Here is a 144,179-nt window from a genome sequence, read left to right as displayed (position 1 = left end):
GAAGCAGAGTTTTGGGAACATAAGATGGAAGGGGCTGACTACCAAGGATACACCGAACGTTACCACGAGCTCGCCCTTTTGGTACCACATATGGTTACTCCCGCAGAACGTGCTGTTGAAGCTTACATCCGTGGCCTTCCCGATTGCATGCGCGCCATCCTCATCGCAGCTGATCCCCAGACGGTCCAAGCCGCTGTTCACCTCACCGCTCTTGTGGCCCAGAGCCTAATCAAAGCCGGCCAACTATCTGACGAACCGAATCGCAAGAAGCAGAAGGTCCTTGCCGCCACCACTACTGTCACTCAAGCTGTTCCCCTGAACACAGTTGCTCCTGATGCCTCCAACAGACCCCGAGCGGGATACGCCGGTGCCCATCCCAAATGCCACATGTGCCAACGTCATCACCCCCAGGGAGTCCAATGCTACAGATGCACAAATTGTGGACGACTCGGCCACCTAGCTAATACCTGCAGATCTGCACCTGCCGCCGCCAACAACGCCGCCTCCAACGCGAGAGCCTGTTACGAGTGTGGAGCCACCGATCACCTCAGGAATCGCTGCCCCCGCATCACCGTCGAGATTCCTCCTGCAAGAGGACGCGTTTACAGGATCGGAGCCGCCGCAGCCCAGCAAGATCAAGACGCCGCTCCAGGTATGTTCTCTTCCTTTCCTTCCGACACGATTCTAACCCTTTTCTCCTTGCTCTCTTCTTACGACTTTAACCCTTGCCGGAGCTGCTCGCCTTTGACCCCTACACGCCCGCACAACTAGTTTAACTCGAATTCTTGACAACACCACTTATGATCAACACACTTTCCACTATTATCACTACTACACTTTGTACACTAAGCACTATTACACGAACCACGCACAAACGCAATGCTCTCGTATCCCTCACACTATGACCAACGAGCAAACGTGCTTCACGACCGATCGAACTATTTACGCATTATACTGCTGCCGCTTATGTGATTGCCTGGTTATGTGATTATGTGTAGAGTTTTCCCTTAAGCACTTACGCGATGGAGTGACAGTTGCAAGGACGATGCAAGGTGAAATAACGATTATAGTCCGGAATATAATTGTTAAGTCACAGGTGCGTACGTATGCAGATGTTCCATCATGGTACTGTGAGTCCTGAGCCCAATATTCGTGGAGTAAGAGCTACTCAAAGAATGTCGAAGGAGTGGTGGGTACGCCGCTGGTACACCCTATATATAAACCCCTTCGGCAGGGCGTGTGTAGTTCTGAAGCGGGTATTGGAGGTAGGGACTTGTAGTAGTAAAGTGTGTCGCAAGTCTTGAACCCAATGGCAGTTGAGAGAGTATTCAAGGAATGTTGTAGGAGTGGTGGGTACGCCGCTGGTACACCCTATATATAAACTCCTACAACTGGAATTGAATATGATCGAATACGAAAATTGGAAATTTAGGGCTTGTGAGGGGAGTAGGAGTGTCACTGTGAGTCCTAGTCCATGATCAGCGGAAAGGAACATTCGGGTAAAGTTGAAGGGGTGGTGGGTTAGCCGATGGTACACCCTATACATAAACCCCTTCAGCAGTACGTGGATGCGCCCGAAGCAAGTCTTGGGTGAATGCTCATAGTTTTGTGTTTGGATGAACTAAGTTGCTCTAATCACTAGGATCGCGAATGGACTATTTATGCTCATGAACTCACTATTTGAACCACTATGCGCAATTTATTTTCTCTCTTGGATTGATTACTCTATCTCGAACCAAGTTATCTCATGCTCAAATTTCATGATATTTAAAAGTTAATATAGGCCATTTGGACGTTATGCATGGAAAGGAGAAATTCTCAAATTACGATGAGGGAGTGGTGGGTTAGCCGATGGTACACCCTATATATAAGCCCCCTCCTCGTTAATTTGCGAATCCCTGAAAGTGCACATCAAAAGAATGACCTGTATTGATTTGGTAGAATCTATTTCATAAGTTGGACCGTGTGCTTGAATTTCGGGACGAAATTCCCTAAAGTTGGGGAGACTGTAACATCCCGAAATTTAACCCGCTGACCAAAATCTATTTTTCGTAAATAAATGATATTTTTTATTATTTTAAAAGATTCCAGATATTTTATTTAAAGTTATTTTATAAAAGTTTTTTTTAGAAAAATGTTTCGTTTTATAAATTTTATGAACTCGACCCGTCTTGACCCGTAGGAAAAAAAAAAAAAAAAAAACCAACCCGAGCCAAAACCCGAACCCAAGAAACCGAGTATATAAACGTAAGTTCAAGACAACTCCCCCATTTTCTCTTCTTCTCTCCCACTCCCACACCCAAACGCTCTCATTCTAGAGAGAGAAGCTAGAGAGAGAAAGTGTTCAAAACGCAAATCCGAGCCCGGAATCTTATAGCAATTCGTTTTTGGTAAGTCCCTCTCGAAAATCATCCGTTTTCATAACCATTTCGGCCTCAAATCGAGCAAAAACACCCATTTTCGTTTCTAGAGTTTTCGGGTCAAAAACCGTCTTGTTTTGGTGTCAAAATGCAGGTCTTTGTGTTTAAAAACACTAGGAATCATTAGTTCTTTCAATCCCGAGCATTTCCATGTCAAAAACTTCGATTTTGGGTGAAAAATCATGAAAATCGCGAAATCCCGTAGGTTTCTCCGTCGCCCGGCTTGAAGGCGTCGACTCAGGACTCATTCGGTCGAACCAGTCCATTCGACCGAATAGGGAAGCAACCGAATGGTCTCCACCTCATTCGACCGAATGAGCTTCGTATTCGACCGAACGAGTGTCTATTCGACCGAACAAGTGCCATGTTCGACCGAACGAGTTTTCCCAGCTGGTTCGACCGAGTGTGTGTCTAGTTCGATCGAGTGTGCCTCAGATTCGACCGAATGTGTGCCTATTCGACCGAATCAAGCCAGAACCAAGCTGTTTTCGTCTTTAAAACCTAGTTTTTGCTCGAGGTCGCGTAAGCTCGTTTTCTTAGACTTATAACGCGTTGTTAACCTTATATATATGTCCAATTCTAGGCTAAGGAGATCTATTGTAGCACCATCCTAACCCGAGATCAAGGTGAGTTCATAACCCCTTTTTAACTGTATTGCTTTATCAAACCACGGAGTGGAAATATGCAAAAACACTTTACTTCAAAACCTTTACACACTGTTTTCTCTGCTTTTACACGCTTTCACTTATAACTTAATGTAATGTAAGCACTATCACAATTACTTTACTTTATAAATTGTAACTTCACTATGAACTGCTGCCCTATGAACTGTTACTTTATGAACTGTTGCAATATACACGTTTGCTCTACACGTTATTGTACTATGAACTATATGCTCCCTACACTGTCGCTCTATGAACCACGGCCACTATCTCGACTGCTTTGGGTATCCTGCGGGACCCATGTAAGGCTCATCTAACCAACACTGACTCGACGGCCTTGGATTCTGTGTGAATCCATGTAAGTCTCGTATTCCTCGCATGGCCTCTTATGTGTATTATGTGTTATTACTTGCTCTTTTGGTCTATCTGTTATGTGCAATTATCTCGAGTATTATGAACTATTGCGTTGCCTCACACACATCGTAACTCTGGACTCTCCTCTCCACTCAATGACCCACGTGCACGCTTTTCGCGCACTATTATGAACTGTAATGATCCATGTACCCGCACTACGCTTTTATTTATGATCTGTCTTCTCACTTTGGATTTATAAACCAAAAAGCACAACAAAATATGCTGTAGGAGTGGTGGGTTAGCCGCTGGTACACCCTATATATAAACCCCTACAACCTATTTTGGTGCGCTTGTTCTTTTTCTAACTATTTTTCCTAAAAACCGGGATCATACTCAAACATGGTAGAACAAGTTGTAGGAGTGGTGGGTTAGCCGCTGGTACACCCTATATATAAACCCCTACAACTTGGTCTAGCATGCTTGTGTATGAAATCCCTTTTTCTTTTTACCACAAACTTATGTTCTCACTCAACTATTTTTGTAGTTGACGTTTTCCTGCATATTTTCAGATAATGCTGATAGATGAAGAACACGGATTTCTAGATGGCCTTAGGAGAAGACCGAAGGCGTAGTACTAGATTTAGTATCTGTTGGACAATTGTGGTGTTATTTGTATCTTTTGAACAATGTAACTTGAATATTTATGTATGCATTTCATTTAGACTCTTAACCTGTGTTATGGCTTATTCAATCTGCGACTTCGTCCACGCCCTTGGCTTTCCGCCTTTGGCCGGGGGTGTGACATTTTTAGACGCGGGTTATGGAATATTCTAAGGTAAGATAAGCAAATGATTATGTAGTGTCGTAAGCCTGTAAGCGAACCGAAACAAACAAGATTTTGTTGTTCATTTCGGTTTGAAATTTTAAACCGCACTAAACTGAACCGTTACTAACGTTTTAGTATTATGGTTTAGGCTTTATTGGGCTCATATAGTTATATAAAATGCATAAAGTAAAAAAAAATAGAGCTGTTAGATTTTTATTTTAGATGTACACTTATAATAACTATATTAATAAACAAATGCTAGTCTTTAAGCTGAGTTTCAACCAATCATATGGTGAAGATAACTGTTGGCGTTTTCATTTTTGCGTTTTCATTTTATTCTTGTACTTTGAAGTGAGTCTGACTCTTTTAAATATATGTTTGACTTTGGTGAAGGCAATGATCGGGTGCATCGGCGGCAGGATCGGGTGCATCGGCGGCAGGATCGGGTGCATAGGTGGGTTGAGGTCCAATACATCTAGCGACGTGAACACCAAAATCTAGAGTATTAATCGGGTCAAAGAGTATTAATCGGGTTAACCCAAATAATTATTAGGGTCGGGTTTCGGGTCCGTTTTAGAAAAAAAATCGGGTTTCGGGTTAACCGAGTAATAGTTTAAATTGTGGGGATGGCAAAGACCTTTTTAGTGGGATTGTTTTCTTGAATGTGTTTAAACATTTGTATGCATCTAACACAGTTTGACATCTATCCAATTTGGAACTTTTTAGTCGTATTATTATGACTTATGAATTGAACCTCACTGGGATTTTCTATTGTGTGATTTTGTCTTTGCCTTCAAGTATTTTGTAACAATCTAGAGATATGCCAAGTGAGAAATATTAAGACTAGATGCTTATCAAAGTAAAATGGATATATGGAAAGTTGGTTGCCTGCAGAGCTCACGTTTATGAAAATGAAAATACAAGAACAAATGCTATCTATAATTGTAGTTGTGTGCAATGGTGAAGCCTCTACACAACAAAACGAAACAAAAAAATTACCACAAACATAATATGCTTCATTCATCTTTATAACAATGAGTCATCAGTTTCCATTTCCAGTTGATATCCCAGAATCATTCTTGTACATTTAGACGAATTTTAAAACCAATTCTACAACTTTATTTCAAATTATTATTAATTGTATTATATGCCTAACATTATAATATTTCGCTTATTTGCAGATTATGCCACCCTAAAGAGAGCGTTCACCCACTCCAGACCCGGAGATGTATTTCTCCAGTTCCCCCGTAACACCGAAGAACGTGATAGACTTTTTAGATTTTATCGTATGTCTTTTGTTGATCCCCGCACTATTGAGTGGCCTTTCTTGGAGGAAGTGGCTCAAAGAAGCCATGTTGAGGCTATTATCGGGGTAAAAACTCCTTGGAGGCGCATGCTTGATGCCGGTAACACAATCGGGTATCGAGAAATAACATTAGAGTTCTTATCCACTTTCAATTTTAATCCGGTGCCGATCAAGTCGATTCATACCGATGTTGTATCCTTTCGGTTATGCCGTAGGGTGTTTGACCTTACTTTACCGCGGTTTGCGGTTACACTTGGGTTCTACGCCAAGAGTGGGTCACGCAGACTGATCTGTTCTTCTTGCATACTCTTTTTGCACCAGCTAGGTGCAACCTAGCGCATTGCATTGACTCATACTTTGCTACCAGATACCAGTTTAGGGAGGAGTCCTCGATTGCATGCAGCGCCTATGTCACGACCCTGCTATAGGGCTCGATTTTTTTCAGAATTGAATCAAGCGTTCTATGACAGAGAAATACGAGCATAATATGATCGGTAAGCAGACATGTGGGCTGATGAAGATCACTAAAAAGGTTGGGAGGCAGACTCGTTTCATTGCGGTGCAAGAGCCACAGCCAGAGCTCGAGCACCCGGCGCCACACCATCATGTGATTAGACCAGTGTCGCCGATCTCAATACATATGGATGATACGTTACGTGAGCTTGTTGCTACCCAGGAGCGGATCTAGTTACTACTTAGGGGTTGGCAAAAAATACAAACAATAATTACACAACAAATACTTTTCAACTAGCCCAGTCTACATTCAAATTTCTAGCCCTATTTTTTAATCCTCCTCTATTTTTATCTATAGTTGTAATTGTTAATTTGTTTATATAAATTATTAATTTGGAATTGTTTGGCAATTGTATATTTGAATGATTGATTATGGTTTATTGGATATTTGGATAGTGTAAATTGGAAATATTGTAATTGACTAGATATTTATGGTTTATGTGTAAATTAGAATTGATTATGATTTTACGTTTTAAATTTTGCTTCTTTTAATATTAAGGAACTTAAAAGATGATACGGCAAAGTCATATTAGCAGTTTTTTTAAACAAAAATTTCAAGGAAATGACGATATAAGTCAAACACCAAGTTCAAACAAATATTCCAGATACGTGAAATACGATAAAAAAAAAAGTGAGCGTTACCCCTGAAATTTTGGTCTAGATCCGATATTGTTGCTACCACTCGCCTTATAGATGCTAGGTCGCGTGGATGATTAAGTGGGCGAGGGAGGAGGGTCGTACAGTTCCAGCACAGTCGGGCATACTTGGTTCACCGCCGCAAGAGAAATAGGAGCCCCCACCACAGTAGTCGTTATTTTATCATTAGGTATTTAGATGATGTATTTTGAACTTTATGTTTTGGACCTTTTGTTTTGGATATTATGTTTTGGTCCTTATGATTACATGTTTGTTTGGTTGCTTAGTTGATTATCACGTGTGGATTATTATAACTTTGCTTATTTGTGTTTAAAAAGTTTTTCTTTTACAAGCGCAATCAATTAGAGTAAAAAAGTGAAGATAAAGTATTTAAATACGTAAAATAATGCGTCACCCGACAACTTCTATTTCATTTGTCATGTGTCTATAAGGCATTAAACAACTATAATATTATAAATTATAAAGGCTATATTTCAAAAGCTGAGTTAACACGAGCCAAAACATCTACACCAACAAATGAAACTAGTTTTATAGCAATTATATTTCAAAAGCTTAGATAACTCATATATGTGTCAACCAAAATGGATTGCATTACCACATCTAAAAAGTGGTTACCCCGAAACGCTCATGTTGTGCGTAGGTGGTTATGTATGAAGCAAAATATTTACTTTTGAGTTACGTGTTTTATTTTGTAACCAACTCGGGTGTTATTCTTAATATTTTGTAAGTTAAAAATTGAAAAAAAAAACTATATGAGTCAAATAGACCCTATACGAGTCATATAGCCATATACGAGCCGTACATGAGCTATACGATACAAAAGAATAAAACCTGACACTTCTGCTTGAAAATGACTTGACTATGCACCTATACGACTCGTATAGAGCCTATACGACTCGTATAGGCTCTCCTAGTGTATGAATGACCTACCTGGTGTGTGTATAACCCAAGCCTTAAATTATGATGATAAAAAATCAGAATCAGATCACACCTCAATTCAATTAATCATAATAGACCAATTTCGTTCAAGGAACACTTACTATTGTTTTGTTTGTTTGTTTTCTTGGTCTGATATGGTTCAGTACTTTCATCAAACACCTTGTGTTCACAGCTTAAAAGGAAAAAAAACATGCCGAACACAATTTGGTCCTTGCCGTGTAGCTCAGTTGGTTATGGGGACGTAAGACTTGGAACAATAACCTGGAGGTCGTGGGTTTGAAACCGATCCTAAGCGTCAATCGCCTTGTCGCTTAGTGAGGCTGATTTACCTCTCACGTGATGGGCCTGGGACGGTTTTGCGTGTCCGGAACAACACGTTTTGGAACAATTTGATCATTTGTTTGATTCATTATGATTAGATCTTGATCCTCAAAACATCTTATTTAAGTTGCATTAGTCGCCTTCTCGTACTTATAAAAACGATATATTTATCGACTGTTATGATAAAATAAATAAGTTACACACTAAAGTGATTTGACTTGCTGCACTGTTACTTTGTGGAGTTTTAAGGATGACAACGGTAGTTGGAACAACAATGGATCGATCGCAATCTAATAAACTTGGAGCACTCGGGCTCGGTCATCTATTGCAGGACAGGGGAGTTACAATACTCAACTAACTTATTATTAACTCAAACTGTATATTTCTTTCATCATTGCTTTGATGATATTCTAGCCTATATTTTCATATTATTAATGTATATATTTCAGTACTAAAGTAAGGATTTAGCTACAGTAAAAGACGATCAAGAGTGGGAGATTTTAGAAACGAAAAAAGCCCTTTCAAGAACCGGCCCGGTTGATGCTTACAAGCCCAAAAACTTGCCATTGGAGGACGAGCTAAAGGTGAAAACGATATCATATTAGAAACTAACATGTTATATACAGATGGGTCAATTTGGGTTATGAGTTATCGTTAACGGGCCAAATGGGTTAACTGAAAAGGAAACATGTCAAATCGGTCAAAACATTGAAAGTCGTCCAAAATGTATCTGGACGCATAAATCCTTCAAAATCGCTTTTTTAAGCAAAGTTCATAATTTCATATTATTATTATTATTATTATTATTATTATTATTATTATTAGGTTATATGAAGCATCCTCATTAATTTCATGTCATCTAAAACAGAAGTAACAAAACAATACACTAAACATATTTCCATTTCTCATAATATGTGAAAAACTAGAAGTCTAGAATAACATCTCTTAAACACTAATTAAGATCATAATAAGTTAATAACTAACTAACAACCATTTTATTACATACTTTCATAAAAGTTGCAAGGTCTAATTAATGCTAGCCGTCTTCATAGACCACGCGTTCAGTTTCTTGACGGTGATGGGCTCATGTCCGTTGTTAAATACATGCAAATGAACGTTACGACTAACAGCTAACGTAGGATAGACCCTTGATGTAATAACCGTCTTTCCTCCTTCTGCAAAGCTTTCTATGACTGAATGGTCAATCAGACTCCTAAGCGAAAGCTTCTTTTCAGCTAAGTCAACATCCACAAAACTTCCATATGATGGCTTGTATTCTTTTCGGTTCAATGAGGAACTGTATTCATAAAAAAATCAATATTAGTTCATATAATTCAAAAAACCGCGTATATATATTTTCACTGATATTTTAAGGATCTTACTGAGTGGCATAAGAACACATGAGAACTTTATGTTTCTTGTGAATGGTTCTAAAAATTCTAAAGAAAACCGGAGTATACTCTTCAAGATTATGTGAAGCCAGGGTCAAGAGACCGAATGGCCCGAGCCCACCTTGAACCGTTGCACCACAAACTCCACATATACTTTTACCAATATCATGTTGTGGGAACTTCACCCATTTTTCGTCATATAACTCTGCCTTTTCCAAACTTGAAAATGTAAACGTAACGTCAACATCCGCCTATGTTAACACATCACATCAAATAAATAACTTGTCAACTTCATACATTCAAATATTCAATATATTTGCAAACTTATAATAGTTGTTATAATATATAAACCTGTCCTGCAGTGACTCCTTTCACTTCAATGGTATTCCCTTTGTTAATCATTACATAGTTTAGCTCCACTTTTTTACGCCTTAACGTTTCCAACTCGGAAATTGGCCATTGTACCAACATATGTCCTCTCGGGTCCAACCACACCTTTCGTGGAATCAACTACATACGATAAGCAATAAGCGATGAATCAGACATTTAAAATTTAAAATTTTAAAAATCCCAAAAATTACATCATATGAAATTATGAATATACAAATATACACATTACTAATATAAAGTTAATACCAACTACAATAGCAATCTACAATAAACAATTATTTATAATAACAAAGAAAAAAACCTAAATATTACAACAAAATAATCAAAATCAATAACAAAAAATATTTATTACCGCAAAAGATAAAATCTAATAATAATAACAAAATATAAATCAGCAAATACTTTTAACGTCTCATAATCGAAAATTAGCATATACGAACAAAAAAATAACAGCAAACACCTATGAAAATAAACCTAATGATAACAGCAAATTGGTTCTCACTGTTTACATGTTAAGAAAAATGTATTTGATCATGTTTCTATACAAATATACACATTATTAATATAAAGTTACCTGAATTCCAGCCCAACCCTTTTTAATATCTTCAGTTTCTGTACTTGACTCATTAGCCCAACCCCACAAAATCCTACGTTTCGTGCTCTGGTCATAGAATGACTTCGAAGCAAAAAAGTTTACCATAGTCATATCGTAAACCACCCCAACTGTCTTCAGACGTGTTATACGGAACATACCTATCGTTAACAAGGTCATACCTTCCGATGGTATAATAATCGTACCTCGTCATTTCAAGGCTATTCTTAAGAACATATTTAACACCTTTACCATGTGTTGACGTGTCCAACCCGTGTGTACCTTTACACGCTACCGGGTAAAAGTCAGGACATTCCCACAAACCCGTGTCACGCTTACTATGAAACGGGTGTTTTGCCTTAACCCATGTGACAAAATCTTGACTTCGGTATAAATAAGTGATCCCTCTATTATTATGCCTACTACCAATGATCATGTTCCAATGACCCTTGTTGTACCACGCAGTTGTCGGGTCACGAAAAGCTGAAATGTTCTCACTTGTTGGGGGTTAAGAACGGGTTGTTATCGTCGGGTTTGATCCATTCTCTTAGGTAAGGGTCTGAGTAGTTGGCGGGTATAGCGTAGACTTGGACTTGATGACCGGGTTTAGGATTTGGTGCAATGATGCCTGTGTACTGGATCACGGGTTTACCGCCGGGTAAGACTGTGGCTGATCCAGACCAACACCCGTATTTGTCGTAAGGCTTCGATGGCACGATTGCTGGCTCGAGGTGGATCCAGTTAACCATGTCTTTCGACACCGAATGCGCCCACACAATGTTGCCCCATTTTGCACCTTTGGGATTGTATTGGTAGAACAAATGATAATAGCCTTTGTAATACATTGGTCCTGTTTAATTCCATTTTATTAGATTTATATAACTTACTTGAGTTAAAATTTTAATAATAATAAGATTTCAAAAGAAAAACTTACCAGTTGGATCTATATATTCAGATTTAGCATAAGTGCCCACATAGATTTCATATTTTCATGCAAAAAAAGATGAAAATGTTGTTAAGTTAGTTACATATTAAATAAATAATAAATAGTTAACCAGAAACGCATAGTATATATTTGCTAATCTTCAGTTAATTATAAACATTAAACAGAGTCAACATGCTTAATAGTTAACACTACAAAATAGTGAAGTACATGAAAAAACCACAATTTATAATGTAAATACTATAACAAAATAATCAGCATAATGTAATTATACATTATTTTGTAGGACCTTAAGAAATATTATTTACATCGAGATTTTAACATACGAATAACACTAAAAATAAGATTTTACATCGAGATTTTAATTATGACAACACACTCTTTATTATAAAAAAAAGTTTTGAAAACATTGATGGTATCTTTGTTAAACTTTATTTTTTAATAAAGAACGTGTTGTCATAATTTCGTTTATCTTTATTTTGGAATAATCTATTTGTTAAGACAATATTTCATTTTTTTAACGAAATAGATTAAGAAGATTTTACATCAAGATTTTAATTATGACAACAATATTGTGTAGGACCTTAATAAATTATGATTTTCTTTTTAATTACGAAAAACAGAAAAAATAAGATTTTTTTTCTTTGCATTTTCATTAACAAGGCTTGTTTTTTGAGAATGATAAATAACAAAAGTACACATGTATGATATCATACATACAATGAAGATCACTTACACCTAATATAGACACAATGCAAAGGAAAAAAAGAAAAACAAAAAATAAGTAGACATACCGTTAATCCAGTTTTTCTTTGGTTGAAGGTGATAACCGGTTCGGTGTACCTGCTTCACTCTAACATGATTACGAGTTTGAGTTTGGTGATTACTATCGACCGCCATGACACCGCCTAGACATAACAATAATGCTAAAGTCCATGCAATCTTTGTGAAACCACTCATTGTGACAAACAATAATATTCAAGGTTATTGTATAGAAATGTGACAAGAGAGTAGAACAAAACACTCAAAGGAACATATATAAACAATGCAAGATTTAGTTGAGGTTTTGGAGGAATTTATTGAGAAAAAATCTCCATAGATTTACTCTTCCAGATCTTATTTTCTCAAAATGGGTTTACAATTTCAAACTGTAATAATTTATTATTTCCTTTTTTGTAGGGCAGTTAAATTGTATGGTCTATAAATATACTTATTTTTATGTATACGGTTTATATTGTAACTACTTTTTGGTTTACTTTGTAAATTTTTTTATAAGCAGAGTATGTTTTAAACTTTTAATTATCAATAAATTAAGAAATGTAAATGTCATAATTGTTGTATTATTATAAATTTACAATGTAAGAAGTTTTACATTTATTATATCATCTATAATTTAACTAACCACAACCCACAACTACATACAGATAAAGTTGCGGACCCATTGTGTACTTTGATGTCTCTAATAAATTTAAAGATGTGGACCCATGGTGTACTATGATTCTCTTAATTTAACGTGTGAATTTTCAGCTTTTGTCTGATGAGTCGCATAAATAATGATAACTTGGCATTGTCGCTATCAAAAACTACAAATTACAGTGGGAATTTTAGGTAACCATTACCAACAAATTATAGTTCTATGTTCAATAGTTTTTAGAAAGAATAAATAAAGTACTTAATCAAGAATGATACTATTCTTTTATTTATTTATTTTTTGGGTTTTCACTTTTGTTTCTTAAATGCAGCATTATAGAGTGATTTTTTTTAAATAAGTTTCTCAGATCGTTCAATAAATCGTATTATAGGTTATAGAAAAGAAAAACTACATGATAGAATAACTGAACATTTTATATGGTGAGTATTGTATATGGTGGGTATGTCCACATATTTCCTCATTAACGTTACGTCAGTCAATATATTAATACTATATTTGGTTTAAAATATTTTCTCTAACATCGTGTATAATTAGTTAACCAAACCCCCTTAACGGTTAATCATAACTTCTTACAAAACTAGAACTACATCGATGTATGTTAAAAACAAAGACACTACATAATTTGGTCAATATATTTTTTTAACATCCACCTTTTAAACCAATGATCAAGATCTATTCAATCTAACATATGAAAGCCATCTTCTAAAAACTTTACTTCTAGATACATACAAAGAAGATTTCATATAATGATCAAAACAAGATTTTAAAAGGAACTTTAAGATATTCTATGTGTTTTTTTAAGACTTTTGTTTCATGTATAATTTGTTCACTCAAGTAATAGTTTTATGTCTGGGTTACATTTTTGAAGAGAGACATCCTACTTGTTACTTTGTTAGGATGGATTTGAAGTAGGGTTGACAATTTATATATAAGACACGAATGCATAACACATACCTACACGACTTCAACAGATAACAAGTAAGACCTTAACATGTTTCGGGTACTAAACATGTAGACACGAATTTACTTGTTAATCTTCGTGTCTAAACAGGTAAAATACTTATTTACCTGTAAAGTACCTGATTAGATTTTTATAATTAGATATATATATAATTATAAGTTATCCTAAACCATAAATTCCTAAAACATTCTCACTCTCTGTTTCTTAGCCGTCACCACTCACGACATTCCCTCTCCGGCCATCAACTCCTCCTCTGAACTCCAGGCATTAGCGCCACCTCTGAACTCCGGCTCCGCAGCCGTCGGTGCTTCCTCCGGTCGTCACAGCTTGTTGCCTCACTGTTAACCCTACTTAGTAAGTTAGCAATCTCTCTACTTGGACTCCAATTTACTACCTACCTATTATCCAAATTTCTTGTCGTGTATACAAGGTAGTAACAGGTTCGTGTTTGGAATACATATACACAATAAGTTTTCGTGTCGTGTAAAGAGGTATACACATTTTGTGTCTGTGTCTTATCGTGTACGAGTATACACAATATGTCATGCTGGGGTGGGCCCAATCTTTCGGGGACTTAAAACTTCTTTAAAGTTATATATTTTTTATATTTAAATTCTAAAACAATAACCTTTAATTTTTAGCCCAATCAACTAACCCAACATACCTTTTGCCAAATTAATATATATTTAGACCAACAAATTAAATCCCAAATATATTTTTGGTCAAAATTATAATGATCATTTATTCAATCAAAATCAGACCGAAGGTAGGTCTTAAATATAATTTTCTTTTTTTAATTATTAATAATTTTTTATCAACCTATCACACTCAAAAGATCTCAATTAAGACTAGAACTCATAATCATTTTTATAATAAGACCACAGCATCACCACTAGACCAAACAAATAGTTGTAGGTCTTATATATATTAGACAACGATCATTACTGGTTAAAATTATTTTCAATAAGACTATATATTAGAGAATATCAATTATAGAATATTCATTTAACTTTGCTTTGACACCAGTTAAACAAATAATTCATAGTATCAATTATAAAGACATTTTAGCCAAATTATCATATATTAGCTAATTCACATTAGACAATATAATAAAGAGTATTAAGTATAATACATTGACAATTATGCTACTGGTAATACTCTTGAAAAAAGTTACGATTATCATTGGTCAAAGTGAAAATACGAATGAATAATACGTCCTATGATTTTTAAAAACACAATTTGACAACATCAAAGTCAGTTTTACACCATCCCATCTTAAACAATATCAAGCTGTACCATCAATAATACAAAACTGGACTAATATAACTAAACAACACCACCACCACCTACGTTTGTCATTAAATCCAAAGAATGGATTTGTTTGTTCTGAGTTGATCCATCCACCATTGATAGACAATAACAAGAGTATAAAACATGATTCTGTTACTTCTGTACACGAAGTTCACCTTTGCGTTGAAATAACACCATTTTAGTTTATTTGTGACAAGGGTGATCGTGGAATCAAACTAATCTTTGACTCGTTCCCAGTAAACGATTCAAGCGAGTTATTTTCTCTAAATTCTTTTGATAAATCCTCCATCGGCATTGCTCTAAGTGAGTCTATGCTCCATATACTTGGAACATCAGTATCATTTCTTCTAGGGGTGCTTCCAGTCGGTTCATAATCCTGAATAACAAAGTAACAGCATATTTAAAATAAGTATACATCACTAAAAGTGACGGTTTTGACCAGTTTGCAAACAGGTCAAATCAGGTTATAAGAAACTTATTTTAAAAGTAAACACGCAAAAAGCTCAAAATTAAACCAAAAATTATAGTTTTGATACACAACTATTTAAATCGTTTTATGCAGTCTTTCATATTATTATATAATCTTATTTAATGCAGAAAGTTATAATCAATTTTTTTAAAGAGAAATAAATTGAAATAACCGACATACCAAACCAAAATATCGAACCCAACCCAAACCTACAATTTGATTAAGTTTTTGAAAACCTAAGATTTCGGTTCGTTTTCACATGTACTGAAAGCCGAAAAAACTAAATGAAGCTGTAAAAACGGACTTTTGTTATTAAATTTATGGATTATAATGGTGTAACCTAAAAACTTTAGGTCCAAATGTGTAATAATCAATTAATCATTGATTACAAAATAAAAAATAGACCCAAAATTCATTATTTTGGGTCAATTTTTCAACCCAAAATTTTCAAAGCCCAAATGCAACCGAGAACGAACCAAATCCACTGTAAAAAACCGAAAACCAAAAATAACGGTTTTTAAAAATCTGAATTTACAGTTTCTGGTTCGATTTGAGCCCAACGCTGATACATGCACACCCCAAGGTCAACCCAGCCCGACCCGGCACATTACCATGTATTTCTGGTGGAAAGTATCATAAGCCTTCTGCTCTATCAGAGAAGATTGTGTTGAATGATCTTTATGTAGGCTCTCAAGATTTTTCATGTGAGATTTTGTGGTTTCCTGAATGGCAGAAATGACATTTCTTCCTTGTTCCGATGTGCCTATAGAGAATATTCAAAACACAAAAAACATCATTACAAAAATAATTAAAAAAATAAAAGAATCAAGGTTAAAAAACACATGTTTTGCAAAAACTTACTGTCTGTGTGCTTTGATAAATCTTCACTAGTCTTCAACACATCATCTTTAGCGGTCTCTTTTAAAGAGTTAACCTCACGATCATGATCATCATTACTATCTAACGCGCTCCTGCAACATTCATCATTATATTTAGTTATTTACCATTGCATGTTTGCACTATATTTTGATTCATTAGAATAAGTGCAAAGAGCATGAAGTTAACATTAACTAAGATAACTAACTAACCTGATAAGGGTGTCCACTGCTGTCACATGTTGCTTTCCCAATTTAAACACAGACTCATGTGTCGTTTTAGAATGATTTACAGCCGATTCAGTAGCATCAAAACTGAATAAAAGAGAGAATGAGTGAATATAAAATAATCAACCAAATGAGATTACAACTTGCAAGCTGCAGTCAGCTTTTACTGACCATTTTTGTAGCACAGTCTCAAAACGACAGTGTTTTGATGCAACAAAAACCGCACTCTCTTTTGCATCATTTTCTGCTTGCTCAGAGAAATCTTGCCATTTTCTTTTAGCACTTGATGTGATCTTGTCAAAAGATGACACATGCCGTTCCAAAACTGCCTTGCTTCCTGCAGCAGTTTCTCTGATAGTCGCCAGCCTAGCATCCACCTGTACGCATGACTCAACCATAAATTTTTTTTCAATTTAAAGAAAATAAAACATAAGTTTCTCTGTTTACAAAAAACAAACCATGTCTTTTTGACGATTAACATGGTTTGAGACCAAACTTGTAACTTCATCAATGAGTTTCTGTGCATCAGACTTTGAATGCTCCTGAAAATACCAAAATACAACATAATATGTAATGATATATTGATTGTTTTAACCTTTTATGGAATTGCAGTTAACATTGTCCATTATATACCTCGTACACCTTCTTAAACTTATCAATGTTCTTGGTTTGTGTCTCATCAACTTGAATCGCATGACTTTCTAACTCTTTTGATTCTTTCATCAGCTTATTAAAGAACTCATGAATTGATTTGGATATATCTGTTGTATGTCCAACACTTGCATTAAATCTCTGAAAATTCAAAAACCAAAACAAAATATTAAAAGGCCATCAAGGAATCAACAGACAAATCAGTGATATTAAAAGCACCTAATAAAATGAATTTAGAACCAAGTTTATTATTAAAACAGTATAATTTTTGTCATCATATTTGGCATACTATCTGTCTGTAAGAAAAATATTTAGATAAAAAGTTGTCTAGTGAACTATTCGGCGGAAAGTTTGTTAATTTAATAAACGAACTAACATGAACACAAAAGCTGTTCATTTAGTTAAACGAAAGAACATCAACACATGTCTCTTTTGCTCGTTTATGTTCATGTGTTTATTTTTGTTCGTTTATGTTCGTTATACTAATTTTGTTCAAGTTCGTTTTCTATTAAACTCGTTGGCCCATTACATGATTACAACTTAGAGTAGTTATAACAACTTTGTACGTCCAACATATTGTTAGTTCAACTTGTTCATCTATTTTCTATTATATTCTTTCATTTTACGTTCGTCAAACGTCCGTTTATGCTCTTTACGAACGAACATAAATGAACATGAACCATTTTGTTACCTTCAACAAAAGATAAAATCACCAACCTGTCGAAGCTCTCTAGTAAAATGTGCCATTTCACCTTGTTGAGTTGATAAAGAGGATTGAAGCTCATTAAATATAGAAAGTCCTTTAACAGCTTCTTCAGCTAGTAACTGATTTAAAAAGTAGTGAATATATACACTGCTTATGTCTATAAAAAATTATTAAAACATTAATATGGTTTTACTTACTTCTTCAACAGAACCTGCATTTGAAGAAACCAAGGATTTAACCTCCTCTAAGTTTGCATTGGAATTTTCTTTGTGCAAAAGTACAACATTTTGCAGCTCCTCAATGTGAGATACATACAATGCTTTTGAACCACCGATTTTCTTTTTTAAGTCAATCATGGCCTGAAAACATAAACCATAGACAATCAACAATTTAATGATAAAATTGAAGCATATAACCTATTAAAATAGAATGATGAAACTTAAATAGTACCTTATCATTAAGGTTCATGTAAGTGTGACAGAATTTCTCAATGCATTGAAGTTGTTCATTTTGTTGAAACATTGATGTTGAGACCGTGTTGCAAAGAGATTTAACATCTTGTTTAAGCTCAGATTCAAATTTGTTCACGACAGATCTGTTACTAGCGTTCCTTTTATCTTCTCTTGCTGCATAAAACTCAAAAAACAATTGGCATTTAATCAGGTTTGTATTGATTATTAGCAACGGCAAGATGTCAGATTGTATAGCATGTCAAAAGGAGGTCTAATCCAATCTAAAACATTTTCTGTAGGTCTGTAAATGAACTAAACAAACATGAATGGAGCATGTTCATGTTCGTTCAACTTTAACCGAACAAACGGTATAAGACTAACAATTAAACAAACAAAGCTTTCTTGTTCTTGTTCATTTTGTAGAAAATTAGGGTGCCAGTGTTTGTTTATGTTCATTTGTTAATAGTATAAACGAACGGTTCAAAAAGGTAAATGAGCACAAACTAAAGGACTAGCTGAAATAGATGACCAAACATACTCAAGGTAAAACCAATTGAAAGTAAACATGAACATCAATTTGTTTGAACACAAACAAGCGTAAAAGAACAAGCATTCACGGACATATATGAACGAACTTGACATGTGTACATGTCCGTTCGTTTAACTAAATAAACAAAAAAAATAATGTTCATTTGTTTAGTTAACAAATGAACTTTTTCACCAAACGGTTCACTGAACGTTCGTTTACATGCCTAATTTTCTGCTCACTTCTAATAAAAAATATTGTAGACAATGCGTTAGATATGATTACAAAAGCAAAGTTATTGCAGTAATAATCTGAAATTTTAAACAAAAAGAGTGTATATGCAATAAAAACAGACTCTAGAGTTTAGACACCTTTCAACCCAACTATAACCAGTTGACATGTACCTGTACAGCTTTCATTTGACCCATTTGATATAAAAAAAACAACTCGTTCTTTGGTAAAAGGGTCAAAGACAAAAGATTGAGAAAACACTTACCGATCTTCGAAAGCAATAAAGTATTGTCCTTGAGGGATCTTTCTAATTTAGACCGCAAAACACAAGCTTGATTAGTCAGTGCATTTTCTGTTAACAATTTGTTCATTAGAATACATATATTTTATAAAAAAGTCATAAAATTTAACATCTAAAACCAACCACATATACCTGCTTTTTTCTGTTCACGTATTATAAAATCTCGCTCCTTGATAGCATATTGACATCTCTTTACTTCTTCCTGAGTATTAGACAGCTCCTTGCTGGTTTTATCAAGTTTATTCTATAGAATATAGATAATAGAAAGAGAGCAAATGATAAGTATAATATAATAATATAAGAAGTTCAGCAGCAATGCATGTTAAAATGTTAAATTTTAGTTTGATTTACCTGGGTTGAATCAAGCTTGTTACTCAAATCAGAGCACTCTTGAACTTGAGCATCATAATTAGTTTGCAACTCTTCAAATTGCTGTTGAAAGAGAAAGTAACAAATAAACAAGAGAACAATTTTACTTAGCATAAAAAAGTACAAAGTTTATAAAACACCTTTTGTTGGTCTTCTATCTTAACTCCCATTTGCTCAATCTGATCTGCCATTGACTAAACAATACAGAAATTTAAACCATGCAGTTTAAACTTATATGAAAGAAAATATGATTATAATATTAACATCAAAAAACAAAGTGAAATCGGAAAAACTATCTAGTACGTACCTTGCGTTCCAACTCCTCTTGATAATATCGCTCTGTTGGTACATAAACACCATTTTTCTCACGTGTAGCGTAAACCTCTGCAGGTAAAATAAGTAGACAAACCGTCATTTATGCCTAGTTTATTTTTTTGATTCGCCATTGCATTATCGAAAAAAAACATTGTTTTACCAGCTTTGAGCCTTTCAATTTCACCATAAAGATCTTTGATGAGAGTCGTTTTCATCATCTTCTGATTTACCTGGAGAAGAAGTCAGAAAAGAAGTATTAAACATATCAAAAATAAGAGATGGTTCACACTTTAAAGCATAACTAGACTACGAAACCAAGAACAACAATGTATGAAAAAAAGCAAATGGTTCTATCTAAACTCGTTAAGAACAATAAAGATGATTAGATAAGAGGATAAATTAAGGGTTTTAAGTTAAACTACAAGTCATTTGATCATCAATATGTGAGAATAGAGGCTAACCTCTGGTTTGTTCCTGATATTTTTTGCCCTGTGAGCATAGTCCAATGTACTCAAGGTCTCTTCAAGACAATGAACAGCAGGAGATACCGTAGCAATAATACACGTTTTGGTCCTTCCACCCAATGAATCACGCAGCAGGCGAGTCAATTTGCTATCTCTAGATTAAGTAAAACACGAAAGTTAAAACTTGAATGAATAAAAGGATAAAAACTTTAAGAATCATCCAAACCTATAAGGAATGTGCCCAATGTGTTCAACTAGAGCGGTTATTACTCGTCCTAGAGTAAGCAAACTTTTGTTTATTTCACCTGCTTCTCTTGCACGGCCCTAAGCATATAAAGAAGGCATTAACATAAAAGGTATTTCAAAACCTTGATTATTAAAAAAACTCAGTAAAAAACCTACCTCCCGAGCTCCGGATCGAGAGATATTTTCAGAACCAGCTAAATCAACCAGATTCAGTTTGCCACATTTAATCAACTCTTCACCTTCTGGTGTGGCCTCCTTAATATGGATAGTTATAGAAAACAAGGAATGTGAACGACTGAAAAACAAATGATTGTTAAAGAATATCAATAAGTTTTCACATTAACATTAAAGATAATACAGAATAACTCAATACCTTGATTGCTTGTTTAACAAGGTTTCTGCAGTTTTACGTTTTGCAGAGCCTCTTTCAAGTAAAGTAAAAATTTCACTAGCACTCGTCACAATCTCTTCTTCTAATCCTTTAACAAGAACTCCCCCTTTACCATCTTCCATAAGTGGCAAAAGCTTTTTCTGTTTTTCTTCAAAAACTCGAGTGATTTCTTCAGGAGGTAGTAAGTCAGTTATCTCCTCATTGTATAACTCTAAGAAAGTTACTTTAACACTGTATTCTGCATTTTGATGCTCCAGGGTATCAAATATCTGTTTAACAGCTCTAGGGATTACTCCTGCTCCTGGAGGCAGCTCTCCTTTTGGCCCACACTGTTAACACATTAACCAATGAATGTCAGCAGTTAATAACAAAAAAGTAATAAAACCAACTATAAGATTAATTGTAAACATATGTGACCTGATACCTTTGACCTCCTGCTATCACCCTCCATGGTGTATGTTTTTCCCGTTCCTGTCTGTCCGTAAGCAAAGATAGTACAATTAAAACCTTTTAAAACCTCATTCACAATAGGAACGACTGCTTGCTCGTATAGATCCTTTTGATGAGCACTAGGTCCAAAAACCTGCATACAAGAACACAATCATAGTTGATTACTAAAAACTGTACAGCACCATGTGACTATTAAAGATCAATACCTTCTTATATCTAATGAATCTAAGCCTCAATACTCATGAGTCATGACTCCTCTAGCACCCAAAATCATACATGAATTGAACTAACATAGTACAAAGGACTGTCATTTCACTTCAAAAACACATATAATTCATTTACAATGATATTACTGATTGTTAATCAGTGTTGTATACTTGTCTCACATACTAGGCGCTAGTCAAGCGGTGGTGTAGAGAGTAGAGACTAGCGATTAAACATGATTAATCCAATTTGATTTTGTATTTAACTTTTTACATATCCATATATACCAAAATTTATAAATATTTTTTTTCAATTTTGACCGTGTTTGACCAAATAACAACCTATGCGTGATTTTTACAACCATGCTGTTAATATAACACCAACATAGGATCAAGAACAACTAGTTGATGTTATATGTAAGCCAGTTCTACTCCAAAAGCTTCATAATTAACCTAACTCCACGTAACAGTTACAAATCAATCAATGCATCACCAAAACAATGTACACTAAACAACAAACTCTAGGTCTAAACATCATCGAATCACAAACTTCCAATGCATGCAAATTACAACACTGTCAATCGACCACCTATCTAAAACACGACAAAACCTGTTAATCAAAAAAGTACGCCATGTGAATTTTGTTTATTTTCTTAAATAACTGAAATTAATAGGTTAGGGCGTTAGGCACTATCATTTCTCCTTACTGATACACGAAACTTAAAACTGTCTTATAGCTATAACATATATAGTAGTTAAACGAGCCGCTAACATAAATAAGCAACAAACAACTAATTGAATGAATCTGGTACCTTATCGAACGTGAAAACCCTATCGATTTGCTTTCCGGCAATACTCTGCGAAACCGCAACCTCTCGCTGCTGGTCATTACACGTCACCACATGCGGAGCGTTGTTCCGTAACTCATCGTCACTAAACGGCCTAATTAACAACCAAATCAAACCTAATTAGATCAACATATATATGCATATATATACCTAAACACAAACCCTAACTGTTCAATTAATTCAACAACGAATAAATTAATATACCTGCAACGAAGAAGAACCTGAACATTAACTCCTTTATCTTGACGAGTAGACATTATTATTACACACAGTTAGTTAGTGAGTGACTGACTGTGTGTTGATAATTTGATTGGATTGGATTGGATTGAATTGAACCGTTAAGAGTTTATAAAAATTAAATAATAAGAAATGGAAGCAGCGGGATGGATTTGGGGTTTAATAATTTGAATTAATTGAAGGGCGCTCTTGGTGAATGGATCTGACGGCTGGTGGTTTGTTGGTTTTGATCTGACGGTGTGTGTGGTGTTAAGATCTGGATCGTGGTTGTGAGTTGACGGAAATGCCCTTAGTTGTGTGTTTTGTTGCTCTCTTTACACATTAAAGCATCTACATGTTAAGTTAATGTTAAAATTAATTGAAAAAAATAATTAATCGTCAAATAATTTAAGAATGTTGCGATGCATATTTGCCACCAAATATTCTCAACGACTCGGAATGAGCAAATGATGTATGGTATTGCTAATATTATTGATACTGATTTTTTAAGATTTTCGGTTATGTAATGGTTTTATGTATTTAAAAGTTTGTTATGGTATTTACGACTTATGGTGTTTGGTTGTGTAATGCTATAAAAACTCATGATTTAAGCATTCATTTATTGATTTGTGTATGTTTATGCTAGTGTATGGCTTTTGGATTGGGAATGTTGAATGAAATTCATGGATTTGTATAAGTTTATGCTAGTGTATGGCTTTTGAACTAAGAATAATGAATGAAGTCTTTATTATTTATGATCAACTCATGAATGTTCATCCTTATACTTATGTTTGGAAAAACAAATTTCTTTGTGTTATGACTTGTCATGTCAAGTGTTATGTTTATCATCGGTTTGTTGACACGAACTTCTGATTTATGTAATATTTACATGAATATCATAAGTTGAAGTAGTGCATGATTATTGTTTAGTTTAATAAACATTATTTAGATGTACATTATCGAATGTGAATGTAACAATTAAAAAATTACAAGGAAGATTAACATTGACCAATTGAACATCCTCTAACATCCTGAAAATTTTGGTTCAATTTTGACAAGTTAGAAAAGACGAGTGACTTAAAATAATCCCAAAAATATGTAATGGAGAAGAAGAAAGGAAGAAAAGTGTATTCATCCCACGTTAGAAGAAAGAACAAAATTCACATAGTAATATTCTTATGTGACTAGATACACTCAATGGTCTTGGTCTTAGTGAGGGTGCTTTCGCACTCAACGAGCTCGGACTCGGGCGATGGGCGCAATGTGGCGCTTTGATGGCGCACTTTGCACTTCGCATTGTCGCGATCCACCTTTGTATTTTAGGAAAGTTGAAGGACTAAAAGTGAAAATTTGAGTTTTGAAACCCATCGCGTTACGCAAAGGGCTTAAACAAGGAACCATCGCGATACGCGATGGAATTGGGGAAGAAAGTAAGGATGGGTCGTGTCGTGCTATGCAATAAACCGACCCATCACTCCGATGCGATTAAGTTGGGTGCCTAAAGAGTAGTCACAAAGGTATTTTTGTTGATATTACAATGGTATTGGAAAGATTTCACAATTGAGTCAGCGTCATTCACCATCGGTGTGCTGGCGTATTTTCCAACCCATTTTACTAAAAATCAAAAAGGTTAAATCAGTCAAGCAATACATGATAGAATATTGTAGATTTAATAATCATATGAGATATTTTATTTCAAAGTATTATATTTTCAAAAAACATGTATTTGAATTATCAAACGGAGAGTAAATCCCGAGTTTCAATATATTAAAATTTTATTCAAATAATTCTGCTAAAATAACCTAACTCTGGTATATTTACAAGCATGTACCAATTAAAGGGTCACACGCATAGGCCCTAAGTCGGAGTGTGACACCCTAAGCAAGTCTCACAACGACCAAGGAAATGATATATCATTTGTTCATAAGTAATGATCTTGCCTCTTAAATTATCAACGCATTTTGGGCTTAACACATATGGATGAGGAGTTTCTGTTGGGACAACGAAAAAACTCGTGAGTTCCTGGATGGGCCCTTCCATTAGGGGCAAAATGGACAATATTGATGATAGGAGATGCAGGATGTTACAGTGAAAATCCTGTCGAGTTGTGTAACACCCCGACCAAATGCGGCGGAACATGCCGGGGTGCAACGTGATTGGACAAATACACAAGACACTATTTAAAGTGACAATATTTATTCAACTCATTTTCTTTCAACAAATCAATAACAATACATCTCGCTCATATAAACAAATAGCATTCATATTGTTCGTTCTACTAATACCTTAATAGTCTTGGTAACGTTTTCCGTCAAGCACTCGAGTCAACAAAAGTCAAACCTGTAACATTTCATAAAATAAAGTTTGTCAACACAAAGGTTGGTGAGCAATTCATAAGTTTGAGAATATAAGTATATAGTAATAAAAGCCACAAAACTTATATACAAAACAATAAATAAAAGCAACAACTTGGATAAATTGACAATCGCTAATAGAATTACGTTAGCGCCACCCAGCTACAAGGGGTTGCCAAGTAGACTAAGATTTAATAGAATATCGTTAATTGCATTACGTTAACGACACCTTGCTACAAGGGGATGCCAAGTAGTATAGAATTTATAGTTCCACCATCCAAAAGCGATAAACACATAGACAAATAAGCATAGAACACCAAATCGAGCAATTATTCAAGTAAGGTATACAATCACGTTTGGGGGTTTAAGATTCAAGTAAATAAAGCATTTAGTTCGATAAGTATGAAATGTCACCCCAAAACGAAAGATGGAAAAAGGGGTATGAAAGTACTCACATCGATTGATGAATTGAGAAACTAACAAGTGATTGACATAAAAGGAAGCTTGTAAACGAAACGAACGAATCCGACTTGAAAGCTAATTGAAAACGGATAAATAAAACATATTAATGAACTTGAACTTTAGTTGAAACTACATTTGAAACATTGGACGAGACGGTTCGGTTGTTAATCGGGTTACCGGTTAGTTTGTTAATAATTAGGGACTCATACATAATTAATAATAAAATATTATTTCATTGGGCTTCTAAATAGCTAAACCAATATTAAAAGAAACAAGATGAGTTTAATCAAGAGTTCGATTTTTATGAAAATGAATTTATAATGAATCTTATAATAATATTATTTATGATGATGATAATAATGATAATGATAATTTTAAAAAGAAATGTTTCATATATATATATAGACACGTAAGATATGACGTAAAAATAATAATCGTAACTATTATTAATAATACTAATAATAATAGTTAAAAAAAAAGATCTTAGTATTAATTAAAATGTTGTTGATAAAAATAATAATAATTAATAATATTGATATTAAATAATGATATTATACTCGATGTCGGTTTGATTTCTAAACGAATTCATAATATAACTATAATGATATTTTTGCTAATAATTAATGATAATAATATGATCTTTAATAATATTAATAACAACTTTAATATTTATAATAATAATAATAAATTAGTAATAGTTTTGTTAAAAGAAAATAGTAATAATAATAATATTAATAATCTTGTTAATATTAATAATAATAATACTAATAATTATCTTGTTAATAATAATAATAATTAGAATAATGACAATCTAGTTAATAATAATAATGATGATGATGATAATAATAATATAATCTAGTTAATAATAATAATGATAATAATAATAATCTTTACGTATTAATGTTAACACTAATAATAATAATAAATTTATTAAATATAACAAGAAACAATACCAAAAACCGATCTAGGATGACCCGAATCTGAGACCTCTAATTTAATAAACGTACCACCCAAACCAAACCAAAATAATTAAACTCAAGAACTTATTATATCCATTTCCCGGCTGTTCATCTTTTACCCAATTCATACCAACGACGCAAACCCGATTCGTTTCAAAGTATTTGACCAAAAACATAACCGATACTACCAAACCAATTATTAACAATCTAATTCCGACAAATCGATATATGAAAATTAACAATACTAAATCCCAAATTATTTACCTTTTATATGTTTACGAGTCGTGGCTCTGTACCGAGAAAGGAACAGAGCCGAAGACGGAAACAAAACAGAGAGAGAGAAGAGAGATAGAGAGAGACCGAGAGGGAGAGTGAGAGAGAGATAGAGAGTCGAGAGAGAGTTAGAGAGATACATAGAGTCCGTGAGAGAGAGAGAGAGTCCGAAGAGAGAGATGAGAGAGACAGTGGTACACCGGTGGCCGGTTTTCCGGTCACCGGAAAAACGAGCAGCGAGGGGGAGGGGGCTACGGGCTGCCGGAAAAACGAGGGGTGGTGGTGTCGGGTTGAGGAGGTTGCTGAGATGGTGGTGATGTAGTGGATGGTGGTGGTTTAGTGGTGGTGCGTCGGGACTCGCCGGAGTTCGTGGCCGGAGGCGGCGGCGGCGGCCGGAAATCGGCTGGAGGTGGCTGAAAGAGATAATAAGGTAGGGTTAGGGTTTGTTGGTTTATATATGATGGTTTATAAATATTTAACTTTAGCCCCTCAAGTTATAAATGTTTGATATTTAGTTGCAAGTAAATCAATTCTTGAATAGTTTTAAGGAAAAATCACACTTTAGTCTCCTAAGGTTTATTTAACCAAACTTATAAACTAAAACTAACGGACTTTTGACAGATCTCGCACACGCTAGAGTTATAATACCGGTTCGGATTTACAAGTTTAATCTTAAATACGAAGTATATTTCATTAACATAAAACGCGAAAATCGACATGTTATAAAATGAATATAAAACGAATATAAAAGTGAGACTCAAATTTGACGAATGTCACAAGTTGTTTTTTGACAATGTTTTGCGAAGCCGCAACTTCTTTCAGCTGGTCATTACAGATTACTAGGCACGACTGGTTGTTACGTAGCTCGTCATCACTAAACACCCTTGTAAACATTCATATCAAATCGAAATATCTTTTTTTATTATTCAAATCGAAATACCTTGTAAACAATCTACCTTTCTGCTTGTTCAAACAACGTCTCGTACACCAAACAAAGATGCACCACCGTCACAGCCTTCTAGTTCCGCTTGTCTCCACCGTTATAGTCATCCGTTGACAACCATCACTTACTTTTTTCTCGTATAATATCTTTGTGGTGTTTAGACTAACATACTAAACTACTTTTTTCACGTTTCCGTGATTCTCGTCTTATCACAATTCACGTTTTCAACTGCTTAATGATTTAGTCAATTAGAATATGTTAATCGGCCTCTACTTTACATTTTCTTATCACTTTGAGACATTTTCATACGTGGAGCTACGTTTCGTCACCAAGATCAAACCCATCACGAAAATTTAAAGTAGACTGAAAAACCAACATCTTCACCATGTGCAAGCTATGACAACACGAGGTGGCATCTAACTTTACCTTTGGTCGTCTAAGGTCTATGTGTTCGAATTGGAGTTTACCAGGGTTTCAATAGCGTCACATTGTATCAGATTTTTATAACGATCAACTTAAATATATTGTACGAACAAAAAAAAAGAAAATAAAATGCTTTTATTTCAACTAAAAATAATATTTATGTAAGCGATTAGTTTACTAAACCCAATTAGTCAAAAGGAATATTTTGGTAAATTACTCTCATTAATCATTATCGACTAGCTAGTCAACATCTCAAATCTCAAACCACATGGCAATTCTTCCACATTGGAAGACCGTAACAGGCTAGTAGGCTAGTGGCTACAGGTTTTGGTTGGTAACACATATTATTTTACCAAAGCAATTTGTCTACCATGCTTATTTAAATAAGAAAACAAGAAAAAAAATATAGCAAATTTCATTATTTTTATAATTCACCATATAAATATACTGCTAACCATATATATGGGAGATTTCATATCATAGAATTGATATTTGTTTAACCTTTTATTGGTTACAACCAAATCAAGAGAGTTAAAAGGCTTAAAGCACGTACAAAGAACATGGGTGACCTAGAGATTCTAGAATATCAAATGGTGACAAATCCTCAAATTGCTTTAGTTGAAATATTTGACCAGTAATACCTGAAAGTTTGACTCAAAATTGTAAGTGACAAATTGGTATGGTCAAAACAGGTTTTGTTTATGTCTTGGGATTGACTCGTTGATTTTGTTTTTTGATTTCTCATACATGATTAATTAATATGTTAGAAAGTATATAAATAACTGTAATAGATATGTTTTTATTACTTTGACCTTTTGTTTTTTAATAGAACTTGAAAATGATAAATTATATAATAGATTATCTATATAGAGTAAAAGAGACTTTTGGTGTCATAACATGAGTTATAGGAGATATATATATATATATACCAGATATTTGTAAAGCTATTACAATAAGTGGTTGTTATGAGTAAATGCAATGTTGAAATTCAGTTACTCAAGAATATCAAATTCATGAGAAACCCTTAATTTTCTTTGGTATGAAAAATTTCTTAAATCTTGCCTCGAAACATCGAAAATGTAAATGTCAAAATCTATGTGCCAATATAACCTTTCTAGTTTTACCAATAACGTATAATATAATAAACACATGTCACTTAAAAATTTATCGTCATATACATGCAAATTTCGAGTTGAAATTAATCTATACAACCCTTGCATGCAAGTTGGTGTAGAGGTTTAACTCTAATGAATGAGAATGTGAATCGTTTAGCCCCCTTGTAAACCTCTTCAATACATTGTTCATCATCAAAAACGCAGAGGGTGGGGCGAACTCGGACGAAAGGGGGGGGTGTCTAACGAAACTTCGCCCTGTTGTTCACCCTAACTTTGTTCAACAACTGTTAATCAAATTCCTGATTTCAAGTTCAATTTCTAACACTTGAATCTAAGCGTCGATGTCGCATTCACCTCAGCTTTACCGTACACGTCTTAGTTTGACGTGAAACATCATGAGAAAGAAAACAAATTCATAAAATATTAATTCTATATATGATATTTACATATAGCTAACTATTTGTATATAAAGTTAATAAAACTAATGATTTCATCTTATTTTCTAACACTTTTTTTCTTTTGCATAGTACTTCTAAAAATTTATTTATATTACTTTTATAGGATGTAATCTTGTGAAGAAAAAGAATTTCCATGTGGTGATCAAAACGAGTGAGATTGTGACCCAATACCCTCTCTTAAGTTGGAAGCAAATAAATACTAAAATCCTTGATGTAAACACAGGAGAGTATCTTACAAGTAACCAAACATATAATCAATCATTTGAGCCTAATCAGTTAAAGACTTGTTCAGATAGTCATCTTATAATTTTGGTCGTTGTGTAAGAAACTTCCAATTTGATATCGTTAGCGTGACGTGATGATAGAATCTCATCACCACATATATACTTTTACAAAGTAAATAGTGTATAAATTTACAATAATATTGCTATATCAAGTTGTACATATTGTAACTTTCATGACCAACCAATATAAAGAGATAAGAAAAGGCTACAGGAAGAGCCAACTAATTATAATCGTCTCTTAACATAGATTAAGAGACATATATCCCTAAGTAGTTTGATACCCAATAAGGAGCAGGTAAACCAACTTACTAGTAAAAATATATCGGAAATTATTTTATAGAATAAGAATGAAAATTTTGTTTTATGGGGTTGGTACCAAGAATATTTCAAGCTTGTTTATCTAATACATATTTATCACTCTTAAAAAGTTTGATATATCGATGTCACTCGACCGTTAGATATGTATATAGTAAATGAAAAATAAATACGTAATACATTATCACATAATGTTTTTTACTAGTGTCACATTACAGCTACGCGTTCTACTAACAAATAGATCTTGTATCAAAACTAGCATAAACACATCTTCTAAATATTAAATATGGAAAATACATGTAGGATTAATTCATTTATAACCCCATACTAATATAAATCTTCAAATCCTAAAAAGGGAGTTGCCAAAACACAACTTCACTCTTTTTAGCATACATACTTACACTAAATAAACTCTTCAACAAGATGACTAATATCGAATTTGCCATTGCAACATTCCACAACACTTACCACTTCTTGGAAAGCCATGACACTACATGGAACCACCAAGCCATGTTTTTGCTCGAACCCGAACTCGTCTGAAGCCTTATCTAACAACATCTTGAACAAAGGGTGTGACAAGTAGCCGGTTGGAACCACGAACCTACGCCTCTCTTCACCTATGTAAAGTGCAAGAAACCCTGTTGGGGTTGAACATGCTTCTTCTTGGTCCTTGAGTAAGTGTTCATGGTACTGCGACTGATCAGTGACACTGCTAACTTTCACTTTGACTTTCTTGGCTAGTTTCTTGACCGAGCCCATCTTTCCCAACATCTTGTTATTTGAGATATGAAAGAGAGATTAATGCCTTAATGGGATAGAGAGAGATGAATAATGAAAAGGAGGAAGAATGTTATATGCTATATGTAGAGTAGAGCAAGAGGCTCAAGGATGGTCAACTTATTGACTTTATAATAAGGCCTTGTGAGCCTTGTGAGTTATGATTGTGTTGGTATTCTTGTGTCATGGGAATCTCTTTTATCTTACTTTTACATATCATCTTTCTTTGTCTTGCTTCACTTGTTTGATTAGCTACAATATGTTTAAGAAACTAAATGTATAATTAAATTCATTAGCGTATATGTACGCGTATGGTGAATCTTATATCAGGCGGTTTCATGTAAACATCGTAAATTTAAAGTATAAAATCACTAGTAAGAACCAACTAAAAATTAGAATTAGAAAGAACACATAAAACATAAACATTTGTACATATTATTCTAAATTATATATGTATATATATAGATGATACGGTTTAACACATGATAAGATTAAAAAAAGTAAAAAAAAATAAACACCAAGTTGATTACCCATCTAAATAATTGAAAAGACGATGCATATCAAAATTATTTGATTATTCTATTCACACCAAATAATAATATACCGTTGGCCTTTTCTAGGACTTGAAGCTATTGTAGAATTGCAAGTGTGCTATTTATCAAAATATATAAAAGTATCATTTTCTTATTTTTCTTTATTTATACATAAATAATCTCCAAAGATTTTATTACTTTTATCTTTGCTTATAAACGAAGATGCTCATATTAAGTTTGAATTACAAATACAAATAATAATCTCTTAAAATATTCATAAAATCATATTAAAAGACGTGAAATTTTACGGTTGCTTGAGTATGCGTGGTTGGTGTGTGTCTACACGTTTATTAATGAACATGATATATAAATGTCACGAATGGTGGATGGCATAATAAATGTTACTTATTTTCACCTATAAACTTCAAAATTTAATTTTTCTTATTTAAAGAATATATAAATTCATTAAACATCTATTAAATCTCTAGTAATAAAACCTAAATATATACAATATTTGTTATTAATTATTAATAATATATAACAATCAAATATCATTAGATCATCTCAAACTCTTTCACGGTTTCACCTATAAAGTCCCATTGACTGATGTAGAAGAACGTGAAACAATCAAGAAGAATTCGACACAGAGAGTGGGAGTGAAAAATTCGTGTAAACAACGGGTCTAGTAGGGAATGTGATGGAGGGAAACTCTTGCGGTCTTGCCCATATTAGTTTTTATTTTTATTTTCATTCTTTAATATTTGAATTACTATAAACTTTATATTAAAATTATCACATGTTCATAATGTTATTATTTATGTTTACTTTGTGTACGCAACGGTATATCTACTACTCCGTCAATCACTCAATCTCATTACAATTAATGGCTCATTGCAACAAAATATATCATGAAATAAAAACATTAAATACGTGAATCCGATATGTTTCTTATCATCAATCATATCAATTATTAATATTATTATTATATTTAAGAAATAAACTTTTGAAAGATCTGTTCATATTTTCGCAATCTTCATTTAATTCCAATTTTCTTTTTGCCACCGGATACAAAGTAGCCGAGTTGAGTTTGAGTTCAATTAAGTTGGAGTCCGAATCGTTTTGAACTTCAAGTCTAGTTGTCTAGATCGTAATTTGGCTTGTAAGTAATTTTACAAGTTCGAAGTTGACTAGCTTATTAATTATACATATATATATACACACACGTGCTGATTTTTTAAATATATATACAACAAAATTCACATTATTTACTTAATTTTACAAAATCGTTTTTATGTGATTACGTGTTTATAAAATAAATACCATTCTTATGTTAATCATTGACCGCAAACCTAATTAAACTCATATATGATGCTCGTACTTGAGTTAGTTTATTAAATGAGTTTTGACTTGATCTCGGGCTTGTTAAGCTAGATCAGATTCAGAAAACGAACTTTTAATGAGTTATTCAATTATAAAAGATATAAATGAAAATTATAAAGAATAATATGCAATTAAAATAAAATACTTCAATTATTGTTTATTTGTTCAAAACTTATTAAATGATAAGTCAAAATAAGATAAGCATGATTAATAAATATATGAAAATGGAGGTCCCGTCTCCAACCAACCATAACGTGCATGATTGAAAGAGAAATATGTGAAAGATACTTCCACCAACAAATCTTGGGGTGGTACTCTTTGTACTTTAAGTGACTTCTTCCATTGTCATAATATCCCAAGGCCAATTTACAAGTGTACAAATACAAGATTTAAAGATAATTAGTAGGGTATGTATGTAGCCCACTTTAATATAAATAATAATATTAATATTAGTTTGATGGTCACCCACCTCGGTAGCTGAAGAAACACTAGATAAACCCGGGCAGATTACGGATAATCTGGGGGTTAAGTAATGTTTCCCACGAGGATGAGGTCCAGCAGAGAAGGTTTGTTCTTCAGGGGACCTGCAAAACAGACACCGTAAGCTCGTCACTGAGAAGGGGGGGGTTCCTCCTTGTGACCACCATCCGGCGTGAGAATCAGACTAGATTGCTCTGAATATAAGTGTATATTAAGAGATTGCTAGATAAGATTGAGATATCAGATGATGTCCTTACCATTCCAAGGTGTTGGAGTATTTATAGCCGAATGTAGGTTTCCTAGAAGGTACAGCCGGCTGAATAGTATTCATGTTCTACCAACAGTGGACTACGCACAGGCCATGCTGGTTGGTGGATAGGTTACGGCCGACAGTAATAAGGTCGGCTGTACACTGTTCCTTTACTGCCGGCTGCGCACTGTTCCACCAATTGTAGGCTGCGCACGTCCCATCGTAAGGGTTGGTGAGTAGGCAGCGGCTAATAGTGACAAACAGTACTAGAGGGTGCTCCTCCTCGTACTGTTGTCGGTGAGCTGTCACCCTGTGATTGGTTCATAGGCTGTTCTGGTCAAATCGTCTGTTCTACCCATACCTTAGTAGGTATAGTACAAAAGATCTTCCAGAATCATACGGACTGGCTCATTTAGGCGGGAGTATTCTCGCCTTGCTCATTCCTTCATGTGACTACTGAAGTAGATAGTGCCTTGTGCGTGTAGCCTTGCTGTTAGTGCGGGTAGCCTTCCCTGATGGCTTGTATCCGCAACTGCGGGAACAGGCGGGGTAATTCACCATTGGGAGGCTTTCCCTGCGGGTACAGCTGGCGTACTGCGCGTAAGGTTCTCTGAGCATGGTGGGTCCTGCTGGAGTAGTTGGTCGTTGCGCAGACGTCCCTGTTCAAGGTGAGTCTTGCGGGTCCAACTGGGCTCTGCTGGGACCTACCTCTTCAAGTCCCCCCAGTCCAATGTTCTTCTCATGAATTATCAATAAGTGAGGTGAACTTTTGGACTTAGCAAGGGGTTTTGAAAGGGGTTTAGTTTTTAGGTTTTCCGTGGTGATTCTTCCCGCGGTTTTCCTGATGTCACGCAGAAATTCCCGACTTTTCTGCTTGATCTTAGGGTATGAAGCGGGTAGGTTTGTAACCTTCTCGCAAGTCAGGAGCGTTGAATCCCACTTGTGTGGATTCTCCATGGGGTTTTGATAGTTTTCAACATAGTGATCAATTATGCTAAAACCACCAATTCCATCTTGGAGTTTCAAACAATATAGTTCTCGACATTCCCGTCATGCGGGGATGTTATTCCCGTTTCCGCAAGCATGGCCCAGAAGATCCTTCTTGGTTTGAATTCCCTGCAGAGTGCTAAGTATGTGAAGGGTTTTGCCTTGACACTGTACCCGCACTCGTCTTACGGTTACTTTATTCTCAAGGTATTCCTGGTGTCAATTCCCTGCGGGTGCTAAGTATGTGAAGGGTTTTGCCTTGACACTTTACCCGCACCCGTCTTATGGTTACTTGGTTACCAAGGTAAGGGGTATTTTCCCGCCTACTTTTGAATCTTTTTTGGAATTTTTTTTTTTTTTAAATTCGAAGAGTTGGTGAAAGGATAAGAACAGTCCAAACCTCTGAAACGTCGTGCGACGGTTTCTTCTGACTGTGTCAGGACGTGCAGGAAGTTATGGTGACGTGACAGTACATGGTCATTCCAGACGCTTTTTCAGGCGCGTGGGCGCGATTTTTCGGGCGCGTGGCCGCGAAATTAATGGTACGCGTCCTTTCAACAGCTGTTGCCAGCTTGCTTTTTGCCACGTGTCATAGTTTCATTGCACCTTCGATTTCTCTCTCCTCCGCATTAAATTCATCGCATTAATTGCGATTAGTATATAAAGGGGGAGAGGGTTCTTTGTAATCCACACTTTCACTATTCTCTTCATCTTAAGAACGATTTCCGGCGAATACTCATCTTTCAGTCGAGCATTCTCTTGAAATCGTTTTCTTCTTTCTTTTTGCAAGATGTCGTCTCGTGATCTCGAATCTACAGCCGATGACAAGAGTACTGCTGGCGAGTGCCAGTGTGCTCTGCCTGGCGATCTGTATCAGTACATCGTCAGGAAGTTCATGCTCGAGTCTCTCGAGCTTGAGTTTCCTGAACCCCACCAGACGGTGTATGATGCCCCCAGAGGCAAGATCGGGGTTTATGCTGCATTCTTTGTTTATGGGAATCTTAGGTTCCCATTGACAAAGTTTGTTTACCGTGTCCTTGAGAGGCACGGTGTGCACCTGACCGAGGTGCACCCGATGGCGATTGCCAAGATCCGGCACTTCGAGTGGGTGTGCCGGATTCTGGGCATTGAGCCTTATGTTGACCGCTTGATGACCTTCTACACTTGGAGGTGCATCCAGGGGTGGTACACGTTGATAACCCGGATTAAGGGTTTGAAGATTTGCGCAACCGAGCGCAGTCTTCGCTCGTGGAAGCGAGAGTTCTTCTACATCTCCGCTCGCGTCATCCCCCTTGCCATGAAATTTAAGAACGGGCAAGCACTTCCCAGCCTTCACGCCTCCAACTACGAGGAGGCGGAATGGTTTTCGAAGATATCCCGAGTCCAATCTCCGGTTTACCGGTTTGCGGAGTCCGGGATGGTGATGCTGGGGATGAGCCGGGTGTGGAAGGATGCGGATGCGCATAAGATCCCAATCGTCCTCGAATACGGTTCGAACTCTGTTCCTTACGGTATGCTTTGTTTCTTTTTGTTGATTTAGAATCTCTTCTAACTTTTTTCTGTTTATTTCAGAGGGGAACGACTTGCAGTCGCTCCTGAACCCGCGGGAGGCTGACGGTCCCGCTCGGATGGGTACTCGCGCTCTAGACGAGAACGAGTTGCCCATCCTAGAACAAACAGCGGATCGGTTCGTGGAGGTCTATCCGCTAGGCCACGAGATCCTTAGCGCCAGGCGGCCAGGTAAGGCGCTATTCGACCCTCGACCCCTCAATGTTGAAACCTCTGCTGGAATTCCTTTAATCGTATGTTCTGATGAGGAATCCGCAGATGGTCCTCCGTTGGTGCGGAAGAAGAAGGCTGCCGGCGGGAAGGGGAAGGAGAAGGTGGCCTCCACTGCCGATCCGGCGCCTCGGTCTGATTCGGAGACCGAGAGCGAAGAGGTGGCGGGGAATCCCGGTGGTGATAAGACCACCGCTCCGGAGGCTGCGACTGTCACCTCCGGAGAGCCCAATAAGACGACGGTGAGCGGCGCAAAGAGGCCGGCTCCATCGGGTTCGTCCCCGCCTCTCCGTACCTTAAGGCTCAAGAAAACCCGTAAGTACAACTTCCTTTAGCTTTTATCTTCATAGCTTAATATATATCATTTAACACTTATCTTCTTTGTGCAGGCGTGGATGTTGACGCATTCCAGGGTGGAGCGCATAGGAGTACCTCTCCGCCAATGACGGTAGGCTTGGTCAGCCTACCTGAGGCGACGACCCAGGCGCCTGCGCCTGCTTCCGCTGGTTCAGTTGCTCACTCCTTTGAGCCGACTGTTCCAGCTGTGATGACGTCACCGCCGGCTGTGAGTGCTGTTTTTACCGCATCTTTCACCGAGCCGGCGGTTACTTTTGCTGCGGATTCCGCGGCGGCGACCGCGGCGGCTTCTACCATGCCTCCGTCATCGGCAACGACGGCCGATCCGTCAGGTATGCATGGGGCTTTTCGCCAACCTCTGCCTCCTTCCCATCTGCCTGACCTCTTGGATGGATTTCCCTTGGGTTCAGGTGATGGGTTTGGCGGCTATCGGCCTGTAATTGACCCTACAGGTGCGTAGGGTTCTTTTGGCCCATTTTATATATATTTTTTCTTTATCATCTTTTCCTGACTGCTTTATGTTTTTTGCAGTGTCGGATTCCAATGAAGTGTATGTTCCACGATGGAACATTCGCCGAGGAACAACCCTTCGCACCCCTGTGGAGTGCGTGGAATGGGCTCGTCACGCTGCTCCCAGTGGTGCGTTGGGGGAAGCCATGGCTAGCTACCAGGAGGGTAGGCTAACCAATGAGCTTCGGGTTCTCCTGGCCCGGATGCAGCCGCGCGTCGAGCTGCTTTGTCGTGAAAACGACAAGTTAAAAGCAGCTCGCCTTAAATAAGTGGCTCAGGCGCGGGCTGTCCGGGAGGAGAACAAAAGGCTTTCCGCAGTGGCTGCGGAAAAGGAGAAGGCCTTCAAGGCCCTCGAGGTTGAAGTTCAGGCTCGACTCGAGGCCCGTTCCAAGGCTGCCCAAGCTGTTAATGAACAGCTTCGGCTGGCTAAGGAAACTGCAAGGAACGCAACCGAGAGGGCCACCAAGGCTGAAGCTGTTGCTGAGCCTCTACGCGTGGAGAATGAAGAGCTTAAAGCCAAATTAGAGGCTCTCCAGCAGGCTCATGATGCCTTGGCGATGGAAGACGCCAAAAAGCTCCAGGAGATCTTGGACCAGAGGGGGGTGCTTGACCATACTGAGCGGAAGCTAAAGGGCGTCGAAGAGGCTGCTGCAAAGGAAGTGTTGCTTGCCAACCTTAATAAAAGTGAAGCTGAACGCGCCTGTACCCAAGCTCAAGCCGCCCTCCAAGAAGCTCTGGTTGCCAAGGAATGGCTTCTTCGAGAAGTGTTGTCTCAGTTAAGCTTTTCATGTCTTTACGCTTTTCTTTGTAAATAGATAAGGTTCTGATATCGTCATTTCATGTCTTTACGTTATGTTAAGCTTTTCATGTTTACTCGTCCAATGTTGGTCCAGTTAGTGGTAAAGGCATACGCCGTGGTGCTCAACATTGATATCGTCATTACATAAGGTTGCTCGTGTGGGAGGCGCCATGTCCACCTAGCCTTTAACGTCCCACCAAACCACTACACCCCCCTCCAGCAAGCGACGCCAAATCCCCCCTCCCCCAATCGTCCATGAAATATCAATTGCTTGTTGAATTCTTTGAATTGTGTGAAAATATAATAATTCAAATTTGGGAGTCAAAAAGTTGTATAAAACATAACGTAAACTCTAATAATGATGAAACGTGTTATGTGTCACAATAATAATCAAACATATAGTTTATGAAAAGTTAGGAACACTTGCCATAAATACCATCAGATGAAATTTACTTAAGTTAAAAGTAATCCACTTTTGCATGGTTAGTAATTTAAAAGAGGTTATGGTGGGGGTACAAAACAGTTTCCTTCTGAATGAAATAACTGAAGGTTGTCTAATAGAGTAATGTATACCATTTATGTTATGGTCTTTTTGCCAACCAAATTAGTTCGTTCCCAACAGTTTCTGTCTATTATTTATTTTTTGATTTGATTTGTCTTTATTTAAGGCCTTTTATAATTTAGTCTTTTGTCTGAAAATATTAAACACCCTTTTTGTATGATACAAAGTAATTCTACTTGCATGTTGCAGCCTTGCAGGGGAGTGGGTTGAAAAAGCAGAAGGTTGCTAGACCAGATTTTTGATGAACACTTTGTAATGAGTATAGGTCGACTCTGAGAAGGCGAAACTTCTTTTTGGGTTAACTGTGAATTTTTTTGGGGGCCTTAAGTAAAATTAACATTTTGTTGGGTTAAAACAATTTAAATTTAAATGAGATTCTTTGTTATGATTTTGAGTCGTGTAAAAAACTTTTGTATAAAAATAAACTTAAAAATGTCTCAAATAAGACTAAAACCCACAGCCTCTTGGTTAGATGACATACTTCTTTACCACTAGACTAAACTAGTGGTGTTGAAACATTGATTATACATATTGTTTTCCATAAAAATACATATATATATATATTTTAAAATTCGGGCCTAACGGGATGTCGGGCATGTGGCCGGCCCTGAATGAATATAGGTCTAGTAGGTGTACAAGGATGCGAAGTACGAGTTTGTCGACAAGTGGATCTTTATTCTCAATGATATGGGAGACAATCTAAGCATCAGTCACAAATCAAAATAAGAAAAGGAATAATCGAATATCGTTCAAAAGAGATCCCGAAGGCTTGAAATTTGTAAATCTACAAAATTTGTTTAAAGTTGAGGGGCAATGTTGTAACTATTTCAAGACATTTTCTAATGGACAAGTTTGTCCCTTTCTTACATGCTATATAAGATGTATATTATGCATTAAAATTTGTAAATCCCATAAAATTAAGGTGTCTTAATTTGCCCTCATTTCATATATTATATATAGTATAGATAGATGTAGTAGCGGATCCAGAAAATTTTTTATCGGCGTGATAGGGATGTTTCACACTAAAACTTAACTTATCTTTCTATTAGGGTTGCTATATTCAAACACCACCCCATAGTGTGTTAAGAACTCTATACGGTTCATATAGGGGCTATACGAGTCGTATAGCCCTCACATGACTAACTAATGTACGGATGACAACTTTTCCAGTTTATACGGGTCATATAGCCCCTATACGAGCCGTATAGGTTTCAAAAACCTGACACCCTCCAACACAAAACGACAAAATTTTGCACCTATACAGCTCGTATAGCCCCTATACGAGCCATATAGACGCATATAGTGTCCAAATAACCAATATGGTGTGTAATAACCTATGCCTTCTATTATATACAATGATTTCTTAAATAATTCGTTATAAAGCTGGGAGCTCCTGTAAAACCACCGTTCATAAAATTAAAGATAAAGAATAAACTTTAAACTTTTATATATACTGATTATAATACATAATAAAGAACAAATTTTACACCACTCGATAATAAATTAAATGAAATAATAACACATGGAAATACAACAGTAAAGGAAAGTGAAATAAAGCGGGTGAAGGCTAAAGATTTACGTTAAACAAGAATCTTTTAAAACAGACGTAAGACAACTTGTCTGTCTCTAAGGTTACAACAGCCAAAGCAATGTGTACTGTCGGAATTAACCTAGCACCCGAACTATACCTAAAACAAGAGTGTGCGAGTGTACGAAGTACGAAGTGCGTCATCAAAACTTCACATAATGATGTGAGCCATCAAGGGCCCGTAAAGTGCCCTATACCCTTGCTAAGGCCACTAAATGTGCCTTGTCATACAAAAATATAAGTATGTGAGCCATCATACTTTTAAGATACTCACAATTTATCATTATATCAATGTGGGACAAACCCATTTTTCCATTTTACCAATATAGGACAAAACTATTTTTTTCATTTCACCAATGGGACAAGCCCAATATTCATAGTTCATATTCTCAATCGTACAATTTAAAACATCGATATCACATTCATCATTACTCAGCCTTTGATACATTACCAAAAATTAATTAGTAACACATACCATATCTTGTATACAAATTTCCAACACTCTCATTGTTTTTAAAACAAAATAAAGTAACGAAATCACGTTATCTTTTGGTTTGTATGTGTACGTTTAAAAAGATATGCAATGTGGAATATAAAGTATGGAATTTAAAATAGTAAATCGATTTTAGAAGATAAAAACATTATTAAACTTAGAAAATTGTGTTCCACCATTCGTCATCATAAACCGGGTGTTCCAAATGAAGGTGTGTTAAGAATCAAAATGTTCAATCGGACCACCAAGAATTAGATTCCTAACATGAAGATCTCTACAAAGTTGAGAAATTCATAAGATGTCTCAACTACCTAGCCAGACCGTTTTTACCACATTATTCAGTTCGTCGAGATCTTTCTTTCCTTCCACTTCTTATAGACATATTAACAAGTAACAACACTTGTAGCCCTATTTATACTCTTTTTCATCAAGCCCTTCTATCTCGTTTTCCTGTCGTTTATCAAGTTGGTTCAAGCATGAATCAACAAAATGATCTCGTTTATTTAAACATCTCTGATTTGAACACGCGCATTTTAACTCGTTTACTCGATAGTGATGTATGATTATATTGTAAGAATATTGGACATATTTGATACGGATGACACATCCAATAACAAAAAGACAGACCCACGGGGCCGAGTGATCGAAAGCAATATGCCCGTGGTACTCACAATAACCGTATATAAACAATTTTCAATTGATGGTTGAAAGGGTATTCGTGGTTTCATTTTTGGTGGTTTGAAACCGAACCAGGGGCGGACCCACATAGTTCTCATCGGGGTCCCGGGACACCAATGTTTTTTAAAAATTACTTAGATATGATATATTAAATTTTGTAAGGACCCCATAAAAATTAATACTTAGAACCCATACTATTAAGGTTGAACTAGTCTAGTGGAAAGTCCCTTGTTTTTTCTTTGAGAGGTTGCAGGTTCAAGCCTCACCATACCCAGTTTTTGTTGTTTTTTTAATATTCTAGTCAATATTAGTTATTTAGTTAGGGTATTTGTGTTTTTTCTTTAGTTTATCCCATATAACCATTATCACTTTAATTTATCCCATATAACCATTATCACCATGCAACATATATAATGACAACATGAGTTTTACATATACTTAAATTATTTATCTTGTGTATGTATATTATAATTAATCATTTATTTGTGTAAGAGTTAGTTTTTCATGTCTTGGTTATTCATGTAAGACTATATATATATAGCTTACGCTTATGTTTTTCGGGTATGAATAAAAATGAATTAAAAGTGTATGTTCTATCTAGTTTCTAATCTATATTCTTTCTACTTACTCGTTTCCAATGACACCATATTTTCGTGTTTTATTATGTTCCTCGTCTCGACCCGACCCGAATAACGACCGACCCAAAAATTTTGTAAACCGGAAAAATTGGGACCCCATTGACAAAAAATCCTGGGTCCGCCACTGAACCGAACTCATTTTGTGTACCTTCCAACTCTCAATATTTGTTACTGCAATTTAAAATTATAAAAATATAAAATCTTTCAAGAAAAACAAGTAAACCGCTTTTCTATTGATTTTGTTTATAAAATTTATTTATATTGTAACATATTATTCCCGAAACCCAAGTTTTGTTTGGAATTATAAGGATTATATATGTTATTGGTCAAGAAAACTACTTAAGTAATAGAACTGAAATTATGTGAAGGATATGCTCAATGTCAGATGTCTAAGCTTGAAATGAATGACGAATGAATGATTGCATAAGTTGAATTATCGCTTAAGTCCCCTTATTTACTATTTTGTAACATTTAACTCTTGTTGATATGAGCCGGTGTTAATTGGGATAGTACTATCGGGGACGTCCACCCCATTCACGGTTGGTAATGCCAACTACGTATATGTGAATGCTTATTGTCACTTTGTGTTTGTGCACTAACGTTCCGCGATAAAACGTTAGAGCTGACGGGTCTGGAAGGCATTGGCGAGGGCAGAGACGAATCGGTTAGGTTACATGCTTATGCTAGATTTTGAAAGAAGTGATTTATTGCATATTAACATGACATATGATGAGCAGAGTAGCCATACATAATATGAATGATACTTTATCGGATTTTGAATCTATATTACTCATGTTTTAAAATGGAATCATGATTAAGTATTTGAAAGCTACGCATTGGTATTTAAGTTGAAATCATGATTTTAGACATAGGAATGTCAATACAAAGTATGTTTGGAAATGAAATCGTGAACATAGACATGGGAATGTCAATTTCACGTATGTTATGAAATGAAAGTATATGATTATAGACATGTGAATGCAAATATCAAGTATGTTTTGAAATGGATTTGTGAACATAGACATGGGAATGTCAATTTCACATATGTTTTGAAATGAAATTATGAATACAAACAGGGGAATGTCAATGTCACTTATACTTATGAAATGGTTTTTCTAAACAGTGAATGGTGAAAGTGAAGTTATTCTTAGTATAATAACGTAAACGTTTTTAGAAGAATTATGATTGCTAGCGTACACGCTTTTAATGAAATTATCTTATGAAATAATGAAATTCGTTGTATAAAAGCTACTTTACGAAGAAATGTAAATGCTTATACTAAATATATTTTTGTGAAAATTTAAACCTGCGAACTCACCAACTATTATTAGTTGACGTTTTCATGCATATTTTTCAGGATATGCAATAGAGGACTGTAAGTTAGAATGCACATTTCACATTCTCTTGTAAACAATGTGTCACACCCCAATCAAAGGCGGCGGAACATGCCGGGGTGCAACGTGATTAGACAAATACACAAGACACTATTTAAAGTGACAATATTTAATCAACTCATTTTATTTCAACAAATCAATAAACAACACATCTCGTCCACACAAATAAGTTGATTACAAGTAGCGATTATGTTGTTCGTTTTACTAATATCCTAATAGTCTTGGTAACGTTTTCATCAAGTCCTCGAGTCAACAAAAGTCAAACCTGTAGCATTTCATAAAATAAAGTTTGTCAACACAAAGGTTGGTGAGCAATTCATAAGTTTGAGCATATAAGTGTATAGTATGAAAAGCCACAAAACTAGTATACAAAACAATAAATAAGAGCTATAAACCTGGATAAAAATAGTTATCGCTAAACAAGTTAGCGACACCTAGCTATTGGCAATTAGTCTAGGATTTTATTGACAATTGCTAATAAGCTTACATTAGCACCACCTAGCTACAAGGGGTTGCCAAGTAGCCTAGGATTTTATAGTTATCGTTAATTGCATTACGTTAACGACACCTTGCCATTGCCAAATGGTATAGGATTTATAGTTCCACGATCCAAAAGCTGTAAACACATAGGCAAATAAGCATAGAACACCAAATCGAGCAATTATTCAAGTCAAGTATACAATCACGTTTGTGGGTTTAAGACTCAAGTAAATAAAGCATTTAGTTTGATAAGTATGAAATGTCACACCAAAACGAAAGATGGAAAAAAGGGGTATGAAAGTACTCACCTTGCAATAATAAAGTTAACAAGAAATTTAAGGATGCGATTAAGCAAGCTGACTGGTCATAAAATAAATAAACCTGAAACTTTGAGGAATAATATACAATTAAAATTGAGAACGTAGCCGCTGGAATCAGGTCTAACGGATGTCTAGAATTTGAGTCATGAAATAAACAATGTTTAAGCGAGCTGGTACTGTTCAGAATCCGAACTGCGAGTCTGGAGTCGGGCTCTAACCACTACACTCAAAATATTATGACGAACAGAAAAGTCTTCTGGTCCGAAAGCTAGTTCTAACCAGAAGATAGAGTATTCGAATTATTCCAAAATTGACTAAAATGCCCCTTAACGGGCCAGGATCGATTTGACCACCGAAAGCTCCAAATTTATAGATTTTGATTTAAGGCTTACGTTTATCATGCGAAAATGTACATATTTTATAAAAACAACTTTACCTAAAAGATGGTGTCGGGTTTAAATAAGTTAGAGTTCGTTATTTATATATTTACGATATATACATACATACATATATATATATATATATATATATATGTATACATATATATACATACATGAACACGAAAACCTTGAAACGAGATCGACATAAAAGTGTCGGTTCTTATAAGTTTATTAGAAACTATTTTTAATATTTATTATGATTTTTAGTTAATTAAAACGTATTTATTAAACATTGTATAAATATATATACATATATATATAGATAAAATTAGTTTAACGAGTCGAGCCGAGAAAACAGGTTATAATGATGTTCGGTTTTAATACGAAAAAGTTTATTTAAATTTAATATGAATTTCTAAAAGTTTTATAAACTTTAAAATACTTAAAAAAAATAGTCGGATAGCTCGAAACCATAACAAACGAACTCCGATTAAGGCAAATAAGATATCCACGCATTCGTCTCATTGAACTCCACTATTTATACCTGTTTTCGTCACTGGAAATCACCTTCACCATTTCAGGAAAACCAAACAGTCAGCTGGAGATACGAACCGTCAGCCGGAATATGAACCCTTTCTTATTTTGCTCATAACTTGGCCATACGAGCTCGAAATCAAGCAAATAATATATCCACGCGACCGCGTTGCTGAGAGCTACCGCCCTGAACCAACGCCGCCGTCTGCTGCCACCAGAACTGTTGCCAATGATGCAAACAGTGGCCGGATTTTCTCTCGAAAATTAAAGGGGGAGCGGGTGGCTGCGGGGGTTATCGGAGGACCGAGAGGAAGGAGGGAAGTGGTGGTGGCGTGCGTCGGAGATGGTGGTGGTCGCCGGAGGTGTCGCCGGAAAATGGAAGAGGGAGGGTGTTCGGCTGGAGGTGGTGGTTTAGTGGTGGTGGTGTGTCGGAGGTCGAAAAATGGGAAGGAGGGGTGGCCGGAATCGCCGTCGCCGGCTCGGATTTACAAGTTTAACCACATTTACGAAGTATAACTTATTTAAAATAAACACGAAAGAAATCAACATGTTACAAAATGAATATAAAACGAGACTCAAACATGTGTTTTTGATGAATCAATACATTGTACATTCCGTGCTTCCGCCGTGGTGGGGTGTTACACGATCCGCATCAAAGTATCCGGTCAAGGAAGATTTGTGTGGTCAACTAAAAGTGAGACCAAATGAGAGAGTGCCTTTCACATATTGAAGAATGCGCTAGACTGATTGAAAATGGTCCATGGTTGGTGCTTGTAAAATTGTGATACTTGATTAACCACATAAAAGATCCTGCCGGGTGATTGTTAAATATTGTAAAGCACCAACTAGTTAACGAAATAAGAGAAGATAAGAAAAGGGTTCCCCGATCGAGAGAAAGGTCTCATGTGGCACCAATGGAGTTGCACGGTTGTGAATCAAGGAGCTCGGCACGCTTCAAAATATTAGTGGCGTATACTAAACCCTCTCCTCATCATCAATACCCTACCGTACTGTGCGCCGTGAACTCTCAACACAAGAGCACGTACGCACGTCCGATCTCTGATTTCAACTTTACGAACCAGTTAAGGCCACAAAGGCTACAAACAACCCGGCAGACACAGATGCTTTGAAGCTAAAGCCACCTCCTCCCGGCTATGTTGAAGTTAAAATCCACATGGTTACGATCCGACTTGGAAATAGTACAAACTGCTTTAAATGGAACGAATGTTTCTTCTTTGGTGTATCCACTGTGGAAAAACAATCGCGGGAATGAGTATTAACAAGATGAAAATACATATTCTCCAGCAAGGAGATGTCGTGGCACCGCGTAAGGAAGTTCCAACCAAGATTCAAAATTTAATTCTTCTTGCTAGCTTGAAAGCAAACAACAAGAAACCTAAAGAAGTAGCTGAAACATCTAATATCTCACATAAGAAAAGGAAAAAAAGACAAGTAAACCGAGACGCACCCAACGGTTCAAGAGATGCTAACAAATCACTCATGTCATCAATTAGCCGGGTTTTTTTTTTGACGTCAGGATGCATTAGATATACTAAAGTCGGCTTATTTCAAACCTATGATCACGAGATTTGTACAATGGGCCGGTAACAGTTTTTAATAGAGTTAACGAGGGTCTTCTAACACAAATGGCTATACATTGGAAAGAAGACGTTATAGACCGCATTAGTATGTGTGTCAAGAAAAAGATTTATCTTCTTTTTGGGAAAAATCAGAATTCGATAAAGTTTATTACAACTTCTTCGTGTCATTTGTTGATGAGGTTAAGCTACTTAGGACTGTTGATGAGGAATCCACAGAAGTTCTCTCTACTATCTTTATAGAGAAATCATTATACCTATCGTTGAAGAAAAAATTATGCAAATTGTTTGCAAATTCTGAAAATTAATTGGTGAGTTTCCATCAATATATTGTACTCCATATGCAGCACACATTGCTGATAGGATAAATGAGGATTTTGGAAAGATTGGATGGATAAGTGATACAATTGATAAGGCAGAATCACTATTAAATCTCATTCTTGAAAAAGAGACATGCATCAACATGGAAGATGTTTTTATTTTAAACGGTTTCGATGTTGTGAAAGAAGTTAAAAAACACGAATCGTGTCGCAAATCATTAATTCACCCCGTTTAAATGGGTATGGTCGGATTTTTTTAATCATATTTTCGTGAAACATATAAGATTAAAATAAAAAAAAGGATAAAGTTGAGTTAAAAGTGGTTAAACATGAGGGGTCAAAGTTGTAACTATTTCTTAAATTAATAAAGTTTGAGTAAAGTTGAGGTACCATATTTGTAATTATATTTGTTGAAATCAAATGAACGTAGGTGGATTGTGTTTAAAAGACCACCTTGCCCCTTTATACACATGTACATTATGCATTGAAAGTTGTAAATTTCTTAAAACAAATGTTTTCTATACTTTGTTATAAACTAAGTCATTAGGCCAATTTTGTTTTAGTCCAATTTGAAACTCACCTTTGTGGGTGTGACAAACTGACAATGTGATATTGTACAATTACCAAATACACAGGCTCAATTCATATCTACTTAAGTATGTAATAGGTTAGTGTGCATCTATTTTAAATTATATAACGAGTTATTTGAACTCGTTATAAAAATTGCTAATATATAACGGGTCCAAATAAACGAGTGCCACACACTACCACTGTGCGACTGTGCCTCACCGTCACCCTCAAGTCATCGCCGCCGCCACCCCCACCCCCACCCCACCAACTCCTCCTGATCACTAATGAATCAATGACACTAATTCAAATTACTATTTGCTATTATGTAATTATTAATTATAGCACGTTATTAACAATAACAAAATTTTTAATACAAAACAATCTTCTATAGTGTAGTAGAACCTTTTAAAGATATGAAACTTGTTTCTAAATCTATAAAAATGAAAGCCGAAAACACTCTTCTAAATAATAAACTCTTGGACCAAATGTTGGAAATCAAACATGCCTCTACAACATTTCATCACCATAACAACCTCTTTAAAAGCCGCAACGCTGCAAGGGACCGCCAACCCGTTCTTTTGCTCATACCCAAACTCTTCACCCGCCTTCGCTAACAAAATCTTGAACAACGGGTGAGATAAGCAGCTTGTGGGGACCACAAACCGTTGCCTTTCATCGCCTACATAAACTGCCAAAAACCCTCTTGGGGTGGTGGTGGACGACGCAAGGTCCTCAACATGGTATCTTAATAATCGTTCCTCTTTAACATAAAACTTATCGCGATTGAAGTATATTCTTCTAGGCGTAACTTTCTTAGCAAGTTTCTTAATCGAAGAAAACCGCGTTGGAAACATGTTTAGACTGATAAACACTTGATAATATTTTGATGTCATGGATTGAAATATGATCTACTGACTATGATGCATTTTTAAGGTATTTATAGGTTAATAAGGTTGACACTTGAGTCACCAAGTATGTGTTTAATGATTGGTTGGGTACGATGTATTTGTCACTTAGATGGCATAGATAATAAATAATGTTTAGACTTCAACTTTTCTGGCTGTCAAATTGCATATATATTTTAGTATATTTTGTTGTTAGTGTGAATCAAAATATAGAAAACATTATTTTGTTTATAAATAAATATATATATATTTTTTAATTATATAATGGGTTAAAACACATGTAGTTGGACGCGACGAAATTTTGAGTATTCATGGGCTTGTTTTTTTCCCTTAAAATAATTGTTTGGTGAAAGAGTCGGTCCTCTATATCTTGCATCTTTTAAATGTTTAAATTAATAAAATTAAGTTTTTGATGGTTTTTCTAGAAATAAAGTTGTTTTATTAGGATGAGAAATGACAATTTTTAATGGAGTTTCACATTTATATTAAAAAATTTTATTATTAAATTCGGATGACATTTATTTAAAACATTTTTAAACGTATGCATTAAAGACTTGCGTACTTAGATACATAAGTAACAAATGTTCAGGATATGATTGCACCCTTGCGACTTTTTACAAACAACCTTTTATGCTTTGACTTCTGATTTTCGTTAATTATGATATAATGTGTGACAATGGTTTTTGAAACGGTAGTTGCTTCACTTTTTTCACCGATATTGGATTGGTGTTCAGTGTATCGCTTGTGTAGCCTATGTGAAGCAAGCGGGTACAAGATTGAAAAGAATGTGCTCCATGGAAAAGTGAGATGTCCAACGTTGAGGAGAAGAATCGACCCTAGAATAATTACATTTAACCTTAAGAGTAATATCTTAAGATCAATATAATTATAGATGTATTCGTGTAGCAATACTAACTTGCTTTTTATTAGTGAATAAAAAGTTAAGGATGGTGTTTATTCAGGTTGGTTGGGAAGAATAAGCAATTAACTATAGATGTATGCTATTAAAATGAATTGTCATTATACAAGTGGTGATGGTTGATTAATAGATTTTATGTGGGTTTGACTCTTTAAGGATTAAACTTTTTATAAAGTTAATGGATTTATTTTGTAAGGTTATTATTGTAGCCCGGTGGCTCAAGTCAAGATCAAGATAAGTATCATATAGTCGAGGTTGTTGATTTAACAATTAACAAAAGATGAAGTTTCTGATGAGTTTCTAAAAAAGTTTGAGAACACATCAATAATCAACTATCAAGAACCGAGGGGTTAGGTTCACACCTGGTTAAGGATCAAAGTATATGATGACGTGGCGTGAGTCGTAACTTAGACTTAATATATGGGCTTGGTACCAAATATTTTGCCGTGTCAGACCCATTTGTCCTGATCAAGCTCATACACCTTCCTTTATAGGAAGCCCCAAATTAATGAAAAAAGGGGCTAGGAATCAAACCCGGTGTTAAACCGGATTTGAAACCTGTTTTAACTCGAACCTTACTGTAGGATTGAGGTTGATTTGTAATCATATGCTTTAAAACTGGTAAAACCCGAACTAAACTGGTTAAACCCCGCCGATCAAACTTGTTTTTTACCCCGTGAAATATGGTTCCAACTAGAGGAGGGCAAATCGGGTTTTTATGATTCAAGAATCTTGTAGGAACATGTTCTGGTTATGGTCAACAGAAGTCAAGAACTAGGTTGGACAGGAAAAAATTCCGGGTATGATTGGGTTTTCGACCGCCGGATAGGGATTGGGTTTTGTCCATGGAAAAATTGAAACCCGGTTCATACCCTTGGGTCGGATAGAACCACGTCCGGGGTACCAGATTTTATACCCCACCTCTAGTTCCAACCTTAACTTGGGGTTTGGTTATAAAAAACATGACTATACTGTCTTTTAACTCAACCCGAACCCGTTTGGACCTAGAACCCGATTTTTGTACCTATACAAATTGTTGACCCGGTAAGAAGGCCCAAGATGCTGGACATCAAAGCCCAACTCGAATTTCATTGTAGAAGGCTTGAGGCCCAACCGGATTTACTAGAATGAAAAGAGGCAAAAAAGCGTAGTATATATATGTATGATATTATAAAATTAGGGTTTTGGCCGCTCTCATCGATTTCAATCATCTCAAATTATTATTATTATTATTCTAGGGTTTTTTCATCATGAGCAGATCCGGTCAACCTCCAGATCTTAAAAAGTAAGCTTCGTCTCCATTTTTTTTTGTTAATATATTTTACTAATTAATTATATTTCATCTGGATTACTACAGGTATATGGACAAGCAATTACAGAGTAAGTTTCTCATCTTCTCATTAATATTTATTTAGGATATAGTCTCTACTTGAATCAATTGGATGTGTCATGTGTATATGTTACTATAATTTATAACCATTAATAATTAATATGAGGAACTTGATTAGCATTGTATGATTTGTTTTAACGATTAGTTGATAGTAGGAGACTATGATATTTGCTGATAAGACTCCAGGGGTTACTCTGGTTGCTGTGGTTGATTATATGTTTCATACCTTTTACGTTTTCGTACCACAATACAATATCCATTGACTCCGCACTTCCACTAGGAACTCCTAATGTCTTACTAGCAAATATTGTTGCTTCTTTACATCGGCTAATCCTCAAATAACATCGCTAGTTTTCCTCCCAAAGCGTTGTTTTTTTAACGTCTTTGGTTAGTTATGCTTTCACTCGTAAATGTATTTGTGTTGGAGATCTCTAATGTGTTTTGGGATTGTGTAGAAATTTGTTTTAATTGTTCATTTTTTCTTAATGTATTGTAGTCATAAGGCACAATATAGTTAAAGATTAATGACTTAACAAGTGTTATTGATGCTAGGAGGCCTTCTTGCTTTTAAAACTTTAACTGTCTAGTCAAATGACTCAAGTCTTTTTCTAACTAGTTTAATTTTGATTTTAATGTTTGTTATTTGTTATAACTTAGTTTTAATATTTGTACATATTGTAGCAATTTGATGTTAATTTGATATAATGTACCCTGCCACCATCACATAAAGAATCAACCATTTGTATGTTAATTTGACAAAACAGTTGCATTTTGTGTGTGCTCTGTATCATGTTTTACTAATTGTTTTAATCGGTGAATATCTTTGCTAATTATCCTAATGTTGTATTTTAGTCAAGCTGAATGCGAACCGAACAGTAGTGGGGACTCTCCGTGGTTTTGATCAGTTCATGAATCTTGTCATTGACAACACAGTGGAAGTCAACGGTGAAGAGAAAAATGAAATTGGCATGGTGGTAAGTTCATTGACTCGTTTATTGTTTATCTGAGTTGACCGTTTATATGTAAAATAAAGTGAGATTAAAATCATTTTGATTGTTGTGCAGGTTATAAGAGGTAACAGTGTGGTGACTGTTGAAGCTCTAGAGCCAGTCAGCAGAGCTCAGTAATTGATGTTATGTTAGTTTGTAATGGTTTATTGTTTTGCTTAGAAAAAATGATTTAGCAGCAACTAATATGATACTCAAAACTTTGTGGAGTATGATTGGTTTCATGCTATACTAGATTCGGCTCTTTGGTACAAACTAGTGACTTGTAAGAAGTTGAATTATGGTTGAATGTTGTTATTATGGTTATTTTAGCCTCAAAAGGTTGGTTTGTTATTTAGGTACTGTAACGAAGCAAACGAATACCGACCGGGTTCTTTTTGCGTCCCTACTATAACATGTTGGTTTAAAGCAGCTACAAAGATATGGTTTGAATCATTTCGGGGTTCCTTTGTGAATCAAGTTCGAGCCACCACAACATGCAGATTCACATATATTTCAAACTAATGAGGATGTTAAGAGTAGTTCGAACTATTAAATGTGGAGCCAATACTATTTTTGGATTGGTTGATAAAGTAAATTGATTTTGTGGTGCTTAGACAAAAAACATTTTGAAGGAACCCTTTTTCCGTCTCCTTTTGTTTTATCAACGGCTATTATCATTGGTGTGAAAAAGGTATGAGAATTGAATGATAAAAGTTACAACGGCTCAGGTTATGGTGATCCCACTTTTAGCATTTGGTATGTTGGTACAAAAAGCTTGGTAATTTAGTAATTTTTAAATTTTAATTTGAGCTAGATATTACATGATCTCATTTACTTAAATCTTTTTGTCAATTGATGGTTGACTTTACTTTTGTAACAGTTTACATTAAAACCTAATATGCTTTCTTGTTTTTGTTTTGTTTTGAGAACTTGAGAGGACTAAAATCATTCAACTTCTAGCTCATTTGCTCTTTACGCTCACCGTTGATATTTAGTATTGATATTTGTATGGACGGAGCAAAGAATCATAAAAGATTTTAAACTCGACCCCCGCCGTTCTCCCAACATTTTGATCAGGGAAACATAGTTTAGGACAACCAAAACCCATAGTTAAAAATCAATGAGCTTCTATTTAGAGCTCAACAAGACTTTGTTATTTTCTAAATTTGAACTATAATAGTATACTCTTCTTACATGAACTAAATTTTTCCTTACATAATTACATGTGTGCAAAGAAGCTTAAACATCAAAATATTAACGAACGTTCAAATGTGTAAATTCATACCACTCTAGCTGTAAGCTCGAGACAATTTCTTGAAAGTTAAAAAAAAAAATTCTTCTATAATCATCTATTGTCATGAAAAGGATTCATCTCATGTTTCTATAATGATACTTTATTATATATATATTTTTTCTTATATTATAAAGTATAAACAAATACACTAGTGGAGACATATTATGAATATAATAGTAATAATAATAACTAATACATTTAGAGTTTAGACCATCTTTTTTGTAATTAACAATGCCTCATGCATGCTTTGCCACTAAACCAACCCATAAGTGTGTTTAGGTAATAATGCAACTTGGCCCCAAATCTTGCCATAAATAATGATCATAAGCAACATTTTTACCAACATTGCTACATGTAACAAGTAGCTTTTTGGGTGGGAAAATGGGTTGTAATTAAGTTAAAATAATTAGCTACTCTTACTAGGGTTAGATCACAAGAAACCAAGAAATCTTGATCACCAATTTGTACCAGATAAAGTGTAAAACAAGTTATCAAATTTGAGAAAATAGTCCCTAGCTAAATGTTAGTGCACAAGTAGATGATAGATTGCGTAATTTGTTGCAATCCAATATTCTTCTTCTTCTTTTTTTTCTGACCGTCACTCTTTAAGAATGTTCAGTTAATCGGAGTCACTCGAGTATCATACATGCATATAACATGTAAACGAATATAAGATACTACAATTTTTATGTTAAGTTATTATTATTATTATTATTATTATTGATACAATTTCATAAAGGCTTTACAAAGGTTTGAGAACATAAATGAACGAACTAGACATCTATTCATGTTCGTTCGTTTACTGAATAAACGATCGTAAACAAACACAAATGAACTTCCCGCTGAACGTTTCATTAACGGTTCAATGAAAGTTTTCCACCTGTTTGACCCGTTTGACTTGTTCCCATCAAGCTAAGTTTTTTATGTGGTCCATTTTAATATAATTAAGAAACTATTAAAAAATTATTAACAAATGTATAAAGATAAACGAATTTAAATGTACGGACATAAACAAAGGTTTGAGAACATAAATGAACGAACTAGACATCTATTCATGTTCGTTCGTTTACTGAATAAACGATCGTAAACAAACACAAATGAACTTCCCGCTGAACGTTTCATTAACGGTTCAATGAAAGTTTTCCACCTGTTTGACCCGTTTGACTTGTTCCCATCAAGCTAAGTTTTTTATGTGGTCCATTTTAATATAATTAAGAAACTGTTGCCTATAATCAACAAATGTCGAAAATAGACACGTGTTAGGGTTGTGTGGGGCCCGCCTCTATATGTCTAATGTTATGTTGTTTTCTAGTGCTTATCTTTTTAGCATGCTTGTCTAGCAATTATTAATCACTGCCAAAATTTAATTTTGTTTTCAGTGGTTATTAATTTAAGACAAGTTGCATTCGATTAATTATATTAGCATCTTGAAGTGTTGATATGTGTACAGCTGTTTTTTAAATGAAACAACTATACCATGTATGATAATGTTCTCTGTCTTCACCTTAATTAAGTGAAATCGATAGTCTTTGGTTTTAGCCATAATGGTTGGAAGCCGATCGAGTTGATTGGCTCATTGGCCCATCGATATTTTGTCTTTTTTTTCTATGTTTCATAAATTATTAATTAATATTATATAAAATATTATGAAAACTGTTATCAGAATATTTATTCAAACTTATGAATAAACTAATTTATGAAAAGTTAAAGGACATCGCTCGAAGTGAATCTAATATGCGGTAAACCTCTTAAATCTTTTATCCAAAACAAATATGATCAAAATAGCATACATTTCGTAATCATAAAATCATGACGCATAAAACGGCAAACAAAAAAAGTATTTTTTGGATAACGGACTTGATCGTACGAAAAATAAACAATTTGACCCGAACGTGTTACACCCTTTGACATTATTTCTTCAAAAAAAAATTATTTAGCTTTTTTATTAATTGTTTTGTTCACATGTAGGCTTGGTTTAGAGAACTACCAAACGGTGTATTGGACTCGATTGAGCCCGAACAAGTGATGCAGGCCCAATCAGAAGAAGAGTGTGCCCGCCTCGTGAGGCTGCTCCCACCAACCGAAGCATCTTTGATGAATTGGGCTATCAATCTAATGGCTGACGTGGCACAACTCGAACATCTCAACAAGATGAATGCGCGTAACATTGCTATGGTGTTTGCACCGAACATGACTCAGGTACATAGTAAAGTTCCAAGCTTTATCGCTTGTTGTTCATCTGGGTACAAGTATATATGCATAGATTACAAGTTACAAGCTTTGGTTTTGCAGATGACTGATCCTTTGACTGCATTGATGTATGCGGTCCAAGTTATGAACTTTCTCAAGACTTTGATAGTCAAGACTTTGAGGGAAAGGGAAGATGTTATAGTTGAAGCCGGACCCGCGTTAAGGTTTGACCATTTTGACGAAAACAACGGGCCCCACTGTCCGTTTAACGGAACGGTTGATGAGACCGATGAGGTGGAGGACGAGGGTCAAGATTTTTCAGTCAAAGAACCCACCTTGGAAAGCCATTTGAATCTTTCTCAGGATGATTCAACTTCTAAAAGCGAAGAGTCCACCATGCGAAGCCATTTGAATCTTTCTCCGGATGATTTGACTTCTAAAAGTCAAAGTCAAAGGCAAAGTCAAACTACTGTGGAAGCTGCTAAGAACAGAAAACTGCACTCGAGTAACTCGAGTCATAAGAAGGGGTTGAGGAAAAGTGTAGAGAAGAGCAAAGGAAGCACGATTGTGAGTCGGTTGAATTCAAGAACCGAGAGGATTGAAGCCTGGCGGTGATGTGGCGGTCGGTGGTGGACAGGGGTGGGTGGTTGGTGGTGGGACGGGTATCTATTTTGACCTGTGGTCATAAAGAAGTGTTTTTAACATTAATGTATTTTGGTTTGGACATGTAATTTGGTATATGCTATGCATACCAATGGTTTGCTTTTATATGTTTTATGTCCATTTGGGGTTGATCTTATTAATCTTTTCTTTTGGGTGGTTATGTTTATGTTAGGTTGACTATTTTTTATTTTGACCTAAATATGTTTATATGTGGGTGGATTGACCCAAGTTTTAAAGAATTTGGAGTGTGGACTTTTGTGCCGGTGACCAAACCGGTCGCCTTACCAGTAGTCTCGTACTAGTCGTGCTAGTAGGAACTGATGATGCGGCATTGCTTGTGGTGTCGACTGGCAGGCGGTGGTCGTAGTGACAAATTTCAATACTTTTTAAGTCATTACAAATTTAAATTCCTTGGATTTTAATTACTTCAAATTTCAATTTAAAACCCTTTTGATAAGGCATGGGTTATTCATACACCATATGGGTTATTTGGACACCATATGTGCCTATACGGCTTGAATTGGGGCTATACGAGCCGTATAGGTGCAAAATTTTGTCTTTTTGTGATAAAGAGTGTCAGATGTGTGAATCCTATACGGCTCGTATATGGGCTATACGACCCGTATATACTGGAAAAACTGTCATCTGTATATTAGTTAGTCATGTGAGGGTTATACGGCTCGTATCGCCTCTATACGATCCGTATAGAGTCGTTAGCACACCATGAGGTGGTGTTTGAATATAATGACCCTTTAATAAATTTGAAATCCAAGATGGTGTTTGAATAGTGGCATGGAAATCCAAGATTGTAGGAATTAGATTGAAATAGGGGAAACGGGCAAAAGGTCACCCGCCACATACTAGTGGCGGTGACCCGACGACACCATGTAGGATACCGCGGCACAAAAGGTGGTAGAGTGCGGGGGATTATTGTAGCAACCCTGATTTTGTTTTCAAGTTTAATAAATGAAAGAAATAAAAGGAAAGAGAATTATGGAGATAAAAGAAAGTTTTTTGAAAGGGAAAATTTTAATCAACTATTGTGGAATGTAAAGGAATGGAACGAAAAGATAATATTATAAACTTTCCTTTTATTTCTCTCGTTAAAAAATCTTCAAAACACTATATTTTCAAATATCCTTTCAAATCATTTCTTTTCACTCGTTAGATGAGATTCGGAAACATAACGTGGGTTAGGGAGAAGATGTAGATAAGGACATAAGGGTGTGGGCCCTTGGCATTTTATTATTTTATGTTGTGTTCAATTAAAATGTTCGCGTCGAGTAGGATTTTATAACCGTTTGCCGTTTTAAAACTACATATATAATAGCCAATCTACACTCACTTAACATAATTATTTAATATACGTCTATGTGAAGGACGAAAAATGTGACGATCTCGTAAACATAATCTTTTGATACAAGGGCAGATCCAATGTTTGTTCTGGGAGGGTGCATGCACCCCCTCAAATCTATAGTTTCTTTTATAAAGTTCTAAAATATTAGGCCAAAAGACCTAAGTGCCCCATTCATATTTTTTTGAGTGCCCCAAACCCAATGCCTTGAGATAAACTTACAAGCACAAGTTTTATTTTGTTTTAAAAAATAACAATTAAGCCTAGATTGCTTAATTGTCTAACCACTTTATAAATCCAAAATTTGAATTTCTCATTTATGAGTGGGACATGTTAATAAAATTGTGTGAGTATTATTCATAAGATTTTGATAATTGGGATAAAATTTGGCATCTCAACTTGGCATATACATGATAGTGTGTTGGAAGATGAAATGTTTGCAAATTTCAAATGCATTACCAATCTTGTTATAGTTATGGTGGAAACTCTCTCTCTTTTCATTTGGTTTATCGGTTATTAAAGTTAACATTAGTTTTGCCTATTACAACCACAACGGTTGAGAGGTTTTTCAAAAATGATCATAATGAAAATTTCTGTAATTAAATCGGTGAATTTATTAAACGCGTGAATCGGTGAATTTATTAAACGCGCGTCTAGTTTGTAGTGTTAAGAAAGAAACATTTTTAAGTGTAATTATGAATAAAACTGTAATTGACCATTTCAAGAGATGAAATCATATCGAGGTCAATTGTAATATGTATTTTGTTTATTATGTTTTATGAAATTTATTGCATAAATTTCTATGCATAGTTTAATTAATATAATTTTTTTTATCCGGACCAGTTTGGTTTGACCCGTTTTAGTTTGACTTGATCCGTTCTAGACTAACCTTTTTTGGCACCCACTTGCTAAAATTCCTGGATCCACCACTGTTTTGATACATGCCCACCCGTGTAATTTATTCTTATAAGACAAAGAGTAGTACGCTAATCGCACCCTGCACACATCAACATAAGAGGCACGATACACTGTTACACAATGGTGAAATGTGGTTTCTAAGACAAAAGCGCCAAGTCAATCGCGAGCGTGAGGCTTGGCATGTAAATACCTTTTTCATATTTTTGTAAAAAAAAACAAATAAATAAGAGTCGTTATTTTTTAGTTAAAGTAAAAAAGTTAATATTACGTGACGGGAGGCTAGAGGTGCACACATAACACATCGGGTATTAGAAAAACCTGGATTCGGGTATGGAATCGGGTATTAGCAATACCCGGGTCGGGTTCATGTTTGGGTATTGCCTCTAAAAACCATACCCTATGTATCGGGTTCGGGTCGGGTATAGAACCGGGTATTCTAAAATGAGTATTTGAATACTCTATTTCTGGGTATTGTAAAAACCATATTTTTGGGTTTTCCGGGTTTTATTCCGGATATAGATTGAAATTTTTTAGAGGTTGCACTTTTTAGGGGTGTTTTTCAATTATTTTTCAGGTAATTTCGGTTATAAATCCGGTTCCGGGTTTTGGATTCGGGTATTAGAAACCCGGGCATAAAAAAACCAGTTCCGTCCAGGTTGTGGTTTTTTTTTCCACCTCTACGGGAGGCTACTACGAGCCGTTGATGTGAAGATACCGCGGATACAGGTAATACCCAAAATATCCATTTAACCATCATCTCTCCAAAATTCACAGTTGTTTCTGGAGAGAGAGTCATACAATCAATCAATCATCAAATCCATCCGCCTTAACAACAACTACTACTACTTTCTCAGCAGTTTCTTCTTCCCGCCATTTCTCAACAACAACTCCCCAGCAGAAGAAACACGTCATCATCTTTCACACCTTCTTCAACTTCCTCTCGTTCCGCTCATCCAATTCACCGTCTTCGGTAACAAATTAAATCATGATGAATATAAGTTGTTGTTATTATTAGGTTTTTGATTAATTTTGGGGCAGAGGGAGCTATGGAGAATTGTGAATTCGCAGAGACTCACCAGTGGCCTCGAATCCGCTTGGAACAAACTCAAGGGCGAAGGTCAACTATTCATTCGCCTTTATATTCGTTTGTTTCGCACTTGACTTGAACAACCAATTTCCTTCTATTAACTAATTGATCAGACACGAACGAACAAACGGAGGCTGTATTTCTTCAATCATGCTCACGAACGTTAGTTAATATTTGCTTTTTTATGCTTGTTCATGAAAGGTTTTTACTACATTTTAATGACTATTCTAATCTTATCATATGGAGATTTAAGCAACATAAGTACCTACAAAACAAAAATATATATGAGAATTATGTGGTTAAGCAAGTTGTATTGTAAAATTGACATATGAATATGAATGTTAAATAAAACACCAACACAAACTTGGCAGCCTGACCGACCGACCGAGACCATTATTGGTTAGCCTAATTACATAAAACATTGTTTCTGCTCGTTTGTGTTTGTGAATCTCTCACAAACAAGTTCGTTTCCGTTGGCACGTTTGATAAAAGCTTAATGGAGGAACATGAACAAGGCCTTGCTCGGTTTGGTTCTAGTTTCATTGTTTTTGATTGTCACTACTGATTTCAGTTGATTGTTTTCGTTTATGTTTGTGGCGATTGTGAAGCTTTTATAATCTAGGAAATCAGAATTATAATGACAAATCTCCAAAAATCTGATTTTATGATATCGCTATTATCATTGACGAACTGTTGGTGTTAATGTTTTGTGCATCAGAGGTGCTAACGAAGGAGAACATTGTGGAACCCATGAGGGACATTAGGAGAGCTCTTTTAGAAGCAGATGTATGTGCAGACTATCTATATAATTGTTATATTACTGAAAAGGTTTATGATCAATAAAAAAAATATTAAATTTGTAATTCTTGTTTGCAGGTTAGTAAGAAGGTTTGTTCAAGCTGTAAGTGAACAAGCTGTTGGTGTTGGTGTGATCCGAGGAGTCAAACCAGATCAGCAGTTGGTCAAAGTATGTTTTTTTTCTTGAATGTACTATTCTTACTTCTTAGAATAATTAAGACAAATTTCAAAATATTTGCTTTTGCAGATTGTAAGTGATAAACTGGTGAAGCTAATGGGAGGAGAAGTTTCTGAGTTGACTTTCGCGAAATCGGGCCCTACAGTGATCTTACTGGCTGGTCTACAAGGTGTTGGGAAGACTACTGTTAGTGCGAAGTTAGCTTATTACCTCAAGAAACAGGTGCGCGGCATATTAACACACACACACAAATATCTTCTATCAAATATTTACAGTTAGCTTTACTATAGTTTCTTACCATTTTTGTAATTATAATGGTAATATGTTGATTGCTGGAGATGTGTATCGACCAGCTGCAATTGATCAACTTGTTATTTTGGGTAAACAGGTAACAGTTACATGACCAACTAATTATTTTCTATGACCACACTTTCAAAAACAGAAATTTGTAATCAATCAATCAATCAATCATACCCAGTAAAATCCCACCGACAGCAGAGCTATAGGTGGGATGTAGGCACACCGTACCTCTATCCAAAGGAATAAAGAGGTGGCTTCCAGAGAGACCCTCGGCTCTAAGAACATGTGTATGAAGCAAAAAAAGGAAATCAAAGTTTAACAGTTATATAAAAAACTACTACTAATTATAATAATATTAATAAAAAGGTCACAGTTTAACCGCAATATAAAAGCTAATAATAATAATAATAAAATATGTAAGGGAAATACCATTATGGTATGTGACCTAAATAAGTTAAGTCTAAGCCCTAAGGTATTCAATTCTCTCTAAAAATCCTTAACTTTAATTCTACTTCTCCACGAATTCCTATCCTCAACCATGTCCTCGGAGAGGTTTAGGTCTATCAAATCATGCCTAATCCTCTCATCCCAAGTCAATTTCGGTCGTCCTCTACCCCTCCTCCCCTCTATAGAAATTTGTAATGAAACTCAAATTTATACAGGTGGATGTTCCAGTGTATACAGCTGGAACCGATGTGAAACCAGCGGATATAGCTAGACAAGGTCTTCAAGAGGCCAAAAAGAAGAATGTAGATGTTATTATTATGGATACCGCAGGACGACTTCAGGTTATTTAGCACTTATCATCTATTGATTATATTCTAAAAACCCTTTGGTAGTTTGTAATTTGACTTTAATTATCAGATAGACAAAACTATGATGGATGAATTAAAAGACGTGAAGCGAGTATTAAATCCCACCGAAGTTTTGCTTGTTGTAGATGCAATGACTGGCCAAGAAGCTGCAGGTTTAGTAGTGATACTAAATTTTAATTACTTATTTTGGTTATTTTTTTAGCATACTAAAGTTTGTAACCTGTTGCAGCCTTGGTGACAACTTTCAACCTTGAAATTGGGATTACGGGAGCAATATTAACTAAACTAGACGGAGATTCAAGAGGCGGGGGGCCGCTTTGAGTGTTAAAGAGGTACATTATTAAAACACTTATTTTATTTTCACCTAAAAGAATATCATGTTCATTTTTTGATTTATTTAATTTTAGGTATCGGGAAAACCGATAAAGCTCGTGGGGCGTGGAGAAAGAATGGAAGATCTTGAACCGTTTTATCCGGATCGAATGGCGGGGCGCATTTTGGGCATGGGAGATGTTCTTTCATTTGTGGAGAAAGCACAAGAAGTTGTGAGTGTCTTATTACTACTATTGTTGTTAGTATTATAATCTGAAATTTAGTAATTTGCTCGTAAAAGCAGTATTTGAAACTTTTATTATAATAAATTCTTAGATGAAACAAGAAGATGCTGAAGATTTGCAGCAAAAGATCATGAGTGCAAAGTTTGACTTCAATGACTTTTTAAAGCAAACGCGTGCGGTTGCACAAATGGGTTCGATGTCGCGTGTTCTCGGAATGATCCCGGGAATGGGGAAAGTTACTCCCGCGCAAATTCGAGAAGCGGAAAAGAGTTTACAAATAATGGAAAAAATGATTGAAGTCATGACTCCAGGTTTATATATTAAAAACTCTCTTTAAATAAATTACGTAACTAGTCCTTAAGCAGTTAAGTGTATAAAAGACTAAAATGCCCTTACATTAAACAGAAAATTTGAAGCGGTATTAGACACGCCTGGCTTTAATTATAACAAAAATGAATAAATAAGTCAAATTAGAACTTTTTTTGGATTTTGGACTAAAACTCTAAAAGGGTTATTACTTTGGCGGCCTAACAAGAGGCACTAAGACCATAATTTGCTCTAAATTGCATATGTGAATTTATTTACAGAGGAGAGGGAAAAGCCTGAACTGCTAGCGGAATCCCCCGCTAGGAGGAAAGCGAATCGCTCAAGAATCTGGAAAAACCGAGCAGCAAGTAAGAATATAATAAATCAATTACTCCGTACATAGTTTTTTCCGGTTTTATGTAACGTTTTCCCGGTGAATCATGTTTTTCATTTATTTATAATATATAGAAACATAGATATTACATCAACATAGCAGGTAGGCGGGCACAAGCTGCGCCGCCACCCCTTTCTGAATTGCAAACCCTAACCTGCTAAAGACATACCTCTGCCCCTTTGGAGTCGACACATTGCTATGCACAACCCGTTGGACCAAAAATTGCTGTCAATAGAAAAACATAGATGTAACGTTTTGAATTTGATATGTGAAATAATTGAAAATTGTATTTTTAGGTGAGTCAACTCGTTGCACAACTTTTTCAAATGCGTGTTCGGATGAAGAATTTGATGGGTGTAATGCAAGGCGGGTCAGTTCCTGCACTTAGCAACCTTGAAGAAGCAATGAAAGCTGAACAAAAGGTTTGTTTTTATTTAAAAAATAATTCAATAATTGCATACAACTGATTTTAATTCGGGTTGAATTTTAGGCACCACCGGGTACCGCCAGGAGGAAGAGAAGATCAGACTCGAGGAAACAGTTCGCAGGGTCAGCGGGGCGGCCGAATCCTCGTGGGTTTGGTGGGGGGAATTGAGTGTGTTAAATTGGGGAGTAGATAGATTATTATTGTTGTTGTAGCCTTGAAAAGAGAAAGGTGTAAAGTAGGTAATGGATTAAAGTTTTTGTGATCTAAATGTTGTTTATTGTGATTCTATTAAAATGGTGATATTGAAACTTGAGTATTATGATTTTTTGTGTTTTATTTTATACTCAACTTACCTTTATCTATCATATCACCATCAACTTTTAAGTTATAAAAATTAAAAACAGGAGCACAGGTTTTTAATAGAAGTTAAAAAAAAATAAAAAAAATTACAAACATCATATCATTGAGAAGCAGAGATGCCAATGTGAGTGGGTTGGGTTGGGTTGGATTTGGGTGATGGGTGAGGATGGGTACGGGTTAGGATGGGTTTTTAAAATAGAGGGTTAGGATGGATATTACCCATCTTAACCCAAGTAAAGGTTGACATACAAAGGGTTTTAAAAACCCATCAAAAAAATATTCAAAAAAACTATTAAAAAAATAATAACTCAAAATATAAATAAAAAATGCAAAATGTAAACTAACTAAAATGTTTCCCACGTCATCCTTGTTCATTAAAAAAAAACGTTTTGTACCGGTTTAGGTTTGAGTTTTCAAGTTTTTTTTCGGTTCGGTTTTGTTTTTTTTCATTTCGGTCGGTTTCGGTATCTGCTCGGTTTCGATTTCTCGGTTTTTTAGGTTTCAGTGTTGTTTTGTTTTAGTCAGTTTTTCGGTTTCATTTCGTTTTTTTTGTTTCGTTTCGATTCATTTTGTTTTATTTTGGTCGGCTATGTTTCAGTTTTTTTGTTTCATTTTGATAAGCTTTTTGATTGCATTTCACTTTTTTTGTTTCGTTTTGGTTAGTTTTTCGGTGTCATATCGGTTTTTTTATCGTTTTGGTCGTTTTTCTATTTCGTTTCAGTTTTTTTGTTTCGTTTTGGTCGGCTCGGTGTTTTTGATTCGTTTTGGTCCGGTTTTTAAATTGCATTTAGTTTTTTTTATGTTTCATTTTGGTCAGTTTTCAGTTTCAATTCAGTTTTTTTGTTTCGTTTCGGTCGTTTATCTATTTCGGTTCAGTTTCGTTTCGGTTTTTTTGTTTCGTTTTGGTCGGTTCAGTGTTTTTGTTTTGTTTTGGTCAGCTTTTTAGTTGCATTTTGCTTTTTTTTTTGTTTCGTTTTGGTCGTTTTTCTATTTCGGTTTGGTTTTTTTGTTTCGTTTCGGTCGATTTGGTGTTTTTGTTTTGTATTGATCAGCTTTTCAGCTGCACTTCGTTTTTTTTTTGTTTCATTTTGGTCAGCTTTTCGGTTTCATGTCGGTTTATTTGTTTCGTTTTGGTCGTTTTTCTATTTCAGTTCGGTTTCGTTTCGGTTTTTTTGTTTCGTTTTGGTCGGTTCGGTGTTTTTGTTTTGTTTTGGTCAACTTTTCAGTTGCATCTCGTTTTTTTTGTTTCGTTTTGGTCAACTTTTCGGTTTCATATCGGTTTTTTTGTTTTGTTTTGGTCGTTTTTCTATTTCGATTCAGTTTTGTTTCGGTTTGGTCGATTCGGTGTATTTGTTTAGTTTTGGTTAGCTTTTCGGTTGCATTTCGCTTTTTTTGTTTCGTTTTGGTCAGTTTTTTGGTTTCATTCCGGTTTTTTTTGTTTCGTTTTGGTCGTTTTTCTATTTCGGTTCAGTTTCGTTTTTGTTTATTTGTTTCGTTTTAGTCGGCTCGGGGTTTTTGTTTCGTTTTGATCCTTTTTTTGGGTTTCGAATGAGTTTTGTTTCACACGTGATAGTTTGGGTATTTTGAATTAGATAAATTTTGGATAACTTGGATATTTTGTTTTGATCCATTCTAACCTATTAATGAAAGTCACTTGTATATTTTCAACCCATCCTGACCCACTTGAAAAAATTTTATGATCCATCTTAACCCATTTTACTTTTTAAGTTTATCCATCTTGACCCAAAGCAATCTTTTGGATTGGGTTTGCCACCCTTATCTTAAGTTTACATACAATGAAACCCAAATCCCATCAAAAGCTAGATTTTATGCAACAACAAATCACCATTAAATGCTGCAAGAAATTCAACTTTATATCCCATTGACCAAAAAGTCAAAACAAAAATCATATAAATTTAACAAATCAATACCTGGTGATCAACCAACACATAACCTATCATTACCTTAAACTATCACCAAATTGGTCATAAATTAAATAATAAAAAAAAAACATATGGCAGTGTTACTAACCTGCAAATCTCTCATGTCCAAATTGGTAATTTAACAACAAAATGGGCATTGAATCAACCCATTTTCATTACATTCCAAACACTTGATACTCCTCCTCCAATCACCACCTATCAACTTACAACTCCCATTGCACACCGTACACATCACGAACCGCACACCACCGCACCCTTTGCAACCCGCTGCCGCCACCGTCGGAATCCCCTCTAGTAAAATCCCCAATTTACCCTCCTCTTCTAACTTCATTATTTCCTCTGATCCACCAATTAATCTCCCTTTGACCAACACAACTGGCACTTTGACTTCTTTTTTCCCTAATAACAACCTTAACTCTTCCTTAAACCCCGAATCCATCGACACGTCACGTTCGATCATCCGAACGTGATGCGACTCGATTATCCCCCGAACAATATTACAATCCTCGAATGTTTTACGGATCCCACGCAATGTGGTGGTGTAAATCACCACCACATTTTCCCCGCCTGGCGGGCATTTCTTTTCAAAGCCCGCCAGTATCACGGAATTTTGACTTTTTTTGACTTTTGACTCCGGGTCAAACAACGGCCCGAGATTCTTCCTCCGGGCCGTATACGAACCCGATTCACCGGGCGAATCACTCCCACTCCCGCTCTTCTTCGATATCCTCAAATTCGGTGGCAAAGTCGACGCCTTCACATTCGCTATCACAACCTTCGGACTAAACTCCGCCTTCCCGGGCCCCACCTTTTTATTCTCCTTACCCGAAAACCGCTTCGACTGATTACCAACCTTCATCGGCGTTTTCACTTCGATTTCCCCAAACCCGCGTCTCAATTTGGGGCTTCTCTTCCCGGGACCCGAAACCGCAGACCCCGAGTCTTCAAGATCCTCCATGAGCTCCCAGGCATTAATAATCTCCGGTGGGCCGTGTTGTGACCGTCTGGGCGGAGATACCTTCTTCTCCGGCGAGTGATTCTGCTCCGGCGGTGGCACTGGCGGCGGTTGGTCATCTTTATTATTATTATTATTATTATTATTATTATTATTATTATTATTATTATCCAATTTGAGAGCACCGTAGGTTGAGGAAGTGAAGGAAACAACGTGGTGGGTGTATTTAGATTTGTCGTTGGTTTCATACTGCAAATCTTTTTTGATGTGTTTGGAAGATACACATCCCATGATGTTTTTTAAGTGTAAGTGTGTGTGTGATTTGTTATTGTGATGTTGGATTTGTTTGTTTGATGGTAAGAAAGAAAGAAGTGTTAGTGTGAGTGGAGTAACCGTTGGTGGATAAACGGTCTGAAATTTCAAATCTGGGTGTTTTTTTTTATTTTTGGTCCTTCATGTTGTGTAAGCTTGATTTTTGGAATATTAGCCCATATTAAAAATTAAGTAATGTTGTACCTTTGTCACATTTACTTTGGGAATATTATTAAAAATTAAAGGATATGTGTGAATCTAAGATGTGTAAAGTTTCCAAAGAATGTGTAGTTTTAAGATATCTAAGAAATGTGCTTAGTATAATATATTGGTTTTATTTACATGGTTGTTTTTGTTTAAATAATATGATGGTAATATTTGTTTCATGTAATGATCATTTAGTGCCTTTTCACAGCTTTAATTGTTTTATATGATTTTTTTTAAAGATAGCTAATGATGTTTATAGCCTTTTTGGTATTTTTTTAGTCTTAAAACTTAAAAGTGTATAATCCAAACTTAGTTTAAATAACCTCACATTCTTTTGAACTCTTATTATTTTGAGATATCGATAGTTTATTATTTTGATATAGGCTAATGATCTCATTTCTTGTGTTATTATTTTATGCCACCTCCATTAATAAGTGAAGATTTATTAATAGATAATTTTTTTTATTTCTTTGACGAGCTCAAGATTTTTTTTTCATGAGAGATAATTAATGTGTTTAACCAAAAATTTATGAGGTGGTCAGGATTTTCAGATAAGAATAATACAAGAAAGAAACTTTTTGTAAGTTTCACCAGTGTCTTTATCTCTTATAATACATTCATTTCTATAAAAAATAAATGTAAATGTCATGTTAAGTAGGACTTAAATAGAACCCTTAGGCATTGCAAGGATAAGGCCTCGAGGATCATGAAATTTCGGCTAGGGTTGGTCTCGAGTCATGGCCAGTTCGAATGTTGTACATCTCTAAGGTGGTTGCTCCATATCTCGTGTAGGATTTGATGTTACATTGTTTTCAAGGAATATGCTTTTATAAATAAAGCACTTAAATATTAACGTATGATCAAGAATCTTATTCCTAGATACGTGATCTTTTAGAAAATATCATCGGACCAACAACTCCTACCTTTTTATTGTATTAAACATTACTATATGTTACAGTTAAGTACGTGACATTACAGTTATCTAATTTAGTGTATTAAACATTACTATATGTCACATTTAAGTATGTGACATTATAGTCGTTATCTTCCATCACACTTTTTTTAGTTTGACAATTATCAAATACAAAAATGAGCAAGAATGATGAATTCCAACATTGAAGGAACTCAATTAATTCCATCATTTCCAACACAACACATTTCAAAAAGAATTCATTAAAATTTCGATTTCAATACATGTAAGTTATGTGAAACAATTTTGTTGAAAGTGAAATCTAAACCACTTTAACTTGCTATGATTAGTTTAATAGGGTGGTCATAAAGGTTTTCTTTAAAGGTTTTCTTCTTAGGTAGGTAAGACTTCTAGTATTGAAATGAGAGAAATTTTGTTCGCATTCTTATAAGGAGTGTTGGTTGTTCAAAAAAGAAAATCACTTTTAACATGTATCATTGTAAATGAATTGGAAATATAATTAATTTACTAAAGTCTAGAGGGACTCACAAAGTGGTTTTCAAGATGTAAATACATTCAACCAAAGTAAATATTTTTAAAACATGTATTTTCAGTATAATATTGCATTATTACTTAATTTATTTATTTTCGTTCAGAAAAAGAAAAAGGATAAAGTAAATGTTTTAAAACATGTGTTTTCAGTATAATATTTTTAATTAAATTTAAAAGAATTGAAAATAACATAAAAATGAGAATAAAAATGTGGCCAAATGAATGGCACAATAGATGTTACAAAAACTGCATAGGTAGCACACGCACACAAGTGCAACAACACGTTTTGGACTCGTCTCCAAAGAGAAATGGTTCAACAATTTTGGACCGGTTCGTTTGGATGTATTAATCCCTGGTGATTAAAATAGTTTCTTGCATTACACATTATATTATTTTCGTACATTTTTGTTAATGCAATACCACGTGGAGAATTCAAAATCGTTTGGAATTATAATCATTTTGGTAACCATATAGCTAGAAAACATATTTTATAACCATATATAGACGATGGAAGTTTGAAAAAAAAACTTTTGAAGATACGAAACTTCAGTATTTTATTTAGAGCGAATAAGTACACATACACATAATAAACTTTAGTCGCGGTCCTATTAATGATTCAATTAAAATATGAATGCAAGTTGTAATTAAACGTGTTTTATATGAGGCTTTATTTCTTTCTCAACTCATTTTGATGTTTTAAATTAATGTATACCCAATAAACGTATTAGCAATTTGGATTTTGGAATACCTTAGATACAATTATACATCATATATAAACAACTCATCTTGATTGGAATTGAACTTTCAAGTCAGTGTGAATGACTGATAGTCTGACATACATTCTATTTATGTAAACAAATCCTCAAGTTAGTAACGATAATTGATATTACCTTAGAAACACTTCCTCAATTCGGTGAGAGGAATATGGATTCACATTTACCATTGTGGAAGTTAGTTCTCACGTAGATGAGAATCAACTCTCCAAGTTTAACCATAACTTACAATCTATTAACTACCAAAAATTAAACACTTGCCAACGTATGAGTAGAATTGGAAGAAACTAGACATCGAGTGTGTTTGGAAACCTGACTCAATAATAAGTGTTTTCTTACAGTTGTGGGTTTTCTCCTTGAAAACGTTCCTGAGCGAATCAAACTTGCAACGTCAAAATTAGTATAAACGATTAGCATTTCGTCTCAGAAAGACTTACTCGGGTATATAGTTCCAAACGTTTTTTTTTAAAAAAAGTTGTTTGGAAAACTCTGCCTACTCAGTTGGGCAAAGTAGGTGCCAAGTTAGTTAATCCTTGCCTAAAACAAATAAACACAAATGGTACATTCCAAATTTTTGAGTATAACTAGTACTATGAATAAATCATACTAAGGTAGTGACAACCTAGTATGAATCAATCACACTAATGTACATGTCCGGTCGTATAACGTTGTTTTAAGGTAGCGACAACCTAGTATGAATCAATCATACTAAGTTATCCACAATCATATTCACACATAATAAGACAAGGCAAGTCGCAAGTTACGTATGTCATGACGTCAACATAAACCTTAAACATGCAATCAGCATTTTAGATACCAAATATGATTTTTTTTTTCTTTTAGTGACAAATTTCATTAATTTCATTGGAGATAACTAATAAGACACTTGAGAATAAACAACAAAAACAAGAATTACATCAACTTCTTAATAAAAGACATTAATTTGTAAACAGAATGATTCTTAGGTCTTACTAGGGACACTTTCTATAAGTTTCGTATAAGGCTAAACGGGACTCTATACGTTCCGTACAGGGCTATACAGGCATGGTATAACCCCTATAGACCTATACGGGCGTATATGGGGTGTTTGATGTCTCTAAAAAACCCCTTCTTAATTCATAGGTACCCCAATAATTTATTGTCTATCCTTGTTTTCGAAAAACAAGCCATTTTTCTTGAAAAAGATTGCCTTATTCCTAGTTAATACAAATACACAAACAACTCGTAGAAATAATCTCATATAACACTTTATTTCTTCTTTGACCCAAATTGCTCGTTTGGTGGATTCTAAGTTAATCATAACCCGAAAAGGCATATAGGAGAAGTTGACACCATCTACTAACAAATTGCCAAACTAACATGACGAGTTGACAAAAAGTGAGAAGGTGGTCGTTGGTCTCCTCATATTCCTCACACAAATTGCAAGTAACCGACCCAACTTCCACATTTTTTTAGACAAGACCACGAGAGTTGAAAGCCTATCCATTTCTGCTTTCCAAGAAATTACGTTTAATTTCTCAAGATCCCAATTATTCCACTTCAAAATGAATGTGGAGGTCCCGTAAGAATCTAGGCACAAAAGCGATTCCATAGACGCGACCAAAATCTTGTCTGACGGGTCCTTAGCCCACACCCAATTATCCATGTGTGAACCAAAAGAGAAACTATTATAAAACAGTAAAAAGCTCGTATCCATCTCCATTTCCCTATTCTAATCCCCTGCCATCTGATAACACGACCACACCAAACAGAGCAAGCCATGGGTTCAACCAGAACTAGGTGTTGTCGTCCACCCAGATTTCACCTTCAATGACTCAGCAAGATGATTTTCCGTTTTGGCAATAGAGCTCCTCGTTGGTTTTTAGTATGAGGGAGAGAGTAAACCAAGAACAGTTAGACGAGTGAATCAACATGTTAACTTTTCTCAACAAAGCGTTTGGTTCATTCATAAATCCCCACCACTATTTTATGAGGAGAGTTATGTTAGCATTCTAAAGCGGGGTAAGACCTAAGCCCCTCGCCACCTTAGGAGCCAGACGTGACATATCCCAACTAACTCAGCAATTTTTTTTATAGTTTTCAATCCCACACTAAAAGGAGTTACGCCTTTTTAACTTCGAGTTGGTTGATAATTTTTATAGGCGCTTTATAAAAAGAAAAGTAACGTTTCTATAATTCTTTTTTTTTTTCGAACGGTGACTTTCACAGTTAAGCTATCTCACTGCGCGAACGCGTCGCGCCCCGCCACCCCACTCAGGCTAACTATGTTGATATGATCGGGATCCACGCTGGCATCCGAGTTTGGCCTGGCGTTTCCGGTAAAAATGAAATTATAAAAACGGTGGAATTGAATATAAAAATTCCATTTGGATAAAGACATGTCAAAACTCAAAACCATGTGCGATTAATCTACGCAGCTTCCCTACGTTGTTGTCAACAGGTCAAAATCATGGTGGACCAAGGTCAACCTTGGTGGCTCCGGCTGGAATACGATTACGCAACGGGGGCACGTGGGGACACGTGACTCATCTTCTTACCTTAATTTCTAGAATTTAAACCCGGTTCAGCGGCTCAATTTATGCCCACGGTTTCACCATATCAACAACACGTCACTTTCATTCACTAGTTTAGTAGTTACTTCTACATATTTAAGTGTTATGCATTAACGGATAAAATGGACTTCTGTTCTTTTTTATTATTATTTTTTTTTCAATTTTCAATCCAAGGTACATATTCGTCTAATCGAGGGTAGATCACGTTATCAAACACGATTTGTTTAAGTTTAATACATTTTTTATTTTGACTAGTTTTAAGGTTTTTGTTTGAAAGTAGAATTTTGTTTGTGACTTATTTTTTATAATTCAGGACTTACTCGTCAACCGTTAATTAACTATTTAATAATATATATACACACGGGGATAGTAAATATGTAATTATGTATCACCAGACTACACATAACTTTCTCACATTATTTTAAAGTTTTTTTGGTATACCAGATAATTTCTTAGTCCTATTCTTAAATGTACACCAATTACAATTTTCTTTTGTGTCGTTTTTTAACGATTAACTCACACGTTTACTAATCATACTCTTAAATATACACCGTTGTTCACTATAAAACTTAAATCCTCAATCTCATAGTAGACATCCCTATGTATCACCTAAATATCTCTATTCTAAAAACCATTTTACTATAAGGTAAAATAGTAGTTTCTGTTTAGAATCATCAAAATATAATAAATAAAATATACATATGTATATTATATAGTTAGAAAAGAAAACAGTATATAGTATATACCTTTTTTGTGTGTGTATTTCCTACCATTGACTAATTTACATGTTCACTTCTTCCACCAGCTCCACATATTAGGTCAAGCTCTTCCAAACAAAGATATATCTGTCTTCATTCTAAACCTTAAAAACTTCAATTTCTATATCATTAATCTCATATTGTTAACCACATCCATACTTTATCACATTCTTAATACAAAAATAATGTAAATGACAAAAACAAAACCTATAGAAAATAGATACCCCAAAACAATAACAATTATTTAAACATACATCATTTTCATCATCCAACGTTAAACACACTACCATCAACACACTTTACATATTTTAAAACTAATACTCATCATTCACACTAACATATTCACATTAAGCCACACTTTAAAATTTTATATATGTACCAAATCATACACAAAATCAAATACCATATTATACTATAGCTTAAAAGAGAATACTTTAATATAAACCAAATGAAGGTTCGGTATAGATTTGTTGTTTTGTGATATCGTGTGACTTCCGAGTAATATTTAACTTCTAGATTGATATTAATAAAAGGAGGCTGGACCGTGTGTATTTTCAAAAGTCTCCTAACACAAAGTATTAATAAAATAAAATATATTCCAAACTATCTCACCTTATAAAACCACAACTTTCATTAATATTCCCATTCATTACTACTCACTCAATTTTACACAAACAAACTAACAAACTCAATGCAAACTCTTACAACAGAATCTGTTATAACAGAATCACATGTATTGTCTGGAATATCTTCTGACACGCTGACAAAAGATATTCCAGATAGTACAGTACTCGAACTTCCGTCAGACTTTCCACCAGAATCATTCTGGCTATCGAAAGACGCGGAGTTCGACTGGTTTGACCGTAACGCGTTTCTCGACCGAAAGGACTCGACGAAAGGAAGCTTTAATCATTTGAATCATTTCGCAAACCCTAGCCACTCGAACTCGAGTTCGCAGCGGTATTCGGTGAATACCGTGAACTCGAAATCAAAAGCGGCGATTATCGGCTTACTGAAAACGCAAAACACGACGTTCGTTGATTCGAAACGGAGGCAGTGTAAGCCGGTGAACGTTCGGTTGTTTCCGATGCGATCGTATTCGATCGGTAAGGCTCGGACGACGGTTCCGGTTGAACCTTCGTCTCCGAAGGTGTCGTGTATTGGTAGAGTTCGGTCAAAGAAGTGCCGGAGCCGGAGGAAAACCGGCGGTCAACCGAATGAACCGGTCAAATCCGCTAGTCTACGGTCTAGAACTAGTAAATCTAGTAGGTCAAGTAGAGCACATAAATCCGGTTTGTTGTCACGGTTAACGTCTTTATTCCGGTCTGATAATAACCGCCGGAGAAAAACAGGTAAACCGGCGCCGGAGAAGTTTGAATTACCGCCGGAAATTACCGTTCCGGTGAAGATATGTGTGAGTGTTAAGCCGGTGAGTAGTGAACCGGCGACGCCGTCTGGACCGCCGGCTTTAGGGAGTTTGATACGGTTCGCTTCGGGCCACCGGGCGGAGTGTTTGGTAGGTTCCGGTTAATATGACGTGGCGGGATGTCATTTGATGGATTTATGATGACGTGGAGTGTGACGTGGCAAGTTGGAATCTGGTTTTTGATTTCTTATTTTTTGTTTTTAACTTCTTAGTTTTTAATTATACGAGTGGAAAATTGTTATTGTAAATACAAAATAGGATAAAAGTTAAATTTATGACTTAGTGTGTGTTTGTGTATTTTTATTTACTGTTTTCGTATTTACTTAAATTTCTTTTGGTAAGTGCAAATATAAGATGTTAATCGCGCTTAGTTAATCGATGCAAAAGGTGAACCTTGAACCTGCCTCATATATTTATTTGTTTTCTGAACATCTGAAATTGTGACCTGTTTTAAGTTGACGTGTTAATGCATGTTAATGAATATAAGCAATGTTTGATGACGTGATTCAAATAGTTCATAGTTTGAAACTCGTTAAAGAAAAGCTTGTTTGAAATGTTGTTAAGTTTATTTTACCTTAGTGAGTACATACTTAACCTTTTCAATGCCTACTAGTTTTATTAAAAATAATTAACAAATAACAACCTAAGGGATAAGAATAAGGAGTTGTTTGATAGTCTCTTAAAATCATTAAAAAATTGTCAAACCGTAACACGAGCATATGAAAGCACATTCAACTTGTTGAAAATTCACCTAGATATTATTGCATATCTTTTTTGTTCTTTGGTTTGAACGACAAACACCACCCTTTTTTGACTTCCATAAATCAACTTAGCTAATCGGCTTGGTCTCCCATCTATATCCAATCGCCATGCAGCATAAGACTATGTGTAGTGGAGGGACTATAATTGGGGACGAATTGTGACACGTGGCGTCCCGTTAGCATGGAGTGAAAACTTGTTTTTGAGGTGTAATGGTGTATGGGCTACAATTTGGGCCCACAGTGTCTTTTTTTATTATTTTCTTTTATATTTAAACTAATTAAATAAAAACTAATTTATTTAAATAATTAAATAAAAATGCATTAAAATTAAAAAAAATACAAAAAAAAACATACCTAAAAAAAATACATAACTAAAAATATTAAAAAACATAACTAACGAAAAAAATAAAAAAAAAAACATAACTAAAAAAAAGAAACTAATATTTGTAATATTCTCGCATTTTTTCACGTCGGCGTTGCATCAATAATGCGGCATCCTCGTGAAACCACTCCGCTTTGAGGGATTCGTAGTCTTCTTTCATTTGTTTTAATTCGAACGTCTGGTTCCGCTTTTCTAGTTGTTTGTTGGATGCTCGAATGTCGGCTCCAATTACGGTGGCATTTGTTTTCAAACGACCGACCAACTCGTTTATTTCAACGGGCTCCGTATTGAATCGTGTTGACGACGAACATTCCCCCTTATTTTTTTGTAAGAAATTGGGTATGATTTATGTATAAAATGGATATAAAATGGAGAAGAAGGGTGTGTGTATATATATATATATATATATTGTTTAATTTTTTTTAAATTTGACCGTTTCACAACGGTCCATTTATTAATTTATTATTTTCAAACACCTACAAGCAACAAATATATGCCGCCCCTGCCCATTTTCGCCCAATTATCGCCGGGGGGGGGGGGGGGAGGAGGCGGTGTTCCTCCAAAAAATCATCTCAAAACTTCCACTTTTCTCGCCCACTATGTTTAGTCTAATAAAAGTTAGGTTGAACCCACTTTTGGTATTATAGTGCGGCTTTTGTTGACCTTTAGTCAAATAATGAAAGCACAACTTGTGAATTAAGTAAAATTCATTCCATTATCAATAAATAAACCTGGAGTTTGCTTTCTAGTCCAATGACATATAATTAGTGGTTAATGTTTGAAATCTTATGGTCTCAGGTTTAAAATCTGGCTCAATGAGAGTTTTCTCACGTTATTGGATTTTCTTCGTATGGTATTCATGGGTGAGTTAAGCCTAGAGCGTCAAAATTAGTATGAATGATTAACATCGCGTCTCAAGATGGCGAAGGAGAGTATTTGGAGGTGGTTTCATACGCTGTTAAAAGAATCAATGAATAAATCTTACAATAACTTTTAAACATAAATTTGAATGTTAGATATTGTAGTATGTATTGATTGATGCTACCATGCGTCCATGCCCTATTGTAAGGCATGAATGTGTTAAATTTAAATATATATTTAATGCATGGCACATTTAATGGAATTGGTATCATGTATCGAACACGAACTCAGGTTCGTTAATTTGGCTAACACCCAAACACGAATATTATTATTGAGAAACTTCATAAAACTCAATTACCTGATTACAATCTCTAAACCCCAAAGCACGGGTATTTATAATCTAACCTATCACAATTAGACTACAACTAGGATTGCTAAATAATAGGACATAATAATTATACTAACAATTAAATCTAAGCACATTTAATTGTTTATAATTATCCACTCCTTAAATCTCGTTACTTAACCTTGCACGTCAAGTAACGGTCTTGAACCGAAATTCCCAACAATCACCCCCGGAATTTCGAACTCGAAACCGACAAGTCTTCAACTCCAAGTAATTCCCGCATCTCCTTGAATTTGATTCTCCCAAAAGCCTTCGTCAAGATATCGGCACATTGCTTAACACCACTAACATGCTCGACACTTACCTCTTCACGATCAACACATTCTCGAATGTAGTGAAACCGAGATTTAATGTGTTTGGTCCTTCCATGGAAAACCGGATTCTTCACGAGTGCTATTGCTAATGTATTATCGATACGTAACACCACTGCTTGAATTTCCTTGTCGAATAACTCACTTATCAAGTCTCTTAGCAAACCGCCTGACATGCGGCTGCGCTTGCCGCCATGTACTCTGCTTCACACGATGAGAGTGCAACCGTACACTGTTTCTGAGAACACCAAGTAATTGGTGAAGACCTAAGATAAAATACGTGCCCCGTAGTGCTTCTACCATCGTCTTGGTCAATATTATGGCTACTATCACTATAACCAAGTAACACGTTTTTCCCACGAGTGTAAGAAATACCAAAACTGAGAGTACCTTGAATATAACGAAGAATTTGCTTTATAAGAGTTGCATGAGATTGCTTCGGGGTTTGCATGTACCGGCTTACGACTCCGACCGAATACGCCAAGTCAGGACGAGTTTGTAAAAGGTACCGGAGACACCCGACAATCTTCGATGTCTCGTAGTATCAAAATCTTCTTTGTCTTCAAATTTAGAAACTTTTATACTCGGATCCAATGGAATTTGAGCAGGATTACAAATCTCCATTCCCGCTTCTGATAAAATTTTCTTCACATATGCTTCTTGCTTAATTTGTATCCCATCCTTGCTTTGTGAAACCTCAATTCCGAGATAATAAGTTAGCTTTCCCAAATCCAACATCTCAAAGTTTAAAGCCATACCGCGCTTAAACTCCATTATTAAGTTTAAATTTGAACCCGTCACGATCAAGTCGTCAACGTACACACCGACTATTAAAAGATCGGTTCCAAATTTCTTTCGGTATACCGCTTGTTCTTCTATGCACCGGTGAAACTTCATATTTAACAAAATACCGTTCAACTTTGTATTCCACGCCCTCGGAGCTTGCCTTAAGCCGTACAACGCTCTGGATAATTTGTATACTTTGTGTTCTTCACCCTTTTTAACAAAACCAAGCGGTTGAGAAACAAAAACTTGTTCTTTTAACTCGCCATGTAGGAACGCGGATTTGACATCGAGGTAATGCAATTCCCAACCTCCATTCGCTGCGAGAGATAACAATAAACGAACCGTTTCGAGTCTAGCCACTGGTGCGAAAACCTCGTCAAAATCGATTCCGGGTTACTGAACATAACCCTTTGCCACGAGTCTCGCCTTGTGTTTATTAAGTGAGCCATCCGCGTTTCTTTTAACCTTGAAAACACACTTTAAACCAATTGCCTTTGCACCACGTTGTAACTCGGTCAACGTCCACGTATTATTTTTATTTATCGAGTCAATCTCAATACGCATTGCTTTCATCCACTCGGGTTTCGATTTTGCATCATCAAAACAAACCGGTTCATTATCCGCAAGCAATAGCAAATCTTCATCAATTATACTCGAATTCAGGACATAATAATTAAAGTGTACCGGGGTAACAGTGGCTCGAGAAGATCTCCGAACAGCCGGCTCAGGTGTAACCGTGTTGCTTGTACCAGCCGGGCTTGTTGGAGCATTTTGGACTATCGGTTCTTAATCGTCTTCTTCACCCCTGTCACCACTTGAACTCGTAGAGTTTGACTCAGGGTTCGACCCGATGTTTTTGGTATTAACGGTTCCTTCTCCGGTGTCAATTTCATCACCAAAGTTAACCCAAAACATGCCAGGTGCTCGATCCTCCTCGTCGATTGTTTCGGTACTTTTACCCCGATTCCAACTTTGCTTTTCATCAAACACCGTGTCACCCGCTCGACTCACAACAATTTTTCTAGTCGATGGATTGTATAAACGATACGCCGCCGAACCTTTCTCGTTTCCGAGATAAACTAAACGAGTCGAACGATCGTCTAACTTCTTAATATTTCCCGTAACTATTTTGAATACGCAACACATCCAAAAACTTTAAGAAATTTAAGATCCGGTTTCTTTCGTTTTAACATCTCATACGGTGTTATGTCTTTTAACGCTCGAGTTGGAATTTTATTAATCACGTCGGTTGAATGCCTCACCGCTTCACCCCACATATAAGGCGGAACTTGTCTTGCTTTTAATATGCTCCGAGTCATATCCAATATCGTGCGGTTCCGCCTTTCGACAACACCGTTTTGTTGAGGTGTATATGGAGCGGTTAAATGCCGAATAAACCCCTCGTTTTCAGAGAACTGATTGAAATAACGAGAAGTAAATTCTCCCCCTCGATCGGTTCGAAACGTCTTGATTTTCTCACTATTTTCCGCTTTTACCATGACTTTAAATCGCTTGAAGGTGTCGAACGCTTCACTTTTTTCCTTCAACAGAAAAGTCCACATGAAACGAGAAAAATCATCTATCAAGACGAACACGTACCTATTTCCGGCTATGGTACTAGGAGTAACGGGCCCGCATAAATCTCCATGGTTTAGTTCCAACGCTCGGGTTGCTCTAAAAGTCGCCGACTTCGAAAACGGTTTCCTCGTTTGCTTCCCGACTAAGCACGAGTCACAAATTTTATTTCCTTGATCAACCTTTGGCATTCCAACGCCATATTATTTTTCACCATTTGTTTCATAGACTCGAAATTTAGGTGTCCTAGTCTCGCGTGCCAAAGCCAATTCTCGTTATCAATATGGACTTGTAAACACACGGGTTTCCCCGTCTTTAACTTAATCGTATAAAGACGATTCTTGGATCGAGTATCGCGCATCAACAATTTTCCTTGATCATCATACATCAACAAGTAATCGTCTTTCATACGAATGTCATAACCACTTTCTGTTGCTTGCCCAAGACTAATAATATTACTTTGTAAACTAGGAATATAATAAATTTCGGTCAATAATTGTTGCTCCCCCGTTACCGACTAGCAATATCGACCCTTTCCCGCAAATATCAACATATGACCCATCTCCAAATTTAACTTTGCCACCAACACGCCTATTTAATTTAGAGAAAAAAGATAAATTACCCGTCATATGGTTGCTCGCACCATTAACCAAATACCACATGTCTTGTTCATTCGAACCACTCTCGTAATCTTTTGGTATAACCTTCTGTTCATTCAAGTACACTATTTATTGAACGCACTGCACCATATAGAGGGAAGAGTCTTTTTCTTTTGCTTCGGCCAAATGCGCTTGTCTCTCTTTCCTTCGTAACGGACACCTCGAAACGAAGTGACCAAATTCATCACAACGAAAGCATTGAACTTCCGAGTAATCCTTTGTACCCTTTCGTTTATCCCCTTCGTTGGACCCACCTTGTGAACCACGGTTTTGACTCCCACGTCAATTACCACGTCCTCGGTTCGAACCTTTCCCTCGCCCCCTACTCGATTCGCGTGAAAACTGATTCGAACTCGAAGAGGATTCAGAATTATTAAACAAAAGTTTACCTTCTTCAGAACGTAACACGTGTCCTTTGATACGCTCCTCATAAGTCTTTAACCTCCCGACAACATCCTCAAAACCGACTGTTTTAAGGTCTAACACTTGCTCGAGGGATGCTACAACTTGGATAAAACGGCTCGGCAGGCTTGTGAAGAATTTCTGGACTAGCTTCCTTTCTTCATACGGTTGTCCAAGTGTGGCTGCTTTAGAAGAGATCGCGGTCATTCTCGAGACATACTCATCAATGGTTTCGGTTTCTTTCATCATCATACCGTCAAATTCACGTATTAACGTATGAAGTCTAGCATCCTTCACACGTTCCGCGCTCATATTTCTTGACTTTATGGCATCCCACATCTCTTTTGCCAATTTAAAATTACCGATTTGAAGTATCTGTTCCTCGGGAATCGACTGGAACAGAAGCGCCTTCGCGATGTTATTTTGCTTCGCGTCATTAGAGCCTAGGTCAATCACATCCCAAACTCCATGAATCCCAAAAATAACCTCCATATGCATACTCCAAATCGTGTAGTTTGTTTTCGTCAAACGCGGACACTGAAACGACCCGGAGATCGTCTCCTTTTTCCCTTGGTTCGTTTCACCTATCTTGGTTCTACGACTATAAGATTTTGAAAAATCCTTTGGTGTAACTGGTTCAATTTTTCCAGGCTACCACAACAAAACCCGGTTCCAAATCTGATCCGAACACGCCTTTTGGTTTCAACGGCACACAACAATGCCTCTTTTTTCAATGAAATTGCAATTGAAATCAAAATATTATTGTTGTGCCTTCCTGACCATAGACTCTATTTGTTTGGTGAATTATGGTCGGTTAATTTGTATATATTTTAGTTCGTTTATTTTTTAGTTTTAACTGTTTATTCTAGAGCTATCGATACTTCATACGTGTATTATTGGATTTCAGGTCACAGGCGTTAAAGTACATTGTGGACCTGTTGTGACACGGAATGAAGACCCGGGATGTCCAGCACGCAAAATGATAAAAAAGTGAAGGTTGCTGTGTCAGGGTCCCATCGCGGTACGCGATGGGCTTGCTGAGGTCCCCATCGCGTACCGCGATGGGAGTTTAAAATATGTTGACTTTGGGTCAATCGCGGTACGCGATGGGCCCTAGAAGACCCCGTCGCGTTCCGCGACGGGTGTGCAGAAGAGAAATTTTGGTTATTATCATCCTTTTCATCATTTGAAACCCTAACTTCGTTTTTGACGACCAAGAGGCGATTCCAGCAGTCCAAGAAGGCGATTTCCACTATCCTAGCTCGTGTCAACACCCTACATATGATTTCTATCATCCATATCGAAGATTCAATGATGTCTAGGCTCGGCTAATCTCCTAGAATCGCACCCGGATGTATAGTTTGTAACCTTTTACAGTTTTTCTCATGTGATTAAGAATACTTATGTTTTGTTATTGAAGATTGATATATGATTATTTATGTTTAGTATCTCTGTGTGTTCGGTTGGTTTAGGTTTACGTTGTTGATGCGTGCGTGCGTGTGGTATAAAATATGATGGATGGAATGATTTGCTTTTGCACAAGATCGTGTTTTAAATTTATAAAAGTGATTTCTACAAAGACTAAACACACACAAAATAGGCAAGTGTACATATCGTATATGTAGAATAGTATTGGTAAGAACCAAGTATCGATCCTTGGACACAAATATTTCTAATAATGAATTGTTGTTTTTCTTCAATCGGAGGTTATAATCATTTTGGGGTTAATTTTTTTTTGAACTTTTTATAAAATATAAATACTTATATAAAATATATAGGTGACCAAGACAAGAGATTCTAAACGAGTTGTTCAATTATGCAAAGGTTACCATCTAAGATCAAGAATCCACTCCATTTTAGCATTGATAATTAATATGTAGACATGTGATAAACTTGCCGTAGCAATATATGATAGATAGCTCCTTAAACCTTAAGTGAGCATCTTTGGCACTAAGGAGATGATATGCGCATTTTAAAGTCCACCCTTTCCTAATGTCATATCATCTCAATGATATCAATATAAGTTGGCAAGTAGTTTCGTAAAGTAGAAAGATTAGGATTGACTTCAATTTCTCGAATACCAATTCTAACAACTTCGGGTGGTTGTAGTTCATCACACAACCTCCCCTTTGTTGATTTATGTAGGTTATAATTACACATTCCGTTAACATATGGTTTCTTTAACTAATTTGATATCCTAAGAAAAGCCATTTTAGGATTACCAAGGTTTAGAAAAATACACTATAACTTATATCTCATCATTTCTAAGTACAATATAAGGATCCATATTTCGATAATGTATCAAAGTATTTCTATCTTTCAAAAACATGAATCGATCATGAAAGATTGCCAATGAGATTGACAACCACCAACTTTGAATTAGTGATTTAAGATGGTGAAACATTTCTCATCAAAAGATAATTGTAATATAACCATGTACTTTACTAGACTACATCACATGTATTGATTAATTATCAAGTAAAACAAAGCTTCTTCATAGATTTAGATGGTAAAAGGAGTTTAGCTCATAATGAGCATGATGATAAACATTAAGATGATTGATAATAACAAATACATGATTAAACTTGGAACAATCTAACCAAATGTAATGAATCTTTCTTCTTAATGATGGTAATTATGGTTGATGATGATGATTAGTGGTGATGACCTCCAAACCTTCAAACTCTTCACTAGATCTTCAAAGTGAGTGTTAGTGTGTGTTTTTATAAGTGAAAACCGGAGATAATTCTTTTCAAGGCACACCAAATGAGTGCAACATGAGCCACTATTTATAGGCAATCTGGATGGTGAGGCACGGCCCCGTGCTTAATGAGCACGCCCCCGTGCATTTTTATGACATGTGCCAGATTTGTTTTGTCTTTTCTGTGAGGTGGCAACGCCCCGTGGTTTTTAGTGACATGTGCTCAATTCTTCTTTGTCTTTTCTGCATTCTCGTCCACGGCCCCGTGCTTTTGCTTCCAGATTTTGTCTTTTCTTGTGTCAGAAGCATGGGGGCGTGTTTCTTGAGGCATGGGGGCGTGTTTCTTTGTTTTCTTGTGTTTTCTTGTGTTTTCTTCTGTTTTTCTTCGTCTTTTTGCTTGTTTCTTCGTTTGGGGCTTGGTTTCACCTGAAATTATGTTTTATTATGATAAGTAGCCTTTTATGCTATGTTATTAGATATAAATTGCAGTTTTTAGAGATTATTTGATGCCGAAAAGATGTATATTTATATGTACATCGGTTGTTCTGAACGATCTGTTACCAGTTGCTAGATAATTAGTCATATAACTGTTTGGTTAGATTGAATACGATAAACGTACAATTACCCTTAACTGAGTCACACTGGCAAGGACTGTTTGATAACCAGTGCCGTGTGTAAAGTAATTGTTGACGTCTAAGGTTTTGTCTGGTTGATCAGTTTTTAATTAATCGTTAATAATCAATCTGTTAGGTTGCATGAGATACTGTTTGGTTGCTTACTTGAATTCCCGGGTGTGGTTTGCTTTGTTAACTGCTTAATACTTGTTTACTTGTTCGTTGCTTAGTTCTCTTAATTTAAACTATTGCTTGTGTGATCAGCACTAAAACCATTTACTTCATAATATTAAATCTGTTACATGAATTGCATTGACCACATACTCCTTGTGATACGATACCCTACTTGCTCTAGCTATTTAGAATAATTAGGTTTTTGATTGACTCAAACGACGGTAATCAGTGAATTATTAATAAATAATATAATTTACTTTACTAAATACTCACGTGAGGGGTTGGACAACCTCCACCTTGATAATTGTACCTACTTTACAATTACCTCAACAAAGGAACAAGATTCTAAATCACCAACCACTTGATATTCTTTTCTTTCGCTAACCAGATTCAAACAATCGTCAACCGATCGAACTATCCAAATCAGAACTCAGGTTATCACTGCTCTGATTTAGCTGAACGAACCTTCGACAATTGCAAGTTTCTGATAACCGGACAAAGTTCCCTCACGTCGCGGGTTTTGATTCCGGTGGCAGGTTCACGTTTATCGTTGATTGTAGGCCGCAGATTGCTGGTGATTCCGTTGATCGATTGTTGCTGCTTCCACCTCACGTCACAGGTTTGGATGCCGCTATTGTCGAATCGATTGAACGCCGGTTGTAGGTTTGATTCCGAACACAGGTCCGATTGTAACGCTCTGATACCAATTAATGGAATTGGTACCAGGTATCGAACACGAACTCAGACTCGTTAATTTGGCTAACACCCAAACACGAATATTATTATTGAGAAACTTCACAAAACTCAATTACCTGATTACAATCTCTAAACCCCAAAGCACGGGTATTTAAATCTAACCTATCACAATTAGACTACAACTAGGATTGCTAAATAATATGACATAATAATTATACTAACAATTAAATCTAAGCACATTTAATTGTTTATAATTATTCACTCCTTAAATCTCGTTACTTAACCTTGCACGTCAAGTAACGGTCTTGAACCGAAATTCCTAACATCATTGTATTTTTGTATTTGGTATGAATCAATCTTTATCCAACTTAAGGTTGATCTAGATGGTATAATGACTTTCATCCATATCAACATTGGCTCGGATAGTAGAGTTAGTTTCATCCGCATCGGCACATGGACATTGTTCTAGTTGATGAAGTGAGCATTGGCCAAGTCATTGGTAGTCCATTGGAGTATAATTTTTAGTGCGAGTGTTATTTATTCGAAGAAGAAGAAAATATATACTCTGTACAATTTATAAGATAAAAATAAAAACAAAAATCATAAATAGTTCTTATCTATGTTACTAAAATGGTTCATTTCATAAATGTATTGTTATTCAAATACTCCATAATCAATACAACTACTTTATTCACTAAAAGGCTATTAGTAGTGAGTTATTAATGATATGTAGACCAGTTAAAACTAATAGACAAAAAAAAGTCAAATCATAGACCGAAAAGAAGGTCCATAATCTACTTAACCACATGTCCTAATACATGTGCAATTCTCTAACTATGGCAAATACTTGTTACTTTATTTGAAACACTTATTACCTTATTTCCCCATTCTCTTGTTCGAGTATGGCAAATACAAAAATCCCAACACAAATCGTATTCGTATTTGTTTTATCATGAAAAAACGAACGAATACGATTATGCATATAACAACGTATTTGTTTAACACTAGAGAAATCATATTTATGTTAGCTTCATCTAATCTTAAAAATGAGTAGTTTACAAAGTAATAAAAAAAATTATATGACTGTATATTGTATCACATAAAGACATTATGCATGTACATCTAGTTAAAGTCAAACGTTTTTAATTTATGTTACCATATATTTAAGTAAGGGTGAATTTTCAAAACACTTGAATCAACCAGAAAAGTATTCAGATTAAAAATTCGACTACAAACCAACTGATAAACATGTTGTGTTTGGATCAAATATCTTATGTGATAAAAATGTTATGGTAAGGTTGATTTGTCTATCTAGTTAAATTAAATAATTTACATGTACATTTTGTACTAAAATTAAATTAAATATGTTTTGATATATATGATTTGAAGCTTTAATCTGTCAATCTCTTTACAACCCACTAAACTCATTCATAACTTTATTACATCTCGTTTGCAACCAACCAATCTCTATATCACATGTTTACAACTCGTTTTGACTAGTCAACCTGTTTTATTCGTTTAAATATGCTACTTACACAAGTCATGACTAGTTACATAATTTTAAATTTAAATATGTTTAGGTTAGGATAGATATATTTGATACGATACACGAGCCATGTTCGAATCTACAAGTTCCAAAACCATCAAACCCCTACTAATATAACCGGTAGTGTTTAATTTAATATTTGCTAAGAAAAAATATAACATACTAATTTCCTCGTTTTATAATATTTTGCCTATGGTAACCACGTACGTTGGACATGTGTTTAATAATATCAAATAGAATCAAGGGCATAGAATCAAATCATTCTTAAACATCCAGATATATTCTTGTTATTGAGCAACAATGTCCTCGGTTACATTTTTATCTACTCGTGTGTACATAATGTGACAATGGCCAATGCTATATTACTTTAAATCTTTAAATGTAAGTAAATAAATAACACTTCAAATTAAAAAAAAAACAATGTATAATGCCAAGCCAACCTATTTCCGGGACCAAACCAATAGACATACAACTTACTCCGTATTTTCTAGTTTTACTTAACTGAAAAACTATTTACTAAAATGTTCATAATCTATTTCTTTTCACGGATTTTTTTTACAGTAGATAAGACAGTTAGAGATGGTAGAACAGATCTTATCGTGTTAAACGGGTTAGAGACGACACGCTTAACACATCTATCAAACATGAATATGACTCGTTTAACTACTTTATGTTTCATGTTTATAACAATAGTTTTAAGTTTTATATATTAATAAAAAAAATAATGAAGCCTAGCCTACTAATTTTAGTTATTAAAAAATTAAATGGTATACTTTTTGAAACTTCAAGATGATGACCCAAAAAGAAGAATTTTACATGTTAGGTAACTGTATATTCTTTTAAGATGTACATATTAACATCTACGAAACGCAACTAATAATTTTAGATTACATGTTAGCTTTGCTACATATGAGATTAAACTAGATATCTAACTTTTGTAGTTTTAGAATATACAATAATAAAATTTTTAGTTATTTTGGTATAGAGCTTTTTAAATCTTTTAGCCTTTTTTTAGACCATGAGTAGTCATAACTCTCCATTCCCAGGCATTATGCGTCACGTGGTGCCCAGTCAGAGTTATAGTTTTTTACAAAAACAGGCTGTAGTCATAACTCTCCACCCCCAGGCATTATGCGCCACGTGGCGCCCAGTCACTTTTACACTTTTTGTTTTTTTTTTAATTTTTAATAAAGAATAATCAAATAACAATAATATTTTATTAAATAAATATTACATGAAAATAAAAAAAACTACTCGTCGTCGTTGTTGTCGTCCTCCTCGTCTTCGCCCACTTCGTCGTTGTCGTCTTCGTCCTCGTCGCCGTCGTCCTCTTCGTCTTCATCGTCTTCGCCATCGTCGTCGTCGTCTTCATCATCGTCTTCATTGTTACCCTCGTTTTGATCATCGTTTTCACTAGGCAAAGACCGATACATCCAAATATGTTGGACCAAATTCTCCTTTAGTGCGTTATGTATCTCTCTTGACCGCACGGAATCCGAGTTTTCTAGTCTTTGCTCCATACTTGCCGGAGTCCGTGGTGGATCCGGGTCCGGTATGAAAGTTGGACATATTGCTCTTCCCTCGTCCTCGATGATCATGTTATGCATTATGATACACGCATACATAGCACATTTCATTCTTTCTAAAGACCATAGACGACAAGGATTTTTAACAAAATGTCATCGTTGTTGAAGAACACCAAAACACCTCTCGATATCCTTTCTCGCAGACTCTTGCACTTTCTTAAAATACTGTCTTTTTTCATCCATCGGGTCTCTGAATGTTTTAACGATTATCGCATACTCTGGATATATTCATTCACCCAAATAGTACCCATGATGGTAGAAGTTATCGTTAGCCCAAAACGAAGCGACGGGAACGGTCCCAGATATGTAACTCTCCATCACAGGAGACTGCTCTAAGACGGTTATGTCATTGTTAGAACCGGGAACAACAAAGAATGCCGACCAAATCCAAAGGTCGTATGAAGCAATCGCTTGAAGGCTGACCGTTGGTCCCTTTTGGTCACCTCGTGTGAATTGACCTCGCCATGCATTTGGACAATTAGCCCATTCCCAATGCATGCAATCTACACTCCCTATCATGCCGGGGAAACCATGCACCCTTGTATGTGACTCGTAAAGACGTTGTAGATCGTTACAGTTGGGCTCTCTAAGATAATGTGGTCCATATAGTTTCAATATTCCTATATTTTACAAAACTTTTATAAAATAAATGATTAAAGTAAACAAGTGATAAAACTATTTAAAAAAAAACAAAACGTACCGTAACAAAAATACTCCAAGGTGTCCCGAGTTGTTTTGTCGGCCATCTTTAAATACTCGTCGTTGATGTCGGCCGTGTTTCCGTAGGCGAGCACGCGTACGGCTGACGTAACCTTTTGAATAGCCGTGAATCCTAGCGTCCATCGACCGTCAGGCTTTTGCTTAAAGTAATCAAACTCACGCTCCAAATCATTGGTGATGCGCATAAATAAATTTTTAGACATCCGAAAACGACGCCTAAAGGTCTTCGGGTTCTTGTATCTCGGCGAGTCGCAGAAGTAATCCGCCATCAATCGGTTGTTGGCTTCGGTACGATCTCGTTCGATATATGCTCTTTTTGAAACGGGGGGGTGGTGGAGAGCTAATCGCACTCGTAACGGAACTCATATAAGTTGTCGCAAGCATAATCGCACTCGTAACCGCCTGTTCCTCCGCCACATCCTCAGCTTGTTGGTCGGGCCCAAGAAACTGTTTATATATAGATGGAGGATCCATTATATAGTGAATTTTGTGTAAGAAATTATAGAGTTGAAAGAGAAAAGTTTGATGAGTTTTGATTGGGGATGAAATGGTTTAATATATAGAAAATAAATATATTTTTTTTATTCCTTTCCAACGTTCATATGAAACGGCTCTTTTTTTTATATGTGTGTCATTTCTCGCGTTTTACTTACAACATTAAAAAAAATAGCCAAAACGCCGGGGGAGGGGGCGGTGTGCCCCCGGCGTTATACCACAAAACGCTTCCCACGAAGCTCCACTACGAACGGTCTTATGGTGGCTTTAAATAGTCGTTTTAGTTACTGTGTGAAATTACTTGTCATGAATGTAAGGTAAATGTTATTCATTTATTCCTACTTTGATAAAGTGGTAAGGTAATTAGACTATAGAAATGTTTCAATCCTTATATAAACTAATATTTAGCCGGTAAGAAAAAATGAATGTAAGGTAAATTCATTTTTTACTGTCATAGTTTTAAATCATTTAATACTTCATCGCATATCACCAAAACACTTATTTTTATATTACTTTAATATGAAACCAAATTATATAATAATACAACTATTAGCTTAGTCTATTAGTCTAGTAGTAAAGATGTGTGTATTACCTAATTCAACCAATTGTTAGAGTTCTAGCCTAAGTTAAAACATGTGAATAAATAAGGTGAAAAAACAAATTAGATTTAAAAAAAAAACATATAATAATGCTTGACCAATATCAGTCAATTCACACGCACCAGAAAAAAAAAAGTAAAAAAAAAATATCTTTATCACTTTAACACCACCTTTTGCCAATATTTGAAATTTGTAAAAGAGGCCCCTGAAAAGATTGACTAGCCCACGTTTAAAGACCCGTGAACCCATCCATGGCTTATCTTTTTAATAAAAAGTTTTCGCATTAACAAAGATATTTATGCTGTGTGTATATACATTCTCAGTTTTGCCATATAAATACTTCACTAGTTAAACTTTTTAGGTGTGTTTTGGTTTGTAAATAAATCTCAAATTAAATATGATTGAAAGAAACAACAATGAAAGAAAATAAAGGAATTTTATTTCATGAGTTTAGTGGGACATGTATAAATTATTGGACTTTAATCACTTATATCCAACCAATTTGAAGTGGTTAGTAAAATCAATATGTTTGAAACATGCCTCAACTAACTATGTATACCAAAATTCTCACTAAAAAAATAGATGAGAGAAAGAGGGATATGTGTATATGAAAGGCGAGACGTAAAAAAAAATATTTATTATAAAACATACTCAAAACGTACCTATATCCGAAAGTTGATACCATAACATGCCCATAAAATAAAAAGAGGAAGGACTCTAATACTTACTCTTCATAGACCATACAAATGAACGACCGAATACATCTTATATACGACTTGAGCATCATGCCACTAGACAACCTAAATGGTCGGATCTTTATGATTTGTTTCTCGAGACAACATGCATATTTATAATTTCTTAATCCCGACGATATGAACTCCAAACTAACATATCACGGTCCTAAATGACAGCTCACATAATAAGTTTTTTTTTTTCAAGGCCAAACTTTATAAACCAGGAAAAACTCACAAACCGCAAAAACCCAGAAGTATAAAGGAACAACAAAACAAGCTCACGTGATAAGTGATGAGTTAACTTTGAACAAAAAGCAATTATATAAGATTACTATTATAAGTATGGAGCTAATATAAATGAGATATTGATGTTTAAGGTGGGGTGTTTGAAATGAAAACAATTGTGAGGAATTGGGTGTGACTTGTCTCTCATTAAAGGTTGGTAAGAGTCTCACATTGATGTATAAGTGGGAGTCTTACTTGAATATCACTTCTTTAGTGTATATACATCAACATCCAATTGCAACTATCATGACATATTGACATATTATTAACTTTGTTCATTAGAATCAAACATGTTATTCAAACTTAAACTTGCTCTTCAAACACATTCGTCATACAGATCGATATAAGATACATACAAAAATTGGCAATCAAGACCTAAAGTTTCATAGCAGACTTAAGCTTAAGGACACACACATGTCCAGTCCAGGCCACTTATTATAATTATTTTTAATATATTGCATTTGTGACAAAATGGAAGAACAAATATATCTACTGATCTTGTAGTCTGAAAGATCCAAAATCCACTTATCGGGTATATATAACTTTACCACGATCTTGCTTCTTGAACCAAAGCTGTTCTTGCTGACATTATATTGTTGTTCCTTAAAGAAGAATCAAACACACTGCAATCTACCCAATTTTTCAACATATCTTCTTGGCCCCATACGTCCGGGATCCAAACCCGACCGGACATCTCCACCCGGTGCCTCTTTAGCCTCTCTCGTCCGCTCTCTTCCACCGTAATTAGTGGTGGTGTTGTGATGGTTTGAGTATTCATATTTTAGATGAAAAGATATGATAATGTTGATGGATGGAAATAGTTTAGAGTTGAAGATATACTATGTGTATTGTGGTTTATGTTGTGTCAATGATATGATATGATATAGTGATATACTACATAATAAAAGTGAGGTGGGGTGTGTGTTAATGCACGTATATTATTATTTTCCATTTTTGTATGGTTTTGGAAAACTGTACGTGTATGGTTTACAAAGACTATATACTTCATAACTTTGTATTTAAAAAATAAAAAAATAAAAAAAAATTGGACAAATTCTCTCTTCAAGTATTTCTTAAGACCATTGTTATTGTGCAGGCTTAGAAGATCAATAATAAACCAACAAGAAGTGAAGAAACATTTGTAAGTAATTTCATGCAAATTTGTTTTGAGGTTTTCAACGGTTGTATATTATATGGGCGCCAGTCATGTTGGGATGTCAGGTTGAATAGGTTAACCCGAACTTGAATCATAGATATTAATCTAACGTCTTAATTAACAATTTTAGTAACTCAAGTCGAATAAACATGTTCTATTGATTACGTTGATCTAGTGTAATCGTCATTTTAGCTTATATATGCGTCCCAGATGACCCCTATTACGTATCTCCTATGTTCTTAACGAATCGAACTGATGACAAAAGAGCTTACGAAATAACAAAATTTAGGATACATATTATTCGTCTACCTTTTGATTTTTCTAAACTGCATATTACTCGTGTAACATTAACGGCCCTAAACTAAATACACGTCATGTCGTGTCGAGAAACAAAAGAATACGACCGAACAAAACGAGTTACAGACACTATGTGATGGTGCTTTTAGCTATCCCTACTAGTCAAGATTCTTGTCCCCTTAAAACAAATATTGCTCTTCCAAGTTCCACCACATGTTCTATGTGGCCATCAAGATAAATGTAATGTAATTTAATTTATAATTTTTATCCATACATAAAGTTTTTTTGGAATTGATATAATGTTTTATTAAACATGTTTGCACACCAACATAGTATGATCATTATAATGGTAAAACTCTAAACCTCTAAAACTCAAAACAATCTTGGCAGCAAGTAATATAGTTGCCATCTACTTTACAATATTCTACCTACACAACCATAGTATATCACAAGGGTAAAACGGTAAAATTATAACTTTAAGCTCGTGGGTAGCGTGAACGGCCTTTCTTCCTTAAAAACTCTGGGATTTCTACCGAGCCGCCTTCTGTGAAGGCTGGTGACCGTCGGTTGATTCCAACCACATCCGATTGACCACCCTACATCAAGTTGATGATACGGTTGACTTCAAACTATCGTAAACTTTTCAACAAATCAGAATAATGTTTAGGATACCTGGAGAGTTCGCCCGTCACTTTCTTCTTGTCGTTTGAACCCGGTTGCTATAAGAGTTATGCTAACCTGTGCCAACAAAAAAAACCAATGTATAGTTAAAGGTTCTTGTTTCCAATGGGGTTATTAAATTTAATTTGCATCATAGGCTTATATGTATAATACGGGTTGATCTATACAAGAAGTAAGTTCTTGTATACAACTTTAAATACGGGTGTAAATGGAGCTGATAATAAACGAGCCCAGTTTTCGTATAGTGAGCTTGATTAGGCTCACGAGATAAAATGAGTATGTATTAGTTATATAATATAATAACGTACATAACATAAATTGTCATAATGAATATTATTATTATGTATGATGACTATAAAAGTAAATAGATACTAAATATGAATATAACTTTGGATATATTTAGAAAAATTATATTATTATACACAATTTTATAAATGAATATATATAATAAACGAGCCGAGCCCGGGCAAATGAGCCAAGCCGCTCACGAGCTACACAAGACCAGCTCACTAAAAGCTCGAATCGAGGTGAGCTTAAATGAGCTCGAGCCTAAAAATAAGCTTGTTTAATCTCAAGCCCGAGCTTCACTAATCGAGCTCGGGCTCAGCTTGTTTACACCCACGTTTACAACTAAGACTCAGAATGAGCTGAGTTCGAGCTCGAGAAGAGTCGAGCTTGCCTTCAGCTCAACTCGTTTACACCCTTAGTTTTTATAGAATGGTTGACTTTAACCATCGTAATTGGAATATTTGTTTTACTTTTTTTATGCAAACAAAAATGAACGCCGTTTAGTACAAAGAAACGACATTTAAAGGGTGACAAAATGGGTGGGTTGAGTAACGGGACAAAAATATTACATTTTGGACGTGTCAAAGCAGGTTGAGTACACCTAAAAAAACTTTTGCCGAAGATTTTAAGCATGGTTACAAACAATTTGGGTAAAATACATTACAAAGAATATTTCAATACACTAGTAATCGAACTATTCAAATATTGCATTAGTAGGTTGTACATGTTAACGGCACTTTCGGGATACTTTCGATCCATTTGAACTGTTTCCTCTATTAACAAACTAGGTGTAACCAGATATATTACAAGTTTTCTAAAGTAAGAATAACAAGCTTACCTGACCACTTATTGATGGATCAATAACCGCTCCAAAGATCAAGTTGGCACTTGGATCCACAAGATCATATATCACTTCGGCTGCAGCATTCACCTTTCAAATTCACATTTGAGACTAAATCAATATTAACACAACCATTTCCCTTTTATAATACACGGGTATGGGTATGAATGTAAATTCAGAAAGAGAAAGTGACCTCAAATAATGTCAAATCACTACCACCCGTAATATTCCAAACGATACCGGTAGCCCTCTCGATACCAATATCAAGCAAAGGCGATTGAATTGCATTCAACGCAGCATCGCGTGCCCTTGTCTTTCCTGACAACGAACAGAAACTATTGAAATTCAAAAAATTAAAAAATTAAAACCTCAAAAAAGTAGTTCTTTCATAGTTTATACTAACCGGTTGCAGTTCCTATCCCCATCAATGATGAGCCTGCATTTGCCATAATCGCCCGAACATCAGCAAAGTCAACATTGACCAATCCCGGTATCTGCAAAATGCAAATTCACACCAACTCATTGAATTTGTATAAACGTTCTAAAAACAAGAATACGGTTATGCGTAATTTTAAAATAAATCCTTACGGTTATTATGTCAGAGATACCACGAACACCTTGTCTAAGAATATCATCCGCCAGATTAAACGCTTCGGTAACCGGGGTAGATGGTGAAACCGCGGTTAATAATTTGTCATTTGGAATTACAATAAGTGTGTCGACATTTTCCCGTAAAGCTGCAATTCCTTCTTGGGCTTGAACCGCTCTTCGTCTGCCCTCAAATGAGAACGGAGTTGTGACGATACCGACTGTCAATATCCCCATTGACTTTGCCACCCCTGCAATCACAGGGGCCCCACCTGTACCTGTCCCGCCACCCATACCCGCCTGCACGCGATGAATATGATTGTGACCAGTCTTATAATACAACTGTTTTAACATATGAAACTACAATAAGGGTGTTTATGAAACTGAAATAACCAACCTGTAACCGAAATAACAGACATAACTAAACTGAACTCAAAACTGACGGTTTGGTTTTATGTTTAGTTTTGCATAGGGGTGGCAATTGTGACCCATTGGGTTGAATGGGTTGTAGCAAAATGTATATGATGGGTCAAACTAAAAAAAGAAAATGATTAAAACGGGTTGACTTTTCGGGGGGGGGGGGGGTTACGCAACGAGAAAACAGAGGAAACTTTTTAGTATTTTTACTTTTTAATTTTTTGATTTATATTTTGAGTTATAATTTTTTAATTATTTTTTGGTGAGGGGTTTCTGAAATTCAAAAAAAATAAAAATACTAAAAAGTAATTAAAAAATTCAAAAAAAATAATTAAAAAAATTATAACTCGAAATATAAATCAAAAACTTAAAAAGTAAAAATACTAAAAAGTTTCCTCCGTTTTTCTCGTTGCGTAAAAAAAAAAAAAAAAAAAAAAAACACTCGAGAAATGTCAACTTGTTTTGACCCGTTTCAATCATTTTCTTTTTTTAGTTTGACCCATTCTGACCTATCATCATATACATGTTGATACAACCCATGGGTCACAATTGCCACCCCTAGTTTTGCATTCATAATCAAACCGAACCGTAAAAACTGACTTTTGTGTATTGAAATTATGAATCATAATTTTTATATTTGAATGTTAAGTAACTTATAAGAATATAAAAAATGTAGTTCAAAAAATTTAGGTTCAAGTGTATAATAATCAATTACTCATTAACTAACACAAAATTTTAGGCCCAAGGTTTCATGCCCAAATGGCGAAACCGGAACCAGAACCGAAACCGACCCCTACATTACAAAACACAACAAAAGTTAAAAACTTACAGTCACAAAAACCATATCCGATCCATAAACAGCTTCTTCAATAGACTCTCTACTTTCCTTAGCAGCATTCATACCAACATCCGGATTCCCACCCGCCCCGAGCCCACGGGTCAACTCTTGACCAATCTGCAACCGTTGTTCCGGGAAAACCGGAGACATTCTCATAGCTTGAACATCAGTATTCACAATCCAAAACTCAACACCCTGCATCGCACTCTCAATCATCCGATTAACCGCATTCGATCCACCACCACCAACACCAATCACTTTAATCTTAGCCTCATTACTATTATTATTATCATCATCATTTTTACCAGATGAATCTCTCAAAATCTCAGTAACATTCGGCTTAATCATCGAAACTTCCGGATGAAGATTCAGAAACTGATCTTTGCTATTAAACTGATTAATATTATGTGAACTCGACATACATTTAACTTGCGGACTGTAACAAATCTTGTGGGTAGCATTCGAAAACCCATGTTTGTCATCAATCATCTTCAAAGAACTCACCCGACCACCGAAATTAGTCAACACCCCCATCGAGTTTCGAGTATCTAAATATATTAAAGATGATGGTATACATGTTGCCATTTAGGGTTTCTTGAATCCCCAAATTAAATCAACCAAATTTCACCTGTTTTTTCAAGAATTATGATATGGGTTAGTTGAGAAATTAACCAATATTGAATCTTGGAAGCTTAATTAGTAAAGATTGGGCAAAAAGTAATGTTCTTGATTGTAACTAAAATTAAACACAAAACCCCTAAAAACATAAAATAATTTCAAGAACCCTTAAAATATAATTGGGTTAGTTAAGAAATTAACAAATATTGAACCTTGGAAGCTTAATTAGCAACAATTGGGAAAAAAATAATGTTCTTGATTGTAACAAAAATTATACCAAAAAACCCTAAAAACATATAAGAACTTCAAGAACCCTAAAAACATAATTGGGTTAGCAAACAAACTAACCAATATTGAATATTGGAAGCTTAATTAGTAATAATGGGGCAAAAAGTAATGTTCTTGATTGTAACTAAAATTAAACACAAGAACCCTAAAACCATAAAATAATTTCAAGAACCCTAAAAGCATAACTGGGTTAGTTAGGAAATTAATCAACATTGAATCTTGGAAGCTTATATAGCAATAATAGGGTGAAAAGTAATGTTCTTAATTGTAACAAAAATTATACCAAAGAGCCCTAAAAACACAAAATAACTTCAAGAACCCTTAAAGCATAATTGGGTTAGTTAAGAAATTAATCAATATTGAATCTTGGAAGCTTAATTGGTAACAACTGGGCAAAAAAGTAATGTTCTTGATTGTAACGAAAATTAACACTAAAAAGATAAAATAATATCAAGAACCCTAAAAATGTAATTGGGTTTGTTAGAAATTAACCAATTTTGAATCTTGGAAGCTTAATTCATAAGAACTTTGTAAAAAGTTAGGTTCTTGATTGTAACTAAAATTAACCCTAAAAAGATAAATAATATCAAGAACCCTAAAACCCCAAATGAGTGTGTGTGTGTGTGTGTGTGAAAATGTGTGTAGATTAATAATAAGGTGAAAGTGGTGAACCTGAAGAACAGAACAGAGTAGCCGCAAAGATACGGGTTGTGTGATCTTTTAGGTTGTTTGTTTGTTTTGTTAATTAATGAATATGTTTTGAGATTGTTTAATTGAGGTGTTTTTTTAGTGTAAAAAGAAAGATTTTGGTAAGTGATAAAGAGGCATCATTTTATAGCAAGATATCCTTATCGTCCAAACCTATCGTTGGTTGGCTATCAACATTTCATTTCTTTTAACCAAAATTGACATTTTTTTTGTTTTATTTTGTGTATGATTAGGTGCTCATGTGATTCCTGTTTTATATTTTTCATGTCTTGATGGTGATGATTGTATAGAAAATGTTGTTGTCATTCACATGGTTTTAAAAGGACTGTTTTTCTTTTATTTTTACGCAACCATTACGAATGAGTTTTAACGAATATTTATGTGTCGAGTTTACACACTAAACTTTCTTTTATGTGGCAAGAAGGCAAAGATTGTCCATAGGAGAGTATGGTTGCTCGTGAAAGAATATGCCAATCAAGTTAGGACCCCCCCCCCCCCGCCCCTTTTTTTCCTTTTCTCAGGTTGTGGGTGGCCTTATAGATACCAGTAGCTCAAAATTAAATAAATATAGGTTGAGTTTGACGTATACGTGGTGTTAGAATTAAAATTATAACTAAATATTGATTATCGGATAATGTTACGATAATATAATATAATGTACTTATAGTAACCTTGGATGCTCTTAAGAAAATAAACTTAGCATGTTTAAAAGGTTAAAAGTATTGTTCTATTAATGAATAGAACTCACAGATTGGTATGATTAACATTCAAACAACTTATATAAATTATCAATTTAGGCCAAAATTATTAAAAACTGGACATGCTATCCAACCGAACTTGATTTTGATATTATCAGTTCACAGTGAGTAAATTGAAGTAATACTGCTAAGTCAAAACATGATACCTTGTTTAATGATAGTCAAAACAATACCACCCTAAGCATCTAGGAACTTAAAGTTTGGCTTAAGAGGCTATTTTAGCTAACAAATTGTATTAATTAGCTAACTGGAACCGTGTTTAATATCATCATTTATATTGTATATACACGAAAGAGTGATTCATTCTCGACTCGTTGCTTGTACATCATCCTCCATACTGTCTTTTGATAAACATCAGTTAGATTTAGAGCACTAGTGACAACTCCATAATTCTGATGGAACTTCTAATCGTATACCTTTTTAGTCACATCTATTATGCAACATATATTCTTATCAAGTAGAATATCGTGCGACTGGCAAATTCATTTCTATGCGCGTGAAGGGAAAAGCCCCCATTGAGTGTTAAAACAAAACACATTTACAAAGATAGTCAAGTACGTCCCATGATATGGATTTGATGCTATGTTATGTATTGTTGTTCTTTAGGTATCATTTGGATTTGAATTACCCATTAGGCAGCTCCACATACTGGCTACAAGGTTCATTAAGTTGCCTGTAATACTTTTCGGCTGCAACGTGTTCATTACTAGGCACATAGGCTATGTGTAATGAATGTGCTGCAAAATTAATGGGGCGACTTGCGTCACGTGGCGCACAGTCAGCAAATGATCGGCTTTTGTTTTAGGGGTGTAATGGTGTTGTAGCACCATATATATATATGTGTGTGTGTGTATCTCACACACAAACAATAATAATAATAATAATAACAACAAAACAAAAGCTGATGAAGGCGACAAGAATTCATCCCCCCCCCCACCCACACCCACACACACACACACTTCGTCCCTTTGTCGCCTTGGGGGTGGTTCACAAAAAAATCTCCCCCGTTTTGATTGTTTGTCGCCCCACTATAGACGGCCTTAAGGAACCTTATCACATGTGGACACTTCTTAGCAAAAAGAGATTGAAAGTGACGTGGTCCCTTATTACATGTGGTGTTGTTCTCATCATTTAAGGAACCCATTTTTTTATTCAATGTTCTCATATGAACTTACTTAATCCAACAATTTTTATTCTTTTTAACAGCGGTTAACTCATACCCTCTACACCAATGTTCAGTTAAACTAGAACCCTCAACCGTTTGGAGGAAAAAACATATTTATCACTTACCTATATGTGTACTAAATTTTGGTATTCTTGAGTGCCTAGCTACTGGCTTCCACTGCTTGTGGTTGAATGAATATGATCATTCAAAAAAAGTTATTATATACCTTGATACAGTCACGCAAACACTTCGGCATTTAAGCCAACCGTTAACCACGTAAATCGGTTAGGTTGAAAATACGCATACGAACATAATAAAAAGTTTAGCGCGTAGAGACGTAGAGTAATCAAGCGGGCCTGACTACCACTCTACCGACTACCGGTGAGCTCAAAAGGCCCGGTCTTGTGCGTGAAAGCCCAATTCCAAAGTCTTATATAAAACCCGGTCTTTGAGAGTGAGACTGGGCCTACTAGGTCGAAACGGGCTTTATTTATCTGTGGTATTATCGTTGTATGCATATATTTTAAACGGTTTACATTTTAGTTCTGTATTAAATATTAATAGAAAATGTAATTTTTTTTAGAATGGCGACAGTCTGCGGTATGAGTGGGTGGATGCAGGTCGGCTTGTGGCCGACCCTTGTAATTGAAAAATATTTCAAATTTCAAATATATATAGAACTTCAAAAGTTATATAGCCTAATAACATGCAAATTCACATTCACATTACAGACACACAAAAAAACTTACAGAAAAATATTTAAAAAAAAAGTAACATTATTGTTCTCAACTGATAGAATTTAGTGTAAATCCTACAATTTAGCTTACAAACACTAGTCATTACTGCAAGTCTACAACACACAAGCCATCAAAGAAGACCGTCTTCTTCGATGAACCAAAAAAAAAACAATAATATTGATTAGTTGTACAACATAATTGCAACTCGGTTGCGTATTCTGATCAATATTGAAAAAAAATTAGCATATTTTATTTATTTAGTAATTGTATAAGTTAATATTTATGGCTGTGTTTTTATTTAAGCATACTCTGGATTGTGTGCTAATGCCTCCTGATAGATCAACTCTTTGATCTGTTCTTCTCCTAAAACTTGCTCAAAATCAAATGAAAACGGATTTGGACAAATCGGTTCATCATCAACGTCGTGCAATCATTCAAGATAAGGGTGCGCCAGCGCCTCCTCGACTGCAGTTAATATCAACATTTTAGTTCCATTTTTTGTAGTTTAGATTTTAGAAGTAAATGGCTATAATTATGGTGGCCATTTCTACTCATTTAGTTATTAAAAGCTTAACGGGCCAAACGGGTTTAAAAGGTTAGCTAAAAAATAATTCTAACGCATGAAAATAATATAACATTTTTAGTCATATTTGGCACGACTATTTATGAAAAAATAAATACATTATAGTTTTAGGAAAAAAAACTGTTTTGTGTCAACCCGACCCGTATAAAAAGGTTAGCTAAAAGGAAACTGTTTGAAATTTTAAAATTTGTATTCTAATGCATTAAACCTCCTAAGTTAGATTACTGTGGAAATAACATAACTTCTATAATCTTACTTGACACGCTAACACGTTTTGACCCGTTGCCTGTTTTTCCACTCTAGGAAATGTCAAACGGGTAAATAAAAGTTTAGCTAAAAGAAACTTGTTAGAAACTTACAAAAATTGTATTTTTATGAAAAAAGATTATAGTTTTGGGCAAAAAGTCTTGTGTACCAACCCATGATTTAAATATTACCCGTTTTGACCCGTGACCTGTTTTTTCACTCTAGGAAATATATACCTGTGATACGTTTGGCTGGATCAAACGTTAACATTTTTTCAACTAAATCAATGGCTAACGGATGAACATCTGGAAATTTTTCTGGTAATGATTGTCGGGGGTGTCGAGGAAGCTGAGCAATAAATCTTTTCGCATCCTCGTTCTTGATAAACCCTAGATCGGATTCAGAAGGAGTGCCCAAAAGCTGAAAATCAAATATTAAAAGTTAAAAACATGGTTTAACTTTCTTGGAAAAACTTTATTATTATTATTAACTTATGTACCTCTGTTAACAGTCTCATTTGATGCACATGATCTTTACCAGCAAACAAAGGCCTTCTGTTCATAAGCTCCATGTAAATACAACCAACTGACCATACATCAATGGCTGCTGAATAATCTGAAGAGTTAAGCAGCAATTCGGGTGCTCGATACCATCGTGTGACAACATATTCAGTCATGAAGTCGTTATCTGCGTTTGGGCGCGCAAGTCCAAAATCACAAATCTTTAAGTCACAATTTGTATTCAGCAATAAGTTACTCGGTTTAAGGTCTCTGTGAATAACTTTCGCAGAATGAATGTACTCTAGGCCTCTTAATAACTGATACAAGAAGTACTGCAAGCATAGTGAAAACAACATGGACATGGTTATTAGAAATTCGGTTATTATAATATGCTGCTTATAATTTAAAAGTAAGAATACCTGACAATGTTCTTCTGATAAGTTTTGATTTGACCTGATGATTTGGTGAAGATCGGTGTCCATTAGCTCGGTGGCTATGTAGACATCCGAGAATTCTCTGCGGATAGGTGGAGGGACTACATCTTTTAAAGCTATTACCTGAATCATATTCAAATTTTAATCATCAATGGCTATAAAAGACATATATCTATAATGAAATTTTGTTCATTTATAAGATTGTTGATAGATATCAGCCTTATAAAACTCTAGTTATCTCTATTAAGGTTGTTTACTGTTCAAACCTTTATAATATAAGAAATTAGCATCCACTCTCTTAATTAATAACAATCTGATTTCACAAACTTATATGGATTTCTCATTTCAAAATGAATGGCATATGCATACTTAAATGATGATTAATATTATTAGTTTCTATGTCTAAAACAATAATCCACTGAAAGTATAATGATTTTATTTTTTTTCCAAAAAATTTTACATGTTAGAAATTTATGGAAGCAGCAGGTCTTCTTTCAAAGTTTGAACAATATAGATCATAACCATTAGCATATAAACTGCGCGTGTAAACAAGCCGAGCCACTCGTGATCGATTCGTTAAAACCTAGATTCGAACCTCACATAAATTAGTTTGTGCCCAAGCTTAAGTTTTAATTATGGTTCAATTAATAAGCGAGTTCACGTATCGAGCTTGCTTGCAAGCCTAAAAAAGCTTTTTATTTATATAACTTTTATTTAATATATTTATATAATAACTCTTACAAAATATAAACAGATGATAAAAAGTTAAAAACTAATAAATAATGTATCTTATATATTAAAATTATAATTATGAATATATATAAATAATTAATAAACAATTAAATAATTAATAATTAATAAATAAGCAAAGTTCAAGCTTCACAAACTACTCACAAGCCAAGCTCGAGCTTTAGAAATAAAAGTTTAAACTAGCCGAACTCGAGCTTTAGAAATACGAGTTTAAACAAGCTGAGCTCAAGCTCATGCCCTCCTAATTAAAATGAGCCGAGCTCTAGCCTAAACGAGCTTGTAACATGCATCAACAACAAAGCACGTAACGAAGAATCAACGACTCACATTCTCATGATCCAAATGTCTTAGAAGCTTAATCTCACGAAGCGTACGTTTCGCGTCCATATAATTATCAAACGCATTCATAATCTTCTTCATCGCAACCATCTCGTTCGTCTCGGCATTCAACATCGAGCTAAAATCAATTCATAACCAAAATCTCAATCACATGCATCATCAGTATTAATACAATCCTGACTAACTAGAAGTTGAAGCCTAAACATACCAGACTATTCCGTATGCTCCGCGGCCAATAGGCATGATCGGAGGATGATACTTTGACGTGATCTCGAACTCGCTACCAAATATGTTGTACCGGACGAACTGGCCGCCGTACGTCTGCACCGCCGGGAAGTCGGTGTACTGACCGTTTAAGTCCGCCATAAGTTAACCGTAACGGTGTAACGGATTCTGTTAGGCGGTTAGACGTCGGAAATAATAATATGAGATGTGTGTTTATGGAGAGTATGAGTGAAATGAGGTGTGGTTTATATATAGAGAGAGAAAAGTTTGAGGGGTGTGGAATGATAAATGAGAAGGAAGTACCAAAACGCGTTTGGAGTTTGGACATTTGGAATTTGTCCCAGTGGAATTTTACCATTGATGTGTGGAAAATTATATAATAATAATAATAATAATAATTAGAATAATATTATATTATGATTTCAACTCTTAAATTCCATTATTTCGTCAATATGGTTCTTTAAATGCACACGTATACACATACATATGGAAGTGGGTTGTTGTAAAATAGGTGTGTAAACGAGCCAAGCTACTCGTGAGTTATTTGAGATCGGCTTGATAAAAAGCTCGATTGAGTCGAGCTTAATCGAGCCCGAGTTTGAGCCTAAAAGTAAGCTTGTTTAATAAATGGGCCTGAGCCCGAGCTTCATTTATCGAGCTCGAGCTGGCTCGCGAGCCTAAACGAGTCTGCATTTATTTAATAATTTAAAATATATATTTAATAATTATTAATTAATATATGCAATGTTATGAAAAAAAATATAAATAACTAATTAGTTTATATTATGTATACATAAAATTGTAATAGAAAAAGTTATATAAAAATAATTCTGATTACATAAAAAATTACTGATAAATAGTAAACGAGCCGAGCCTGAGTCGAGCTTGAGCTTGAAAATCTAATCACAAGTCGAGCTCGAGCCTAGTTGAGCTCGGCTCGTTTGCACCCCTATTATTAAGTGAGGGTTTTTAGAGAAGCGTAATTAGTAAGTTTTATAAAAATAACAGCATAACTATAACTTGTAAATGCATGTAGATAAATTGAATTTTAATAAATATACTAGTGTCTAGTAAAGTAAGCGGTAACATTACTGCATTACTAACTTTGATTTTCATTGACAAAGGGAATCTCACCCTCCTAATAATATACATTTTTCCATTTCACTTACTATTTATAATCATTCTTGTAAGCAAAATCGAGTGGAAATTAACTAATTAAGTTTATATCTATGACCATTAGTAGTGTATGCGGTTAAATTGTTAATATGAATCATTGTTGCACAACAAGTCATAGTTTTGTCATTAAAATCTAATTTATCTTTTACATGCTTATAAGTAAATTACTTTTAAATAGAAGTGACGTATGTAAAGGCTATTTGAGCTAAAAAAAACAGTGAAAGATTATTTAAATTTAATAGGCCAACAATTAATGTAATTTTTTTACCCTTTCTGTCATTATTGAATTTTTATTATTTTTTTCATTAAATAGTGAGATCCATGGTTCATATTCATCAGTCATCACTTATATCGTTCTCAAGAAGTAAATGTGTTGTTTGATGACTTGATCAGATTCTATATATGTTTGTTTTTATTAGATTATTAAATTATGGCTGTTCAATAAATGATTATTAAACTATGGTTACGAGTCAAGAATGAATTGCGATAAATGTTTAGTTTGTTTTAGTCAAACATATCTGTTCCCTAAGTTCCTACAATATTTTTGAAGATACGACTAGAAGAGTGGTGAATGCGAGTCTCAAGAGGTTTTATTGGTTATATTTATATACTATAGTCTTCAACAGTAATTCAGAATATAAAATGAACAAACAAAATAATTGTTGTTTCCAAACATACTTTAAAAGAGACCAAATTATAAGGGTGTTTAAATTTCGGAAGTAACTATAAATTACTTATACAATCGTTATACAATGACTAAAATGAACAGTTTTATGAAGTGTTATTAATTAAGATTTTATTTTTTATTTTTAATTTCTGAAATAGTTTTTCAAGCTTCCAAAATTTTTTTTTTTAGGATGCCTACGTTTCAGAGCTCCTTTTTTCCTATTAACATCTATTTCGAAATACACTTTTACGTGATTAACCATATCAGTAAACTTTAAAAGTCATTTTTAATATTTTATAACTCAATTATTTATTATAATAATTTATTTAGTTCTTATATGATTTAATGCAAACATTTAACTATATAAAAAATAGACAAATATTTTTTAATAAATGTTTATAAAACTAATTAAAGCGTTATAAAAAAGTTTTGTCCTTTCCAATGGAGATATGGAGCTTGGGTTTCTCAATGAAGACTCAAGTTTAATTATGACTTGCAACATTTTAGCGGGACATGGGTGGCTCAATAAAGAACGACTGAGATCTTTGTGATCTCCAGTTCAATCATAAGGGCGTCCGAGTTTTACTACCAGTGAGCTTTCTAGCAGGTGGATTTTCCTTGAAAAAGAAGATAATTTGGAGACTCTTAAGGGCTCCGTATGGCTGGGTTGGACTAGCTGGCGGTGACCTTTTGTCATTGGGTCGTCCCGTACGAAGTACCTAGGCATTCTATGTTTGTTAGACGCACAAAAAAATTATAAAATAGTTCTAAATTCTTGAATGTGTTTTTAAGGCTAAAAGTTATAAATTCTAGATTCTTAAAAATGTGAGCCTTGAATTTAATTAAAAAAGTTCAAACTTAGTTTTGCAAATTAATATTCATTTATTGAGTTTTAATAAGTTTAAGAGTATACCTAATCTTTTTGTGACTGTCATAATTATTGGAATTAAACAAAAAATAAGTTGGCCAATTTTTGAAAGGCGTAGTAAACAAATTGTGCAAGTAATATAATTTGACAAAAATAAAAGCCGCCTGCATCACAGGATGATATCGAATTGATTTGTCATTTTCAAAGCCATCTGCTTTCTCTTTTCGAAGTATTTTCATCCCGCCTTGCAATGTACTTTCCTCCCTCCTTGCAAGTCACGTTTTATAGGAATTTGTGAATATTTGAGTGTTATCGTATCGGGTTGAGTTGTTTCATCCATCACATTGATTTCCGTTTGTGTTAAAAACATCAACCCAAACCCAAACATAAATACATTTAAAATCGTACAACCTCGACATGGCTCATTTTACTCATTTATTTAAATGTGTTACAACTATAATATGAAATTAATATAACATTGTGTTTGGTTGGAGAAAAAAAAATGGAATTGAAATGAATTCCGTCCAAACCTCCAAACAATGGAATTCAATAATTCTACTAAGGGCGTCTCCGTTGGTGAAGAATTGCCCAGTGAACTGTTCAGCGAGAAGTTTGTTTACGTTCTCCGTTAATAAATGAGCGGAACATGAACAAAGAATTCGGGTTGGTAATCCTAATGAAATAACACAAATAAAGGCCTTGTTCATTCAATCGTGTTCGTAAACGTTCGGTAATGTGTTTGTTTAAGTTCGTTAACGTCCATTCATGTTCGTCTGGTTCCATTTGTTTACTTAACATTCTTTTACTTATATATGTTCATTCATTAGAATGTTACTATGGCTGCTTTTATTTATTTTACTATTGCTATCTTGATATAGTTATGTTTATGATTATTATGTTAAGCTTGTTTGGATATTATATGGAGTAATTTCAGGCCTGGGTTGTTTTGTGTTCTTTTACCGTGTTAAATTCTTATAAATATATATATCCGTTTGTGTGCGTTTATATTCATGTGTGTCCGTTAGTACCTAATTACGTTAGTCTGTGTCCGACAGTCTCTTCGCATTTGTTTACAAAATTAATGAACGGAGACGGGCGAACAACAACAAGCTCTACTCCTTAGCTATCGAACATGGACACGATATTTCGTTCAGTAAAGTGTTCATGAACTGTACGTTTATCCGATAAAAGTTTAACGGACAACCACAGACAAGGTCTTGTCCGGTTTGACGTCCCATTTTACATCCAGAGACATTTAAACTCTTCACAATTTCACCCCATCTCCTCCACCTTGTCACATAAATGTTTGGTATGTCCAGTGGCGGAGCCACTCATACGGCACCGGGTTCGCCCGAACCCATTCTATTTTCGGTTTTATTTAGAGCGTATAGTAGTGTATTAACGAACGAACCCATTCATTTTAAGCGACCGAACCCATTCATTAAGAAACGAAAAAGCGAAGAAAGCATAATAGAATTTTTCCGGTGAACGGAAGGAATGTCGATGGAGGAATTGGTAGCTAACTCTATTTGCTGAAAAAGAAACAAAGCACTGACACCGAAAATAATGTGTTCAAATTTTGTTTTATCTTACTTTGAGAGATAATAGTATATTAGTATGTTAACTTTCTAGGATTTTATTCTTCATATATTGATATAGTAGTTTTTATTTAACCGTTACAATATATAATTAGAATATTTATTAGATTGTGTGATTTTCGCTATAGTTTTTTCTATTCTTTTCGCAAATAATTGAGGAATTCCTTTTACTTTTCATAATTAGATTTGTTAAAATTTCTAAAGTTTTTCTTTAATCACTTTAACTTTCTAAAGTTCGAATCCCACTTGTGTCATTTTTGGATGAATATTGGCAATAAAATATTTGAGCTATGTCTTGCTTTTGTGTTTCCAGAGTTTTAGTTATGGTAGAATAATTTTTGAGTTAAAAGGTTATATATCGTCCCGTTAGCAAATGTATGCTATGTGACCTGATCCGACCCGAAAACTTTGATGTTGGATAATAATAAATCAATTCTGTAAATGATAGCGAACCCATAAGAAAAATTTTCTGGCTCCGCCACTAGGTATGTCATCATTGATGCTACAAATAAATGCACAGCGTCGAACATGACTAAACCATTTAAACTAAGCGTGTACTGGTTTGAAATATATTCGGTCCCGTTTAAAGCCAGGGTGTAATGGTTTGATAGTTTGCGAACTGTAAGTTAGAACCGTTTGTTTAAGCCAAACCAATCGTATGGACTTCTTCTTCTTCTTCTTCCTTTTATGACTATAAAGTTATGTTTACATACTATACTATGAAATATTCTAGACATTTTAAAATTTTAATGTAAAATCATGTTTTTAAAAAAGATATTTTTTGTCTAGGCTTGTTAAAAAGTGTAAACCGAACACTCAAACCATAATATCATCAAAGTCATAAGGTTCGGCAGACCCAACCAGCTCGACTGGTTTAGTTGTTTTTTCCCAAGACCGTAGATAGAAGTTCGGCCCCAACTTTCATCAAGATTGTCTGAACCATATCGTAAACATTCCTACCTACTAGCACAACAACCAACACCATCAACATCATCATCGGTGTCACCGTTAACATCATTGTCATTGTCGTTACCATCACCGCCTTAATCACAACATCAACATCATCATCGGTGTCACGTACCATTAGCACCAGTTAGTTGCCAGCCCTGCCGCCACTTCGCCAAGCACACCACCTCTGTCATCTTGACGCCGCCATTATTACTCATCATAACCACCTCCAAACACTCTACTACCACTCTCAAACACCACCACATTTTTTTTTTTGCCAAATTTACTAAACATGGTTATTTTATCAATTAAACACATCAAAGTTTTCGTTTTTTAAGAATCTGACTCCAATTCTTTTACTAATCACAAGTTTTAAAATTGCATTCTAAGAAAAAAATACGTGAACCCAAGTGACTACTTCCCATTCTCCTAATGCTTTTGCTTTGTACTTTAATGTTGTGTTCCCGAGTTTCATTTAACTGAGGAAATGGAAGGAAAATGAGGGATGGAAAAAATATGTTGTGTTCCCAAGTTTCATTTAAGAAAGGAAAAGGAAAGAAAATTTAAAAGTGGTGTTCCCGAGTTTCATTTAAAGAAAGAAAAAGAGGGGAGAGAAGGGAAAATGAGAAGTAAAATAAAAGAATTTGTATCTTTTTAAATTGGAAAGATTAAGAAGGAAAATAAGTTGAAGCAAAAGAGAAGATACCAAAAGAAAAGATAAGAAAAGAAAATTTTCTTTTTCTTTGCCTTTCTTTTCTTAAATGAACTCGGAAAGAAATAAAACTTTAAATAATAAATATCTGTTAACAAATTATGATATATGTAAATCAAGCAAAAAACACATGAATGCTTTAAAACGAAACTGAATGTCAATCGGACATCAATCAATTCATTTTTATTAAACAACAAAATTCCATCTTTAATTTGCATTTGAAAATTATAATACCGGCATTAGTTCAATTTTCACTAAGCTCAATCTAATAATTGTGTGACACATTGGACAGATATTGACACATTAAAAAAGAAAACAAAAAAGAAAAGATAGTTAGACACTTTAAAAACGCTCATTTATTATGATATGACCAAATCCTAGCGTGTGTATTTTGACCGTGTTAGCTTTGACTTAATTAAATGCATTCTATGGTCAAACGATCTTCGACCTATGATTATTTTTGGTAATAAAGGCTGAGGGGTGTGGGGCTTCAACGGGGGCGCTAGAGCCCCTCCGCTCGCGCCCCCAGGCGCTAACACTACACCACCGGGGTGCTAACGGGGGCGCTAACGGAAAAAAAAGAGAGGCGTGAGCTGGTTAGCGGCTGAAGAGAGAGAGAATCTTGCATTGGGTTTAGAAAAGAGCCGTTGGGCTCTTAAATATTAAAAAAAATATATATTTTCCTATATAATTATACTCCATTTCACCCATTTTTATACCAAAACTTCAAACCTTCACCCAAAATCAATTCATCTTCTCAACTTTTTTTTTAAAAAAATGGCTGGAAATTGGTTCCCAAACCTTGATTCAGATTATCTTGACGACGATTTATGGTCGTCACCGCACCAACCGATGTTTTATTCGGAGCCGCAAGAATCATCCGGCTTTCAACCATCCAACACACAACCGTCTCCTAACTTTGTTGTTCCGGAGACACAAGAATCACACGGTGAAGCTACGAGACCAAAAAGACGCGTCCACCGGAAAAAACAAGTTGCAACGGACGGGTCGGGACCGGCTTCGACTCCGAGGACGAAACGGAAAGCCACTCTGTGGTCATCGGATGAGAAGGAAGCCTTGTGTCGGGCTTGGATAGTTATTTCTGAGGATCGGCGTTGCGGTAATTGTTTTAACGTTTTTAAAAATGATTTTTAATAAAAAAGTTAAATAAAAAAGTTAAATGGAAATATAATTTATTTATTCATTTTGCAGCCGACTACCAAAAGAGCAAGATTTTTTGGACAAAGGTTAGGGAGACGTTCTACATGCTCGTTGGGAGTACAGAGCGGAACGCCGATATGATTTCGGGTCGGTGGTCCGAAATCAGAAAATTTGTCGGCTTGTTTACTAATCTTTTCAACAGGAACAGCCGTCGTATGAGACCAAGTGGCAGTGATGATTTGGCGGTTTACAATTTCACGGTCGAAGAGTGGAAGCAGGAGTGTTTGCGGAGGTATGGGATGGTGAAGACGTGGGGCGATTTAAAGTTGTGGGAGAGGTTGAAAAGGTGTCCAAGTGGGTTGAGCTGGTGGCGCCGGACTTTGATGCGGAAGTAGGGCCGAAACGGACTAAAACTAGTTCGTCTGGAGCGTATAGCACTTCAACCGGGTCGGATTGCCGCGTTGGATTCGACCTAAACATTGCGGAGGAGGAAACGTCTTCACCGCCGAGGAGGCGGCCATTGGGAAGGGACGCCAAGGGGAAAAAACCGGCTGAGGGGGAAGCCGTAAACATCGCCAATCTTGTTGAATCCCTCAATAAATTCAACAAAACCATGGAGGTGGTCTCTTATGACAAAAAGGAAAAAAGTCGAATGAGAGATTTGGACTTTCTTACTAGAGACTTCAGTAACCTAAATCCGGTAGATCAAATGCTAATGGAAAAGCAAAAGGAACGTGTGCGAAAGAGGTTGATCGAAGAAGACCAAGCCGAAGAATAAGAAGAATGTTTTTTTAGTACTTTAATTTTTATTTTATTTTTAGATATTAATGTGTTTTTTTATTAATGTGTGTTTTTTTTAATAATTTATGAGTTTTTTTAATAATACGTTGTTTGAATATATTTATAAAAAAATAAAATAAAATTCGCTGGAGCCCCTGCTGGAGCCCCTCCACACCAGGGCCAGGGGCTCCAACGGGGGCTCCAACACCCCCCTTATCCAGTTTCTCTCTCTGCCACACGTCATAATATTATTGGTTGGAGCCCCCATTAAAGCCCTCCACACCCCTCAGCCTAATAACTACATATTTTACATTGTTTCTAAAACCGGAATAGATCGGCTAATCCTACTTGTTTAACTAGATAATGTTATGGGTCAGGCTAAACGTACCCCCCTGGTTGCTTGTCATACCATCATAGAAAAATCAACTTTCATATTTGTAGGTTCACAGCCGGATCTACACGAGATATCACGTACTACGCAGGTGCGGAATCCCTACGTAAGACGTTACGAGTATAGAAAACAATACGATTAACACACAATAATCAAACACGTTGTATACCAACCTTAAACACGTGATACGAAGATCACTTGATTACAGACTCTCTCTGACTCGAATACACGAAAACTGAATGAATTAATTAATAAGCGGTAACAGATGGCTTATATAATCACGACAACTTCGCCTGGTATGTTCAGGCGAAGTTGTCACTAACTTCGCTTGTCTAACAAGTTCGCCCATATCAGCGAACTTGTTAGCAACTTCGCTTATACAAAACATAAAACATTACAAACGCGATTACAGACACTAGACACTGAACTACTGACATCATGCACCAACAGACTCCCCCTTGGCAGTAGCTTCATCTCTTTAGCTTCAAACACGTGTCCTGTAATCATCAGTCTTCTATCTTCAAGCATGCACTCCTTCTCGAACACAAACAGAGAAAACTCTTTGATATTTCCTCGCTTCGTCTTTCCAAGCAGGAATATAAAAGATTTTCTTCTCATTGAGCACCTGCAGATCAGCTTGCGATAAGTTTACCAAATGCATCGGATCGTAAACTCTTAGCACCTCTTGTTCATCCTCGTCTTCCATCACTGCCTCAGCTGTCTCACAGTCTACAAACCACCACTTTAGGTCTTTAAGTACATCCTTGGGCATTAGCTTCATCGGTACTTCTTTAAGGCACCGGATCGGTTTATACTTCATAATCATCCAAGGTTTTCCATCAGCTCTCAAACCTCTATCCTTGTCTTCAACAAGTTTTCCCTTCTGTGGTTTTAACAGCTCAAATTTCTTCTCTTTTATACTTTCTTTCCATACAATTTTCCCAATGACTCTAGCCATATTATCGTCACTTCGATTGATTAACCCCAATCTGGCTAAGTCTTTCACTTCACATTCCGGCAGTGTATTCAACGATCTTAACAGTCTCTTAAAATACTGAACACCGTCATACCTTTTAATCACGAAGAGCCTCAACTGCTCATCATAGATCCAGCAAATAATCCCTTTCTTCGCTTCAGCATAGCCTTTAATGTTGTAACTCTTCTTAAACATTGTAGGGACCGCCGGTTTCTTCGTTTTGACGAACCACTGAGCATAGCCTTCCTTCCACCTAGGCTGCTCTTCCCATTCAGTCTCATCATTTGCCATCTCATTACTCATATCAGCTTTCTCAACATCTGGAATGTCATGCTCCACATTCTCTTCTACTATCTCTCCCTCTTCAATCTCATAATCAATCACAATCTCTTCACCAATTTTCTCTATCACATCACTCGTAGAATATCATCATCACCAACCAAGTCATCAACCATCTCCTCTACGTCCAACACCACCACATCATCACCACCAGCTGCAGATGTCGACTACCCCTGAGTTGTGGAAGTTCCAAGAGCTTGAGTAGTTTTTGATAGCTCACCACCTGCATCTTTCGACGCATTGGGATCATCGTCTCTATCATTTCTTCTCTTCGTCCTCAAGTCGTCGCCTTTACAGCTCGTCTCCCCCTGAGATGCCAAGAACTCCTTGAAAGCATCTATGATTTTTCCATGTTGTACCAGGAGGGACGACTGCATCTGATTCTCTGTAACTAGGCACTGAATAGCCTGGGTCTGGATAAGATTAATCTTTGACTGCTCTGCCACGACCCGTTCCAGTGCTGCTATTCGTTCTGAGTCTGAGAGGGTTGCATCGAAATCGAACCTCATATGTGATATGTCTTGAGTGTACTGAGGAGGGATTTCCGATGTCACCGGGACCTCAGAAGTAGAAATAGACGTAACCGCAGGTGGTATCGTCACCGATAGCCCTGCAGTGGCCACAACAGTCGACTCAATAAAGCGTGCCACGACCTCCGATGGAGTAACAGTCGGAGGCGGCAACGAAACGATCACGGGAGTCGAAAGTTGGAAAGTAGTGGGTGGAAGGCCAAATGTAGATGAGGTAGCCACTACGGGAACACCCGTAGCGCTTGGCCTTGTAACCTGTAGTGATGAGGGAACCATTGTCATACCGGATAGTGCTGGTGGAGTGAAACGTACCACCCTAGAGCTCTTACCGGCTCCTGATCCTGCACCTATCCGTTCCCTTCTTGACCTCCTTATCAACTGTTGTACCTCTTCCTCAAAATCAGACTCGCTATCATCATCTGTTCTCTTTCTTTTCCCATGTAGTCTTTCTCGAGTCACCATAATCCTTCTAGCCTCTGCCACTTCATCATCAGAATCTGAACCAGCCACCGTAGCAGCTGTTCTAATAACATTCACAGTCGACACTTGGGCTACCGAGACCTGTATGTTTTCCTCTGGATCCACCCGATCCATATCAAAGAAGCCTTGACCACCAAATTCTGCATCAAGGTCCACATTCTCCTCCGGTGACACAACAGGAGCAGCAGGTATAGCTTGAGGTGCTCCTGCCTGTTGTGGTGCCGGGTCCCTAAACTCATCCCCACGAGCAGGCACATACTCCGGGTTGATTAAGTACCCAAAGAGTGGAGTATGGCGAGGACGAAGCTCAGGTTTGCTCCTCGCACTGGAGGATCGACACTGGGCGAAGATCCGTTTATTCACACTCTCAACATATCGGATCGGACGGCGCTGAGGAAGTGTTGGAGCAACATGATCCAAGATCATTTGAAGGAATCTTGGATACATGATGAACCGCTCACGCGCCATCGCTCTTCGTTGACGATCAATCTCGTAAAAGACCATCTGACTAAAGCTGAATTGCTTGTTGTATGTCAGAGCAGTCATTGCTGACTGCATGGTCGCACCCATGCCATCAGTGCCCGCCTTTCTCCCTGGCATGCATACTATCATAACATGCATGAGAAAGCGCCACTGGTCAAGTAGGAAACCCTTCCTTCTCTGCGAATCCCCCAAGGGACCAGAATAACCCATCCTCAAAAATGCCCCATCGCGGAAAGGAGCTACAAACTCTGTCGGGTCATCCCTTGTCTCGTTTCCAAACCGCAGAGCCGCCCGGATATGTTCAGAAGAAAACTGAACAATTTGATTGTTGACGGTTGCGCGCATCACCGGGGGTTCGACTCTACAGTCGTATTCCACGGTCTGCCAGAAATCCTCAATGTTGGGTAAGGATATCGGCAGAGTTGTTGTTATGGCATGGAATATCCTCGAGCGTAAAAGGAATGTGATGATTTCGCGAAAATCATCAACTCCGCTCGCTTCCGGGTCTAAGGTGATATACATGTTGTGACCCGGGAAGAACTGTCTTTGTTGATCACCTCCGTCATCTCCGCCTGCACCACCTGCTCCAGCAACAGCAGCCACATCTGCAACAAACAGGTTAAGTTAGATAAACTTCAACGCGAATCACAAGTTCGCCTGTTACCATGAGCGAAGTTGTGATCAATACTGTATAGGCGAAGTTAAAGGTGAGGCGAAGTTGGGAAACAACTTCGCTTCAACTTGAACTTCGTCTGATAATAGTTAAGTAAAATGGTCCAGGCGAAGTTACGGATAACTTCGCCTAATCACAACATCGCCTCATAAACTGTTTCAAAATCAATAATCAGGCGAAGTTAAACCTCAGGCGAAGTTACGGATAACTTCGCCTAAACTGTAACTTCGCCGAATTTGAATCGGCAACAGTTAGGATTTTGAACGACGTGTAGATGATGATTTCTGAGATCGAGGACTCCGAAATACATGATTTTATGAAGTTTTATACGTTCAAGTGGTTTACTATCACGTAAAAACAAGTTTGAAAATCGGGTGTTTAGGTTTCAAATAATCGAGGTCACGAAACGGGTCGAATCGACCTGTGATTAACATTAACGACCATGATTATACAAATATAGAACCCTACACACCTTTAATCTGATTTGAATCGAGGTAAGGTTAGAACAACAGAAGATCGATAAGAACAGATCGATAACTTCGCTTTGGTTGACAGATAGTAAGTTCGCTGGTATTTTGAAATAATGAAATGTTTGACCTTAAAACTTCTTTATATAGGGCCACAGATGTATCTGCGAAGTTGTGGATAACTTCGCCTATAAGGCGAAGTTATGCAGAACTTCGCTGATATTAAAATTTTTCAAAACAAACCCCATAATTTGAATAATTTGCAATTAAGTTTTAAAACATCCTTTAAAGCGTTAAATGATACGATCAAGACCAAGTAACCAGGTATAAAATCAAACAATTACAAAAGTAACAAAAATTTGAAAAATTAAAGTACACGGGATCAAATTTCAGTCTCGACAGGGACTACCATGTTTTAGAAAAGATCTGAACAGGAATTATACTAATTTCGTGACTGTCACACAGATCCGTGTTCAGCTGTATTATGACATAAAGAAACAGGCTGTAAGCAGGTAATCTACTTAAGATGGTTTTCATCGTTTCTGTGATACGAGTTAGGTTCAATTAAGCTCAAAACTTAAGTGGGCAACAACTCAGAGATTATGATGCCTCCTATCTATTCTCAAAGCGTATTTGGCTTTCCCCAAGTCACCCCGAATGACTCGTAGTGTCTGATTAAGTAGTAATTACTCTTCGATCTTAGACTCTGCTTCCCGTTCATCTTCTTGTGTCTTGATTGATAAGCATTACCATTATGAACTCTAGAAATTGACGTTTTTTTTTTTTTTTTTAACATGTATATACACAACTTCAAGTAGAAAATAACTGCAAGTCCCGAATCTGGATCACTGCAGCGTCTTGACACGCTGTCTTTACGGGAATCAGAACACTCACGGGCTCGTGTATGACTGGGTAATCGCTTTTCTGCCTATCATACGGAAAGATATGTATGAAGACATGCACAACTCTTAAGGAGTTTCCACGTAAAATCGAGTAGATTTAGTTAGTATCACTTCTACTTTTACGCACCATAAAAAGCTACCATGACATACAATGACTGTTCTAAAGTCTTTTAAGCCTAATAACTTCACTAGTTAAGCACACATAAGCAGTATATCTATCACTTTCCAAGGTTAGATCAATTTTCTGTTAAACATAGTAAAGGCACTTCTTACGAAGTAGTAGACTTGAAAAATAATTTCATCTCCCGAAAAGAAAAAAAAATTAACTTCTATCGCCCCGACCAAATCAAAGTCTTCAGGTTAACGGCTATCCCGAAGATCCAATGGATCAGCTGGACCGACCACATACTAGTATGTGTCCTTTTAACTAAGTATGATCGACTAATTTTCAACGAAAGAATAAAAACACATCATAAACCGCCCCGGTCACTCTCAGTCATCTGGTTAATGGCTATCCTCAGATTCTACAAGTAGAAATGAGGACCAAACATATCCGAAGAAATGTCCATCAAACTAAGGCAACCGACAAAGTTCTAAGCGATAGTGACGTTTTTTTTTTTTAATCAAACACAAAGCATGGTTACTCGGGATTGATCATCCCATTCAGCTCAACAAGGTTTTGAAATCTAGTTTTGTCAAACGCTTTCGTGAATAAGTCAGCGAAATTATCTAATGTGTCAACCTTTTCGAGCTCAATCAGCTTCTTCTCAGCACAATCCCGTATAAAATGATGACGTATGTCAATATGTTTAGTTTTACTGTGCTTCACGGGATTGTTAGTTACTGAGATAGCAGCAGTGTTATCAATGCAAATAGGAGTAAATGAGAAATTCAGACCATAGTCGCGCAACTGTTGTTGAATCCAAATAACCTGGGAGCAGCAGTTGGATGCTGCCATGTATTCTGCTTCACAGGTTGAAATTGCGACTGAAGTCTGCTTCTTGCATTGCCACGACACCAATCTGTCACCAAGAAACTGACATCCACCAGTTGTAGACTTCCGACTCTGATTGCACCCTCCATAATCAGAATCTGTGTAAGCGACTAGCTCCAAGTCTCCTCCTCTCGGGTACCACAACCCCAGCTTCGGTTTGCCCTTGAGATACCGCAGTATCTTCTTCGTACCCTTCAAATGAGATTCTTTTGGGTTTGCCTGAAAGCGTGCACAAAGACAAACAACAAACATTATATCAGGCCTAGAAGCAGTTAAGTACATTAAAGAACCTATAATAGCCCGATATTGGGTTGGGTCCACGTCTGCATCGTTGTCTGAATCAGCACCCAATTTGTGATTGACGCAGACTGGAGTATCATATGGAGTGTTGTCCTCCATCTTGAAGCGTTTGAGAACATCATGTACATACTTCGTCTGATGAATGAACATCCCATCTTTCCACTGATCAACCTGCAATCCTAAAAAGAAAGTTAGTTCACCCATAGCACTCATTTCAAATCTCTTCTTCATGACGGCCTCAAACTCCTGACACATGGCAACCTTTGATGCAGCAAAGATAATGTCGTCCACGTAGACTTGCACCAGTAGGAAGTCGCTACCCTTTCTCTTGAAGAACAATGTGCTATCAATTTTACCTCTTTCAAACTCATTCTCAAGCAAGTAATCGGATAACGTTGAGTACCAGGCACGAGGTGCCTGATGTAGTCCATACAGCGCTTTACTTAGCTTGTACACGTGATCGGGAAAGTCAGGGTCAGGAAAACCCGGAGGTTGCTCAACATACACAACCTCGTCGACTTTACCGTTTAGGAACGCGCTCTTCACATCCAACTGAAAAACTTTCATCTCCTTATGAGCAGCAAATGCCAAAAACAGCCGAATGGCTTCCAATCTTGCCACAGGAGCAAATACTTCATTGTAATCAATCCCCTCTTGCTGATTAAAGCCTTTAACAACCAGCCTCGCCTTATTTCTGATAACAACCCCTTTCTCATCTCTCTTACATTTGAAGACCCACTTCGTGCCTATCGTATGCACATTTCTTGGTTTATCAACCAAATTCCATACTTCCATTTTCTTAAACTGAGCTAACTCTTCTTGCATGGCTTCGACCCACGAGCTGTCCTTCAGAGCCATTTGATAGTTCTTTGGTTCAATCTGGCTGATGAAGCAGGTGTACAAGCATTCGTTGATAATGCCCGTGTCTTTAATGCTTGTGTAAACACAGGTGTGCTCATTCACGCTTTTTCTTGTTTATACACCGGCGGACAGATCACCTATCACATTCTCCAACGGGTGATTTTTGTGAATTCTCGTAGTCGGAACCGAACTGACATTTAGATTATCTTCCAAGTTCGAAGATAGCTCATCCATGGTTGATTGATGTTGAGAGTGAAACGGATTGATGAATTCCTCTTCAGTAGAGGCAGCAGGGGTATTGACAGCATTTGACGAGGAAGGCTGACATTTATCATACTGTGGTCTTTGCACCAAAGTGTCTTCTTCATTGCATATCATCTTCGTAGCAATTCGTTCCTCAGCTTCTGCAAAATCCAGATAAGGCATGTTAAAAGATTTAAAGAGTCTATCATATTCGAAAACCCCAGAGGGTCCCGTGCTTGGTTTTGGTGATTTGTAACTTGTGATATCAGTGTTACACACCACCTCAACCTTGCTGTTCGATGTATTGAAGACCCGTCTGTTGGGAGTCCCAACAACGTATCCGACTAAGATTCCTTCGTCGGCTACTTCACCAAATTTTGAATTGGTCTTTAAAATCGAACATGGGGACCCGAATGGTTCAAGACCACTCAAGTTGGGCTTTCTCCCATGCATTAGTTCATAACAGGTTTTATTTAATCTTTTAACAGTTAACACTCTATTAAGGATATAACAGGCTGTTGCAACAGCTTCAGCCCAGAACACCACAGGAAGTTGCGAATCAGCCAGCATTGTTCTGGCTCCTTCAATCAAAGTCTTGTTCTTCCTCTCAGCCACTCCATTTTGTTGCGGAGTATACGGTGCGCTGTATTGGTGTTCAATCCCCTTCTGTAGGCAGAAGATCTCCATCTGATAGTTCTTGAACTCAGTCCCATTGTCACTCCTGATGTATTTAACTCTTTTTCCCATAATGTTCTCAACTTTGGTAATCAAATTTATTACCATCTGAACAGTTTCATCCTTCGACTTCAGGAAATATACCCACGAGTATCGCGAAAAATCATCAGTAATCACCAAGCAGTACGATGTTCCCCCTAGACTTTTTACATTCACGGGACCGAAGAGATCCATATGAAGTAATTCTAGGGTACTGACAATTGAATTGACCTTCTTGGTGAGATGGGATTTCTTGTGTTGCTTTCCCTTCTTGCATGATAAGCATTTGTCTTCGAAGTTGAAATTCTTCAAGGGAACCCCCAACACAAGCCCATTTTTGACAAGGTAGTTCATCTTACGAAGATGAATGTGCCCCATTCTCCTATGCCATAATTCGGATTCTGGTTCAGTCGCTTTCGACAAAAGACACGATTCTTCAGTGGCCATTTCAGTAGACCTCATATCCATGATATACGTATTCTTCACTCTTGGAGCCTTCATCACAATCCAGTCCTCTGGTATCTTAAAACCAGGATACAAAACTATCGCCTCATTCTTCATGAAATGCACGGTATAATCCTTGTCACAGATCTGCAAAACACTCAGCAGATTGTGCTTCAGTTCTTCAACAAAGTTAACTTTCTCTAGCGTCATCTTCCCATTAGTCACAGTCCCAATTCCTGTGATCTTTCCACCGCTCTCTCCTGCGAAACTCACCCTACCACCTTGAACAGGTTTCCAGTCTTGTAACAATTTCTTGTTACCCGTCATGTGCCGGGAACAGCCGCTATCCACAACCCATTGATTGTTGGCAGCCCTGTTCAACTATTCCTGCACGATTAAAGCAGATGATTAAAATCTGGGGACCCAAGACCGATTGGTCTTGGGTCGAAACATTCCGTACCTTGGCTGTCCAAAGTTAGTATCATAATCATTTCTGTGAGTCCTAACAGGATACCTTCTTGTGGATTGTCTATGAGGCCATCCAAACCGTCTTGAATTACATGAATTATTAGTTATGGTTTGGGTGTTACCAGTGAAAAACTGAGATCTATTTCTTTGAAAACCTGGATTAGTCCATTTTCTGAAATTCGATGGGTTTTCAGTTTTATCATTAAATTGATTACTGTTAGCTCTTTTCTCAGATTTTAAAGGCCTCACACCTCTGAATTTTTGCTTCAGAGGGCAATCAGCAACAAGATGTCCTTGTTGATTACATCTAAAACAACACCTGTTTTCAACTTTCTTATCAAAAGTTGTCTTAGATGTTGAGGCTGTATTACTGCCCGTTTGTCTCACATATGGTGGGACATACGGGTTTAGTGGAGACTTCTTTTCAGATGTTTTCTTTTTCTCTCCACTTTTTGGTAACACTTCCTCTTGATTTGTCTCACTCGACTCAGAAGACTTGTCCGAGTTAGATGAGACAGGACTCGGAGCAGAAATTTTAACACTTGCAACAGGCTTACTAACTTCTTGTTCTTTAGTAGTAACTGGAACAGGAACTGTCTGACCATAGTCAACATCGACAGATTTCTGATTACTAGGGTTAAAAGTGTAATTATGATTGAAAGGAGGTGGAACTTCATGATAACCAATTCCTCCCCTTTTTGGAGAACCTTGATCACTAACGAGGTGATCAAGTATAGCAGAGGAATTTCTGAATTGCTCCAGTTTCCTGTTAAGTTTCACCGCTTTTACCTGGTGATCAGCTATCTGTTTTTTTCTTTCAGCTATTAGTTTGGTTTTTTCTTCTAGAACCTCATAGCTAAGATCAATCATTTTAATTTTTTCAGCAAGCTTTGCTTTAAGACTTTTAATATCTGTTTCACTAGCTTTTATTTTTACTTTGTAACTATTTTCTCTAGCTTTCGTGAAATGATGATCTTCTTTTAAAGTTTTATATTGCGCATCCAAACTAACAAACTGATCAGTTAGAGTTGTCAGTTGTTCAGACAGTTGTTCACACTTAGTACAAGGGAGTTCGGTACATACCTCGGAGAGCTGGTCTGCTACATCTGCCATGTACGCTTCATTTTCGCCAGTTCCCTTCTCTCTATCTGCATTTTCGATGTTTGCCAAGTTGGCATGTTCAAATACTTCTTCAACATGCAGATTCCAGTTGTACTCTTTGTTCTGTCTGGAAATCATGGCTCTATAGTCATTACCACTATCACTTTGCTGTGTAGATCTGTTCTGACTGCGTTCTACACGTTCATTCTTGCATTCTTTTGCAAAGTGGCCATTCTGCTGACAGTTGTAGCAGCGAACCTTCGTCTTATCAAACCCTGGCCTCTCACCGACAAACTTCCTGCCAGTCTTCTTCATGAACCTCTTTACCCTTCTCACTATCATGGCCATCTGCCACTGCAGATCCATCTCCTCCAGATCATCAGCATCGATTTGGTCATAGTCTTCATCCAAAACTGCAGGATCAACGATCTTACCCTGAATGTAGTTCTCATACGAAGCAATAAAAGATGCATAGAGAGCAAACTGCTGTTCAGCAGATTTGACACTCATGGGCATCTTCGAGTAGTTGTTGTTTGAAACACTTGGGGAATAACTACTCTTGGTCGCTTGAGGTTGAGAAGCATTTGACCCTCCAGCTACATAGCACACATCACCGTTCATGTTGAGAGATACATGTCCCTCATGTGTTGAGCTCGCGCCTGACTCTCCCTTAGAGTAATAAGCAGATGATTCCGTTTTCGAACTTGATCCCGAGTTAACCTTTGCACCATACATACCCGGATCTTGAACCTGATCGGTAGGTGTCTCTTTTCATACCATGTTCAGTTCAAACGTTCTTAGCTTGTTAACTGCTGTCTCAAGGTCATAGTCAGCAAAGTCTTTATCCTCTCTCATCAACACTGTATACATCTCCCATTTTGGTGGGAGAGCATCAAGAAGCTTCTTAACAATCTCATCTTCTTTGTATGCAATTGAATAGTTGCTGAGTTCAGTCATCAGATGATAATATCTGGTGATGATATCATCAAGTGATTCGTTTTTCAGATACTTGAAGACCGAGAATTTGGTTTTTAGAAGTTTAATCTTCGAAGCACGAATTCCCACATTGCCCTCAAAACGGTTCTCAAGTGCTTCCCAAAGCTCTCTAGCAGTCTTATACTTTCGGAAGGTGTGAAGTATCTCTTGTGGAAGAGCCATTGTAATTGCTGCATGAGCTTTACTTTCTGCCTCATACATCTTCTTCTCTTCATCTTCCATCTCTTTGTACTTCTTGATCTGATCACGACCTTCATACTCAGTAGTAGGTGGAATGTAACCATCTTGTATGCATACCCACATCTTGGCATCTTGATACTTGACATATTGTTCAAAACGATCTTTCCACGCTACATAATCAGTTTTCTTGAGCATCTTAGGTGCCTTTGTAGCCGAACCTGCTTCTACTTCCATCTTTACTAGTTCAGTAATGTTTATCGAAGACATCTTTCTCTAAACTCAAAGAAATCCGAAAATAAAAAATTTTATTTTCAAACAGCACTGTTGGCGAAGTTGTGGATAACTTCGCTTAAAACTTAACTTCGCGTGAATTTGTAACGTCGCTCACTTTCTTAAATTCGCTGGATAGGCGAAGTTAAGAATAACTTCGCTTAAGTTGAGCGAACTTGGGAGGTAGGCGAAGTTGAGGGTAACTTCGCTTGAGGTAAGCGAACTTGAAGAGGTAGGCGAAGTTGTGGATAACTTCGCTTAACCTTATATCTTCGCCGAAACCCTAGTAACAGTGACGGCAACTTCGCCTGATGAACACGAAGTTTCTGCAGATTAGATTTCTGGGTTTTTCGAGGTTTGTGAAGGTGTTATGGGTTGTTTAAGCTTGTAGAAGATGAGTATGACACAAAAACTCAGAAAACTCGTCCCGCGAATAGTCGAACGGAACGATTTCTATACCCGCGTGATAATCCCGAACCACGCAATCGAGCAAATGCTCTGATACCAATTGTAGGTTCCCAGCCGGATCTACACGAGATATCACGTACTACGCAGGTGCGGAATCCCTACGTAAGACGTTACGAGTATAGAAAACAATACGATTAACACACAATAATCAAACACGTTGTATACCAACCTTAAACACGTGATACGAAGATCACTTGATTACAGACTCTCTCTGACTCGAATACACGAAAACTGAATGAATTAATTAATAAGCCGTAACAGATGGCTTATATAATCATGACAACTTCGCCTGGTATGTTCAGGCGAAGTTGTCACTAACTTCGCTTGTCTAACAAGTTCGCCCATATCAGCGAACTTGTTAGCAACTTCGCTTATACAAAACATAAAACATTACAAACGCGATTACAGACACTAGACACTGAACTACTGACATCATGCACCAACAATATTGCCCATTGAAATCATATAATTACTAAATTAGCACAAAAATAAGGATTTCGTATTATTTTTTTTTTACAAGTTGCGTTTTGTTTTTATGATTTCGAGTTTAGGGTTTCGGGTTTAGGGTTCGGGTTTCGGGTTTAGGGTTTAGGTTTTCGGGTTTATTGTTCCAAAAACGTGTTGTTCCGGACACGCAAACCGGCCCACGCCAAACCGTCCCAGGCCCATCACGTGAGAGGTGAATCAGCCTAACTCATCGGCAAGGCGATTGGCGCTTAGGATCTGTTTCGAACCCACGACCTCTAGGTTATTGTTCCAAATCTTACGCCCCCTTAACCAACTGAGCTACACGACGGGGACCAGGTTTGGGGTTTACCGTTTCGGGTTTAGGGTTCGGGTTTAGGGTTTAGGGTTCGGGTTTAGGGTTTTAGGTTTTCGAGTTTCGGGTTTATTTTGTAAAAGATAAAGATGTAAAATAAGGATATTATAAATATATAACTGTTAAAAAAAGATATTATAAATATTTACAATATTAATACTAAAAAAATAAATTAATAGTAATACTTGATAGTTTTTAATTTGATATATGTAATGGAAATTATTAAGTGAAAAAAATGTTGTAAGGACTAATATGTATATAAATAATGTTAAGAGGTAATAGTAATTTATCAAATAAATTAAGAGGGTGTATATTTAGTAAAAATGGTATAAAGGGGATACATTTAGCAGCACCCTAATATTATGTGGTTCAAGCTATTTTTGTGGTTACATGTTAGGGTGCTTTGGAAATCAAGAAACAGAAGAACGTTCAATGGAAAAGAGTTCTCGATAGCAATCGTGATTAATGAACTTAAGATATCATCTTTTCTTTAGGTAAGACATAGAAGTAGAAGGGGTGTCAATCGTGTCAGGTTGGTGGGTTAATAGGTTTCGAGTTGGCGTGCTAAGATTCTTTAAACCTAAACCAACCCATATATTTATTCGTGTCGTGCCAACACATTTAAATTCGTTCGTGATCCGGTCGTGTTTCGGGTCAACCCATTTTACGTCCGTTTACGAATATGAGTAATGCACTGCTGATACCTAGTGGCTTAATAACAACCTAGACAATCAATTACTCTTATATACATATAAAACATTTTAATAATTTTTTGATAGATCGAATTGTTTTTGTGTATTTATCTATAATTCTCAATTTACAAACTTAGGTTCACATATTTTGCTCAAGATAAAAACAAACGAATGAAAATAATAAAAGAATATCTTAGGGATAATAAAATAAAAAAATTTGAAAGTGAAGAGTGGATAAAAATATTTTGAATATTAACTAGTTTAACTTTTAAAAGTTAACAGATATATGAAAAATTATAAAATCAAAGTATTAACTTTTAAATTCAATACTTCTTATTTCTCAAATCAAAATATTAAGATGTTTAAAATTCTTAAACGGTTAACACGTCAACCCATTTTTTAATGGGTCGGGTTTGGGTTGACCCAATTTTTAGACTAGACAGGTCGGGTTCGGGTTGACTTGTTTAAGAAAACCGGTCGTGTCAGAAATTGACAGCCCTAAGTAGAAGGGCGACTTTGGATTGGGATTTGGGAGAAATCGTGTAATTTCAGTTTCGTTAATTTCCCTTTGTAAGGTTAGGTGTTTTTGTATAATTGTTTTAGTGTTTTACTCTTGTTGTACTGGTAGGTGTAACAGTGCAACTACAGTCGCACCATAATATTGTTCGTTTTGAACGAGAAGAACTATTATCGCCTCACGATTTGCTTTTGGTTGTCCAAATAGAGACTTCCCAGGATGTCACGCATCTTGATACTACTCTCATATGAGCACACTTAAGCTTGACTGTGAAATTTTTATCTTATTCACTACTATTAAGCACCGAAAACGCGTTATGATAGTAACGTGTCCACCTCCTTACAAAAAAGGTTTTATTCCCCCCCCCCCCCCCCCCCCCAACATATATGGGATGTCACAGTAGGACTTTTAAAACATTGTTTTTTTTCAAAAACAAAAAATAGGAAAAGATTAATGATTGGAGAGACAAATAAAAAGGTCTACTTTTAGTAAACCGGACAAGACCGATGAAATGATATTAGGAAGCAAAGATTGTTTGGGTGTTTAAAGGAAAACGAAAAAGAGTCAGCAAATTTGGACAAAATCTAAAGGTTCAATGAACCTACAAAAAATGGCTTTATTAGATTTCCAAAAGCCTAAATTGATGCAAATATCCACTCAAGTTTCATACTTAAAATAACTATTGTTTCCATTTAAAAGTCGATATATTTTTTATCTTTAAATTGTCTTGGTTCATATTACTTTTTGGTTGCTACCAACATCCACAATATGGCGTGTTGGGAAGAACCTTCGTGGATAGTTTGCTACAATTGTTCGGATTTCTTTAGAAATTATTTATTTAAGTTGATTTATTCTATAAATGCTAATAAAAATGAAAAGTGTGAGAAGTAATAACTGATTGACATGTATCAAGTATGGACTAAAGGAAAAAAAGTATAAAAGTAATAGTACACATTTTATCTTTTCACATGCAAGTCACATGTTAATTCCGTCGTCATTTTTAAACGTCTATAACTTTTTCATATGATATTTGTTTTTAAAATAAAATTCACCATAATAACAAGCGTCTTTTTATTTTTAATACGAATATGATTTTGTTATATAAAAATATAAAAAAAAATACGTCATTGTGTTTTTTTGCGTATCATTGTGTCTTTTTTCGTTATTGTGTTTTCTTTTATCATTGTGTCTTTCAACTGATCATCGTGTTTTTTTAAATACTAATAACACTGTTGTGTAATAATATGTAAATATAACGAAAAATACCAACAAATTATCAAATACATAAAACACAATGATGAGTACATATAACACAATAACATGAAACATAAAACACAAATATGAAACATATAATACAATGACATCAAACGTAAGACATAATGGTAAATACATATAACACAATGACCTGCAACGTAAAACACAATGGAATCTACATATTACACAATGACTTAAACGTAATACACAATGAACATAATACTACTTTTCTCAACTTAAGTGAATGTTGAGCACAATGACTAAAACATAAAAAGTAGAAAGACAAATGTTGAGCACAAAGACACAAGGAAATAATCTTTGTTTTAATTTTTATCTTTAATATAAGTATTAATTGAAAACACAGTAACCAAAATCTATAACACAATGTATAGAAAAACTCAATTAAAAAACACAATAAACAACCAAATAACACAATATAAAAAAATCCACTAACTTTTTTTTTATTTTTATATAACAATATGATATTCATATTAAAGATAAAAAAACGCTTGTTATTATGGTAAAAAATTTCTATAAAAAAGTCGTACGAAAAAGTTATTAACACTTTAAAATAATTGAGGATTTGACATGTGTTTTGCATGTGGAGAGAGAATGTCATCATAAGTGAGTTATTACCTTCATGTCATTCTCATCAAATTTTATTCTTAAATTAATCTCCACAATCCAAATTCAAGATCAATGGATTAGATTCATTCTCACAATTCTCATTTTTGTTGTACTTTGTATTTTAACTTTACCCTTAATCTATACCTACCTAATAAATGGATAACTATTCATTATTACATGTTATAATTGTGTGAGCTTAAGGAGTTGAGGGCACCTACAATGGTTCCTACACGGCATCATCAATGGCGGATCTACATAACAAATGGGTGGTTTCTCAAAACCACCCAAGTTTCAAAATAATAATGTATGATATATAAAATATATTAAAAGGAATCACCTTATAAATTAGAAAGGAACCACTCTGTTAGCTAATTCAAGTGTTTGTCTAGTTGGTTACTTGTTGGTTTTATAAACTAGAGGTCACGTGTTCAATTCAGTGTACCAGCGAATTTTATTTATTTTTTTAAATCAACCTTATATCAAATAGGGTTTTATAAAGCTTTTATTTATTTTATTTATTTTTTTAAATCAACCTCATATCAATTAGGGTTTTATAAAACGCTTGCCTCTCTCACTCTCCCCTCTTCATACACACAACACACCACTACACGACCATCACTGTTGCTTTTCTTTTCCGGCCGACCACACACCATCGTGGCACCGTCGGTCCGTTGCTCTATCCTCCTGCCTTGCTACTCCTCCATAAATCCTTCAATTGTGAAGGTAAGTAATGTTTAATTGTTCTTGATGTTGTTAATTGTTAAGTTATTTGTTAAAATTTAGTTTTAAGTTTGAATTTTAGTTATATCAGAAACCAGTAGAGTGGGTTAGGCTCCAAGAACAATAACACTTTTTGGAACAATTTTCTGATCTTAATTCTCAAAGTATGAATACAACGATTTCAAAAGATGAAGACTTGTAGGAAACAACTATAACTTATAGACTATAAGTATTCTTTTTTAATTCGTAAAGACTATTATATTTATATTATGTGTTTTTTAATTTCTAATGACGGTGTATTTTTTATTATTTTATCGTAATTTTATTATGGAATGAACTTTGCCCAAACCATCGAACCTCAATCAACCCGGAAATTTTTATACCCGACTTTACAAAATTGAAGCATCTAAAAATAGTGCATCACCTGAAAAAAATCATAGATCCACCGCCGGACACCATCCCAAAAATCCATACCAAACTAACAAACTAATGACACCATTGGATACCATCCAACAAAAATGGTTACAAATGGTTTAGAGTGAGCCCAAGTTATTTAATTAAAGGGAAAAGAATGTAATAAAATAGTGGTTTGAAACAAAAACTGAAAAACCATGTAATAATTAGAGAAGAAATGAAAGTTTTTATAAATTACTTTGAAATCTGATGTGTCATGCTGAGTTAGCGGTTTGAAACTATATTGTGTTGCATTGGAAATGCTCTAACATATTTGTTTTACGCTTCTCTTCGTAATATATAATATACAACATGCAAATTTCGAGAAAATTTTCTTTTATTTAATATGACATTTATTCGGCCCGTGTAATATAAGAGTGTCTAGCATATTTAAATTATAAGTTTTTATTATAAGCATGTACCGAATATTGACATGATATTATATGCATTAATATTGTGTCATCAAAAAAATTAACGTGATATATTTGAATGAATAAGTCATTATGGGTTTCATTCGTTAACTCTGTTGTGCAAATTGCAAAATGTGATTGAAATTCATTATCATTGAAGTATAAATTCTGATTTTTAATATGTTTAGTTTGTAGAATTCGTTGAAATTGAAATCTCAGTTCCATTCTTATCATGGTTTGTTGGAAACGGAGTTGGAATTAGAATTAATTCCTTTGAATTCTTTCACAAAAAAGAATTCTAACATTTTTCAAAATGTTAAAAGAATTCTACCAAAAGAAAAGAAATCTCTAAACACTCTTGATCGTCGCATCCGCAATCAACCGCCCAACACACCATCCTTGCATGGTCACCTCGCATAGCTCAAAGGTTTTCTTATGATATGCATAGTTGACTTGGTATAAACATACGTTTGAACTTTTCCTTGATCCATAAGTAGGAATTTATCCATCATTAGGGAACTATTTGGGCGCGTTCGTTTCACGGAATGTAATGTAATTGGAATTAGAATTTGTATAGGATTTGGAATTTGAATGAATAATATTTGGAATTTGAACATTCCAATAGGAATTGAAATCCAGTTATATTCTTAATGTGTTCGTTTGACAAATAAATAGGAATCGAGTTTTTTTTAACAAGGATAACGGCGAAAACATTTTAGTATTTTTATATTTTTTGTTTTTTATTTATATTTTGTGTTATGATTTTTATATTATTTATTTTTATTTTTATTATGGGTTTTCTATTAAGATCAAAAACCCCTCAAAAAAATATTCAAAAATAATAATAATAAATTCATAACTCAAAATATAAATAAAAAACAAAAAAGTAAAAAAGCTAAAATGTTTTATTCGTTGTCCTCGTTAAAAAAAATTAAAAAACAAAAAAATAAAAAACTCGAGAATAGATTCCAGTGAATTATCTTGAATTTCTTCATATTTTGGAAGGATTTGAAATCTCTTAATTTAAAGGAATTTGAAGGAATTGAATTCCAATTCCAATTCCAATTCCAATTTTTGAACCGAACACACCAAAATAAAATTAAGATTCCAATTCCAACGAAACGAACACGTCATGTCATGGGATTTTATTTCCAATTTCTTTGAATTCCATGAGTTCTGCGAAACGAACACGCCCTTATTAGTAAGAATTGGACCGACCAACATAACTAGCTATAAAAAATAAATGTGTTGTTATAATTAGCTATGCATTAGTTGGAATTGGTTTGGTTTGGCTTGTTTGATTGAATTGTATAGTTGACAACCAACTATGGTTGGGATGTTTACGGTTCGGTTTGTCTCGTCTTGACATGATGTTTGGTTGAACCAGTGACGACTTTTCTTTGAGTAACTACCAAATTCGGTTTGGTCAGTCGCACCCGCCTCGGTTCTGGCAGGTTGTTGGCTTGGACCTGCTTTTTAGGGAAAAAAGAAAAATAAACGTTTTATCCTTAAGGTTTATGGAAAAAAGTTAGGAGCAAGTAACCATTTAAACAACTTATACGTGTATAATAATTAAAATTCTTATTGGTATTAATTACAGTTGTTTAATTTCTATACATGAAATTATTTTGATTATGTAGATTTAAAATTTTTTATCACACCAGTTCGATTTACACAATCGGTTCCAAACCGTAAACCGAACTAGTTCCCTCCCTAACTCGTCTGATTTAGTTTAAATAACACGATTTTATATATAATTTACTATAAAACAATTACAATAAAGTGGCAGGCAAACGGACAACAAGCTGCGCCGCAACCCCCTTTTGAAATCTCAACGGTTTTTTAAGGTCCTAACTATTTAATGGAGGATCCTAATATTTGATTAAAAAAAAGTTGAAATCTTTCATAAAATTATACATGAATGTTGAATGGTTGAGTTTAAAAATATGAGGCTAGCTTTAAAGATCAGTTGATGGTATCTGACTTTCAACTCATAGCACCTTCGACATTAGATTGTGTCTGATCTTGTTTTAGAACAAGATGCCAACAAATTTTAATTAGAAACACAAAAAAGTAAGATCCGACAGAATAATTGGAAGATTTCTAGTACATGAAATCAAAGATCGGTATGCTTTTAGACCAATGGAATGTGTTAAACCAAAGGTCTAAATTAAAGATATCCAATTTATATAAAGAAGTAAGATGTGGTTCCAACAATTAATCGTTGGTCAAAGAAAATAGACGAGAATCCAGATTAGCAAATAGAGAGAAAATTCAGACTAATTCATATTCTTCTTTCATACCCAAAAGCTAAACATGCATGGCTTTTTAAAGGCTTAAGAAAATAACTACCATCACCACGTACTAACACCACTATCTAATAATAATTAAAAACATAATAATAATAATAATAATAATAATAATAATAATAATAATAATTAGTAGCTCAGGCCCGGCTCCGAGAATGTGAAAAAATTTTTGAGCCAAAGACGAAATTTTTTTTGGCCTTTAGCAAAAGGAACATTTTTTGGGGTTTAAACAATTTAATTCCAAATGGACTTACTTTATTATTATTTGAGTTGTGTAAAAAAATTTTATATAAAAATAAGCTTACAAATGTCTCAAATAAGATTAGAACTCACAACCTTTTGGTTAGATGTCATACCCATTATCACTAGACCAAGCTAGTGGTCATGTAATTGTGTTAAAATATTGAATATACATTTATTTTTTCATAAAAGTAAATAAAAAATTTATAAAAGAAAATAAAATTTCGGGCCAACAGGGTGTCGGGTCTGTGGCCGTCGACTACCCCGCTTTACCCTATAGCCGGCTCTGTAGTAGCTGATGGATCCATGTTTCCCACTAATCTGGATGTGCATGGATGTGCACACATCAAAATAGTTCATGATGATAAAGGACGCTAGAAAAAACATTGAAAACAGCCTACCACTAAAATCGAGATAAAATGGCTAGTCTGGCTGTGAAGAAACACTAAACGACCCCGGGCAGATTACGGATAATCTGGGGGTTAAATAGATGTTTCCCACGAGGGGTTAGGTCCGGCAAAGATGGTTCTTCTGATGACCTGCAAAACAGACACCGTGAGCTCGTCACTGAGAAGGGGGGTACCTCCTTGTGACCACCCTCCGGCGTGAGAATCAGACTAGATTGCTCTAGAACATAAGTGTATATTAAGAGATTGCTAGAAAAGATAATGAGATATCAGATAATGTAATGTAATGTGTCCATACCATTCCAAGGTGTTGGAGTATTTATAGCCGAATGTAGGTTTCCAAGAAGGTACAGCCGGCTGAATAGTATTCTTGTTCTGCCAACTGTGGGCTACGCACATGCCATGCTGGTGGTTGGTGGGTAGGCAGCGGCTAATAGTGACCAGGCCGGCTGTGTACTATTCCTTTTCCACCAACTGCAGGCTATGCACGTGCTAAGACAGGTTGGTGAGTAGGCAGCGGCTGATAGTGACATTAAGTAATAGAGCATGCTGCTCGTTGTACTGTTGTCAGTGAGCTGTCGTAGCTTTGGTCAGATCTTTTGTCCATACCTCGTCAGGTACAGTACAAAAGATCCTCCAGTATCGTACGGACTGGCTCATTTGGGCGGGAGTTTTCCCGGCTTTGTGCGGGAGTATTCCCGGCTTGCTCACTCCTTCTTCAGGTGACATTACTGAATTATTTAAGAGTTAAGTGCCTTGTGCGTGTAGCCTTGCTGTGCGGGTAGCCTTCCCTGATGGCTAGTATCCGTTGCTGCGGGAACAGGCGGAGTACGTCGACCATTGAGAGGCTTTTCCTGCGGGAACAGCTTGCGTACTGCGCGTAAGGACGTCACGTCTCTGAGCATGGTGGGTCCTGCGGATCCAGTTGGTTTCTGCGCAGACGTCTCTTCAAGGTGAGTCTTGCGAGTTTAGCCTTTGCGCAGACGTCCCTGTTGAAGGTGAGTCTTGCGGGTTCAACTGCGCAGACGTCCCTCTTTGAGGTGAGTCTTGCGGGTCCAACTGGGCTCTGCTGGGACCTACCTCTTCAAGTCCCCCCAGTCCAATGTTCTTCTCATGAATTATTAATAAGTGAGGTGAAATTTTGGACTTAAGCAAAGGGTTTTGAAAAGGGTTTAGTTTTAAGGTTTTCCATGGGGATTCTTCCCGCGGAAGTCCTAATGTCACATGCAGAAATTCCCGACTTTTCTGCTTGATCTTTGGGTATGATGCGGGTAGGTCTGTAACCTCCTCGCAAGTCAGGAGCGTTGAGTTCCACTTGTGTAGATTCTCCATGAGGTTTTGGTAGTTTTAAACATAGTGATCAATTATGTTAAAACAACCAATTCCATCTTGGAGCTTCAAACAATCAAGTTCTCGACGTTCCCGCTATGCGGGGATGTTATTCCCGTTTCCGCAAGCATGGCCCAGAAGATCCTTCTTGGTTTCAATTCCCTGTGGAGTGCTAGGTATGTGAAGGTTTTCGCCTTGACACTGTACCCGCACTCGTCTTATAGTTACTTTACTTCCAAGGTATTCCTGGCTTCAATTCCCTGCGGGTGCTAAGTATGTGAAGGGTTTTGCCTTGACACTGTACCCGCACCCGTCTTATAGTTACTTGGTTGCCGAGGTATTTTTGGCTTCAATTCCCTGCAGGTGCTAAGTATGTGAAGGGTTTTGCCTTAACACTGTACTCGCACCTGTCTTATAGTTACTTGGTTGCCAAGGTAAGGGGTATAGTCCCGCTTACTTTTGAATCTTTTTTGAATCTTTTTGAATCTTTTTGAAATTTGAAGAGCTGGTGAAAGGATAAGAACAGTCCAAACTGTTGAAACGTCATCCGACTGTTTCTTCTGACAGTTTCAGGACGTGCAGGAAGTTATGGCGACGTGACAGTATATGGTCATTCCAGACGCTTTTTCAGGCGCGTGGGCACGAGTTTTCGGGCGCGTGACCGCGAAATTTACGGCACGCGTCCTGTCAACAGCTGTTGCCAGCTTGCTTTTTCCACGTGTCATAGTTTCATTGCACCAGCATTTTTCTCTCTCTTCCGCATTAAATTCATCGCATTCATTGCGATGAGTATATAAAGGGAGGAGAGGTTGCATCTCAACTCACAGTTTCACCTCTCTTCTTCTTCTAAACGATTTCCGGCGAATACTCTAACTTTTCTGTCGAGCATTCTCCTGAAATCGTTCTTCTTTACATTCAAAACATGTCTTCCGTTCATGATCTTGAGGCTACCGCCGAGGAGTCTGACGTGTATGCCGAGAATCCGTCGTCTGCTTCTGATAAGGACGATAAGAGTACTGCTGGTGAGTGCCAGTGTGCTCTTACTGTCGACCTGTACCCGTACATTGTTAGGAAGTTCATGCTCGAGCCTTTCGAGCCTGAGTTTCCTAAGCCTCATCAGACGGTGTACGATGCCCCCAAGGGCAAGATAGGGGTGTATGCCGCATTCTTCGTATATGGGAATCTCCGGTTCCCGTTGACGAAGTTTGTGTACCGTGTTTTGGAGAGACACGGTGTACATCTGACGGAGGTACACCCAATAGCGATCGCCAAGATTCGCCATTTTGAATGGGTGTGCCTCATTCTGGGCGTGGAGCCCCATGTCGACCGCCTGATGACCTTCTATTCCTGGAGGTGCATCCAGGGGTGGTATACCCTGGTCACTCGGATCAAGGGTTTGAAGATCTGCGCTACCGAGCGCAGTCTTCGGTCTTGGAAGCGAGAGTTCTTCTATATCTCCGCTCGCGTCGTCCCCATAGCGATGACGTTCAAGAACGGGAGAGCTCTCCCGAACCTTCACGCCTTCAACTACGAGGAGGCGGAATGGTTCTCCAAGATTTCCCGGGTCCAGTCTCCGGTTTACCGCTTTGCGGAGTCTGGGATGGTGATGCTCGGGATGAGCCGGGTGTGGAAAGATGCTGGGGCGGAGGCGCCACAGATTCCCATCGTCCTCGAATACGGTTTGAACTCTATCCCTTACGGTATGCTTCATCTTCTTTGCTGATTTAAAGTTTTCTTCTAACTGTTTTTCTTTTGTTTTCAGAGGGAAACGACCTACAATCGCTCCTGTATCCGCGGGAAGCTGGTAGTCCCGCTCGGATGGGTACCCGTGCTCTTGATGAGAACGAGTTGCCCATTTTGGAGCAAACGGCGGATCGGTTTGTGGAGGTCTACCCGCCGGGCCACCCGATCATGAGCGCCACGCGGCCAGGTAAGGAGTTATTTAACCCTCGCCCTGTCAATGCTCAAACCTCTGCTGGAATTCCTCTAATTTTGTCATATTCAGATGTTCCTTTCTTCACGCGGAAGAAGAAGGCTGCTGGCGGGAAGGGTAAGGCGAAGGCTGCCTTCACTGCCGATCAAGGGAATCGGTCAGAGTCGGAGACCGAGTGTAAAGAGGTGGCGGGGAACCCTGGTGGTGATGAGACCACTGTTCCGGAGGTTGAGACAGCTGTCACCTCCGGGCAACCTAGTACAACGACGGTGACCGGCGTGAAGAGGCCGGCTCCATCGGGTTCGTCCCCGCCTATTCGCACCTTCAAGCTCAAGAGGACTCGTAAGTGTAAACTTTAACTTTAACTTCATATCTTTCCGCCATTATATTTAAATATGTTGTCTTCATGCAGGCGTGGATGCAACCGCGTTCCAGGGTGGAGCGGGGAGGAGCACCTCTGGACCCATGACGGTAGGCTTGGTCAACCTACCCGAGGCGATGGCCCAGGCGACTGCGCCTGCTTCAAGTGTTGGTTCAGTTGCCCACTCGGTTGAGGCAACTGTTCCAACTGTGACGTCGTCTCCGCCGGCTGTCAGTGCCATATTCACTGATTCCTTCACTGAGCCGGCGGTGAGTTTTTCTGCGGGCTCTTCCGCAGCGGCGACCACGGTTGTGAGTTCACCTCTGGTGAGTTCACCTCCGTTGGTTTCCGCGACGGCGGCTTCAACCGTGCCTCCGGCACCGGTGACCACCTCGCCCCCGGCCGGTTCGGCAGGTATGTTTGGGGCTTCTAGCCAATCTCTGCCTCCTTCCCATCTGCCTGACCTCTTGGATGGATATCCGTTAGGTTCGGGTGATGGGTTTGGCGGCTACAGGCCTGTCATCGACCCTACAGGTGCGTAGGGTTATTTTGGCCTGTTATCTTTTTTTTTTTTTTATATATATCATCTTTTCCTAACTGCTTTTTTTTTTGCAGTGTCGGATTCGAATGAGGTGTTTGTTCCGCGGTGGAACATCCGCCGGGGAACCACCCTTCGGACGGCTGTGGATTGCGTCGAGTGGGCGCGCCACGCCGCCCCAAGTGGGGCGCTGGGGCGGCGTGGCGCGCTGGGGGAAGCTATGTCGAGCTACCAGGAGGGTATGCTGACAAACGAGCTTCGAATTCTCCTTGCCCGGATGCAGCCGCGCGTCGAGCTGCTTTGTCGTGAAAATGACAAGTTAAAGGCAGCTCGTATCCAAGAAGTAGCTCAGGCGCGGGCTATCCGGGAGGAGAACAGGAGACTCTCCGCCGTTGCTGCGGAAAAGGAGAAGGCCTTCAAGGCCCTTGAGGTTGAAGTTCAGGCCCGTCTCGAGGCCCGTTCCAAGGCTACCCAAGCTGTTAACGAACAGCTTCTGTTGGCTAAGGAAACTGCGCGGAACGCAACCGAGAGGGCCACCAAGGCTGAAGCTGTTGCGGAGCCTCTGCGCGCCGAGAATGAGGAGCTCAAAGCCAAACTAGAGAGGCTCCAGCAGGCTCATGATGCCTTGGCCATGGAAGATGCCAAGAAGCTCCAAGAGATCTTGGACCAGAGGGGGGTGCTTGACCATACTGAGTAACGTTAACCATCTTTTCGGAGGTTTTGAAAAAACTGAGAAAATTAGTTCTAGCTTTTATGCACGGATGGCGCCAATGAAGAAACACTAATCGACCCCGGGCAGATTACGGATAATTTGGGGGTTAAATAGATGTTTCCCACGAGGGGTTAGGTCCGGCAAAGATGGTTCTTCTGATGACCTGCAAAACAGACACCGTGAGCTCATCACTGAGAAGGGGGGGTACCTCCTTGTGACCATCCTCCGGCGTGAGAATCAGACTAGATTGCTCTTGAACATAAGTGTATATTAAGAGATTGCTAGAAAAGATAATGAGATATCAGATAATGTAATGTAATGTGTCCATACCATTCCAAGGTGTTGGAGTATTTATAGCCGAAGGTAAGTTTCCAAGAAGGTACAGCCGGCTGAATAGTATTCCTGTTCTGCCAACTGTGGGCTACGCACATGCCATGCTGGTGGTTGGTGGGTAGGCAGCGGCTGATAGTGACCAGGCCGGCTGTGTACTATTCCTTTTCCACCAACTGCAGGCTATGCACGTGCTACGACAGGTTGGTGAGTAGGCAGCGGCTGATAGTGACATTAAGTAATAGAGCATGCTGCACGTTGTACTGTTGTCAGTGAGCTGTCGTAGCTTTGGTCAGATCTTTTGTCCATACCTCGTCAGGTACAGTACAAAATATCCTCCAGTATCGTACGGACTGGCTCATTTGGGCGGGAGTTTTCCCGACTTGCTCACTCCTTCTACAGGTGACATTACTGAATTATTTAAGAGTTAAGTGCCTTGTGTGTGTAGCCTTGCTGTGCGGGTAGCCTTCCCTGATGGCTAGTATCCGTTGCTGCGGGAACAGGCGGAGTACGTCGACCATTGGGAGGTTTTTCCTGCGGGAACAGCTTGCGTACTGCGCGTAAGGACGTCACGTCTCTGAGCATGGTGGGTCCTGCGGATCCAGTTGGTTTCTGCGCAGACGTCTCTTCAAGGTGAGTCTTGCGAGTTTAGCCTTTGCGCAGACGTCCCTGTTGAAGGTGAGTCTTGCAGGTTCAACTGCGCAGACGTCCCTCTTTGAGGTGAGTCTTGCGGGTCCAACTGGGCTCTGCTGGGACCTACCTCTTCGCCTGATGACAACTTCGCCTAGAGCTAAGTTCGCCTGAGGCTTAACTTCGCCTAAAGCCAAGTTCGCCTGATGACAACTTCGCCTAAAGCTAAGTTCGCCTAAGGTTTAACTTCGCCTAAAGCTAAGTTCGCCTAAGGTTTAACTTCGCCTAAAGCCAAGTTCGATTAGAAAATAAATTAAAAACCTAATGAAAAATGTGTTAAGACAGTTAATGGAAATAAAATTTTTCCAAGCTGACCTGGCAGCTCGACCCCAGCCAGGGGCTCTGCCCCTTGGACCCTGCTAGGGGCTGCCGCCCCTAGAACCCGCTGCCAGGGGCGCTGCCCCCGGACCCCCGTTCGTTGTGGGTCATATAAAGATAGAAATACATTATGAGAAGTGATAGTTAATTGATACGTATACTTGTTATACAGTCAGCCGTGCACAACTGAAGAAAGGGATTACGATTAACGGTGAACGTAACCGTGTTCAGGTGAGTTTCTAGCCCCAATTATGTGTTATGTTTTCGGGGCTGTGTGCATACTCGATATGTTTGTTAATACGCTTATCCTAAGAGATAAGTGTATGCCTTATGTGAATGATATGATATGTAGGAATGATTGCTTGATGGTACGTGAACGATCTTCGGATATTGCACGTACTGTCAGGTTGTAACGCTATGTGTTAGGTAAGTATGATATGTATGCTTATGTGTATGAACGTGATAAAGTTAATAAAAGAAGGAAATGACGGTTGCATGGTTGTATGGTTACGAAAAAGGTACCGAGCCCTAATAATACTCGAGGTATGATGTATGGTTGTATGGTAACGAAGAGGGAATCGAACCCTACTAATATTCGAGAACTAGGGAACCGAACCCTACTAATATTCGAGGAAAGAGGGAAACCGAGCCCTAATAATACTCGTGGAAAGAGGGAAACCGAGCCCTAATAATACTCGAGGAAAGAGGGTACCGAGCCCTAATAATACTCGAGGAAGGAGGGTACCGAGCCCTAATAATACTCGAGGAAGGAGGGTACCGAGCCCTAATAATACTCGAGGAATGTAGGGCGTAATGCTCTTTATAACGTAAGATATGAAGGTAAGTTAATACAAAAGAAAGTAAGAAAGTAAGAAAGTATGAAAGTAAGAAAGTATGAAAGTATGAAAGTATGAATGAAAGAATATAATGTTATGTGAATGGTATGATTATGTGATTATCTAGAACTCACTCAGCGTAGCTGACTTTTAGTATGCACGCAGGTGAGTAGGATGAGGCAGCTCGCTTGAGGAGACACATGGCACTGAACAAGAGTCTGGCATCTGAAGACTTATGATGTTTTAATTTTAATGCTTTAATGTTGAAAGACAAAGGATGTTTTGAGACAAGTTATGAATTATGTAATGTTTTATGAAAGTTTTATATTCCGCGTAAATGTTTTAATTAACTCTGATATTTAGAACTGTGTTTATGAGTAAATCCAACACGAAAGTAGGGCTACCGGTAACGGGGCCTTACACTGGTTGTAAACATCCTTAAGCCATGTGTACTGGACGAGGGTTGGGGGCGATTTGGGGCGAGGAAGGGCGCAAACACCGCCCCCCAGGCGATTTTTGGGCGATTTGGGGCGGGGGCGGGGGAAACTTGTCGTCGACGAGAGTTGAATAATAATAATATTATATTAATATTACCGTTACAACGGTAATATTTAAAAAAAATTATTTAATTTAAACGATATATATATATATATATAAACATACACCCTTCTTCTTCATTTTATACACAAATCATACCCAAATTCTTACAAAAAATTAACAAAATGAATCATAGAAACAACCTGAACCAACCGAACTACCAATTCCATGGTTTCGGTCAAGCATATGGTTCGCAATCGATCCAACCGAACCAACCGAACTACCAATTCCATGGTTTCGGTCAAACTTATGGTTCGCAATCGAGCCAACCGAACCAACCGAACTTACAATGGAACTCGGTGAACCCGAACCAACCGAGCTATCCGTATCAATTTTCTGACCCGAACCTAAACATGTACGCCAACTATCTCAGCCCCCAAAACACAATGTCTCCGTTGAAATAAACGAGTTGGTCGGTCGTTTGGAAACAAATGCCTCCGTAATTGGAAACGACCTTCGAGCATCCAATAAACAACAAGAAAGGCTGAACCAGACGTTGGAATTACGTCAAATGAAATACGACTACGAATCCCTCAAAGCGGAGGGGTTTCACGATGATGCCGCATTATTGTTTCAACGACGACGTGAAAAAATGCGCGAATATTACGGATATTGGTTTCTTTTTTTTAGTTATGTTTTTTTTACTTTTTTTCTTTAGTTATGTTTTTTTATATATTTAGTTATGTTTTTTTTTTAGTTATGTATTTTTTTTGTATTTCTTTTTAATTTTAATGCTTTTTTATTTAATTATTTTAATAAATTGGTTTTTATTTAATTAGTTTAATTATAAAAAAATAATAAAAAAGACATTGTGGCCCAACTTGTAACCCCTACACCATTACACCCTAAAAATAAATTTTCACTCCATGCTGACTGGGCGCCACGTATCATAATTCGTCCCCAATTGTAGCCCATCCACTACACATGGCCTTATAATCAACTATCAACTATGTATGATAGTGATGTCAATATGCCTTTTTAATCCTAATTAAATTGAGAGCATGGAGCAACGCATGAAAGCTTATTGTTTGGTACACAGTACAAGAGGATAGCCACTTCAACAAAACATCATAATTGAATATAATTAAGCAACTAATCATCTAATCTATTAAGTTCCATAAAAAGTGCTAAAGGATCCGCATGTGTTCATAACACTCAATCAGACTAAGTTAGTTTGTCACTCATGCACCACCTCCTCTACCCACCACCACCAATCACCACCCACATCTGCGTACTCAGTCTGACTCGGTACCTACTGGCTCAGAGTCTCTTAACTACTCAAACCTCTTACTAATTGAGCATTTATTGGTGCGAAGGTTGCCAAACATCTCACCACGCAAGTTTACTTATACCACTTATATATATATTAATATTTTTTTGATAACTCCTTTCATCTTTCTAAAATTATATTCCTAAATACAAAATAACAAGGATCCCCAGACGAATTATTGATACCAAACAAAGAGGATTCCGAAAAGTATAATGATCTAAGCAAAAATTGCATGAAAAACATGAGGAAATAAGAGTTCTAAAGTAGCAAGCATTGTATGGTCAATTGGAGCAATTATGCTAACGTGCAATGGCGTCATGGCGAACAACGACTTTTAATTATAATAAAGTAGGCTTTTCAATTCAATTTCTGGGCCTCAGCCCCTATTCCCCTAATGGACAAATGTATATGCAATTTTGTTACATATTTATATCATTATATTTCTTAATTTACTCTCTTTTTATATATATCTTAACTATTTCTTGTTATATTGGACAAAAATTAGAATTACATCCTCTTGGATGTGTTATTCTACTTTTGTCTCTTTACTCAAAACCAACTGTTGGTTTGTTAATATAGTGTTTACTGTATAACATATATTAACTTCATCAAAAGATATTACAACTTGAGGTGGTTATTAACCTGGTTGAGCCAACTGCGTCGGCTCTATATTAGAAATAAACTAAACTTTCTTAGTTTCGTTTAGAAGATGAAGCAAAAACCTTTGAGTACTTGGCATATTGGAAACTATAGATGTAGGTGACTAGGTGTGCTCCCTTGAGAGTCGCTAGCCATAACTGATAATTGTGAGTGTATATATATATAGTAATGTTCTTAATACGTGTGTTCTAAAATACTGTGAGTTTTAGATGTCTGGTGCAAGTACGTAGCTCTATATAGGTTCATATTTGTTGTAATTAACTAGCTAATAGTGTGTTTAAACATGTATATGTTAATAATTCTTATCAGAAAAAAAGAAGTTTTTTTCAAAATATTGTTTCTTTCATTCTTGTATTGGATTTCACCAAATATTCTAATACTAATAAAGAATTCAATAATGAAATGAAAAGCTAAAAAAAGGGTTTTTTTTCTATTCTGAAATGTTGCTGTAGTATGTAGTAAGGATTAACTCAACTGAGTATTCAATCTTTTCTTGTCTAATGAAAGAACTGAGTTTTAGATGTATACAGAGGGAAAGCCGTGTGCAATGAAAAATGTAAGCACGGCTTGGGGAGGGATTTTGACTGATTTAACAAAGAAATTATCTACTCCATCCGACTAGTTCCGGGTTCGAATCCCGGGCAACCCATTGTCATAGTTAAATTCTATTATATGTATAGTGTATAGAAATTTTTGCGAACCTTTTTTATTAAAAAAAATGGAAATATATCCATTGGTTGACACGCGCATATAAGTCATGTTATACTGTTGAATAACAAGCCTTTGGTTTTCCATTTGAAAATTCGTGCGCTTGGGAGTCCCTGATAATTAAATAAACCAAGATTTTACCATGACTGCAATTTTAGAGAGACGCGAAAGCCCATGTTTTTACAAATAATGAGTTTCAACAAGATGATCAACAAACATAAGTAGTTATACAGCTTCTATAAGTACCATACAACATCAATATGTTTCAGCAACACCATACTTGTTCATAACATTTTATTTCATTCCAAAATATGATAACCAAAAGAGTACATCATACTTTGTGTCACACAAAGAGAAGTGACCATTATTCATTAGTACCCCAACTAAGTTGTACTTCAGTATTATTGTTTGCTAAGTAAAAACAAAAACAAATCACGAACGGGGATGTAGCATGTCCGCCCCCCTAATTATCAGCAAATCTGTCAAATAACAAATCAATACAGTTAGAAAGTTAGATTTTATTTAATAGGATGTAACAGTATAGTTTTTATTTGCAAAGCTTACCCCAACTCGCTAAGCTTCGTGTAGGACTCCGCAAAAGCTTGTAAGAAAGCATTTTGATCCTATCATTGTGAACAAAGAAAATTATGATATAACCTTTATAAAACTCATATTTTTATAATTTAATAATAAAAACATGTACTTACTGCAGCGAATTTCTCGACAAGAGGTCGAAAAGCAAGGTCCGTAACAAGGGCCTTATCAGAAGGTAACTGAATCAACCCGGCCTTGTCACCAGCTAAGATTTCTCTGGTGGGCGTTCATAAACCAAACTTAATAATCATGAATAGTGTAACTCTTTTTAACGTGACATACCAAAATTTTGAAATAAAACTCACTTGAAGTAACTATTATCAAATACCATCGGGTTGGATGTCCATGGTCCATCTTGCCCGGATCGGTCCTTGTGGGTAGATCCCTAAAACAAGTAAATGTGTAAACATAAATAGGTTGGATAACATATCAAAACATGTTTTATCTAGTAATATGTAAATGAAAACCAACCAAGGTATGACCACCGGAGAGAGCAACAATATCCTGGTCGGTGAGACCCATAGTGTTCACAAAAATGTTCCTTAACTCGTTTGAACCTAAAATAGATAAATATAAAAGTATTAAGTTATTAATTGTTAATGACAAGTCACTTTTAAAATCCAAATATAATCAATTTTTATAAACTTTAAATTTATTCACTAACCATGGCTAGGAAAAGGAAGACGACCTTCTGGAGCAGGGGCATCCATGTCCTTGGAGAATAAAAATTAACAAATTAAATCAATTATAATAAAAAAAAGTAATTATATAATTAGGAATAAAGAAATTTTACTAGCAAAGGTTAATAACTAAATAAACTACACCAATATTATGAAAACCCAACAGGTTATAATACTAGTTCATTGGTCAAAACAGTTGAACTGGATATAAAACTTGAACCGGATATAAAACTGGTTGATGTCATGATTATTTTAAAACTAATTTATATACTACACAAAATTTAAGCACTATACAATTTTTATCGGATTGAACGAATAAAAAAGAGTATTTAAAAAGTAGTAAATGAAAAATAATTAAGATATCTTTATATGGATAAGGATTTAACGTATGTTTTAAAATATTTTTACCAAAAAATTATTCTTAACTAAACCGGCCAGTCCAACAAGTGAACTAGACCATGCCACTAGTAAAAACCAGTTAGTCCAACCGGTGTCAGTTCAACACATACCGTTCTCCCAGGGTGGAAGGCAATCAATGGTCCACCGGTGATTTCAACCGCAACAATACCAGCAAGCTACATACAAATAAAAATAAACATATATTAATGTTAATGTTAATCCACATTATAACTTTATAACTTCATATAATTAAATTATATTATAATTGTAATTATTACCATATAAAAATCAGCAAATGAAACAAGTGGGAACCGTTGTTTCAATGGCTCTAGCATGTCAACAGCAATGTTAAGTCCAACATTTGGACCATGGCTTTGCTCTTCTTTATGCCTCAACGTACCAAACGGACCTCCGGTCCTTGTTTTCACATCGAATGTCGCGGCAGAGTGAAATCTGAGTATTAATATTTATATCAACATCATGAATCTCATGTTACCTTGAAGAGTTAAGAATCTAGTTTAGTCTTACGCAAGTCGGAGCATGATAGGAGCACATTGTTTCTCGATGATGAAGGCTCTAAGCTCATTCTTGGCTTGGTCGACAGTGAGCTTGTGCTCCTCGGATAGGTTCGGAAAGATCTTGGCCATCGTC

At 36.3% G+C, this 144,179-nt stretch overlaps 10 protein-coding genes and 2 pseudogenes across 11 annotated transcripts in view; 4 read left to right on the top strand and 8 right to left on the bottom strand.

Annotated features, from left to right (window-relative positions):
- Nucleotides 1-9,024: 9,024 nt before the first annotated feature.
- Nucleotides 9,025-12,389, bottom strand: LOC143554864 (beta-fructofuranosidase, insoluble isoenzyme 3-like; annotated as a pseudogene).
- Nucleotides 12,390-15,172: 2,783 nt separating this feature from the next.
- On the bottom strand, nucleotides 15,173-23,349 carry LOC143554895 (kinesin-like protein KIN-5C). The gene is made up of 23 exons (XM_077044556.1): nucleotides 22,948-23,349; nucleotides 22,708-22,837; nucleotides 21,667-21,825; nucleotides 21,225-21,571; nucleotides 21,008-21,146; nucleotides 20,832-20,929; nucleotides 20,603-20,759; nucleotides 20,302-20,371; nucleotides 20,134-20,210; nucleotides 19,967-20,020; nucleotides 19,809-19,889; nucleotides 19,590-19,701; nucleotides 19,422-19,508; nucleotides 18,398-18,573; nucleotides 18,145-18,306; nucleotides 17,959-18,066; nucleotides 17,224-17,382; nucleotides 17,049-17,132; nucleotides 16,762-16,967; nucleotides 16,576-16,677; nucleotides 16,349-16,458; nucleotides 16,099-16,250; nucleotides 15,173-15,394 (listed from the first exon to the last, which is right to left on the bottom strand). The coding sequence occupies exons 1-23, from the start codon at nucleotides 22,998-23,000 to the stop codon at nucleotides 15,197-15,199; spliced, it is 3,021 nt and encodes a 1,006-aa protein (XP_076900671.1). The 5' UTR covers nucleotides 23,001-23,349; the 3' UTR covers nucleotides 15,173-15,196.
- Nucleotides 23,350-30,947: 7,598 nt separating this feature from the next.
- LOC143554881 (auxin-induced protein 15A-like) lies at nucleotides 30,948-31,304 on the bottom strand. The gene has a single exon (XM_077044545.1). It carries the CDS (start codon nucleotides 31,302-31,304, stop codon nucleotides 30,948-30,950), a length of 357 nt encoding a protein of 118 aa, XP_076900660.1.
- Nucleotides 31,305-48,413: 17,109 nt separating this feature from the next.
- LOC143554880 (auxin-induced protein X15-like) lies at nucleotides 48,414-48,845 on the bottom strand. The gene has a single exon (XM_077044544.1). It carries the CDS (start codon nucleotides 48,843-48,845, stop codon nucleotides 48,414-48,416), a length of 432 nt encoding a protein of 143 aa, XP_076900659.1.
- Nucleotides 48,846-50,931: 2,086 nt separating this feature from the next.
- LOC143554863 (putative small nuclear ribonucleoprotein G) lies at nucleotides 50,932-52,385 on the top strand. Its single transcript, XM_077044536.1, has 4 exons — nucleotides 50,932-51,061; nucleotides 51,134-51,156; nucleotides 52,019-52,140; nucleotides 52,231-52,385. Exons 1-4 carry the CDS (start codon nucleotides 51,027-51,029, stop codon nucleotides 52,291-52,293), a joined length of 243 nt encoding a protein of 80 aa, XP_076900651.1. The 5' UTR covers nucleotides 50,932-51,026; the 3' UTR covers nucleotides 52,294-52,385.
- A 3,000-nt stretch (nucleotides 52,386-55,385) lies between these two features.
- Nucleotides 55,386-56,409, top strand: LOC143554862 (rho GTPase-activating protein 1-like). The gene is made up of 2 exons (XM_077044535.1): nucleotides 55,386-55,648; nucleotides 55,742-56,409. The coding sequence occupies exons 1-2, from the start codon at nucleotides 55,475-55,477 to the stop codon at nucleotides 56,252-56,254; spliced, it is 687 nt and encodes a 228-aa protein (XP_076900650.1). The 5' UTR covers nucleotides 55,386-55,474; the 3' UTR covers nucleotides 56,255-56,409.
- A 4,550-nt stretch (nucleotides 56,410-60,959) lies between these two features.
- Nucleotides 60,960-63,761, top strand: LOC143554879 (signal recognition particle subunit SRP54, chloroplastic-like; annotated as a pseudogene). The gene is made up of 9 exons (XR_013139100.1): nucleotides 60,960-61,025; nucleotides 61,600-61,725; nucleotides 61,802-61,904; nucleotides 61,982-62,084; nucleotides 62,160-62,297; nucleotides 62,401-62,620; nucleotides 62,897-62,983; nucleotides 63,306-63,431; nucleotides 63,500-63,761. The product of XR_013139100.1 is annotated as a signal recognition particle subunit SRP54, chloroplastic-like (transcript).
- A 1,917-nt stretch (nucleotides 63,762-65,678) lies between these two features.
- Nucleotides 65,679-66,990, bottom strand: LOC143554861 (uncharacterized protein At3g28850-like). Its single transcript, XM_077044534.1, has one exon. The coding sequence runs from the start codon at nucleotides 66,983-66,985 to the stop codon at nucleotides 65,858-65,860; it is 1,128 nt and encodes a 375-aa protein (XP_076900649.1). The 5' UTR covers nucleotides 66,986-66,990; the 3' UTR covers nucleotides 65,679-65,857.
- Nucleotides 66,991-73,330: 6,340 nt separating this feature from the next.
- LOC143554894 (uncharacterized) lies at nucleotides 73,331-74,484 on the top strand. The gene has a single exon (XM_077044555.1). The coding sequence runs from the start codon at nucleotides 73,450-73,452 to the stop codon at nucleotides 74,287-74,289; it is 840 nt and encodes a 279-aa protein (XP_076900670.1). The 5' UTR covers nucleotides 73,331-73,449; the 3' UTR covers nucleotides 74,290-74,484.
- A 17,404-nt stretch (nucleotides 74,485-91,888) lies between these two features.
- On the bottom strand, nucleotides 91,889-97,428 carry LOC143554893 (cell division protein FtsZ homolog 2-2, chloroplastic-like). Its single transcript, XM_077044553.1, has 8 exons — nucleotides 97,162-97,428; nucleotides 95,575-96,211; nucleotides 94,329-94,628; nucleotides 94,144-94,234; nucleotides 93,934-94,058; nucleotides 93,738-93,830; nucleotides 92,603-92,668; nucleotides 91,889-92,526 (listed from the first exon to the last, which is right to left on the bottom strand). The coding sequence occupies exons 2-8, from the start codon at nucleotides 96,166-96,168 to the stop codon at nucleotides 92,407-92,409; spliced, it is 1,389 nt and encodes a 462-aa protein (XP_076900668.1). The 5' UTR covers nucleotides 96,169-96,211; nucleotides 97,162-97,428; the 3' UTR covers nucleotides 91,889-92,406.
- A 2,373-nt stretch (nucleotides 97,429-99,801) lies between these two features.
- Nucleotides 99,802-103,258, bottom strand: LOC143554892 (mitogen-activated protein kinase 3-like). Its single transcript, XM_077044552.1, has 5 exons — nucleotides 102,918-103,258; nucleotides 102,698-102,827; nucleotides 101,186-101,743; nucleotides 100,923-101,106; nucleotides 99,802-100,322 (listed from the first exon to the last, which is right to left on the bottom strand). Exons 1-5 carry the CDS (start codon nucleotides 103,073-103,075, stop codon nucleotides 100,288-100,290), a joined length of 1,065 nt encoding a protein of 354 aa, XP_076900667.1. The 5' UTR covers nucleotides 103,076-103,258; the 3' UTR covers nucleotides 99,802-100,287.
- A 38,854-nt stretch (nucleotides 103,259-142,112) lies between these two features.
- The window catches only part of LOC143554860 (L-ascorbate peroxidase, cytosolic-like), a 2,289-nt gene continuing 222 nt past the window's right edge, over nucleotides 142,113-144,179 (bottom strand). The window contains exons 1-8 of the mRNA XM_077044533.1: nucleotides 144,057-144,179; nucleotides 143,807-143,981; nucleotides 143,639-143,704; nucleotides 143,114-143,162; nucleotides 142,921-143,006; nucleotides 142,755-142,834; nucleotides 142,563-142,665; nucleotides 142,113-142,478 (exon numbers count right to left, since the gene is read on the bottom strand). The exon at nucleotides 144,057-144,179 is cut by the window's right edge and continues 222 nt beyond it. Of these exons, the coding sequence (XP_076900648.1) occupies nucleotides 142,416-142,478; nucleotides 142,563-142,665; nucleotides 142,755-142,834; nucleotides 142,921-143,006; nucleotides 143,114-143,162; nucleotides 143,639-143,704; nucleotides 143,807-143,981; nucleotides 144,057-144,175 (741 nt within the window). The 5' untranslated portion in view covers nucleotides 144,176-144,179 and the 3' untranslated portion in view covers nucleotides 142,113-142,415. The remainder of the gene's footprint in view (nucleotides 142,479-142,562; nucleotides 142,666-142,754; nucleotides 142,835-142,920; nucleotides 143,007-143,113; nucleotides 143,163-143,638; nucleotides 143,705-143,806; nucleotides 143,982-144,056) is intronic.

The sequence above is a fragment of the Bidens hawaiensis genome, unplaced genomic scaffold (assembly GCF_021521415.1).
Source record: "Bidens hawaiensis isolate Kalapana, Puna unplaced genomic scaffold, B.hawaiensis_p1.1 tig00017861_1, whole genome shotgun sequence".
Taxonomy (NCBI): domain Eukaryota; kingdom Viridiplantae; phylum Streptophyta; class Magnoliopsida; order Asterales; family Asteraceae; genus Bidens; species Bidens hawaiensis.
This window is presented reverse-complemented; position numbering and strand designations above follow the sequence as displayed.

Coding starts and splice junctions, on each gene's coding strand:
- LOC143554881 (XM_077044545.1), bottom strand. CDS start 31,304: ATGGGCTCGGTCAAGAAACTAGCCAAGAAAGTCAAAGTGAAAGTTAGC.
- LOC143554892 (XM_077044552.1), bottom strand. CDS start 103,075: ATGGCGGACTTAAACGGTCAGTACACCGACTTCCCGGCGGTGCAGACG. Junction 101,744..102,697: donor GACATTTGGATCATGAGAAT/GTGAGTCGTTGA, acceptor AATATGATTCAG/GTAATAGCTTTAAAAGATGT. Junction 101,107..101,185: donor AAATGAGACTGTTAACAGAG/GTACATAAGTTA, acceptor TTTGATTTTCAG/CTTTTGGGCACTCCTTCTGA.
- LOC143554862 (XM_077044535.1), top strand. CDS start 55,475: ATGCAGGCCCAATCAGAAGAAGAGTGTGCCCGCCTCGTGAGGCTGCTC. Junction 55,649..55,741: donor TTGCACCGAACATGACTCAG/GTACATAGTAAA, acceptor TTGGTTTTGCAG/ATGACTGATCCTTTGACTGC.
- LOC143554894 (XM_077044555.1), top strand. CDS start 73,450: ATGCAAACTCTTACAACAGAATCTGTTATAACAGAATCACATGTATTG.
- LOC143554861 (XM_077044534.1), bottom strand. CDS start 66,985: ATGGGATGTGTATCTTCCAAACACATCAAAAAAGATTTGCAGTATGAA.
- LOC143554895 (XM_077044556.1), bottom strand. CDS start 23,000: ATGTCTACTCGTCAAGATAAAGGAGTTAATGTTCAGGTTCTTCTTCGT. Junction 17,133..17,223: donor AGTTTAAGAAGGTGTACGAG/GTATATAATGGA, acceptor TGGTATTTTCAG/GAGCATTCAAAGTCTGATGC. Junction 15,395..16,098: donor CTTTCCACCAGAAATACATG/GTAATGTGCCGG, acceptor TTTGTTATTCAG/GATTATGAACCGACTGGAAG.
- LOC143554863 (XM_077044536.1), top strand. CDS start 51,027: ATGAGCAGATCCGGTCAACCTCCAGATCTTAAAAA. Junction 51,157..52,018: donor TATGGACAAGCAATTACAGA/GTAAGTTTCTCA, acceptor GTTGTATTTTAG/TCAAGCTGAATGCGAACCGA. Junction 52,141..52,230: donor AAAATGAAATTGGCATGGTG/GTAAGTTCATTG, acceptor ATTGTTGTGCAG/GTTATAAGAGGTAACAGTGT.
- LOC143554893 (XM_077044553.1), bottom strand. CDS start 96,168: ATGGCAACATGTATACCATCATCTTTAATATATTTAGATACTCGAAAC. Junction 94,629..95,574: donor CGGATATGGTTTTTGTGACT/GTAAGTTTTTAA, acceptor CATCGCGTGCAG/GCGGGTATGGGTGGCGGGAC. Junction 92,669..93,737: donor ATCCATCAATAAGTGGTCAG/GTAAGCTTGTTA, acceptor TTGTTGGCACAG/GTTAGCATAACTCTTATAGC.
- LOC143554880 (XM_077044544.1), bottom strand. CDS start 48,845: ATGACATCAAAATATTATCAAGTGTTTATCAGTCTAAACATGTTTCCA.